Source organism: Pimephales promelas, chromosome 18 (assembly GCF_988280905.1).
Source record: "Pimephales promelas chromosome 18, fPimPro1.hap1.1, whole genome shotgun sequence".
Lineage (NCBI taxonomy): Eukaryota > Metazoa > Chordata > Actinopteri > Cypriniformes > Leuciscidae > Pimephales > Pimephales promelas.
In genome coordinates, this window is record NC_142786.1 from 16,769,772 (window position 1) to 16,877,809 (window position 108,038).

Genomic DNA, 108,038 nt, shown 5'->3' on the forward strand with positions numbered 1-108,038 from the left:
CCAGCGCTGCCCGTGTCGGATCCCGAGCTGACGGCATGCTGTCTCAAGCCGCTGGGAGTATTGGGTTAGAGTGGCATCCTCCATTCTCCCCCGATCTCTCACGGAGGGATAATTGGTTTTTGGACAAAGCTGCCGCCGCAGGGCCACGGCCAACTCCATTGCCTTTTTTCCCCGAGCTGCATGCGGAGTTATCGCGCTCTTGGGGGACTCCTCTGTCCACTCGAGAGCGCGATCTCTCCCCCGCCTTTCCCCCCTCGATGGTGGGGCCGCCCGTGGGTGCACTGGGATGCCCCCGCTGGAGCGTTCTGTTGCGGTACAGCTGTGTCCACAGAGCGCCTCCTCCGTGGTCCTCCTAGGCACCCATCCAAAGCCTGTAGGTTCTCGTCTGCCATGGCGGCGCGTTCCTATAGAGCGGCGGGACGGGCGGCCTCCGCTTTGCATGCGATGAGCACTGTGCAAGCGCAGATGCTCAGAGATATGCTCGAGGGCGGGACTGATCCAACGGCATTCGAAGATTTGCGGTCCGCCACTGACCTTGCTCTCCAAAAGGGCAACGAAAGTGGCCGCTCGCGCCGTTGGTCAGGTGATGGCCACTAGTGTGGTCCAGGAGCGTCAACCTGGCAGACACTCGGAGCGCTGAGCGGCTTCGTCTGCTCGACGCCCTTCTCTCCCAGGTTGGCCTTTTTTGGCGGTGCAGTCGAGAACTCTTGCCCAGCAGTCTCCACTGCCCAGGAGCAGACGGAGGCAATCAAACATGTTCTGCCCCGACGACCAGCTGCTGCCTCCAACCAGTCGTCGGCACAGATGCCTCCCGCTGCTCGCCGCCGAGGACGCCCCCCCGCGGCTCCCCTGCCTCCCGCCCCGCCCCAGCAGCAGCCTTCATCCGGGCCACGGCGTGGAGGAGGCCGCCGGCAGGCGTCACAGCCCCCTCAGGCCGCACACCCCGCTAAACGCCAGGTAAGCGATGATCCTGATACGGGCTGCTCAGTGATGGAGTTGAGTTTTTCCCCAGGAGGCGGGAGCAGGCCCCCTCCTGCCCCCGGTGGAGGGCCGGGGGGAAAATCTTTCGTTTTCAGTTCCCGCTGCTCGCCCACGGGTGGGCAGCGCCCTGAGTTGGTTAAGAAAGACTTGACATCATCACTGAGCCCACAGACTGGAATGAGTGCGCTCGACGTTCCAGTGCGTCAGCCCACACATTCCTCTCTGTCTCTGAGGGTGCGGAAGGGTGCGAGTGTCGTCCCCGGGCTACGCCAATCCCTTCCCCCTCTGTCGCCAGACCCCCGGCGGAACGGACCCCCGTGGAACGCTCCGCTTTCCCTGGTCCCTTCCGTCGGGGAGCGGGCTTCGACGCATCCGAGCGGGGTCATCCCTGCACGCGTGCCAGTCGACCCGCCACGCTGCCCCTCCGGGGGGACGTCTGTGGTTCACATGACCCCGTTGGCTCACTTCCTGGAAGCCTGGCTAGTGCTTCCCGGGATATCCCGCTGGGTCATCAGAACGATCAGATTCGGCTACGCGATTCAGTTCGCACGGTCTCCTCCCCGCTTCAGGGGAGTTCGCTCCACGATAGTTGGTGGCAATGCCCCACTCCTGAGAGCGGAGATTGCGACCCTGCTGGCGAAGGGTGCAATCGAGACGGTCCCTCCAGCCGAGGTGGAGTCCGGGTTTTACAGCCCCTACTTCATTGTCCCCAAGAAGACCGGTGGGTTACGACCGATCCTGGACCTGCGCATTTTGAACCGTTCTCTCCATCGACTACCGTTCAAGATGCTCACGGCCAAACGCATTTTCGAATGTGTTCGGTATCAGGATTGGTTTGCAGCGATCGACCTGAAGGACGCGTACTTCCATGTGTCCATCTTACCTCGACACAGACCGTTTCTTCGGTTTGCCTTCGAGGGCCAGGCATATCAGTACGCCGTTCTCCCATTCGGGTTAGCTCTGTCCCCTCGCGTCTTCACGAAGATCGTCGAGGCAGCCCTTGTTCCCCTTCGCGAACACGGGGTTCGCATCCTGAATTATCTCGACGACTGGCTGATACTAGCACACTCTCGAGCTCAGCTTGCGAACACAGAGACTTGGTGCTCCGGCACCTAGCCCGTTTGGGCCTTCGGGTCAACCGGGAAAAGAGCAAACTTTGCCCCGTGCAGAGGATCTCTTTTCTCGGCATGGAGATAGACTCGGTCGCCATGTCCGCGCAGCTCACGAACGAGCGCGCGCACTCACTGCTGGCTTGCCTTCGTCAGTTCGAGGGCAAGAGTGCGGTTCCACTGAAACTTTTTCAGAGGCTCCTGGGGCATATGGCATCCGCTTGCTTCATATGAGACCGCTTCAGCTGTGGCTTCGCGATCGAGTCCCGAGGTGGGCATGGCATCGCGGCTCGCTCCGAGTCCCAGTGACTCCGGCATGCCGGCGAACCTTCTTCCCGTGGTCGAACCTCAGCTTTTTACGGACAGGTGTCCCTATTCAGCGAGTTTCCAGACATCTCGTCGTCTCCACGGATGCATCTACCATGGGTTGGGGTGCCATGTGCAATGGGCATGCAGCCGCCGGTTCCTGGACAGGAGCCCAGCGCCTCATGCACATCAATTGCCTCGAGCTGTTGGCAGTACGGCTCGCCCTGCACCGCTTCCGAGCGTTGCTCAAGGGCCAGCATGTGCTTGTCCGCTCAGACAACACTACGGCAGTAGCGTACATCAACCACCAGGGGGGTCTACGCTCACGCCAGTTGTCGCAGCTCGCCCGCCACCTCTTGATATGGAGTCAGAAGCACCTGAGGTCCCTTCGTGCAGTTTACATTCCTGGAGACCGGAGCTGGGCAGCCGACGAGCTGTTCCGGGTCCGTCCCCTCTCCGGCGAATGGCGACTCCATCCTCAGTCGGTCCAGCTGATTTGGGACGAGTTCGGGGAGGCACAGATAGACCTGTTCGCCTCTCGGGACTCGTCCCACTGCGCCCAGTTTTATTCTCTGACCCGCGGCACTCTCGGCTCGGATGCGCTGGCGCACAGCTGGCCACGGGGCCCACGCAAGTATGCGTTTCCCCCAGTGAGCCTCCTTGCACGGGTGTTGTGCAAGATCAAGGAGGACGAGGAGCAGGTCTTGCTGGTAGCCCCCTACTGGCCCACCAAGACGTGGTTCTCCGATCTCATGCTCCTCGCGACAGCACCTCCTTGGCCTATTCCTCTGAGACAAGACCTACTCTCTCAGAGACGGGGCACTCTGTGGCACCCTCGTCCCGATCTTGGAGGCTGCACGTGTGGCTCCTGGACGGGACGAGGCAGGTTTGAGTTCGCTGCCACCTGCGGTGGCGGCAACCATCACTTCCGCAAGAGCGTCGTCCACGAGACACCTTTATGCGTTGAAGTGGAACCTCTTCGTCAATTGGTGCTCTTCTCGCGGAGAAGACCCCCGGAGATGTTCGATCAGTGTCGTGCTTTCCTTCCTGCAAGAAGGGTTGGAGCGCAGGCTGTCGCCCTCCACCCTTAAGGTTTACGTCGCGGCCATTGCCGCTTCTCATGAAGCAGTGGAAGGTAAGTCCTTAGGGAAGCACGACCTGGTCATCAGGTTCCTGAGGGGAGCGAGGAGGCTGCATCCGCCTCGTCCTCCCCTCGTACCCTCTTGGGACCTCTCGGTAGTTTTAAGTGCTCTGCAGAGGCATCCCTTTGAGCCTTTGCAATCGGTAGAGTTAAAGTTTCTGTCCATGAAGACAGCACTCCTGGTTGCATTGGCCTCCATCAAGAGGGTGGGGGACCTGCACGCATTCTCCGTTGACGAAGCGTGCCTGGAGTTCGGGCCGGCTTACTCTCACGTGATCCTGAGACCCCGGCCTGGATATGTGCCCAAGGTTCCCACCACTCCCTTCCGGGACCAGGTGGTGAACCTGCAAGCGCTGCCCCCGGAGGAGGCAGACCCAGCCTTGGCACTGCTCTGTCCGGTACGTGCTCTCCGCACCTATGTCGACAGAACGCAGTGTTTCAGGACCTCAGACCAGCTCTTTGTCTGTCATGGAGGGAGCCAGAAGGGAAGGGCTCTCTCAAAGCAACGGCTGTCCCACTGGTTAGTGGATGCCATTGCTTTGTCTTACCAGCAGCAAGGCCTTCCGTGCCCCCTTGGTGTGACGGCCCATTCCACTCGGAGTGTAGCCTCCTCTTGGGCTTTAGCGCACGGCGCCTCGCTAACAGACATCTGCAGAGCTGCAGGCTGGGCGACACCCAACACCTTCGCCAGATTCTATAATCTGCGAATTGAGCCGGTATCCTCTCACGTACTCGTTTCGGCCAGTTCTGGATCCGCTCAGGTGTCTTCGCTTGCTCGCCACTCCACTCCCCGGACTGGATAAGTGCGATATTTCCTCAGTTCTTCCATTGAAGTCTTGAGTCCTCCAGCACCGACGATGCGGGCACCACTGCGTTGCTCTGGATGCTAGCTAGGTGCCTCCATGCGCACGGTTCCCCATGGTAACCGTCTCATGTGTATTATCCACTGTAAGCCTCTCTGAGCATGTGTCTTCCCTTGGCAAGCCATCTGCCACCCCTGGAGTTTAAATCAGTAGCCACCTGCGGTTGGTACTCCAGTGTTCCATATGCGTTCCTATGTGGCCACATGTGTATTCATAAGTCCTCCCTTCGGTAGGCAGCTGGTAGCATGTCCCCTTCGGGATATGTTTCCCAGTGTACCTTGGTAATCCTGTGTCAAAGTCGGATCCCAAAAAAAAAAAAAAAAAAAAGAGGTAAGGCTCGGGGGTTCAGTCTTTCGCAGGGCACTGGAAGACAGCTTGAAGATGGCGTGATGGCACAGACCCCCAATCTCCGTCACTTCTGACGTAACTCGAAGTGACTACGAAAGGGAACGTCTCGGTTACGTATGTAACCCTCGTTCCCTGAGTAGGGAACGGAGACGTTACGTCTCCCTGCCACTTCTGCTGTATCGCTGGGTAGACGCCGAGTTCAGTCTTGGCTCCTCAGCGAAGACATACTGCGGTTGCGTTCACTTCCTCCTTTTATACTCACGGAGTAGGGCGGAGTACGCTATGCAAATTTCCGCAGCCCCAAGGCATTGCATGCCATTGGCTCGTTTTTAAATACTCGAAGAGGATTGGCTTTCTATGCGAAACCCCCAATCTCCGTCACTTCTGACGTAACGTCTCCGTTCCCTACTCAGGGAACGAGGGTTACATACGTAACCGAGACGTTATTTGTATATGTGTGGGCTTGGTAATCTACAAATATATGCAATCCCATCTCTTGAGAACCTATATCGTTCATATAGTTAGCTGTCATTTAATGCCAATGGGTCTGACCTGTCTCTGAAAGTTCTCTCTCTTTGAAATGAAGACTATAGCTCCCTCATCCAACACCTCATCTATGAAAGGACACGCCATGGTTAAGTTTGGAAACGAGTTCAGCTCCCTATTTATATACTTCATTAATTACCAAACTCATTAAACAAACTCACCAATTAAATACACAAGTTTTGAACATTTATTCATTTGTTCAAATGCATTTATACCATATAATTTCTTACATTTATTAGTAAAGTACATTTCCTTATTTATTTTTTAAAAAAAGATTCATTAATAGTGGTTAAGTAAAATAAAATGACATCGAAATACCAGCAGGTGAGTATAAATTGTATGCTCGTTAAGCCTGAACTCAGCCTTAGCCTGACAGTTAGCCTGCCCCGGACCAGGCTAGTTTCCCAGCATAAGTTTCCAGGGTAACTGAGTTTGAACTATTTTAAGTTTGCTTTATGAAACAGAATTCACCGACAATAAGTTTGACTAACCAAAATAAGCCTGGCTTATTTTCTAATCTTGTTTTATGGAACAACCCTCAGGCTAGTTTCCTAGCATAAGTTTCCAGGGTAACTGAGTTTGAACTATTTTAAGTTTGCTTTATGAAACAGAATTCACAGACAATAAGTTTGACTTACCAAAATAAGCCTGGCTTATTTTCTGATCTTGTTTTATGGAACAACCCTCCGATGTTATATTGTGTCATGTTTATCAGGTTTATCAAAATAAAAATGACTCCACGTAATTGATTATAGGCTTATTTTGAACTATATTCCAGTTCAAACAGATGCTGTATGAAGCAGTAAAGTGTTAAATGAAAATGTGTCTGAAATATATGTTTATTTGGCAAATGTTGCATTTATTTCACTTAAGCTGTGGTAAAGCATGCAAACTCCACATGAGCCGTCAGTACGGGAACCAGAAATTGTCCGACTTCACGTCTCCATTTGCAGCTCCTCCCCGCCTGCACGCGGCTATTCTCGCCGATCGGTTGCATCCAGCCGCAGGCGATGTCGAACACACCTTAAGATTTCACTTTTCTGGCTGTAGTGAGTGTGTAATCACCCACCCCTTTAACGGTCCTCACGAGTTTCCCTGCTCACACCAGCTAATCACACACAGATAACGCTCATCACAAACAGATGCTAATCCACCGCACTGAGGTCTGGCCGATCACGAACTTCTCAAATCCGTGTTTCCCCACTCCTGTATTTACATATCAACTCTACACACACAATCAACAACTCTACACACACCATAACTACACAACACACTTAAAGCTCGGAGTCAAGTTTACAAGTCAAACACGTTTATTTATGATAGTTTATGCTTTCTTTTGTTCAGCTTTCTGGAGCTTCTTCATCTCGTGCTTGATGATCTTGTTCCTCTGCAGAGAGAAGAAACTGATCAGCTGGTGTTCCACACACACACACACACGTTCATAACCTCGCGGTCACTACACACATTCATAACCTTGTGTTTACTACACACACACGTTCATAACCTTGTGTTCACTACACACACACACGTTCATAACCTCGTGTTCACTACACACACACAAACGTTCATAACCTCGTATTCACTACACACACACGTTCATTACCTTGTGTCCACTACACACACACTCAGGGCTTGACATTAACTTTTTGAGGCACTTGTCCTTTGGACAAGTAAATTTATGTTTCACTTGTCCATGCACAAAAGTCACTTGTCTGGGTAAGATTTACAATTTTATCTAGGGCTGCAAGATTTGGGGAAAAAAAATCATATAGCGATTATTGAGGTCAATATTGCAGTTGTGATATGCGATTGCGATATAACAAACAAATGGTTTCATGAGTCAACTTGTTTGGTTCTAAACCAAATGCACACACAGATTAGTGATAATTCTGAAATTAGCAATAACAACTAAATGATTGATAACACCTATAATGATCAATAAGCCATTGATGTCTGGATAAAAATTAACTGTCTAACAGGTAGGACATATACAGAAATTGAATAAAGTTAATCAAATAGTCTGCGCTGCATAAATTATAAATTACATATTATATATAGACTACTCCTTATTAAAGCTACACAAGTTCTTTAGTCAAGAGCAGTGAGTAATTTTCTCTGTTCCCTTTGTTCTTTCATTAACTTTACTGACAGTACGCTTTATTGGTAGCTGGCCCTTTAAGAGCAGCCGCTGTGGATAGAGGATCTCACACGCGCCTCATTCTCTGACGAGTCACAACTCTTTATGTCCATCATAAGACTACTCTTATGTTATGAAGATACTCGAACAAATTACATTTTGGCTTAATTGTGTGTGTTGTTGATGTTTGTTCAAGCGCGAAAGAGAACTTCTGGTGCACGGTCTGTGCATGCGCATTATACTGGTGCGCGTCTTTCTGTGAGTCACATTCAGGACATTCACAGGCAGTGCAAAAAATGTTTGTTTCAAATCGGTAAAATTAAAGCTGTAAAATAGACGTAACGAGTGGCACATAACGTGAAGTAAAATGGCATTTTATTGTTTGAAACGTAACTTCAGACAACCAATTTTCTCTTCTACTTGTCCTACAAAAAAATCCACTTGTCCCGAACAAGCTTTAATGTCAAGCCGTGCACACTCATAACCTTGTGTTCACTACACACGTGTTCATATAATCATGTTCACCACACACACTCGTGGTTACTACACACACAGTCCAACACACGTTCATATACTCGTGTTCCACACACACACTCAGTCCAACACACACACACACACGCACACACACACACACTCAGTCCAACACAAGTTCATATACTCATGTTCCACACACACACTCAGTCCAACACACGTTCAAATACTCATGTTCCACACACACACTCAGTCCAACAGGGCAAACGTACCATTTTCTTGGCCTTCATCACCTTGAAGCGATCGAAGTCAGACATCTTTGCCCTCTGGGAAAGAAATGCATCATGAGTATCCAAATCATTCACATCACAATCATCTCCCCCAATACCAGTGTGTGTGCCGGAGCGCTAACAGCGTGTGTGTGTCTGCCGGAGCACTAACAGTGTGTGTGTGCCGGAGCGCTAACAGAGTGTGCGTGTGTGTCTACCAGAGCGCTAAGAGAGTGCATGTTGTGAGTGTCTGCTGGAGCGCTAACAGAGTGTGTGGATGTGTGTGTGCCAGAGCACTAACAGTGTGTGTGTGTGTGTGTCTGCCGGAGCGCTAACAGTGTGTGTGTGTGTGTGTGTGCCTGCCGGAGCGCTAACAGTGCGTGTGTCCGCAGAGCGTTAACATTGTGTGTGTCTCCTGGAGCGCTAACAGTGTGTGCGCGCGCGCGCGAGTCAGCCGGAGTGCTAAGTGTGTGTCCGTGGAGCGCTAACAGCTAACTCACCTTCTTCCTGGCCTCGATCTTCTTGGCCCAGCTGCTCTCTTCCCACTTCTTGTTGACCTCGGCCTTCTCCCAGGCTCGCCTCACGTACTTCTGACGGGCACTGGGGAACACACACACACACCAAACATCTATCCAACCCCTCGTTTCTCCACATATGCAGGACTGTATTTACAGTAATTCTCATTAAAAAGATTAATGGAAAAGTTAATGACATTGGTGTCAATGTTACAAACACAATTTAAAGACCAAAATTAATAACAAGTTTAACATTTGAAAGTAACGAGGATGTAGAAAATTAAGTGTGTGTCAGAGGTGTGAAGAGAAGAGCCAACCACAGCGGGAGTTAGCATGTCAAACGATGATGGCCAAGCTCACGTGCGTCCTTTATCTAATAGGTCGAATGCGGTTTATCAAATAAAGTTCAAATTATTAGAAATTTATTAATAAAGAATGTATAATTAAAGTGTGTCTGTCAGGTTCATTTTTTTTAGATAAATTAAATGTTTAAATGTCTGAGTGAAAATGTTATCAGAAGAGGGAGATGTGACAAATTCTATTCAAGTATGGAGAGTTTTGAGTCTGAGGAGATCCAAAATCCCCCTCAAACCTACGATGGCCCACAGCCTTACAATTTTGAGCCTCCCAGGCGTGAGACAGATGAGGAACCAAACTGAAATTTAAATAATTCCTATTAAAGAAACATAAATTAAATATCTGCTGTGAAGAGAACCAGTGGAGAGTTGATCAGGTGTCTTGGTAAGTATAGGCAAAACTTAGAGGTGGAACGGTACATGTATTCGTATTGAGCCGAAACGTACGGGCGTCACGGTTCGGTGCATGAATATACATGGAGAATACAGGTTTGAAATAAATAAAACTCGCATGCAAATTAATTAATGTGGAACTACTGTTAGATACGCAGTAGAGATGCGCGGTCGCCTATCAGAATAGGTCAGTGTGAAGAGGTTCAGTGTGTGTGGAAAGAAGACGACAGTGTCGGCTTAACTGGGACTCGCGTTTATTCAGAAAAACAAAAAAGAAACGTGGCGCACAGTAGCGCATTCACCACCATAAACAAAACACGCGATCCAACACTTGCTTCTCAGTCTCGGTTGCAGTAGACGCGTGCGAAATCCCAGTCCAACTCTATTTAGTCCCTTTTCCACCAGAGCATTTTATAAAAACGGTTCGTTTTTAGCTAAGACGTATGGCGACGTACACAGTGACGTAACGACGTCATTCCCTGGGCGCTCTAATCAGTGGAAAAAAATCTGAAGCGGTTCGCGAGTTGAACCAACAACAGTTCTGAACCAGTTATTTTTTTGGTGGAAAAGGGGTATCTCTCTCTCTCGCTCATTCGCCGGTTATATACGGTCTCTCCACGGAAATTACTGCAATCACACACAGGTGTTCATCTGCACTTGACCTACTTACTCACCGCGCGGCTCCATCCTTTCTCTCCTGCTACAGATTTGCAAAATCATGCCCCTTCGCCACAGTCAGGTTTGCTGAAGTGCGTTTAATTTATTTATTTTAGTCCCTGCGTGCCAATCGGACACGGAGTTCACTGCTGATATTCTCAGAGCTTTCTAGTCTCACAGCTGTCATCAAAAAGTGGACTCTGTGACCGGTTTTAACGGTGTTTTTGCACCCAGTACAAACGCAGTAATTCACCATCGTGATAATACGCCTGCATATACATTTCTTCTTTTTCTTCTTCAGGGTTTAATTGCGGTTGGCAAACCTGTTTCCTGCATATACCTAACTACATAATTTAAATAACTAAATAAATAAATGTCCTAATCAAATAATTCTCTCGCTCTATCATTCGTACAATTACCAACACAGCTCACTGACTCACTTTCTCAGCGACCTGGGGAAACATCTCCCTCTTATGACGTCAAGCGATTCGTTTGGGGGGAGGAGTAGTTTTAAGTGAGTACTGAAAAGAACTTTTTATCTTCTATTCTGCCTTTAGGTATCAAAAAACATACATCAACTTGACAAACGTGTTTTTCCCCTATTTTGTGTTAATCATACATACAAATTTAACCTGACATACACACTTTAATTAATGTATTAGTTCAATTTATTAATAAAGAAATACTTCAAGTCTGATTTTGAACTTTAACTGTTCTAATGCGGCGCCACACATTACTGACGGTGTTAATAGAGACGGTTCTTTTATTAAACATTGAAGCATCATAATCAAGCAGTGTTATTTTCTATTCATATGTTCATGTTTTTATAGAAACATTTGCACGTCATTTTGTGTCAACATTAATTTTTGTAACAATCTTAAAGGGCACCTATTATGGAAAATTCACTTTTACATGGTGTTTGAACATAAATGTGTATTGGCAGTGTGTGAGCAAAACGACCCTAGAATGATAAAAATCCACCCAGTGGTTTTTTTACAATATCAATAAATCATATGCACTGCCTCAGAGCGAGCTGTTCTGAGATTCAGCTCTTTGTGACGTAGAAAGGGAGACAGGGGTTTGATTGACAGTGTGGCTGTGGCCTAGACCCCACCCTCGGTGATCTGTACACACATCCTCCATTGTTTCAACGACGACAGCCGGTAATGTCTCTTGGAAACATAAGTGTTCTGTCGTGGACTCGTGGGTTAATCCTGTTGTTGTGGCTTAAAAGTTAATCCTTAACTGTGGATCGTCATCTACTGTTTGCGATCCACCGTCACATCCAGTAACAGTAAGTGTGTTATGATTTTTGAGCAAATAGTCTTTTCAGTCAATGTCAGCCAATTCAACAACAAATGCGTCTAAAGTTGTTGTCGTCGCAGGATGTCTGTGTAGGCTATATAATTTAAACCTTGTTTGTATAGTGTGTAACCACACGTTTATATATATATTTAAAGATATTGTATTAAAAACTGCATATATGTTGTTGTTCTATATGTCCTCACATTTGCCACAGAAGCACCCGTATGACAAGTAAACATGACGCCACAGGTCCCCGTCCCTCGCATAAATGTAATTTCGCTTGTACGTAGCAAACTTTATCACAGTATGTGTATGTAATTTCAAAAAAAATTGCGCTAGCATTAGTGTTTATGCGTGTCTGTGTGTGTGTGTGTTGCACATGCCCATCATTTCAAAGGGAACGCGATTACAACGCTAAAGTACATAAATGTATCAAATAACCATACCGAGACATACTGGTCCATTCTCATTTATGTTTATTCTGCCGGAGTCTCTTCGTGCTATTTATATATTCCGATTCAAACGTACGCTAAATGACATTCAAAACAGCACGTCTCTCACTCTCTTAGCCCTTCTGCTTACCGACTGCCATAGGTATCAAGTTACGCCCTCATCCAAAGGCAGGGCGGGGATATGCAGCTCATTTACATTTAAAGCCGTATACCTCCGAAACAGGTCATTTTTAAGCAGGCCCCAAAATGACATTTTCAAATGGTTATAATAAATTAACTGTGGGGTATTTTGAGCTGAAACTTCACAAATACATTCTAGGGACACCAGAGACCAATATTACATCTTGTAAAAAGGGGCATAATAGGTGCCCTTTAAAATATGTCCATCATCTGACGGACACGCCCCCGGAGAACCTCATCCGCCAATCAGCGAAAGGAGAAACTGACAAAAATGCCCATCCATATTTCTATATTTCCATGCTTGATATCTATTCAGGCTTAATCGTCAGGTGATGTATTCATGCTTTCATAGGCTGTCATCTTTCCTGGTAGGTATTCCGATTACCAATATTGGCATTATACCCGCGGTAATGTGCGCATTTAAGATGTGTTTTTTCATTATGTGTATATATATTTTGCTTTTCTTTTTAATTGTATTATTCAACTGATTGATGCATGTTGTTAAAGAAAGATTTCCCTTGTATAGATCCATTCAGTTATGTCACTAAAATGCTCACTTTCATTTCATATCATGATTGAAATCACAACGCAATCGCCATGTCAGAATCACATTTGCTCTGTAGGGATGAAGCAGAGCATGACGGGACACACACACACCTGTGAGGGACCTTGATGACGTAGTCTGTGAGCTGCAGGCACTTGAAGGGCATGGCCTGCCTCTTGACCCCGGTGCACGGGCCGTCCACCAGCGCCTGAACACAACACAGCACTGGGTCACACAACACTCACTGCACATGTGACTCAGCCCAGACATATAGTGTTCATGAAGCTTCATAACAGGACACAACAGAACTAGTGTTTAAACTCACCCTGTTTTGGTCAATAACATCTACAATCGCCACCAGCTTCCCCTCGTAAGGCCCGAAGGCCACGAATGCAACGCGGCCGATTTCGACAAAGCGCTTAAAAACCTGAAGAAAGAAAGTAAACAAGAGTATTAATGCATTTCAATGTAAACATTGATTCATTAATGACGGGCACTGCCTTGTGTCCAGTAACGTCAGCAATCTGACTGCAGTTCTGTCGCGCACTCCCCCACGAGTGGTCCCACACCCGCGAGTTCTTCAGCCGAACACGAGAGCATAAAGACTGTCGGAACCGAACGGGTGATGGACCCCGTTCACCTCAGTAGGATTTATTTGAGGGACTTAGGATCTCTATTGAGTGCCGAAGTGATGACGTCACTTTGTAGGACGACCCGGAAGCTAGCGGCGCATGGGTTCCCTAGGTCGAAAAGCAATGCATTTTCCCCATAGACTTTTGAAAAAAAAAAAAAAAAAATCACAAAAAATAAGATCTATGTTTAACAAAGGGTTGTGCCTCTTACAAGTTTTGTCTAGCAAGATAATCTTTACAAGTTAATCTAAAATTTATACATTTTGAAGCCTATATAAAGATTTTAAAAAACACAATCAGACACAATAAAGTTTAAAAAACACAAGCAGATTATAACTGTGTGTTCTGTGTCATAGATCAAAACATGAAAATATTTATCGGCTCTGTTCACCACAAACCTTATTTCAGGCGATTTAGCAAAAAACCATTCAAAAATCCCATAGGCTTTAGAGCGAGGGAACCGTAATGCTGAAATGCTAACTCACTTCCGCGTTTTGGCCTACAGAGTTACGTCATAACTTCGGCACTCAATGGAGTGCCTAAGTCCCTCCCCTTCCGGTCGACCACCATGGGACCTTATTTCGGAAAAATATTGAATGGTAGTCAATGGCGAGAGACAACAAATATTTTGATCTCGTTTGAGTTGTGCCCTGAATTACACATATGATGTTTGTCAATTTAAAAGATACATTTTAAAGTAAAGAAAGTTGCAGTTTGATGTAAAACCGTTGAGGTATAAGACTGTGAAAATACGTAATTACAAAGACTACAAACCCCAAAGGCGCACATTTTCTCTCAATGAATGAAGCTAACTTTACTGAGGCTGTCTGTCATTGTTTCTACAGTCTTACGTTATAATCGTAACGTTACGCCGTCATACCCGAGTGTTTTGTACCAGACTGCACACACACGAGCAGCGGATCTCGTTTCTCTTCCCGGGAGATGTAGTTCACAGAGCAATTTTCACATAAAACTAAATGTTACTCTTCTGTTGTATGACAAACTGCAACGGTTTTGACTTTCAGAATTATCTTTTAAATTGACAAACATCATATGTGTAATTGAGGCCACAGTTCAGACGGAATAAAAAGATAAGTTGTCTCTCGCCATTGACTACCAGTCATATTTTTTCCAAAATAAGGTCCCATGAGCCGGAAGCGGAGGGGCGGGACTTAGGCTCTCTATAGACGAATCCGGCGAAACTACCGTAAGTAAGCGGGGCGCCATTACTGAGCTGTTGCTGGGTAGCGTTGCGCCATTGCCTCCTATTGTTTTAGTTGCAACTTGCGTCCACTGGAATAAACAGCCCGGGATTTACGACTGTCACTAACGTTACAACGTTACCCCTTGTATAATGTCGAGTGGGTAAACAGTTTCCGTTATAAATTGTTTCAATGGTGGCAGTAAAATTTCAATTTTGAAGAGAAAACATTGTGAATAGCCCAGGTCGACTGCCCGTCTGGAGCCGTACGGTTTACAGATTTCCTGGGCGAGTACAAGACGTGGACATTCGCGTATAATAACAATTATTTAATGACAGGAGTAAAAAAAATATAATAAATATGTGATATAGTGATCAGCAAAATCTCCTCTCTTGCTGTTTTTTCTATTCAATTAGCATGCTATGGTCATTAAATGGCCTTCCTGAGCTAAATGTAACGTTATGTGACATAATTGTTTTCCTGCTGTTATATTAACCTCTTTCCATGGTTTAAAAACACTAATTGGTCGATATTACATACTTTCTAGCTGTAACGTTACCTTACCCTTGCCTGTTGCAATGTGAAAATGAGATAAATAATGGACACAAATGAAAAACATGAATTTGTTTATTTGATTTCATTCATTTATGTATTTATTGTTGCCAAATGGACAGATCTTTTTATAGTTTCCTCGTTAGCAAACGTTAGTATAGCTAGCTTGCCAAGCTATTTTCATAATAACGTTAATCTGTAAGATCGTGTGTACCTTCATCTGTGACTGGAGGCCACTGCAGTCACAGATCAACCCAACAAGTCATTCTGCCTGGCTGTAGCTGTCATCGAGGGTGAGTTCGCGTTATCACCGAGGTTTGTTTACATACCGGTGCATATGTCTGTATGCCTGTGTAACAGCTCAGTAGCTAATGGCGTCGCCACAAGATAGCAGCCTACACAGAACGCTCGTCGGATTCGTCTATAGGCAGAGCAACTGTTAGATTACCGACACTCTTTAAAACACTAGTGTTTAGCAGAAAAACGAACTTCACACAGGTTTTGAACAACATGAGCATGAGTAAATAACAGAACAGTAACTTCTGTGTGATCTGTCTCTTTAAGCGCGTGCTTCAGCCGGCTGCTCTCGGGCGCGCTCTCTTTGCTCGTCCCCGTGAGAACGGGACCGAAAAACACAACTTTAGCCTCTATAAAACACCTTTACATCGAGCGTTTCGGTCATTTATTATCATTTGATGGTCCTGTGAAACATGAGTGCCTGTGCCGACTCCGACCTAACACACACTCTCTCTCTCACACACACACACTCACTCACTCCACCACGTTGTTTCGAGGCACATCTGACGCTCTTTCTCACCGATAGCGCTAAAAGCCTCAGTTATACTTCAAAACTACGATATAGAGGACATTGAGGTATTAAAATGCGTCTTCCGTGCACAATTCGTCTGAAATACTGCAATAAAACATCATATTTGTTAGATTTAAGACTGTGCGACAGTGAGTTCACTCACCATGATGGCAGACCGTGGTTGAAAAAGGACGAATCCACTTCCGCTCTGCACTGAAGAGGCTTCCGTTTCAACACTGCGCATGCGCGGGAGATAAACGTCCAGAAGTGGCAGCGGATTTATAATTTACAAACTTTTCATGTTTTAAAAGTTTTTATCATAGAAGGCCAAACCCGTGCTGTGACAAGGGCTTTTTATTTTTGAAAGAATAACTGGCGTAACGCAATAAAAGTTCATCAGAGACCACGTGATGAAGTACTTGAACCTGATCAGGTTTTAACTAATCATTTTGAACCGAACATCCGACATGCAACATTATTATATAATTATTAAGAACAAAGTTAACAAATAATTTTACTTTGGAAAATCTCCCACTTATAAATAATGCATAAATCGCTTCAATACCATTTTAGAAATATAATGTAAATTAACATTTACTAATGCATTGTTAAATAAATAGTATCAGTCAATATGTATTAGACATAAGCTAGAATACATTAATAGTTGTATTTTATTAAGGTAGGTAGGTAGTTTTTATTTCGTACCTGCAAGTAAAATTATATTACAGATGTAATGAGTACAGCTGTATATGATTGATTCCAGCAGATGGCAGTAATGTGTTGTATAAGATGAAGTGCATTGGCTAAAGAGTGGTGTGGTAATGGAGATATGCTGTGTGTACAACCACGTGGAATAAAAGAAGCCTGTACCAGTCATTTCTCTTATCTTTATTATTGTTGCCTGAACAATACATGGTACCAGGAGTGGGGTCAGTAGAAAAGAGCAATGGATGCCATTAAACCACCGGGGCCGCTGAAGTTGTGTGGAAATGTGGATGCAAATTGGAGGACTTTCAAACAACAGTTCGAGTTGTATGTTGTCGCTATTGGACAAGCAGCTGCTGTGGACGAAAGAAAGATTGCTCTGTTACTTACCATTGCTGGAGCTGATGCCGTGGAGGTCTATAACACCTTTCAATTTGAGGAAGAGGCAAACAAGAAGAAACTGGATAAGGTATTGGAAAAATTTGATGCTCATTGTTTGTCAAAGAGGAACGAGACATATGAACGATATGTATTCAGAACGCGAATGCAGCATGAAGGAGAGGCTTTTGATTACTTTCTTACAGACCTCAAAATAAAGGCAAAGACTTGTAATTTTAATGAATTGAGAGATTCAATGATTCGTGATCAGATTGTTTTCGGTATCTATGATAAGAAACTGAGAGAAAGATTGTTACGAGAATCAGAGCTCACCTTGGATTATGCTGTTCAATTGTGCCAGTCCAGTGAAGTAGCAAGACAACAAGTGAAACAATTTGATGGGGCTAATTCGTCAGCGATGTCATTTCAGAGCGCAGCAGTAGATGCCATATCATACAGAGACAGGAAAAGAGGAAACTCAAGAAATTTCAGAGAAAACGACAATGAAACTTTCTCTTGTAAGCGTTGTGGGACCAAACATAAGTTCAGACAGTGTCCGGCTTTCGGAAAAAGATGTTCGAAATGTAATGGCCTGAACCACTTTGCAAAAATGTGTTTTTCAAAAGACATGAAGAGGGAAAATAAAGTGCATGTTGTGGAGGAGGCAGATGACAGTGACTCTTTGAGTGATTCGTTTTATGTCAACATGGTTTCCGAAGCGAATATAAATCAGGATGCTGCAACATGTGTATCCAGAGAGGATTCAGTGAGGTTTTCGTCTTCGAAATGGATTGTTCCTCTTGTGGTTAATGGGACCATTGTGCCTTTTAAATTAGACACGGGTGCAAAAGCTAATTTGATTAACATTAGAGATGTGAAAGCATTGAAAGAAAAACCTCTCATTAAAAAAACGTACAGTTCCCCTTAAAGCTTATAATGGACAATCAATTGAAACACAAGGAGTATGTCGATTAACATTACAAGTCAAAGGAAAGATGCAAAGTTTGATGTTTGTTGTAGTTCCCAACGGCCATGAATCTCTTCTAGGAGATAAAGCTTGTGAAGACCTTCATTTGGTTAAAAGAGTTTATCAAGTCAACAGGGAAACTGTAGTCTTACAGACTGTCTGTGATGATGTTACTGACATTGTCAAACAATTTCCAGATGTTTTTGAAGGTCAAGGCACATTGCCATTTACCTATAAAATACAACTGAAAGATGATGCCACACCAGTCATACATGCTCCTCGGCGGGTTCCTGCACCTCTGCGAGATCTCTTGAAGCAGGAATTGGATCGCATGACTCAATCAGGAGTTATACAGCGGATTGAACAACCTACAGATTGGGTGAATTCCATCACTTGTGTGAAAAAGCCAAATGGTGAGTTGAGAGTATGCTTAGACCCTAAAGATCTCAATGATTGTATAAAAAGAGAACATTACCAGATTCCCACCCGTGAAGAGATCATTAGTGACATGTCAGGAGCTAAGTTTTTTAGTAAATTAGATGCTTCTCAAGGGTTTTGGCAGATCCGATTGGATTCTGAGAGCAGCAAGTATTGTACTTTTAATACTCCCTTTGGAAGATATTGTTTTCTTCGACTTCCCTTTGGGATCAAGTCAGCTCCCGAGATTTTTCATCGAGCCATGGAAACCCTTATTGAAGGTCTGGAGGGTGTTCGTGTATATATTGATGATCTTGTGGTGTGGGGGTCCACCCTTCAAGAGCATAATCAACGACTGGTAAAAGTGATGGAAAGAGTTCGTGCACATGATTTAAAGCTCAATCAGAAAAAGTGTCAATTTGGAGTCACAGAGATAACATTCTTGGGTGACAAGCTGTCGGCAAAAGGTGTGGAGCCACACCCAGCAAAAGTACAAGCCCTCCTTGATATGCCTCCACCTAGTGACAAGAAGGGAATTCTGCGTGCGTTGGGAATGGTAAACTTCCTTGGAAAATTTCTGCCAAATCTTTCAGCGAGAACCACACATATGAGACAGTTGTTACAAAATGATCAAGAGTTTGTGTGGTCATCAGTTCATGATCAAGAATGGAAGAGGTTAAAGGGGATTCTTACCACTGAACCTGTCCTTGTTTTTTTTGATCACACACGTCCAACTAAGATCTCTACAGATGCCTCTCAGGATGGATTGGGGGCGGTGCTTCTTCAGGCCATTGGGGATTCCTGGAGACCTGTGGCCTATGCTTCTCGATCTCTGACAGAGACTGAAAGACGCTATTCTCAAATTGAAAAAGAGACCTTGGGGTTAGTATTTGGCTGTGATAAATTCCATGGATTTGTTTATGGATTACCTACTTTTACAGTAGAGACGGATCATAAACCATTAATATCTATCATTCAAAAGAACTTAAATGACATGTCACCTAGAATTCAACGCATGATGATGAAGTTACAAAGATATGATCTGAATTTAGTTTATACCCCTGGAAAGTATATCATTGTAGCTGATGCACTGTCTCGAGCACCAGCCGCCTCAGAGATCAGCAATATGGACGAAGTTGAGAGACATGTGAGTATGGTGGTTTCATCTCTACCAGTCTCAGATGAGATGTTAAGACTCATTGCGGAGGAAACTGCAAAAGATTCTGAACTGCAGAGGGTTATTGCACATCTTCATCGTGGATGGCCCAAAGGCAAGTGTCCACAGTATTTTCCATTAAGGGCAGAATTGAGTGTGGTTGAGGGCATGCTGATGAAAAATAACAGAATTGTCATTCCAGTATCAATGCGCCAAGACATGCTTCGTCGAATCCATGAAGGGCATCTTGGCATTGAAAAATGCAAGAGAAGAGCTAGACAAGCTGTTTTTTGGCCAGGAATTAACGTGCACATTGAGAAATTCATCAGTCAGTGTGCGGTCTGTTTGAGTCATCATTATAAACTGGCTAAAGAACCCATGATGGTAGCTGCTCTTCCTACTGAGCCGTGGCAAAAAGTAGGCACTGATCTTTTCCAGTTGAATGGTAAGGATTATTTGGTGGTTATTGATTACTATTCCAATTATCCTAAAGTTGAACAGCTCCGTCAAACAACATCGAACGAGATGATTCAACCTTCAACGTATGAAATGCATTTTTGCAAGGCATGGAATTCCTCATTGTGTGCAAAGTGACAATGGTCCCCAGTATAATAGTCATGAATTCAGGCTGTTTGCAGAGCAGTATGGCTTTAAGCATACTACTTCAAGCCCTCTTTATCCAAAGGCAAATGATAAAGCAGAAAAAGGGGTACAAATTGTTAAAAGACTTTTGAAAAAAGCAGCGGCAAGTAATTCGGATGAAAATCTGTCTCTGTTGAGTTACCGTTCCTCTCCACTCAGTTGTGGATTATCTCCTGCCGAGTTATTGATGAATCGCAAACTGCGTGACACACTTCCAAAATTATCTCTGAAAAAAGAAATCAACGATTTGTCATTGAAAGAGATGCAACATATAAAAGAGAAGCAGAAAGAATATTATGACAAGGGAAGTCGGCAACTAAAACCTCTTTCTGAACGAGATGTCGTTAGAGTTGCGGAGCCAACAGGATGGAGAAAGAAAGCTACAGTCCTAAAAGAGATAAACCCGAGATCATATCTTGTTCATACAGAAGATGGGCAGACCTTACGGAGAAATCGACAGAGTTTGCTTAAGACTGCAGAGAAATGTCCTTTGGATGAGCCAACTGTGGAGCTGATGTCCCCTGAAATGCAGTCTTGTGAAATGCCCTCAATGCCCTCTGTTGATCAGCAACTTGATCCTGATTCTGAACTTGATTCCTCTGTACCAAAGACTGACATTCCTATCTTACGGAGATCTAATCGAGTTTGAAAACCACTGGTTCGAATGGACTTGTAATTGGTAAAAAAAATGAATTGAGTGTTATATAGTCAAGTGTTTGTAATTATGTGAAAGTTCATGTAACATGTAGTATAAAAAAAAAAAAAAAAAAAAAAAAAAGGAAAAGAGATGTAATGAGTACAGCTGTATATGATTGATTCCAGCAGATGGCAGTAATGTGTTGTATAAGATGAAGTGCATTGGCTAAAGAGTGGTTTGGTAATGGAGATATGCTGTGTGTACAACCACGTGGAATAAAAGAAGCCTGTACCAGTCATTTCTCTTATCTTTATTATTGTTGCCTGAACAATACAACAGATAAAAAAAGTATTCGGTCATCCACATAAAAACATACAATACAAACATTTCACGTACTGGACAACTAGACTTCATGACAAACTGCGCATTAACACATACGTTATCCGTATTAACTGTCAAGTGCTAAAACTTCTCTCTTATCATTTAGCAATTCAATTGCAGCTGGAACAAAAGTATTCTTATATCGTCTTGTTTTCCATCTCAAAGCCGCAAAACGGCGACCAGACGGAAGTAACCTAAAATCATTCCTTAGGGGATGCGACTGATCACTCAAGACAGCACTTGCTTTCCGATACAGCTGATCTGTGTGTACATTCCCTAGATTCCTTTGATTTACTCCAATTATTCTACTCGCCCATCTTACAATTTGGTTTAGGGAGTTTCTGTTCTTCACTGACAGACTTCCATACCACACCACTATGGAAAAAGACATAACAGATTCAATAAAAGCGAAATAAAACAAACTCAGCATACGTCTGTCGATGTGAAATTTTGCAAGTTTCCTAAGGCATCTCAAACGTTGATGACCCTTTTTACAGACCATGTCACAGTTAGATTCAAATGAAAGTTTTAAATCTATAATTGTACCCAGATATTTAAAACTCTCCACCTGTTCCACAGTCTGTCCTTTAATAATCGTAGTAACGTGATCAACGGTGCGCGTTCTAAAATCAATTATCATGTCTTTCGTTTTGGTAGTGTTTAACTTTAGATAGGAATCATCGCACCAGGTCACAAAACCCTCCACAACTGGACCATGGCCCGATTCGTCCCCTTGTAACAGACTATCACTACATCATCGGCAAACTTGATTAATATCCTATTTTCATATCCACTTTGACACATATTAGTATACAAAATGTATAGTAAGGGCAAAAGAACACAACCTTGTGGTGCTCCTGTAGATAAAATTAATACATCAGAAAAACTGCCATTCACTTTGACCCTCTGCATTCTATTTGTTAAAAAATCCAGTAGCCATCCCACTAAATTGTGGTTCAACTTATAGTACTCCAACAATCTTCTGGCTAGGATGTGGGGTTGTATAGTGTTAAAAGCGGAAGAGAAGTCTATGAACAACAGTCTTGCATGGGTATTTTTCCCCTCTAGATGCTTAGTCAATAAATTTAACAGCATAAGTGAAGCATCCTCAACTTCTGTTCGCTCTATAAGCAAATTGCATGGGATCGAGGGCTTGTCCAGTCTTACTTAATAACTCAGACTTCACCAGTTTCTCAAATGATTTCATTACCAATGAGGTGAGGGCTACTGGTCTCAGATCATTTAACACTTTAGGCTTATTGCATTTAGGAACTGGAATAATAAAAGACTTTTTCCACAGACTAGGTACCTTTTGTTCACGTAATGACCAATTAAAAATATCACAAAATATAGAAGTTAGTTGCCTTGCACAGTGCTTTAATATTCTCCCACATATATAGTCTGGACCAGGACTCTTATTCACCCTAGTGGAGAGAAACATTTTCTCAACTGCAGCCTGTTCTAAGACTATGTGGGAATCATCCTTACACAGCCATCGTATTTCTTCTACTTCATTTTTAAAATCAAAACTTTCAAATCTTGCATAAAACATATTAAGAGCATTTGAAAGGTCATCATTTGATCTAAAACCACCAATACACACAGTGTTCTTATTTACATTGTCCTGCATTCCTGCAATTTTCTTCTTACCAGACCAAGCAGAGCCTAAGTTATTCTCTGCCAAGTTTTTTTCTAACCTAATTTTATATGCTTGTTTGGCTTTAAAGATCTCCATTCTGACTTCTTTCCTCACTATTTTCCTTTCTAGGTTATCCCCCTGTTTGTAGGCTAGCTTCTTATTTAGCAAACTTGTTTTAACTGATTTTGACATCCATGGTCTGGTATTTGGGAAAACCTTAAATTTACGTGTAGGCACAATCATATCCTCACAAAATGTTATGTATGAGCTTACAACATCTGTCAAGTCATCAATATGTTCACAAGAGTCTTTGAAGACCTCCCAGTCCGTACAGTCAAAGCACCCTTGCAAACGGGCGATTGAGTCTTCTGACCACATTTTGACTTCTCTTATCTGAGGTTTTTCTCTCTTAAATAAGGGTCTATAAATAGGAAGGAGCTGCACACAGTTATGATCGGCAGATCCAAGTGCCGACAATGGTACAGACCTATATGCCCCCTTTATGTTCCCATAACAGAGATCAAGTGTCTTATCTGGCATGTAATGTATTGGTAAAAATTCGGCAGAGTCTTTTTAAGTGACACATGATTAAAATCTCCCAAAATAAGATTCGGCGCCTCTGGTGAAATATTTTGAAGTTCTTGAACAACATCAGATACAATGTTCGATGCAATGACGTTGTTTGCTTTTGGGTGAATGTACACAACAGTTATAAAAATTTGTGGAAATTCCCGTGGCAGATAAAATGGACGAAGGGATACTGATAATAACTCAACATCGGGTGTACAAATGTTCTCCCGAATAGTCACCCCAGTACAGTACCGCTTGTTGACATAAAGGCACACACCCCCACCACGGGATTTACCTGTGATTTCTGCACTCCTATCCGTGCGAAACGGGGTGCCAAACCCATCAATACACAAGTCATTATCCAAATCCTGCTCAGTTAGCCAGGATTCTGTGAATGCCATAGCACAGCTGTTTCTATAATCCTGCAGAAAACGAACATTTCCCTGCAACTCGTCAAGTTTGTTCCGTAATGACTGTACGTTACCCAGAATCATTGACGGCAGGGAAATACGGGTGAGCTGTTTGCGCCGTAGTCGTTGACGAACAGCTCCCTTTTTTCCCCGCTTCCTTTTCTTGACGTTCACTGCGTTGTCTCCCGATGTAGAATTACAATTTTCCCTCCGAAGTATGCCGCCTGGAAGTTGAAAAAGGATTAATAACGAATATAATGCTCATTATTAATTAAAAGCTTGCTCTGACCGGCTCAACTCTGTCGTCATTATGTTAAGCCCGTCCGCCGACTCTATACACGATGTGATTGGCCCTACCAGAGTTGAGTTTTTCCAGCTAAAATGTCTATGGAGAGTTGCTAGACCACACTTTGCTGCAAAATAATTTTTGCTGCCGCTAGGGTGCGTCTAGATTTCTAGGCTATTCCTGGGTATTTTCTCCTTAAAACTGCAGTGAACCAAAGACAGTCTCAAAAACACGGTTTGAAATCGCTGACGTCACAAACGACCTTGTAACCAATCAGATCAACGTGTGATAGTCAACCAGTGGATCTCTAAATGAGTGAGTGGAGACGGGCTCATTTACATATTCATAGAACCACACATACTAAATGAGGCGAGGGTGTCGAGTAGACGCAAGATATTGTACGGCATGAAGAATTTTTCAAGGAATAACATTTAAATATGTAATTTTGGTGATCAAAGATGGGCTTTAATGGATAACATGATTAACAACAGGGGAATTTAATGTATAGTAAAGTGTCTCAGAAATACATTATAAATGTCAAATCTTTCAAAGTGACCAGAACTCTTTAGGAAAATGAAGAGGACAAACTTTATTAATATTCACAATTAAATCATGAGATTTAAAAGCAGTCAATTATATAACTGACAGTTAAAAGTCTTAATTAAACGAATACAGAATTGCTGAGTTTTGCGGGAGCTCAGCGGCAGCCGACGAACGACTCGTTGTACATCTCCCTCTTCTGGAGGCTCCGCCGCGCCGCCGCCGCCGCCGGCTTGAAGATTGGGGAGCGCAGGAACCGCGTGTCCGTGAACTTATCGCCTCGCCGCAGCTTCCTGTGACACACAGACACACACACACATGCCTGAAGCCGAGAGAGAAATCATTCCAGCCCACAGCTGCGCTAAACACTAACTTTATCTGGACAATAACTTTATTCTAGATCTGCTGTAAAGCCTAACACTCTCTGCTACAGTTATCTCTGTGTAAAGCTGCTGTGAGTGTGTGTGTTGTTAAAGCGCTGTATAAATGAAGGGGTCTTGACGTGAGAGCGCACACGCGCGTCAGTGAACATGCAGGAACGGAGCGGATTCAGTTTTAATGTACAAGCTACACTTTGAGAAAAATGTAGAAATGTAATGTAAAAAATGTACAGTTAATTAACATGTACTAATGCACTGTTAAATAAGTAGCATCTGTCAATCTTATGTAATGGCCCTGAGCGAGTCTGAATGAAGCGAGGCACGTACGAGCTGATCGACGGCTCCTTGTAGTTCACGGATCCGGTGCAGCGACGCCTGGGGGCGGAGGTCGGGGGAGTGGCCAAAGCACACGCCGGCTTCTGATAGGCTGCGGGGGAGAGATTGCTCACATCACTCAAAGCCACGCCCAGAAATGAGTGAACAACCAGCCGGCCTGCAGAAACACATGTGCCACACATGAGTCCTTATACACCAGGAAACGTGGAGAGAAAGAGAGAGAGAGAGATAGCGAGAGAGTGTGAGTGAGAGATGGAGAGACAGAGAGAGATAGAGAGTGAGTGAGAGAGATAGAGAGAGAGAAGACAGAGATAGAGAGAGTGAGTGAGTGAGATAGATAGATATATAGATAGATAGATAGAGAGAGAGATCCTCCAGAACCCAGGTCACATGAGGGACGTACCTCTTCTTCTGCCTCTGTTCTTCACCACCAGCGTCTCGTTCTCCCGATCGGACGAGTTGCTGGCAGACTTTGGGAACTGAAATATTGGGCAGTCAATCATCATAAGCTCCGCCTTTCCATGCGTGACAGGCAGTGGAGACTCCAGAGACACACCAGGGGGCGCTGCAGGCACACACCACACAACAGCTCATCATAGTCTGATTCAGATTTTTTATTTTTCATATTAGTTACATTTTTAGTCATTTCCTTTTATTTTTATTTTATTTAATAATGATTAATAATCACTATTGTCTCTTGTGTTATTTTATCTCTCTTTAAAAATGAGATTAAAAATGAAAATTATAAACAAGAATCAAATGAAATGAACAGTGCTTTACTATTTTCATTTTACATCTATTAGGCATGTGATCAGAAATTATTAAAATCACGCAATTCACCTTTGGCTAAGCCCCGCCCCCCTTAGTTACTGTTGCTACATCCGTCAAACTTCATCTGCGCTCTGCATGGCTTATGCTGTAACAGCTCTTCCAGCTGAAATGTTATCAAACTTTTATAAAGCACTAAAAGCAGCAAATAAAGTGTCCGATAGAAGTAGGGAAAATGGGCTGCAATATACGTTCGAAGGCTGTATCCAAGACATACAGGTGAAACGCAAGAAACAACACGGCATCCAAGATAGAGGCAAAAGCATAACGTTACCGGTCACAGTCAAAAAATTAACCACCGCATTTCCTACTAATCGAGACGGAGGCTGGGACTAACAATATCAGGGAGCAACACTGTTCATGCAAAGCTGGGTAGGTCTCTATTTTATTCTATAATCGTTATTACAAAGCAAACGGACTACATGAGTATAACATTGTATTTATTAGCAGCGTGTGCTAGCGTATCAACAACCGGTATGTGAACCGAAATCATAACCTAAAACATTATAAAACGGTCTAACTAACTAGTATAACTTCACACTCACAGTAAGGTTAGAAGTAAAAAAAAGACGTGCTTGTTGATCTTTGCGGGGTTTAGCTGACTGAGGACATCCACACAGTTTAATCCAAAGACGACACTTCTGTTTTGGGAAGGGAAAAAACGGACACCCCCCTCCAACCTCTCTGGGAAATGCGTATGTGTGTTACAATTGCCCGAGGCACAACGTTTAACCATATTTTGGATAAAACTATGACGGTAATAGCCTGCCGAGACCAAAAATATGAGACGCCTGTGTTGAAAGTCAATGGAGCGCAGTGAAAAAGTGTCCGACCTCTGTGGGAGCTCGTTCTTGGCTGCGCTGTGATTGGTCAATCTACATTCTAGGGCGTGGCTTAGCCGAAGTGAATTATTATTCAAATATAGTACAAATATAGTATAGAATATTTAAAGGTTCTATATGTAACTATTTTTATAAAATGAATCCTTTTTTTATTGCCTGTGTTTGAAGGGGTTGTAATCACACATTGCAAAGATCCACTTTTCGGGTTTTGCCATTACCTCTGAAGGCCAATATTCTTATTTATATGGGAGGTCTTCGGGTCGGATTTCCTGCGAAATCCATCAGAAGTGACGTGCATGCGCGCTCCCGAGTCCCGAGCCTCTCTATCCTACAGTCTATCATGCGACCAACGGCACTTCAGCTGACGACATGGAGTCTGATAACCCCCCAAAACGTCCTGCCTCCAGCACAACACAGACTCAAACACAAACTCCACATAAATATAAAAAACAAAAAAGTTTTATCTGCTCAAGCTCGTCAGGCAAAACGTGAATCTGATCGACTTCGGACGAAAACGCGGATCAACATAGTAAACTCAAGTGAAATAGCAAGGTAAACTACATGAAACATGACATGAATACAAAAGAATGTTCCAGGATAACATTAGTATAACATTTAGTATGCAACTTATTTTATTTACTAGATCTACTGACTAACGTCGTCATCCCACTACCATATTGTTTATGAACATTTCCAGACAAGTTCAGTACAGTATTGTTACTTCCTACGATCTTACTGATGCACTGAAACTGTTCAGTTTAGTTCACTAACCGTTTTCGTTATCATATTATACATTCACCTATGTTGAAATTGCTGATTGTGAATGATACACGAATAGTTAGAGAAATGGCTTATGCTATAACATCACATGTCGGCTAAATGCAGTTTATTGTAACATTATCATGGTACGAGCACAGAGCATTAGTTCAACGTCAAGCTGATAAAAGTAAGTTAGGCTATTATTGTACCTGCAGTGGGAGTTTATATTAGTTTCCAGCATGTGTGATAATTTCACCGTTGCATTGAAAGTCTCCGTGTGGCTGGTAGTGAATGATTGCTCGCTCTTGAAATTGAGCACGAGCGCTCTTGTTGCATTCTGAAACATCACCGCTAGAGGTCGCTAAAAATTCCATACAGCACCTTTAATACAATATGTTATCATAAAAATAATAATTTTGATTAATACTTTATTTCATAGAACAACAGTAAAATGACAGCACGATTTACGGCTGCTTTAATTCCTTTGGTTTCAAACATGAAACATTGTTTGTGTTCTGGAGACTGGATCGCTCGGCCGTGACGGCAGCGCTACAGGCCATCCTCGCGGTTCGGCTGCTAATGCAAATTATACACCACTCAAACACTCAGCGTTTGCTGTGAACCGAAACTGAAGGTGAACAGAGCTCCGGCTCAGACTAACCCTTATGATCGAGGCGCTGGAACTCTGGGACGTCTCTATAGCTCCTCTGAGCACAAACACGTCCCAATTGAAACCCTTTAAAACTGCAATTTTTAACCCAGGCCCATTTAACCTAAAATCCTGCAATCTGTGTAAATAGGCTCTGTGCATGAACTGACGTATGTCCTCCGGTAGGACCTCAGCCATGTCGTCACCTCCGCATAGTGCGCTCTAAAGCGAAGTGTACTCGCGGCAAACTTAAATAAACTTCATTTTCTCAGAAAGGAGACAACGATTTTAGAAACTGATTGGCTGGTCGGATTTCGCATGATATGAGAGATTACTCGCTCTCAAAGTTGGCTCTTCTTATTCTTCCGCTAACTGCCTCAACACTGCTAACAGCATCCACGTAAACCACGGGAAGTTCTGGTAAACAGCGAGTGTATTTGTCCATTATCTCCAGCTAATGCAAGAACGGCGACACAGCGGCGGATGTAACCGGCGGGCGAGACTAAACCCAGAGGCGATCATGCAGAGAGACTGTGGCTTTTTATTCTGTCGGCAATAGGGTTGTGCCGATAGACGATAGTATCGTGTATCGACGATAGTCTGAGTTATCGCCGATGGCAGATGCCTTTGACGATATCAATACGATAATTGGCTCGTTTTACCATAATGTATTAAATTATTATTATTAGGCCTATTATTATTATTATAAAGCTAGTATTGTTATTAAATTAATATTAGGAACTACAATTGATTTGCCTTGCCTAAATTTACAACGACATCACCTCATAACAATGTACGACACTGACACGCACTGAGGACTCCTCTAAGAGAATGTTTTTAAAACAGACTAAAAAACATCCCACATCAAAATTTAATTGCAAGGTGATCCATTCACAAATTATCAAGTGTGCTCGTTTTAACAGACGCATAATTTAATTTCCTACAGATCCAAGATGAAAACGGCATCGTTGTTTGTCAGTATGTTTCCGTAACACATTAACAAAACGTTTAATGACACTAACACTAAAAACAATACAATTACTAAATAGTATAAATAATAATATCACTAAAATAGCATTATAGTTACCGTTATCATCGTCGTCTCTGAGGGAACGCGGCGTTAATGCGGATGGCGAAAGCAGTCCGTTTTTACTTTCACTTTCAGAAATTGAGCGCGTTTACGACATTCTTAACCCGATTATGTTGAATAAACTTGACAATGCATGTGGTCATGTAAACGCATTAACCCGTTTTCCTTTATCAGAGTCAAGTCATAAGTAAGTATAAACCGATCGACTCAGCTAGACGATTGGCCCTTGCTCTGGTTTCTCCCGGCATTTAAAACACATCCAAACAGAGAGCGCACTGGTAGGGGGACACATATCGCAAACTCTGACTCTTTCTGACCCAAGAAATTATTAAAACGTGTTTTCATCTCGTGCAGAAATATGCCCTAGTCAAAATGCTGCATGTAACGGCATGAGGATAGACTAATGTGTCCGTAAATTTCCCGCTGACAAACAAAAGGATTAGGATCTTTTTTTTTTTTACCTCACTATACCAGGAAATAACCTGATCCTATTAATAAACACTCCACCTTTGCTAGCAAAATAGAAAAAAGGATTTCTGTATATAAAACGAAGTAAAACAAGCATTAATGAGTAGGCTACATAATCAAGTTAATAATCAAATAAGTAAGCCCTGCCCCCTCACGATAATATCGTGTATCGCCGATCTCACAGGCTGACGATAGGACGATATGAAAATGGAGCATATCGCCCAACACTAGTCGGCAAGCCTGCAAAATTAGACATGTTTACAATATTTCACCAGGTGTGCCATTTCTCAGGTTTGACCTATAAACAAATTATCAAATTATCTTTATTTTCCTATTTTCTGCTTCTGCATTTCATAGAGCCATTTGGATAAATGATGCAGCAATAATTGTGTGTGTGTGTGTGTGTGTCAGAGTGTGGTTTGTGTGTGTGTAATAAAAAAGAAATTGTGTGCATGTGTTTCTAAACACTCACTTACTCACTCAGAAATCAACCTCACATTTTGAACACAACTTTGAACACAAGATTCATGGCTTTGCTTTTCTAACAGTTTTAGAGTTCAACATGTTTTATAAAATATACATTTTATAGAAAAATAATGTTTATAAATCATTTGAATAAACTAAAACCTAAAATAATTTTTTTGTTTGTTTTACTTTTTAAACTTTTTTCTTCCAACAATAATCTGCCACGGGTCTTCTATAACGCGAGACAGTTTGGGTAACAGAAGCATTCAAGAAATAATAGTTCATCATATAGTGATTATATTCCACAGTTCTATTGATAACACTGGAACAGAAAACAATATCTACGAAGACATCACAAATGATGTCCATTTGTCTGCGTTTACCTGGGCTTGGCTGTGATTGGCTGGGATTCTCGAGAGGAAGATCGACCGGCGACTGTGTGTCGAGATGCACTTCCACCTCAGCCCTGTTGTTCTCTGCGAATCATTAAATTATTAGAAGAAATGAAATGTTAGATAGTGTGATATGATGCATATTATGCCCCTTTACACAAGATGTAGTATAAAGCTCTGGTGTCCCCAGAATGTGTCTAACAAAACATCTCACTGATCCAGAGTCAGGAGTAACCAGCAGCGAGAGCAGCCTAACGGAGAGACTGAGGGACAGCTTCACTTTTACATGTTTCTGAATGTTAGCGGAGACGTGCGCGTAGTTGTGTGAGGTTATTGGGGTGTAACGATACACGTATTCGTATCGAACTGTAATCAAACGGTTCTTTGGACCATTTTTCGTTACTTCAACTATTTTTAACCATGGGAGTTTGGCAGGAATAGACGGCTATAACGCTTTCAAGTAACATCACGTCGGCTTTATTTTGACATTATGAATACAACTGCTGCCCTCAAATGTTAAACTGAACTAAAATAACCCTTTGTTTATAATTACTACAATTTTACATTTCATTTTGTCCAAGGAGCTGTTTTGTTTTTTATGCTCCTAAGAATAGTCAACTATAACTCATTGCTCAAAGTAAAAAAAAAATAATCATACTCTATGATGTTAGTTTTAATAAAAAATATAATAAAAAACATTAAAATCAAGGAAATTTCTCTGGCATTTCTTTTATTTTGCTGTATCGAAAACGGGCCGAACCGTGACACAAGTGTATCGTGTCGAACAGAACCGTGAATTTTGTGCACAATTACACCCCATGAGGTACCTGAGTGCTGGTTCCGGTTCTTCTCCTGAACGGAGCGACGTTTGGACCGAGTGCGTCTGGCCGGAGAACTTCGAGTCCTTCTGGTCTTCCTCTTTGGCATGTAAGGGGAATCATCTTCATCATCGGAGAAGCTGCTGTCGGCCTCCTCCTCTTCCTCCGCAGGGTCACCCGGTCGCTCCGCAGGGTGACCCGGTCTCTCCGCAGGGTCACTCGGTCTGTCCGCAGGCTTGTGTCCGGTTCTGAAGGGTGTCAGATGAATGGCCTCCTCACAGTCAAAGTCGAAGGTGTCGTTGCCGCCCAGCGAGGAGTTGAGGCTCTCGGCTGGCGCTCGGGACCGGCTCTGGGAACGCTCACGGCTTTTGGAGCGCGCTCTGGGTTTGGGGTTCTCCCAGGGTTTCTTCAGCAGGGCCCGGTCTGGTCTGCGGCCACGCTCCGGTTTGGTCTGGGTGGGTTTCCTCCTTCGGCTCGGTCTGACGGGAGGATCCGGTGTCGAGTGCTGGACCTCGGACACATCCAGCTCAAACTCCCTGTTCTGCTCGTCCGGTGCAACCCGCTGCTCCTCCGGCTGGGTGTTGAGCGCGTCCTGTCGCCGGTCATCGAGAGCCTCGTGTGTTTTCCCGATGGAGGGCAAGCGTGAGCTCCGTCTCCTCACAGCCTCAGAGCGCCTCTTCCTCCTGGTTCCCACAGTGGGCGGCAGTGACCCCGGTCTGGCAGCACAGCACCCCGAAGCAGCCTCTGCACACACAGAACACAGTATAAAAAAGCCCGAACATCGGTGTGTAATGAGCATGTGAGACACACACACACACACGTACCTGCAGTCAGAGGCTCCTGCACGTCAGTCTCAAACACACCAACCGGCCTGCGACACAGTCATAATATCATCAATAAATATCTTCTTACACTGATGATGATCAAATGTTTGTTGATCATCAGATCCTCATATTAGAGTGATTTCTGAAGGATCATGTGACACTGAAGACTGGAGTAATGAAGCTGAACTTTCAGCTTTGATCACAGGAATAAGTTACACTGCTACAAAGTGTTGTCAAAATATTCGATACTTCGGTACCAAGTCGGTACTAAAAAATTTTAAACGTCATCGTACCAAGTTCAGGTGGTACCGAGTTCCCGGTTAAACCCGTTTCTGCTTGTGCGCGCATGCATGCACAAAGGGCGTGAAGTTGCGTCCTCTTCATGAAAGCGCTGAGACATGAATGGTGACCGACGGCACTGTTGATGTGGTGTCTGTGTATATTAAAGGAGTAGTTCACTTTTGAAAAAACTTGTGCTGATAATTTACTCGCCCCCATGTCATCCAAGATGTCCATGTCTTTCTTTTCTCAGTCGAAAAGAAATTAAGGATTTTTCTCCATATAATTGACTTCAATGGGAACCAGACAGTCCAAGGTCCAAAAGACAGTTAATAACAGTTTCAGATGCAGCTTCAAATGTCTTTAAATGACACCAGACGATGAATAAGGGTCTTATCATGTGAAACGATCGGTTATTTCAAAACTTATTCCAAAAATGTAACTTTTCTAAGGACAAATGCTAGCCTTGCTCTGTTCTGTGAGGCGCGTTTGTAACGTCACGTAATATGTAATTACGTTCAAAAGGTCACGGGCGACGTAACCGGAAGTCCAGAGTCATTGTTTACAAGTTGAACGCATAGGTTGAACGTGCAAACTAACTCAAACGTCGTTTACAAAAAAAGGAATTAAAAGGTAAAACAACGATGTCAGATGATTTTGATTCTGTACTTCCGGCTACGTGACTTCCGGCTTCCGTGACCGTTTGAACGTAATTACGTATTACGTGACGTTACAAACGCGCCTCACAGAATAGAGCAAGTTCCGTGGTGTTGGCTGAAAATAGTCCTCATCTGCTGTTTCGCCCGATTCGACATGTTGAATCGGCATCGGGCAGTTGGGGAAAGAGAGAACTCTGATTGGCTGTTCAGCTTAGTGAAAGAGTCAGTCCATGAGAATAAAAGCAAAACAGCAAGCAAAGAAGTCAAAACGGTAAAGATAGAAGGCTGTTCTTGTGTTACGTTTTCTTACCATAGTGTTCCTTCTCGAATAGCAGAGTGGAATAAAGAAAGTGTTTAGCAGGATTGATATTCAAACCGGTAAGCACGCGCTGCTTTGTTTACGTTATGTGTATCTGCAGCCGGCAGCGTTGGTTTTCCTTTTTGAATGACGAATATAGACTAATATAGCTGCAGAAATAGACAGTTGGCTCATTAAACGCAGGCACAGAACGCACATTCTAGCTGACAGTCGGCTGCAGTTCTCAAGTACAGCTCAAGTGTGTTCAAGTGCAGCTTTTTACCTTGACGATAGCGGACGAGAGGCGACAACACAGTCGGCTTTCATCAGCGCTAGTTCGTTGGCGTCGGCTTGGTGTGTTCCGAGCTTCATTTGAGATTGAGAAATAACTATCGTCATATCATAAACACACACATAAATAGAGTTGGGGTACTCGAAAATGTCCGAGTCCAAACGAGTCCGGGCACTAGGGGACACGTTATTCAAAAACGAAACGAAACTACTTGTGTTGTGTCCGAGTTGAGTATTGTAGCCAATTACGTGTATTAAGCGCACGAACGCAGTGGCAAATCAGAGGTATCATGCAGAGAATTTGCTAAAAATGTATGTTCAGAATCAGCACGAGCTGTATCCTTTTGCAAATCCCCTCATAAACAAAATCTAGACACGATATAAATGAGAGATTCACTGTGCAGTGCGGATAACTTCAGTGTTTATGACGAGAGTTTTAGGGAGAGTGCAGAACGCGGTGAGTGATGGCTTAAAGGGAGTGCTATTGACAATCTAAATAATAATTTTCATAACAGATGTTTAATGGCCTAGTCCACAAGACAAAATACAAGACAAATTAGGCTACTTGATTTTAATATTGTGTGTCATTACCTGAATGATCCACACTGTTTTTTTTTTGTTTGTCTGTTTTGTAATGGTTGTTCATGAGGAAAAATCCTCCAGCTCCTGCACATCCTTTGCTTTTCCAGCATCTTCTGCATATTTGACTCCTTATTAGCAGTGACAGTGAGATCCATCTCTTCATTACAATGGAGCAATTCCATCTTTCAATCATTACAAACCCTGCAAATATTTAGCGATGTTCAAGAAGGAAGCATCCGTTAAGGATGGAACTGGATGTAAATTGGTGTAAATTGTAAAAATAGTCCTTCAGAGGCTAAAAAAGATATTAGCATGCAAAACAAAATAATAAAAATGTAAACATCACCATCATCTTACTCAAAAGTACCCCTTGGCTCTTAATGCATCATGTTGCATTCTTGAGCATTACCTTGAAAATACCTTTTTTTCTCTTTGCTCCTCAATATATTTTTCACTGTGTGAGAACATGTGGAGTGAGAGCGTAATGGCTTGTGGGACGTAGCAACAGTAACTAAGAGGGATGGGTCTTTGTAAAAGGTCAATTTCAAATCATTTAAATCTTTGTGGACTCGGCCGGTCTCGACTCGAACTCGGATGTTAAGGACCCGGACTCAAGTCCGACTCGGCCCTCTTTGGACTTGGACTTGGACTGGATTGTTAAGGACTTGGACTCGACTCGGACTCGACAGTTGGACCCAACTCTACACAGAAACTCAAAGGTCTTCACGGCAACCCGTCAAAATAAAAGTTTGGTTTAACTTAAAGTGTAACTAAATCCTAAACCACCTTTTTTTAGTTATCTGTAAGAATGGATCTTTATTAATACCAGTCATTGATTCGAGTAACTTTTTTGACATTTGTGTATAAAGTGTTTTAGTTCGACAATATACTGTATGTTGTAAAAACGTCTTAGTGCTGCCCTCTTCAGGTTGAACGGTGGCTACTGCAGTTGAAATTTCCTATAGAGGGAATGCGCGTGACGTCACCGTCGGCCGGAGTGCCTGCAGTTCCTCAGTGAGTGGCAAAAAGACTGAGCGGCTGTATATGTGTTCAGCGTGAATGCCACGAAAAACAAACACAACACACACAAATAAAGTGGGAAAGAGCTTTGCGATTGACTGTAGGCCTACAACTAGATTTGACAAAACATTCGGAGGTATATTTTTACAGACTGTGGGGTTATACGGGGTTTATGGGGTTTACGATTTGGGGATATATATTTTTTCCCCAAATAGTTAAATTTCATGGTGCAGTTAATATTACCAGGCTAACCTTACAGTAAATCCATGAAAAGCTAAATGGATTCAGTATCAATACAGATTCTGACTGTATCGTTGCACGCAGTGTTTCTCCTTTTTGTCAGCGGTGTTTCATATGCCTTTAAACTGGTTTAAACTTGACATTTGTGTTCTTTGCTGAACTCAAGTGCTTCTCACTGGATCTCGTGAGCAAAACGATCAGAGGCGCGTCTGCGTGAGCTCGCGCTGCACTCAGTGCGCTGCCATTTGGACTTTGACCCGAGCGGATAAATGCCCCGTGTGGCGCGCGCGGTTTAAATGAGTTTCGTTCCGCTTTTGACGCACGAACATTTATCGACCTCTTGATATCGTTTTATCGAGGAAAATTATATCGCGATAATTATCGTTATCGTTTTATCGCCCAGCCCTAATATGCGGTATTATTGACATTTATTTATTTTGATTTATTCGTTGCTATAATCAGTAAGTGTGGTCAGCATACACAAAAACAGCATCTCTGCGCATTGTAAACTGTCACTCAGCATCTATACAGCACATCTATATTTATTTAACATTCCATACACATGCACGAAGTTCAACACAAGAAGGGTGTAGCTTTATGAACACAAGCTAATATCACGGTTGCTGCGGTTTCCTGCATTGCTCTGCCATTAGCCTGTCAGTAGCGCAGTACTGCTATATTGCGGTTATCGCTACACCCCTTACTATATATTCACATAGACAACTACGGAAGCTTGTTTCCACAACAGAATGAAATATAAAAAAGGTAATTGCAACGCAATTGTGTGATATAAACTTGCAATTGCAAGATATAAAATCAGACTTTTTTTGAAAATCAGACTTTTTTTTTTCTCGCACAATTGGGTGATATAACCTCAGAATTGCAATATATAAACGTCACAATTATCTTTTGAAATGTTCTGTGGCGTAGTTTCCATAGTAAACAGCGGTTTCGCACTGGGATATTTCACTGTTTCTGCAGCCTTGGTGAGCAGAAGAGGCTCTTTCAGACACATCCCCAAACCTGTAAACACTCATGTATATTATTTTCCGATAAAAAGCTTGTTTCTCACCGTGGGCTGACGGGCTGAGCTGGGATCGTCTCCTTAGGAGGAGAAACCTGCAAAAACAAGTTAAACCAGCAGAGCCGTGAATAAGAGGAACTACTACACACATACTTAACCAGTGCATTAATTCAATTTGACCCCAGTAATTTAAACCTCCACAAAATAATTTTTTGTGCCCCTATATGTGCCACAGGGGCCCATATGTATTGTAAGCATGTTATCAATAACCTTCATTGGAATATACAGGGGTTGGACAATGAAACTGAAACACTGGCCAATGTTGGAGTTTTCACATCTATATGCCTGGCGGCCAATCTTCAGAGTGAAGCACGGGTGGATCAGTGATGGTTTGAGCTCCAATATCATGACAATCCTGATTGTATTTGATGGACACGACACTGCCCGAGGACTACCAAACCCTTCTGGAGGATCATGAGCACCTGATGCTCAAACCGTGTATCAGCATGATCATGCACCAGCACACACAGCAAGACTTGTGACAGAAGGGTTTGATGAAGATGAAAGTGACGTTGAACATCTCCCATGGTCTGACAGTCACCAGATCTGAATATTATTGAGGTGTTTTGGAGGAGCGAGTCCACCAGCATCATATAGTGACCTGGACACTGTTCTGGAAGAGGAACGGCTCATAATCTCTCTGGTCACTTTGAAGGACTTCTATCTGTCAATTGGTGCTGTATTTGGATGCAAAATGAGGCCCTCACCATTCTAACAAATTATTGTGTTGTAAAACCAGGTGTTTCAGTTTCATTGTCCAACCCCTGTAAATGTACATAAGCTTAACTGCAGGAATCTATGAGGGCACTGACAAGAAAATTAGTGTACCCAGGGTACCCAGGTTTAACAAAAACCCTTGTATGGTTCTTGTCTATATACTCTAAACATTAGTGCCGTCAAATTGAATGATTCCTCAAAGTGATTAATCAAAAACTAAAAATAACTCATAATCCTGAATGATACCTTCCTGATTGATACATTCCTGGTATGTACTATGCTGAATTAAATAGCAGGGCTCTCAAGTTTTGAAGACATGCAGCAGGAGTGAGAGAATCATGTGAAGAGACATTTTGGGCGCTGCAGCATATTCAATAGATTATAAACAGTTTTTACGCAAGATAAATACAAAAGACCGAAACGAGTGACTGTGAAGATCAATGCGTGACACTTGAGAGCTCTGATATAGCCAATGGCAATGTAAGGAGCAGAAGTAAAAAGTCGGCTGAAAAATAATTACTCCAGTAAAGTATAGATACCCAAAATGTGTATTTGGACAGAATACGAGACAGTGTTATTTATTAAATTCTTAAAAGACCAAATACAGGAATACTGGCTTCTAAACCTCAAAGAAATGCCATAATCAAGACCTCGGAGCAGAAATAAGTGAGAAAACACCTCACATGTGCCGCTCACAGTATAGGAGTCTTTCCTTGCTATTAATGCTTGGATAACACGCTTAAGGCCATTGCACACTGAGTCAGAAATTCGCATCCGTAATTTTCGCACGTTAAAAAAAAATTGACCTCACGTTATGTCAATCACGCTTCCACACCACCTCCGAAACTTTCGGCCATCATAAAAAAATTCGGATCGGATTTGATTTTCTGCGTTTTTCGCATCCACAACCAGCATTTTGAGAGGTTTTTTGACAATTCAGGGCCGGGGGGAGCTTGTTTACTGTCTATGGAGCTTGTTCCGCACATCATTGCACATATGCGCAGTGCTTTCAGTTTTCAATTCGATCAAGTGTTTGTTCTCTTCTCTCGATTGGATTATGAAAGGAATAACCTCCCCTTTCAATCAGATTGAAATTTCGGATCAATTAATGTGTGATTGAGCAGCCAATTCGATAACTAATGTATTATTTGGGTACAGTATATAACCTGTAGCCTATACAGCTGTTCCGTCTGCCCAGCACTTCCACCGGGCCGCGCGCATGTGTGTGTGTGTGTGTGTGTGTGTGTGTGTCCATACCTTAGACATACTGACAGTCTCTGTTCAGAATCAATTGGTTGACGGAAATTGGTGGTCTTGTTTTTAAAATGTGGCTCCAATCGCAAGCAAAGCATCAACTGTTCCACTGACAATCTGAGGTAAATTTTGAATTGCTCGGGATAAATTCGCAACTCTTGATAAGGAAGGAGGTGCTTCCTCTCGGCGCAATTTCAGGATTGGATGGACGTAATATTTTCTCTTTCTCCTCTTTTCATTGAGAGAGGACAACAAAATCATCCTCACTGCTTGACGAATCCATTTTGTATTTTTGAGTTTTTTCCCGCAAAGGTTTAATAAATACGCATCGGACTCAGTGTGCAAGGTTTCTATGCGTGACGAATTTTTAGGCTGGCGAACACAAAAAAACGCATACGAAAATTTCGTACTCAGTGTGCAATGGCCTTTAGGCCTATGTCTCTTTATCAGTAATAATATAATAATGTCTAGTGAGGTGGCTCTGTGACTGTGATATCTTTAAACCTACCAACGTCCGTTGCCATGATTTTGGAATGACTGATCGCAAAAGGAAAAAATGACGTTTTAGTAAATTGCGCGAATCTGTGGTGGAAACGTGACAGCATTTAACATAGACTAACTTTTTAGAGTTATAGTGTTCATTATATCGACCATTCAACTCCGGAACGATTCTGGAGGAACAAGCAACAATCCGTCCTCCAACGCATGATCATGTTTTGATTCATAATATCGTGCTCGAAGAGGAGGGGCTCCGTTGTCAGTTTGTGAGAGTGGGAGGGGGGAAGGAGTGCGCAGATCTACAATAAAATCAAAACCCGAAAATCAATGCGTGGCGGTCAGCGTTGATATTGTGGCAGGCCGCCACAAATTAATGAATGTATGGGAAACCCTAGAATGGGGTCAATGAGGTCTTTGAATGTCATTGAATGATGTCTCACAGGCGTTGGAGTGATAACCCCTGTTAATGAATCTGTCTGAGATCGAAATAACACTCTGTTTTACTATAAATTCCAGACATGGCACCAGAGGACTGTTTCTCATTTTCCTCAAAGCAACACTGGAACGGCTTCTCAGCGGTCGCCCTACAAGCCGGAAGCGGAACTGTCCATAACCGCTGAGGAGATTAGCCTCCTGCCGCTCACTCGCTGTAAATCAGCGGCAGCTATAGAGTGAACGATGTCCACAGACAAGGTACAGCACGTTGAACGATTTCATGAAAGTATTGTAACATCAGAAAAAACAACAATATATCATAGCATAGAAGATATAGCGGAAATAGCGGATATAGCAGATATAGCGGATATAGCGGATAAAGTGGATATAGCGGTTAAAGCGGATAAAGCAGATATTGCAGATATAGCGGATATAAAAGAGCTCTCACTCAGAGACGACTGGATCAACCTAATATGATTTTGGAAACATTATTTTAAGGTAAAAAATATTCTTTAGTGTTGCTTTAATTTCCAGATTACATCACAGGCTCGTTCTCACACACTAGAGCTCGTTCACACATGCGCACTCTTTAAAAATTACACGTTAAATCTCTTAAACTCAAAGACATAAATGGCATTTGCATGTATTCTCAATAAAAGACACAGGTTGCACTGAATGTCAGCTTGCTTATTTGCTCAAGATAAGGATGTATTGAGTCCACATCATGCAAACTGGATACTCTTCTAACCGCAGGTCGAGATCTGTGGCTTTATTTTTCACATCATTTTTTGAGACATTATCCAAATATGATACTAAATCCCACAGAAAACAGGGCTTTAATTTGTGCCGTGCTGTCTTTGCATTTGAACATTGCACATTTTAAACAGGACAGCATTAGCTGAATAAACGTTAGTAAGGTGGGGAAAAAAAAAAAAAAATCTATACAGCATAGTATCGTGATATTTTCTGTGGCAATACTGTATCTATACACGGGCGCCAAGTATCGATCTTCTTTGCATATTTAATTATAGAATTATCTGTTTTACTTTCCGGTTTTCTTCATTGGTTTCTCTATTTTTCACTGCTTGAGAACATGGGTTGAATCCGAAATCGCCCCCTAAACAATCATTCACTAAGTTAGGCTTATTATTCCCTAAGTTAGTCCACTAATACTGTTCACTTGAAGGAGTGAATGAAAACGAGTGAGTGTATTCTGACAGCCGTTGAGCGTAAGCTGTAGGCTACACGTTAATCCAGTGCAATGTGGGAGAGAGAGACACAACCTGACACGCGTCCCATTTTCTCACAAATGTTCATTTAAGACTTTATTTAAATCATTTTAGACAGCTCTTGAGGACATTTGACAAAACGGACATTTTGCCATAATTTGTGTGTCTAATGATTTGTTCAAGCCCGAAAGAGAACGTCTCTAGTTACTTACGTAACCTATGTTCTCTGAATAGGGAACGAGACGCTGCGGATAGCGCAGTGGGATATTTTCTGAATATGCCGATTGTCTGAAGCCCAATAGAATCACGCCAATTCATTGGCTGATGGCGCTCGTGCAATCTGGCCCCGCCCCGACGCAATCACGTCGCATAATCATATACGCGCGTGCGCCATCTTCCCCTCAGATTTCTCTGCCGAAAAGAAGACTGTCAGCAGCGCGAGGAGCTTGGCCACTCACGCAGCGTCTCGTTCCCTATTCAGAGAACATAGGTTAAGTAAGTAACTAGAGACGTTCTCTTTCATAGGTTCACTCAACACTGCGGATAGCGCAGTGGGAACGGGATGCCAAACTTGCCAAGCAAAGGGCGCTGTAATGACTGGTATCGATAAGATAATGACTATAAACAGTTCAAACAGAAAGAATCTGGGAACCCGGGGTCATGTCAAGATCCAAATTGTAGAAACGTACAAAAGTGTGCGGAGAGGACCAGCCGGCCGCAACACAAATGTCCTCTAAGAGAGCTCCCCTGAAAAGAGCTTGAGAGGATGCCACACTCCTGGTGGAATGTGCTCTAATGCCAAAAGGCGAAGGCAAACCACGCCCCTGGTAGGCCATCGATATCGCTTCTGTGACCCAATGAGAAATCCTCTGTTTCGATGCAGCAAGCCCACGGCGGTCAGCACCAAAACAAACCAGAAGCTGGTTAGATTTCCTCCAACAGCTGGAGCGGTCTACATAAAACTTCAAAGACCGAACTGGGCAGAGCCGATTAAGCTTCCTATCCTCCTCCCGGAGGGTGGAAAGCGTTAAGGCTAACAACCTGAGAGCGGAACGCTGTGGAGAGAACCTTAGGAACATAGCCTGGCCTAGGTCTCAAGGAAACTTTGACTAACCCGGAAGCAAAGTCTAAGCATGACTCGCTAAAAGAAAGAGCCTGTAAGTCCCCTACCCGCTTTAAAGAAGATAAAGCCAACAAAAGTGACACCTTAAGAGTCAGAATCCGATCCGGAGCTGACTCTAAGGGTTCGATGGGGGCCTCCTTTAAACCCTCCAAGACGACAGAAAGATCCATGAGGGAACTCTAGGGGAGCTAACTGGTTTCAGGCACCTAACCCCACGCATGAAGGCCAAAACTAACCTCAGTTTACCCAAAGGAATCTCATCTGACTCTCTATGTGCCGCAATGGCTGCAACATAGACCCTGAGGGTGGTGGCCGCCGCCCCGGAGGAAAACCTCTCTTGCAGGAACTCCAACACTGAAGCGACAGGGCAGTTAACTGGGTTCCTATCACATGCCAAGCACCAAGACACGAAAACCTTCCATTTGGAAGAATACAGTCTCCTTGTAGAAAGAGCTCTAGCACTAGCAATGGTCTCCTGAACGTCCTGAATGGCCAAACGTACAGCTTCCACATGTCCGGGCAAAGGATGCCAAATCCTGCCCTGAAATTGGGAAAGCAAATCCTCTCTGACTGGAATCTTCCAGGGGGGCGATTCCAGCCGAGGAATTAACTCCGAAAACCATGGCTGAGACGGCCAGAATGCTACGGCTTTTGTTCACACAGTGCGCGCTCCGTGACTAAACCATGGACTGAACACAGCAATTGTTACTCTGTCCCCAACATGGTGGCACCAATCCCGGGCCATGTTTGCATTCACACAGGTGTTTGTTCTGTCAATTTCCCGGGATCAACGCTGTGTGAAAAGGGGCTCATGTTGTTTCAATGTCGCTGACTGGACGGAGTGGAGTGACGTGACTACTATGTTTTAAGGGGAAAGTACGTTAACGCACAGTGGGCGGATATATTAATAGTATTCAAAAACCGAAATAACCGACATGGTAAAATCACGTCGGTTATAGGCTCTGAATTTCGGTTTCGATTATTTTTCGGTTAATTGTCCAGCCCTACATGAATTTTAAAAAAATAATGAAGTGCACGGATAAATCATTTATAATAAACACTAAAATATTACATATAAAAAGAAGATTAGTCAAATTTGATTTCATGCCAACTTAAAGTAGAATATTTTTGTACGTCCATTATTATAGTGTGGTGACTCATTACAATAAACAAAGTAATTATGAAATTATGAAAATAAAAATAAAATAATAATAAGTTATTAAAACATCTAACATGGCCACCACAAACGCATTTAATTTGTCTTCTACTTTTGCCAGCACTCCCTCCTGGCTTTTGCACACTTTGAGGTGTTCCCTGGCGTTTTAATTAAAGACTGAAATTCGGCATAACCTTGCATTAAAAGCTCTTGCTCTGTTTAGGAGAAAAACTGGGGCTGTTCTTTGGCCATGCTGAACACCCAATAGCAGCGTTGCTGATCACTATTTCTGCTATCGATACATGTACCCTTTTAAACCAACGCAAGAACGCGCAGTTATTTTAGATGACTCAATCCAGCTATACTAATTATAACCGGCAGGCGTGATCGAAGAACCCTACCCAATTAGCCGGATCATGATGAGCACGATGATATTATCTTGGATGCCTCATATATGATCTCGGATGTTTTAAGCAACGTACGAAAAACGGGCCCCAGTGATCCACAAATTTTCATAATCACTTTCATAATCACTAAGCCATAGTGATTCATTGTTCAGTATTATGTAAGCATTTTATAATTTGCACGGCTGAATGATGTTTCCCCTTATCTGAGTAACCATGAATGACAGGGTATTTTAAGATAACCCATGCAATTGTGATCACTCACATGTGATCATCGAATCCAGATTAAGTTAACTAAACACAATATTTAAACTGCCCGGCCCATTTCCCTTCAGGACTCAGCAGTGCCGTGACTCAGCAGCGTGTGTGTGTAGGACGTCTCACTTGAGCGTGTTCAGCCGGCGTGCGGTCTCGAAGCGTCCTCTTCAGCATCAGCAGGTGGAAGACGAGCGCCTGCCTCTCCTTCTTCAGGTGCAGAATGACCCCCTGCGCTTGCCGTACCTTCTCCCGCTCTGTCTGCAGCGCCACGGCGAGAGCTTTATTGTTCTCCTGGACGCTCTTCAGCACAAATGGCTGCACCGTCGCTGCAAAGACATGATCCACCCCAATATAAAGTGTCATTCATTGTTATTTTCTAATGGAATATTGCAGTGTTTATTCTAAATTATTTATCAGTGTTTTAATAATCTTGAATGAGAATAACTTCCTCTTGCAGCAACTCTTCTCTTCTCGGATGATGAGGGCAGGGCAACCTGTCACTCACATGAGATCAGCCAATAGCAAACCACAACTATACAATCAATTCTCAGGTGATATTTATATGTAGATAATCTATAATTTTTAAAACACTGTAAATACACTCATAATCTGTACCTCTGTAAATGCTTATCCTGAATAAACCCAACTATGATACTTTCATTCTTATATATATATATATATATATATATATATATATATTTTTTTTTTTTTTTTAATTATAATTTGTATTACTATGTTTCCTGTTGTATTAGTATATGTCCACTGGAAGCCTCAGCACCAAAACAAATTCCTTGTGTGTGCATTGTGCAAGCATAAAATGCTATGTGCACAAGCGTAGTTTCGAACTTCCGCTGTAGTCGGCATGTCAGTTTCCGGTTAATCCGCATCCGCTATAAACAAACAAGATAAGTGCTGCTGTTGTACGAAAAAAAGAGTTCTTAAACACATCTAAGTTTCTAAAAACTGTAGATGGATCTATCATCTAACGCCCGTTTCACACATACCCCGTTTGCAGTGCAGGAACGGGTACTAATAGTGCTTTCACATATGCTGCGTTTGCCGTGAATCTCTGATCGCGGCTGTATCACAAACACATACTTACTATTTTTACTATTTTTTTTTTTTTTTTTTTTTGCGCGTCGCACTGCGCACGAAGGTTGATATTTTTCAGGAAGCAGTGGAAGCTCAAATGGCTGTTAGCGACTTGAAGCAGAGCAAAGTGCCACCACCACTAAACAATATTATGTTAATATCTGTAACACTTGCTGGTTTTAACACCTTGTGCTGTTTTTTATTTCATGTTTTATATGATTCATCTATGTTTCATCTCCGGAATGTCTCCTTGCAGGAGGCTGAGCAGGTCTTTCTTTCCGGTCCAGATTATCATTACAGGTCAGAGTAGATTACGAATTATTTTTTGCACAATTCCCAGTGCATCCTTTTATTACTGATATTTCTGTTAACACAACACTGATTGTTCTCTGATAACTATTTCAGTGAAGTTGAAGAATTTAATAGAAAGATCGACAAACAGTTGAGGAAAGAAGGGAGACCATGCAATTGGTGGGTATTGGAAATATCTCTTGGTATCTCTTGGAAAAGAGATTTTTAATCTCAACAAGTTTTCTTCTGGTTAAATAAAGGTATATATTACTCTTACAAATTTGGAGTTTGGAATTAGGCATTCTCTCTCTACAACTTCAACAGTGCATAAGTATTAAATTAGAGATTTATATTTTAGTACATGTTAAACAAATGTTTCTTATTTAATTATTATCCCCCCCCCCTCTCCCTCTCTCTCTCAGAGTTGAATCCTACAGACTGTGCACCACCTTATGCAAAAGGTCTGTTGGTGCTGTTGTTATTGCACAAATATAATAAAACATTTGAATCATTCTCGAGTCTTGTTTGACTTGTTGCCTCTAGAGCTTTAAAATATCTGGCTGTAATTTAGTGACTGCATGCGGATTCCATCTTTATTTTACCTGATAATGAGCTAATTTGTTAAACTTAATGGGGTTAATCAGTATATTTCAAGAAACTAAGACTTTCTCCACTTTTTCAGTTGTTTAAAGAATGATATACATTTTTTATTTATAAGGATTAATTGGTTTAAATTTAAAATTGTAACACATTTTGTGTACACACACAGGAAAAATAGCAGAGTAGTTTTTCCAGAGTAATTATTTTTTTCCTCAAAAAGAGTTGTTTTTTATCTATTTTGAGTGAACAGAGTAAAATGTGTCCATAGAGTGGGAGCAAAATTATAGAGTAACTGTGACTCCTCCCCAAAATCTTCTGCTCCCTAAGTTTCGTTTGTCAGCCATTACTGTTCTACACGGCCATCGCGATCGCGATCTGCATTTGGATTTGGAAGAGATCGTTGTGCTACTGCTGGATTTAAAAGTAAGTAGAATTCCAAAGTTTTAGTACCCATTTTCATAAAAATCGCCTCTGTTTTGAGCTCAGATCAATTCCGCGGTTTTTGAACATTACAGAGATAGCTTTCTCATGTTAACTTGATGTGAAGTTTAACGTGACCGTTAAGTTAGTGCTCGACAAGAAAATCACTAACGTTAACGTTAATCACTTGTTTGTTAAATGCAGTTGTACAGCCAAAATGCTAAGCCTATGTTAGTTAACTGGGAAGGCGAACACATAAGGATCACATTTTAAACTGGGCTCAAGATTAAACTAATGGGATAAATTAACTTATTTTTGTAATCACCCCAAACGCAAAGAACGTTAGATGACATAAGTTATAGCTTAAGTAAACGTTAACACTAGTGAAACTAGCTAGCTGCATAATTATGTGTGTCCACTGTCCAGTAAGCGGCTCGAGTTGTGCGCCACATGTACATGACTCTATTAAGAGTTAAGTTAACGTTAGCCTTAATTGGAATGATGGAGGCTATTTATAAGTTATAGCTTACATAAACTTTAATTGACACTATTGAAACTAGCTAGCTGCATATTGATGTGTCCAGTAAGTTATACGTACATTAACGTAACATTACTGTGACGATGAGCGGCTCGAGTTGTATGAGGTGCCCCTAGGGACATTATTCAGAAATGCCATGCATATACATGTACTTTTCCTCTCACATACACATATGAAACCAAATTCATTCACATACTATAATGAAATGCTCACACACATACAAGTGAAATGCTTTTACACACACAACTGAAACGCTCTCATACATACAAGTACAAAATATACGCTCACACACACAACTGAAACGCTCACACACACACAACTGAAAAGCTCTCTCACACACAAGTGAAACCCTCACACACACACAACTGAAAATATTACGCTCACACACACACAACTGAAACGCTCACACACACACAACTGAAAAGCTCTCACACACACAACTGAAACGCTCTCACACACACAACTGAAACGCTCACACACACACAACTGAAATCCTCTCACACGCACAACTGAAACGCTCACACACACACACAACTGAAATCCTCTCTCACACACAGCTGAAATGCTCTCTCACACACAGCTGAAACGCTCTCACACATACAAGTGAAATGCTTTTACAAACACAACTGAAACGCTCTCGCTCACACAACTGAAAAGCATTTCGGTTGTGTGTGTGTGAGAGCATTTCAGTATGTTGTATGCAAGCATTTCAGTAGTGTGTGTGAGAGCATTTCCGGTATGTTGTATGCAAGCATTTCAGTAGTGTGTGTGAGAGAGAATTTCAGTTGAAACGGAAGGTGGTTGAAGTCCCCAGTCCAGTTGGTGGCAGTAGTGCACCTCAAGACGAAGAACTAGAAGCTGTAGAAAGCATAGTAAAAACGCGCGCAGCCGCGCACCTTTCACAAAGCACCGTTCGTTCGCTCGCAATCGCGCTACGTAACAGCAATGTCTGCTCAACAGCAAAGAACATTAACCGAGGCAGCGGGCTTGCTGAGCACCATATTAGCCTCAGCGGAGTCCATACGAACCCAGTTGGCAATAAGTGACCTGCATTGGCACGCCGCTACGCTGGCTGGCGGGTAGGGGAGAGCGAGGCTAGGTGGCTGTCCATCGTGTCCACCACACTTGGAGTTGCAACGGTCGGTTGCTGCCCGAGTGTGGTGGCATTTGACAGGGTTCGTATGGACTCCGCTGAGGCTAATATGGTGCTCAGCAAGCCCGCTGCCTCGGTTAATGTTCTTTGCTGTTGAGCAGACATTGCTGTTACGCGATTGCGAGCGAACGAACGGTGCTTTTTTTTTTTTTTTTTTTTTTTACTTTATTCTGAACAATACACAGGACAATAGGTACAGAGAACACTACAGATAATGTAACCTGTTCAACAAAATTAAATCAATAGTGTATAGACCAGAGGATAATAACAAATAAATTAATATAATTATAGAAGGGGAAAAAATTAAAAATATGCAGTTCCTTCAGGAGATAAAATGTTCTTGTAGCTTTCATGTTTTCCATGTTTTCTATTGTTTTATAATATAATTTAAAGTCCAAATGAAATCCCTTAAAACAAGGTTGTGAATTAGACCATTTACATTTGTGAATATGGTATTTTCCAAGGATAATAAACAACTGAATGACAAAAATCATTTTTTTTGACAAACCACAAAAGTAAAAATCATGACATCAAAAAGCATGACATCAAAAATATTGATTCTGATGTTTACATTCAATTTTGTAATTATATATTCTTCCAAATCAGACCAAAATTGTTTTGTGTACATACAGTGATAAAATAAATGAAAAATTGTCTCCTTATTAGATTGGCAAAAAACACAAGACTCTTCTATGTTTATTTTAAATCTTCTTAAAGTATCTTTGACAGGATAAATTTGATGCAAAATTTTAAATGAAACTTCTTTCACTTTATTATTAATACAGTATTTGTGACGAACGGTGCTTTGTGAAAGGTGCGCGGCTGCGCGCGTTTTTACTATGCTTTCTACAGCTTCTAGTTCTTCGTCTTGAGGTGCACTACTGCCACCAACTGGACTGGGGACTTCAACCACCTTCCGTTTCAACTGAAATTCTCTCTCACACACACTACTGAAATGCTTGCATACAACATACCGGAAATGCTCTCACACACACTACTGAAATGCTTGCATACAACATACTGAAATGCTCTCACACACACACAACCGAAATGCTTTTCAGTTGTGTGAGCGAGAGCGTTTCAGTTGTGTTTGTAAAAGCATTTCACTTGTATGTGTGAGAGCGTTTCAGCTGTGTGTGAGAGAGCATTTCAGCTGTGTGTGAGAGAGGATTTCAGTTGTGTGTGTGTGTGAGCGTTTCAGTTGTGCGTGTGAGAGGATTTCAGTTGTGTGTGTGTGAGCGTTTCAGTTGTGTGTGTGAGAGCGTTTCAGTTGTGTGTGTGAGAGCTTTTCAGTTGTGTGTGTGTGAGCGTTTCAGTTGTGTGTGTGTGAGCGTAATATTTTCAGTTGTGTGTGTGTGAGGGTTTCACTTGTGTGTGAGAGAGCTTTTCAGTTGTGTGTGTGTGAGCGTTTCAGTTGTGTGTGTGAGCGTATATTTTGTACTTGTATGTATGAGAGCGTTTCAGTTGTGTGTGTAAAAGCATTTCACTTGTATGTGTGTGAGCATTTCATTATAGTATGTGAATGAATTTGGTTTCATATGTGTATGTGAGAGGAAAAGTACATGTATATGCATGGCATTTCTGAATAATGTCCCTAGGGGCACCTCATAGAGTTGTGCGCCACATGTACTTGACTCTGTAAAGAGTTAAGTTAACGTTAGCCTTAATGATGGAGGCCATTTTGATGTGGTCATTTTGAGTGTTAACAATGCGTTAAATATTTGTTCATGATGAATAACTTACACATGAACAAATGATTAATGCATTATTAACGCTCTAGTAGAAAATATTAACTAACGAATTCTGATTAATAAATAGTGAGTAATAGCGCTCAGAATGTGTTAGTTCACTATTAGCTAATCAGTAACTTTTTCATACCTCCCATAGGATTACTAATAAATAATAACTACTACTGCTTGTAGGTTCATAATTAACGTGAATAATGCATAATGTTTAAAATATTGTAATGTTGGTAACCCACTGATTATGACTCAAGTATTACCAAATAGTTCATAGGGAACTACTTATTATTTGGAACAGTATTCTAAAGTTAAAAGCATGATAACTTCCTTGTAATGAATGACTATTGTAAGCTTTTGATATAATCAGGGCTTCATCTGACTGGGAGTGTTAACGCCTTAACTGTCTTTTTGGTCCCTCCAGAATGCAAACCAACAACGTTGTGAGACTGAGAGTGAAGTTCAAAGACACCAAGAAATATATTTTTTCTCCAACACCTTTTACATTTCAAGAATATGCAAAGGGAATCATCTCCCTATTCCCATACTTGGCAGAATGGGTCACCCAGGAGCAAGCTTGGTTATGTACGTAGCTGTTGCCTCTCAATATTTTTGATTTACAGGAGGATGATATACTCTGTATACTGCAGAGTAAAGATTATCTACATTATTATTCATATGGTATTTATTTCTTTAATTGTGTAATGTATAACTACTAGGTCTGTGTATTGTTCTGGTCATAGGAGCATTATTACAATCCAGAAGATGGAAGTGGATATCTGGCATGGAGAATAAAAACCCTGCAGAAAGAAGAATCAGAGGGACGGATGAAAAGGCAACCACAAACAGGTGTGAGATTTGATTTTTAGTCTGCTTTTATTAGCTTGAACGGAATGATTAATAAACTTTTGTAACTTTTTTATTGACCATACAACTTGGTTATTTTACGCATCTGTCTTTGAAGTATTATTTTGTTCCAGATTGGTCAGTCATTAAGTCATAATGTAAATAAGGTCGAGAGTAACATAGTATCTTTTCAAAATATAATTGCTGTTCTCAGGGATGGGCAACAATTAATCGCGAATTCGCGATTAATCGCATCCAAAATAAAAGATTGTGTTTACATAATATATGTGTGTGTAGTGTGTATAATTAATTTATAAATATAAATACCCACACATGTATGTGTATATTTAAGAAGAATGTGTTATTAATATATCAAATATTTATATATAATATTAATTATGTGTAAATATATATAAAGTATATACATGCAAATATTTCTTAAATATATACATGCATGTGTGTATATTTATATATACAAATTAATTATACACACTACACACACATATATTATATAATTTTATTTTGGATGCGATTAATCATTGCCCATCCCTACATGTTGGGCAAATTTAAAAGTCTGGGAAACTCTCACTCTGGGATTATCCCACTCTGGGATACTGTATGGTTTCTATGTTTTTTTTCCTGTCATCTAGTTCTGGTATAAATGTGTTGTGCTTTTGAAAGAAAAGGAACAAAATATTTTGTTTTCATATTGTCTTAAATACTTTCAGGTGGGCCAACTACTGACAGGGATCCCTTCAAAGCCGCGAGGCCTCAAACAGACTAGTGAGCTCCAAGACGTTATCCAAAATGCTGAAGGTAACTATTGTGCTATAACTTAAATTATTTAATTGGAAGTTATGCATTTATGACAGCATAGCTTTATTCAGATCTAGAGTTTACTCTATACTTTACCCATTAGACATGCTTGATTCATATGCAACACAGACTTGCAATGGGTAAACTGTCAGAATGAAAATCACATGTTTCTCTAACATTTCTACCTTGATCTTCTCTCAAAGACCTAGTAGAGGAGTTTACAGATTTACAGTTTGAAATGGCTTTCATATTGGTCTCTGAAATATAAAAAGTTTAACTCTTTGATATAAAGTTTAACTCTTTGACCTCATTTTAATATCTGTAAAAACGATATAAACACTGTTCGATTTCTCAAACAAACCGCTCGTTTCGTGTCTTAGGCCATCAATGTGTACTTACATTTACGAGTCATTCAATCATGTTTAATTTGGACTTCTCTGTGCATGCTCTTTGAGGTGGTGACCATAGACCTCCATTATATGACTGACAGACAAGAACGGTTTGACTGAAAAATGTCAAAATTGAAAATACTGTGGAAACAAAGACACCTACATCTTGGATGCCCTTGAGGTAAGCTAAAACATATCAAAAATTAATTTCAAAGTGAACTATCCCTATAATACTTATTCTGTGTGCAGTATAAACTAAAGTACTGGAGTGGTTAAAGTATTTATACTGACACATCATCCAAGTGAAGTTAAGTCTACGTAAAACTAGTTCAACTGAGTATGTTCATCCCCTTCTACCTAAAAAACTAAAACAAATGTGTTTATTTTGTTTTCCTTGTCTTCAGGTTGGGACAGCGACATGTCATCCATTCTGATGCTGGTTCACCTTTTGCCACCCTCAAGTTAAGGCCGGGAAAGATCTCAGCGAGAAAAGCGTGATTCTTGTGAAATTCATCAAGGTGAAGCAACTGATGAAGCAGATAAAATGACACTAGTTCATATGAAGAGTTCAGATGCAAAAGCCTCTAAGTGCCATTTGAAATTTTCTTCTAGAATGATCATTTTTATCAAGCCTGTATATTTAAGTTCAGTAATTTCACTTAAATGGCAATGAAGATTACCTATTGATTGTCATTTAAGTGAAATTACTGAACTTAAATATACAAGATTAATAAAAATGATCATTCTAGGAGAAAATTTCAAATGGCACTTAGAGGCTTTTGCATCTGAACTCTTCATATGTTGTGTTACTGTGTGACCTTGAACTTGCTTATTTCTCAGACAGGTTCTTATAGATCACCTACCATCCAAATTGTTGTTCTTGTGCTATTCTTTTCTGCTTAGTACAGTAACAATCTGTTGAAACTATGTAATAAAGAAACTTTGAGGGAAGACACAATTTTATCACAATTTTCGATTATTTTATTATTATTGTTAATTTTTATTTTATTTTTTTGATCACAAGTGAATTGAGTGTAAGTGCAACATTGTTTAAACAGGTGCTTGAAAAATAAAATTGAGATATATGAGTATAAAGTTGTTAAATTTTTTTTTTCAGACAAAGCAAGTTTTTCATTTATATTTTTACGACTTTTTGAGGGTAAAACATGAATAGTGCAATTCAGAAAAATAATTTACTCTTTATAGTTTACTCATAATTGATAATAAACAACTCAGGAGGGAAAGTAAATTGTGGCAGAGTACATTTAAAGTTCCCCTGAACAGAGTTAAAAAGTAGCAGAGTAATTTTCTTGTAGCTCTAAACTGAGTAAAATAGCATGAGAGTTGATTTTAAAAAACACTAAATAGAGTTAAATATCATTGGAAAGAGTAAAATTGTATCACTAAATTGAGTATAATTAACTCTGGAAAAACTGCTCTATCAAAAGAGTAACTTTTACTCTTTTCAGAGAGGGACTAAATGTTATCTGGAATAGAGTAAAATTTTCTTCAATTTGAGTAAATTTTACTCTGACAAATTTACTGTGCACTGTGTAATTAACCTCTGATGCATTTTGAATTTAAAAGAAAAAACACATTTAATTTAAAAAAAAATACTCCTGAGATTAAATATTTTGATACTATGTACAAACTAAACCACCTGGTTCCTAAAACTGCGGTCCTGTAACTCAGCAACTGCCGTTCCATTATCATTCCATATCATTATAGTTCGGTAGATGGCGCTGTCACAATAAACTAGGGTCCTGAAACTGGCGTCCTAAAACTGGGGTCCTGAAACCATAGATATGTAGGCTAGATGTGTTACGGCGGAGTTTCCATCGTCATCACTGGCGGCCATTTTGTCACAGACAAGCTGATGTAATGAGATGAGTGGTCAGCACAAACACAAATACTCTTATCTCGTTGAAATCTTGACGGTTTTACAAACGGTTTGGTTTCTTACAAACGTTATTAAAGGGTCATGAAACCCCCCTCTTTCAGCTCAAGTCTAGCTCAAAATCTTTTTGAAAAATGCAACTGAAATGGGCGTGGCTAGCTGTGAGAAGAAGGGAGGGAGTGGGTGTTGTATGACCATCACTGTCACTATCCCATGCATTTCGACTGTCACTAAAAAGCAATGGTAAAACGTGAGGAAATGCTAGATTTTTATATAGCTGGCAAAGTTAAAGAGTAACTAAACCCCTGGTCAGAGCCTGACTCCGCCCACTAGCAATATTTGAAAAATGCTGAAAAAATGGGCAGACCCCAGCGGGGCCAGGGGGCGTGCACCTGAGACCCGCAGTGAGTGACAGCTGCTGTCAGACTCTAAAATAGAGAGAGACTGGAGTGACGCAAGTAGCTGCCTTTGCAACAGAGCGGCCATTTGAAGTCGAGGACTTTTCTCCCTCACCTTCACCTTCACCTGAAGTGGATGAGGGAGGGTGAATTGTATGTAGACACAGGGCCAAATCCATTCGAGCCGCTGGCTCAAACTGCGGTCTTAACTCCCGCATCGCGACCGGCATCTGATGAGTTTTGTCGTCGAGTTGAGCGCACGCTCTGTGGGCATGTATTTATATTTATATTCTGCCGCTATGTGAAAAAATCCAGCAAAATGCACCGGCTCGTTTGTCGACCCCAGAGGATTAACTTTATCCTAACCATAAATTGTGATTAAAATATCCATGATCACTCACATCAAGACGCCGCTGCGGTGGAGGAGTCCATGCAGGACGAGCAGTGTTTGGCACTGCGTGTGGAGAAGCCCATGTCCACCTCTATTCCATTACTATCCTGATCACTGTACTAAACACTGATAAATCTATGCTAACTTGAAGCTATCCTAACTGTACTATGCTACTAGCTACACAAAATAATCTAAATTATCTATATAATGCTATGCTAAATAGATGCAACAATACTCTATCCTGATTGTTTTCATAAATAACTATATAAATGCTATGCTAACTAGATGCTAAAATATGCTATCCTGATCGTTTTCAATACTCATAAATCCAACTCCTAACTCGCTACAGTAGTTTTGACGGAACCAGATGCTTTTATACCAGGGGCTGCCAATGGCGTGGTGAGCTCGCACCAAGGGCGTGACAGAGTGGCGTCTGAGAGTTCCCTACGTCAGAAAGTACCCCTACTGCAGGAGCTTTCCGTTTAACCTGAAGAGGGCAGCACTCAGACGTTTTTACACCATATATTTGAAAATCAAAACACTTTATACTCAATTGTCAAAAAATGTACTCGAATCAATGAACAGCATTTATGAAGCTCCATTCTTACAGATCATTAACTAAAAAAAGTTGTTTTGGTGTTTAGTTACCCTTTAAAGTCTTATGAAGTACACTGACACTTTATTATCATCCTTTCAAAAGTAACTGAATGTCCTACTACAAATATTAGCCTACAGTAATCGTAATTCTAATTAAAACATATTAATGTAGGCTACATGTATATTTATAATGTCATTATAAAATATATAGTGGTTTATATAGACACTATAAATACATTTCAGAAAAAAAATAATTTTCCGCTTAAAAAAATCGTTCCGTGCATAGTCTACGCGCCCTCTGAACCCTCTTAATAAATGACTTCTCATTTTACACACACACACACACACATACACACACCTCTGAAGGGAAAGAAAGTCCTCGGGATACCGCATCACTCGCAAGACGCAACTTGGATTAGTTGTCAACAAGGCGAAGTCCATCATTCTCCACTTGTCGCAGCTCTCTCGCGAAAATGTTCGCGGCACACAATAGTTTGGATCAGGTTTAGACGTGTCCGTGTTTGATGGCAAACCAACCGTCCAGAGCCAGAGTCTAGCCCTGGCAGCATCGCGGGGAACATATTCAACGCACTTGGACGTTGCACCATGATTGCCTCTCTTATCTAACGTTACTACGCGATATCACAGTTTGTCATGTCTGTCGTTGGAAAGATCCACGTGGTGTCATGAATAATTAAGAGGCCGTGTCTTCTCATAGGATAACACCGATGAGTCATCAACGCACTGTGCAGGGCACTGCCACGTCACCCGCTACAATGAAGATTTTAAACCCGGAAGACGAAAAAAGCAGAAAAAAACCCTCAAATTTAACCCTTTTAACCTTATTATTAAATCTAACAGATGCTAACATTGTCTTCAATGGTGTTCAACACACATACCTCTGTTATAATCTCAGAAAATTTGGTTTGGGGTTTCATGACCCTTTAACGTGGCTATAATTATCTAGATGATTATTTATTTATACACTTTTTATTCAGAAGTATGCCGTGTCATAACTACACCTCTGACGTTTATTACAAAACAAAGCGTTTGAAAATCGGTAGAAAATTGAGCAAGTTATAGTAATTTAAATAGTACATGTACCATTAACACAATGTTACGAGTGAGCGAGCTACCTGTGACAAGATGGCCGCCAGGTGCAGACGTCGACCTCCGTTGGCCAGCAGCGTGTAGTGATGTTACGTCTGACACCGACGCTCCGAAGCTTGCTTCAAACTCGAAAGGTTCTTGTAATGAACCACTGCTTCGGAGCTTGTATCATTACGTCACTAGTCACGTGAAAATGACGTCTGAAGCAAACACACTGGTTCACTCCGTAGTGAAACGCCTGACTGCTTTGACAGCCCGATCCAGTGTTGACAGGTTTGAAACCTGGCGGCTGTATTTCTCATAAAAGTGAAGCCAAACCATGGCAACACTGTGGGTTAGTAGTACTCGGTGTTTGGATTGACGTTATTATTGAGAGTGGATTGAGTTTATTTTAGTGTTGTGATGCAGCCATCGAGAAAGTCGTTCACAAGTTTGGGAACACTTTAAACTTATTTTCCCGAATAAGATTAGTTCTTTGACATTTCTGCATACAAATATTTTTCATATCTAGTGAATGATATGGAGAAAGACAGAAACTTTAAAAAAACCCTCTGCTACATTATTCAAGTTCAACCAGTTACACAAGCACATCCTTTCAACATACAAAAATATCAGTCCCACCAGTAAAGTTACAGAGTTCTGGTGCTTCCCATTGGAAAGAAGCAGTAGCTAATGTCATGGTTTCAATACTCATGGAAAACATGGTTTAAATGGTAAAAGAAAATGGTTCCTTATTGGTATCTTAATTGAAACCATTAGAATTTCTGTGATGGTTTCCAACTTTTTTTAAGCTGGTCTGATCTTCTGTCCTTGTCTAAATAAATAATTACACACACTCATCATCATCCTTATTGTTTTATCATCAAGGTGAACACATGAAATTTATCCGTATCTGTAAAATTCACCAACATGAGTTTCACAGCACTAACACTGTTTCAGCTTTGATGGCTTCGGTAAACTCGTCATAAACAGAGCGTTAACACACGCCTACTTGCATTTTATGGTTGTCAGCTTTGTTGCGTTACATTTACTTCACCAAGAGATGGTGCTGCCATTTCTATCTGAATGAAGCTTCGAGTAATGAACCATTTTCGACACAATAGTATCAGAAAGCAATAATGCTTCGAAACGCTTCATTTGGCCATCACTAGCAGCGTGGACGACATATCTAGCCTTTATATAGATATCTATGCCTGAAACTAGTGATGCACGATATATCGGCCGCCGATATAATATCGGCCGATTTGGTCAATTTTTTACACATCGGTATCGTTCCGATGTCAAAATAGGGCCGATGTGAACAGGCCGATGATCATTCCCTGTGTATTTGACTTGCGTGGGGGCGGGGATGTTTGTTTTTGCACGCGTATTAAAAGCGCAAGTGCGTTTAAACATCAAGCGCACGAAGACTGGAACTGGTGAGCTGTTTTCTGCCAGCCTTCCTAATGCGTATTTTTGTCCCGCCAAAGCCATATTTGACCGGTAAGTGATGTAGATGAGTGACTGGTGCGCTTGTTTAACTGAGGGAAGTGAAACTGAGAGAGTGAAAGCACCGGTCACGCGCGCCGTCTTCAAAATGTCTTTCGCTTGTTACGGAGTGAACAAGAGTGAAAGCACCGGTCACGCGCGCCGTCTTCAAAATGTCTTTCGCTTGTTTAACGGAGGGAACAAGAGTGAAAGCACCGGTCACGCGCGCCGTCTTCAAAATGTCTTGCTCTCTCTCCCCCTCACGCATGTTTATGAATTGAATTGACTGAATATCTTTGAGAATACACGATGGTAAAAGGTCGGAAGACCGAAGTTTTTTTCTTCTGAACTACTGGTTGTGAATTGTGAAACCACACTTTCAATAAACCAAAAAAAAAATCTATCGTGTTGATGAAATGTATTCTGTGTCGACTGTGTCGAGACCATAGACTGTAAAAATAAGTCGAGACAAATCTCGTGCGATGTTCTAAACTGCCTGGATAATCACACGTGTGCCGTGGTTCCGTTAATGACACGTCCGATTCGCGAACTAATGACTCCTTTGAACCGATTCACTTTAATGAATGGTTAAAACAACTGATCTGTCCAACACTGAGCTCAAGATACATAAATCGGAAACACTTTACAATAAGGTTCCATTTATTAAAGTGTACATTAAATGAACACTTTAATAAATGGAACCTTCTTGTAAAGTGTAAGGTTAATAGATTAATAGAATGTTAACAAATTTTGTTAACATTCTATTAATATTAGTTTCTACTCCATGACAAAACTACCCCAGTCATTCTAGAATGATTCATTCTTTCCAAATAGAGCAATTTAAGTAATCTGGTGAAATTGTTTTTATATCACAATATATATCGCAGAAAAATAAAATATCACAATGTCATTTTTTACCAATATCGTGCAGCCCTAATCCTCGCTATGTGTTTTCTATACAGGGATATCGACATCGGTAAATATCGGTATCGGCCATAACAGCAATGTTAATATCGGTTATCGGTATCGGCCACAAATTTTCACATCGGTGCATCACTACCTGAAACTGCAGCCTCCGGTTGTGCAGGCACACACTGTTGGTGTAAACAGTGAATGACGAATCAGGGAAGGATACGTCATGACTGATAACACCCAATCATAGAGCCAAGCGTCAGCCTCTGCGTCAGCGTTTGTGAAGTTCTCCGTTTTGTATGGTTTTGTCTCGTCCACACCAGAGCCATGTATTCAGAGAGTTCTGACACTCCCATAGACCGCCATTGTAACTCAGGAATGCGGAAGTAACGCGTGTCATGGACCCGCCCATTAGTTCCAACCACTGATAGTTCCAGCATTGAACCCATTGAAGCATTGAATCGTGAATCTAGTCTTTAGTTATATGTTATGTAGCCAGATCTAGTGAATGTTTATTGGAAGATAATAGGTTAATTGCAGCGATAGCTTATGCCTAGTTCACACTACATGATTTTAAAATGTCGGGCTGAACTGTGCAGTTCACACTACATGACTTGCTCTCAGTGAAATCATGAGTGTTCAAGTTGTTTAGCTGTTCACACCACACAACACAACGTGATTGATCCACAACAGGAGGTAACTCACTACACGAGTTAACAACGCACTACATAGAGATACAACCACGATCGGATGATAAGAGCATATCATTTGTGACTCAATGAGAGCTGTTTCAGTACTATAGTACGGTCTAAATCCTGAAAATAATCAAACAAATAACGAGTTGACAACAACACGATTCTATCTGGTCTAGAAACCATGTTTTGTAACGAAAAACCACGCAATAAAACGAACCAGAAATGACGCGAAACTGCAGAGAAGAACACAACACGCGAATATGGACGTCAGACAGAAACTAGTGCTGCACACTGTTTGCTCGACGATCTGCTCTGAGAAAAAAAAATGCAAAAAAGAAAAAAGTAAGATTTACCTGGTGTCCTCAACCCATGCGTTGCTATGATTGGCTGTACTCATGACATCACTGAGATTGAGTCGCGCGACTGCTCGAGATATCTAGCATGCTAGATATTTTTCTGAGCTCGGTGACCTGTCTGCGAGGTGTCTGCGAGCTGTCTTTGATGCGTTGTTGGCTCTTTCACACTAACGGATTGGCGAGCGTTAATCGTCCGCTAATCGCCCGCGATTTGCACGCGATAACACCCTGACTTGTCGGCGACTCAACGATTTGCAAATCGGGCTTTAATCGGGCTTAAAATCACGTAGTGTGAACTAGGCTTTACGTGACCAACACTTCACTAACGTTGTTAGCTAACTTATGGTTACCTGATGTATATAATATTTTTTTATAACATCATATTAATATAATATATATTTTATATATATGTATATATATAATATTAGATATACAATATATATATATATACTTTGTATATAATATTAGATATACATACACACACACACAGTTGATTTATTTAAATGGTTTAGGGTTATGCATGTGTTTGTGCAATGTATATAGGCATACATAATATATATATATATATATATATATATATATATCAGTGATGCGCGGGTCAATGTATAAACAACCCGCAACCGACCGACGTTTTCAACTACCCGCCCGCAACTCGGACCGCAAAAAAAAGTAAAAAAAATATTGTACCCGACCCGCTTCCTGGCCGCATTTTTTAAAAGTAGTAAATGCTCATCGGAGCGTTATTGGGCCATAGACGTGTAACACAGCATGGCAAGAAGACGTAGGCCTACACATAACAAAGCCAGCACTTTGGTCATCATCTTTCATTATTTCAGCAAATGTCTCCCACACTTTTACTCTTTCTATTTGTGTATTTGCAGAGCTTCCACTCCCCAGTCTTCACCTTTTCTCTGCCGCCTCCATCTCTCTGCAGACTATAGTGATCATAGACATGGCCGGTTCGTGAACGAATCGTTCTTTTGAACCGGCTCTTTTTAGTGAACCGGTCGAACCAGTACACTAAATCGAACTAAATCGTTCGAAACAGTTCGCGTCTTGCGTCAGCGCTGATCCACAAGTTACTAAAGTTACTCACTTTCAGACATGCCTGACGGTCGCCTACGAATCGAAATAAATCAATATCCTGAATTATATTTTACTCCAGTAACCGAGACATGTTGGTGCCACTGTTGAGAGAAGTGATGAGCACGAGCAGCTGATACTGTGGACTACCGAACGCACAGGGACAGCGGTTATTGAATCACCAGTACAGAACCGAGAACTGTTTCGACTGATGTGTTATCTTCGTGCCAGTTATTCAGCCAATAATGTGTAGGGCTGTATATTTCATCAAAAATTGTGTCTAGTACTATATTAATTCAAATGTTTTGGCATCTTTTTTCAAACGACCCGACCGACCGCGACCCGAATATCATTAAAAACATTTTTGGATGACCCGTAACCGCGGGTGACCGCAGGCACCCGCTCATTTCGGATCAAGCCGCGCATCACTGATATATATATATATATATATATATATACATGTGTGTGTGTGTGTGGGGGGGGATACATAGTACCTCGTATAAATGTATTTGTGTGTGTTTTCTGATGAATGGTTTAGTCTATGAATAGGGTAGGATGAAGGGCTACATTAGCCACTGAATTGAATCCCAACAGTTACGGATCATATTTAGGAACAAATATTTTACTCATTAACTCATCGTCATCATATCTTTATTCAGGACATACATATTAAATGGTCCATAGCACTTTACAAAATAAAGTACATTCAAAATAGAAAAGATACCCAACAGTTAAAATTTACTGAACATTACTGTAAATATGGTCATTGCTACGTTATGGGAGCAGTCTATATCCCTCCTAAATCATTCATTTGTACATGCACTGCGTAATTATTTATATTTTACGTTGGTTGTCGTGATTGTTATCCTGAACGGGCCACCGGTCTTTGCGTGATCACGGTAGGCTTTTCCCTCCAAAAATATAGCCTAAAAAACATCTAAGTTCAGTTGTCACCCTGCCTCTCCAAATGCAACACTGACATTAATCAAACGCAATAAAAGCTTAAAAAGTACTTTTGTGTGCGACTGCGCGTATTATTTTATATTTACCGTTTCATAATGCAATCGCTGCTGTCTGTCCATTGAAGAAAATGACAGCCCGCATCTGTTTTGGAACTATTGGGGCTTCCATGAACCACGTGACAGCCTTGCAGCGACATCAAAGCGTGTCGCAACTCTCTCAATACATGGCTCTGGTCCACACTAAAACGCTCTCCGGAGATTCAAAACGCAGCGTTTATAAACTTCTCCGTTTTATGTCTTCGTTTTCCCCATTTTAGTCTGGACGGGAGGTGCAAAACGTAGCAAAAGTTCTCCGTTTTTAAACGAAAACGCAGTAGTGTGGACGGGGCCTTAGATGTGTTTAAGAACTCTTTTTTTCGTACAACACCAGGACGCGGATGAACAGTCGTAAACCGAAAACTGACATTCCGACTTCCATGGGAGTCGGAACCATTGTATATGGGTGGGACAAGACCCACCCACTTTTTAAGACCAATGATATTGGACCCACTCACTTCTACCGTCTCTAATTCAGCGCATTTGTCTGTTCACTTTTCAGAGCGCCGTCAGTCAAATCCATTCCACTTGAGTAATGCCCTAATAAATTAAACTCCATTCCACGTTTTAGCTCCAGCATTGATTTCGACGCTGCTACTCAAATCCATTCCACTTGACTCATTCAAAATCCCACCAAACACTTCATTTCATTCACTCCTTGCAGATATAAAGGGGCACGAGAAGCGCAGTGCCATGTCTTTAAAATTCAAACACATTGTGTACTCTTATGTTACATTTATTCATTTGATACCTCGAGTTGTCATAGACGCAGTGCGTCGCTTCTCGTCCGGTGTACAACCCCTGCAACTTTGCTGGCTGCGCATCGTCTCATTTTATTATGACTTTCAACGGTCTGTGGTTACAAAGCATTAAATGGCATCGAACACAGCTCAGCCAATAATAGCCAAAAACTGGAAGTGTCCGTTCTTATAGAATGTGTTTTGAAACTGACACTAATTGTTGAAGAAAGTTTTTTTTTATTGATAAATGACCTTAAGAACTCAGTCTGTGGTCTCTGGTGTATTTTTTGCTTCATAATGCATATTTTTTTCATGATAGCCAGACAGTAGGCTATCAAAAAGTTATTGGCTGAGCTGTGTTCGATGCCATTTTAATAAAGGCCTACTTTGTAAACACAGTTGAGAGTCGTAATAAAATGAGACGACCCGCAGCCAGCAAAGTTGCAGTGGAAAAAAACCCTCACAGTTATAGTGTCAAATATGCACGGCAGTATGCTTAAAAAAAATACACTTAAACTATTCCACAACAAATTATTTAAATTGAATGATCAGAACAGAACAGGAATGAAAAAAATAACTACAGGCTAAACAAGCCTAAACGAAATAATTTAAAGCGAAAGTAAAAGTGTGACGTTCCACACATAACTCTCTCATTCTAATATATTTTTTTTTTCCATTCGCAAAGTTTTTGGATGTTAAACTATTATTTATTATAGGCTTTGTACTTCACTCATGTTCCAATATCGATGGGGGAAAGTCACCCTCTTCACATGTGCAAAAAAATGTGCTTGCTTTGAAAATCCCGATTTTTCGGTGCTGATTGTAGGCTACTAGCCAGAGGGTGACAGAAAAGCTGTCACGAGGAACCGACAAAAGTAATGATTATTTATGAATGTTTCAAATATAGCAAGGAGACATTTTAATTGTTTATGTGTCGACTGCAATCGTGATCGCAGTAGTGAGAGAAATATGCATTTCATATGACTTAGCCTATCACCGATCAGAGATTGGTAGGTTTTTTTCGTTTTTAATTGTTTAATTTTAAATTAGAAATTGTTAATATTTCTATATATTTCTTGTGTTAAGTTTCCTCATTTATGAGAAGAGCTCCAGTTCACGAATGCAATCTCAACTGCGCTTATACATAGGCTATCCTGATTATATTTTCTGCTATTTGCTTCTTATTTATTAAATCCAGGTAATTGGTTGATAAAACGTTGATTAAAAATAAGATACAAATGATATAAAATGAAATATTTTTTTAGAAAGGCTTTCTACAAAACAAAACTTAATGAAGTGGTCAAAATCATGCTGACCCACATGTCTCCCGATACAGGCCTATTGCGCATCTTGCAACACATCCCGCCTTGCCAAAAAACATGCACAAGATGTGGAATGGATAAAATAACTATAAAAAAAAATAAAAGAGGACTTGAATAAGCATTTTTGTGACATGCTCTTAATGAACTATGTTTTATTTCCTCTCTCCATATTGTGAATAATAAATGTGTAGCTACCTATTATTTTAATTTGCTTGTTGCACAATGGAGTCCAATTTATTGTAATAATTATTTGACTTAGACTACTTTTAAACATAGAATTATTCCTTGGCATCCTTGCATACTAAACTAATTTTTTTTTATTGTTTGCCTGCTGGAGGTAGGCTACGCTATTATGTCGTGTGTAGAGTGATGTTAACATTTAAGCTGGTGAGAGAAAATGGCACTATCAAAGAGTCTAAAGAAGAAAGGTGACAGCGAAAATAGCCCTACAAAGATGTCAAAGACAAATATGCATTAATCCTACCTAGTTCTGTAAATGCAAAGACAGACACTAACTAAAAGAGGTTCAAATTTTTCTCTGTTTAATTTGCACCCTGAATATGGGTTGGAGCTTTTAATTTTGAACTCTCAAAGTGCACCAGACTGCTGAATTTAACATTACAGAACACAAAATTTTGCTAAAATTGTGAGATGGTCCTCACTGCGGAACATGAAATCCATGGGGAGGAGTCGGATCCAGATCCAACTCCTCCCACCTTCCATACACCTAAACCTAACCAACTCCGCCCCCTGATCCCTAAACCCACCCCTAATCCCTAAACCCAACCCTAATCTTACCCATCTCCACCCCTTGGATCGTGATCCGACTCCTCCCCGTGGATCTCATGTTCTGCATTGAGGTGCTACTGAAAATTGTTGCTGCATACCCCTTTGAAACTGGGTAGTTGTGCCTAGACATTCTACTTCATTTTTGATTAGACACTCCCCTAATCTACTCCAGTAAAAAAAAAAAAAAAAAAAAATTCTGAAGGATGACCCACCACCACATTTTTTTTGCTTCCGACGCCCCTGCCGACTTCTGACAATAGCGGAAGTTCGAAACTACGCTTAATGTGCACATAGCCTATTTCCCACAGACACAATCAAACCCCGCCCACGTTTGTTTGAGTTCCAGGCGTGTTTCGCGCTGACTTTAATTTGGTTCCAAACCTGAGTTTCTTTCTTCTGTGGAACACATGTAATTCTGAACGGAAAACGATAGAATGGGGATGTCACTCTTAAACACCGACCTCAGTTTGTTTTCCAAAGAGGAAAATCAGTCATACTTTTGGATCAACGTGTGTTTACATTTCTCTGTGAACTGTCCCTTTAAGAGCGGTTTACATGGACCCAGTCCTAACGACACCATGAAACACAACCCAGACGTCTATCTATGGTTTATATAATGGCATAAAGCATGAATCGCACCTGAGCTTCGGTTCTTCATCTTCGACAGGCCGCGGCTGACCGCTAAAGCCCCAGCGAGGCGTTTGTTCCTCTTCTCCTTCATTTTGTCCTTGATTTCGTCCAGACTCTGCTGGAAACTCTTCTTCTGCACCCGCTCGCGAACCATGGCTGACCGCGAATCTCTCAGAAGATTAACGGGTTAAACTTCACCTCCACAACATGCCTCTGAACCTCTCACAAACACGACACACACCTCGCACTGCTGGTCGCCGCTATCCACAGGCGATTGACCGGCGACTTTAGAACGGATAGTGCGTAAATTGTGTGTATTTTGTGTGCGTTTCTTCTCTGGCGTACTTCCCGTCGGGGCGTTGTTGATGTTCAAAATCATGCGCTGCGAGCTCTGACTGGAGGAACATACGTCACTTCCGCAACTAGCTCAGACGTTATCTGCAGTCAAAAACAAATAACATGCGCCGAACATGTTATTTGCTATGTATGTATTTTGTTATGTACTGATATTTTTGATTCATTGGCATATTTTTTTTAAATGCGTCGACACGATTATCTTATGACAATGAATTGTTTTTTAACGGGGTTTTTCCCGTTTCTTTTCTTCAATCATTGATTTTTTTAAATGCCCCGACACTCTAAGTCTAAATTATTATACAATATTATTATTGAAAGCTTTGACTCTATTAGATTTTTCTTTACTGTGGGAAAAAAAGTTAATCATCTTATTTTGTCAACAAAAAATTGCCTACATAAATGCAAAATTTCAAGACAGAAACAACTTTACTGTTTTGCTTGCTGAAGTGCAGCATTACTGCGTGACTATATCTGTCTTGTAACAAGAGGCTTTAAAAACAATTGAAATATGTACGTCCTTTAATCTTTCCCTTTGATATGTGTTCTAATTGTGTTTTATTAATGTGTTTGAACTAATTTCTTTGTTTAGGAGGTTTTCAATACAAAAAAAATGCATCTTCCACTTATCTCATGATGATATTTAATACTTACAATTCATAATCATAATGTTGAGCACAGTGGAAACTTTGTCCATGATGATCAAAACTAATCATTAAAATGTCTTCGATGTTAGAGTTTATATATATTGAAACACTGTAAACTTCCTCTCAAATATCATTCACTGCAAAGCAGCTCGACACAGGATCATCCGCGGATATGCGCTTCAGAAGCTCGTGTCCGTGAGATCATCCGCGGTTATGCGCTTTCAGAAGCTCGTGTCCGTGAGATCATCCGGGGATCTGCGCTTTAGAAGCTCGTGTCCGCGAGCCTCTCAGAAAGAGGAACAATCCTCGGGATATTTAAAGCTGTGGGAACGAGTTTGCTGTCTGGATATGAACAGAATATGCTTTATTAACACGCAGTGACATCATTCCAGCTTTCCAGTACATTTGATTATGCAAACACATAAAGTTTTGAACAAATTTCCCTAGTAGCATTTCCTTCAATTACAGACTATTTTCCTCAAACTGTAAATGCCAGATATTGTTTAATTCGTGAGTCATTTCTTTCTCAGTGCAGCAGGTCAATGGAAACATAGTTCCCTTCGAGTTAATATTTTTGAATATTGAATATTCATTATTATCTATTTTTCTGCCTCCACTGGCAGATATTAGTTCTTGTTTTTGTTTTGTTTTTCTGATTTTTTTTTCTCACAGAAAACAAGACTTTTGGTGCAAAAAACATTAAAGCTGCAGGCATCATGATCGGGGTTCAAGCATTTAGGCCTAAGGCATTTAAGCACATGGGTAAAAATATGTTATTTTTTATTTAGCAAGCATGAAAACACTTGGAAAACCAAAAGTAAATTATAAAAGACCTTCTAAAAGATTCAGTCGAAAATAAGGTGTAAATGTAGCCTATGTTGTATTGATGATAAGGAATTCATCCTGATAATGCATTGTCAGCATTTGAAAGATGATTTTACCCTTTAATTAGAGAAACAGTGACGATGTGAGGGATTGGATTATTAATTAGAGAAACAGTGATGATGTGAGGGATTGGATTATTAATTAGAGAAACAGTGACGATGTGAGGTATTGGTGGATTATTAATTAGAGAAACAGTGACGATGTGAGGGATTGGATTATTAATTAGAGAAACAGTGATGATGTGAGGGATTGGATTATTAATTAGAGAAACAGTGACGATGTGAGGTATTGGTGGATTATTAATTAGAGAAACAGTGACGATGTGAGGGATTGGTGGATTATTAATAAGAGAACAGAACTGGGAACCAGGAGGACTGGGACGTCTATTGTAAAATAAGAAATCAAGCAACTAAAATTATAGGGAAACGAAAACATTGTTTTACAAAATTAAAATAAGAGAATGTAAATATTATTTTAAAAAATGTGGAGAACACTCAATGAATCCTTACAGGTGACTCATATTTAACTATTTTTAAACCATATGAAATTGGTGATTATTTTAATGATTTTTTCATAAATAGAGTTGATAAATTAAGAGAAGAAATGTTGTTTGGTAGAACCAGTTGGCCACATCTTTAATATCAGTATATTGAAAAGGGGATTTTTCCTTTAACTTGGAAAGATGCAAAGGTTATTCATCTACAGAAAAACTGCACTGGGTTTTAATGGTCATAACAGTCGAACGATAAGTTCTCTACAGTTCTTAGCAAAGTACTGAACATGATAGTTTGTGAGCCAATTCAGTTATTCTTTAATAACTTATAGGAGCAGTATTTATTGATAGATTTTAGCTCAGCTTTGATGCACTGGATCATAAATTCTTGCTGGATAAACTGAAATGTTACAAATTTACTCATATCGTACATTGGTTTAAATGTTAACTATAATGGGACCATGTGTATTTTATAATGGAGGTTATTCAGATGTGAAAGAGTTTTGGTGTAGTGTGCCTCAAGGACGCTGTCGAGGACAGATAGCCTGTGTGGACTGCAGATGATAAATCATATTTACCTGCAACATCGGTTGTCTACTGCTTTGGATGAGGAAATGCAGGTACGGAATAATAATTTGGTTCTAAACTTGATAAAAACCAAAAGCATTGTCTTGGCATCAAATAGCATCAAAAGTTGAGTTGGTCTGTAAAGAAAGTGGCTTTTGAACAGAGGGAATAAGAGTTAGACAGGCTGAAACAGAAGATATGGTAACAGGGAAGATAGTCAGTTATTAAGAGATGTGTAAACTGTTTACCACAACACTGTGTTTGTAAACGTGTGTGTACAGTGGGTCTTGTGTAGATTATGGCCCATGTTGTGGGCAAGCGCATCACTGAAGACTAAAACGTGAACTAATTCCAGAATTACAGTCAGTCCAGAACAGAGCAACACAGCGCACTTTAAACTGTAATAGCAGGGCTAAATTCTACCAGATGAACATTTGATCAGACTAAGTTTAAAGGGATACTACACTTCTTTTTTTTTTTTTTGGAAAAGGCTCATTTTACAACTCCCTCAGGTCTCATTGACTACCATATAAATCTGTCCTACTATTTTCTTATTCTAAACTGTTTTAATTATTTACCGTATTTTATTTGAATTTTTATTCTAAATTGTTTGAATTATTCTGATTTCTTTTGATTATTTTAATTTTTTCTATGTAAAGCACTTTGAATTACCATTGTGTATGAAATGTGCTATAAATAAACTTGCCTGCCTTGCCTACAATGGAAGTCAATGAGACCAGAAACTGTCTGGTTACTGATATTCTTCTAAATATCAGAAAATCGGCTGAATGGATTCGAAAACGGTAAAAATCGACTGTGTAACCCTGGGGGAGTTGTAAAATGAGCCTATTTCCAAAACAAAGTGGAGGATCCCTTTAAGTTGGCTTGAGAAAGCCGGACCAGAGAGTTTGAAGAAGATTAAAGTAGTTTGAAGTTTGATAGATGGATTAGTTAGACAGAAAGAATAGTTAGAAAGAAAGAAAGAAAGAAATAAAGAAAGAATAGTTAGAAATAAATAGTAAGAAAGAAAGAAAGAAAGAAAGATTAGTTAGAAAGAAAGTGTCACGGTTTGGGTTTTTTGTCTTCTTTTCTGTCACGTGACTCCCTGTTTGTCATGTGATCCTGCCATGTGTGTTGTCATTTGTTAATTGTGTCCTCAGTGTCTACAGGTGTTCCTTGTCTTGGTTATTAGTATTCCCAGGTGTCTCGGATTCACCATGCCCCTTGCTATCTTGTTTAGCTTGCTCTGCTTGTGTATTTATACCTCTGTGTTTCAGTCGTTGTTTGTCGGTCGTTAATGTTTGTAGCTGTGTCTTGTTCCTGTCCTAGGGCCCGTTCTTCGTACGGTGCTTAAAACATCCGAGATCAAATGAGACATTCAAGATAATATCATCGTGCTCATCATGATCCGGCTAATTAGGTTCTTCGAACATTCCTGCCGGTTATGATTAGTATAGCTGGATTGAGTTATGTGAGATAATTGGCTTTATGTCCAGCTGCACTTCCTGAACTTCAGCCAGCTTCTTGTTTCCTGTCTGCCATTATTGGCCAAATTGATTAATTCAGGTGTGTCTGATTATTGTTGCCATGACTACTGAGGTCAAGCACACCTGAATCAATCAATTTGGCCAATAATGGCAGACAGGAAACAAGGAGCTGGCTGAAGTTCAGGAAGTAGTGCAACTGGGCATAAAGCCCATTGCGCATTCATGCGCTGGGTTAAAAGGGGATATGTATCGATAGTAGAAACATTGATCAGAAAGGCTGCTATTGGCTGTTTGCCGTGGCCAAAGAGCGCGCTCAGTTTTCTTTCTCCACAGAAGAGCAAGACGGATAAGCTGAATTTGAAAACTTAATTAAAATGCAGGAAACACCTTAAAGTGTGCAAAAGCCAGGAGAGAAAGCCGGCAAAAAGTAGCAGACAAATTAAGTTTGTAGTTAGATGTTTATTACAGTATATATATTTATATTTTATTTATATTTTAATAATTTCTGAAAAATTAATAACTTTTTTCATTGTAATGTCAGTCACACCCACTGCTAGAACATAGGAACAAGTAAAAGTGAAGTACTAGAATATTCTACATAATAGTAATTTGTACTAACTAATCCATTTTAAAAAGGCACTGTTAATAAACGTTTGCCTGTTTGTAAAAGCAAGAAAAAGGCTGAGAAAAAAAAACCGAAAAACAAACAGGTGGTGGTCCTGCACCCCCACATTACCCAGGCAGAAGAGCTGGCCCTTGGGTTAAATGTGAACCTTGTGGAGGGCATCCTTCAGGTCTTCCTCACACACACAGCACCTTCACTGCTGGTAAATGAACTTTACATGATCCTAGTACACTATAAAATAATTTGCTGCTGCATTAAATTAAGTAGGCCTATAATCCAATGGCTGTCCAGTCATATCAGCTGTTAAACCTTGATGAATTATTTTGTCTTGTGAAAGTCTACATGTGTGACTCTGAAACTACATAATTTAATTAATTAACTACATAACTTAATGTAAAAAAAAATATATGTTGCCATGAGTTATTGATCACATTTCCCCCAGTGTAGTTCATTGTATCACTTCAATACACTAACACTTATATGTTCCCAAGCAAGTGGCTGAAGCATGTGCAGTAAGTGGACTTTTTCTAATGTTACTGTACATCAAAAGGGAAGAAAGTACAACACGTTGTAATGCCCATTTTTCCCCAATGCACAGGACAGTGAAGGAACCCTCTCAAGTATCTTTAAGTGCATAAATAGCTTTACTTAAAGGGCACCTATTATGCCCCTTTTTACAAGATGTAATATTGGTCTCAGGTGTCCCCAGAATGTATTTGTGAAGTTTCAGCTCAAAATACCCCACAGTTAATTTATTATAACCATTTGAAAATGTCATTTTGGGGCCTGCTTAAAAATGAGCTGTTTCAGGGGGTATTCCACCTTAAATGCAAATGAGCTGCATATCCCCGCCCTGCCTTTGGATGAGGGCGTAACTTGATACCTATGGCAGGCAGTCGGTACTGAGAGAGTGAAGAGACGCGCCGTTTTGAATGTCATTCAGCCGTACGTTTGAATCGGAATATATAAATAGCATGAAGAGACTCCGGCAGAATAAACATATGAGAATGGACCAGTACGTCTCGGTATGGTTATTTGCTACTTTTATGTACTTTAGAGTTGTATTAGCGTCCCATTTGAAATGATGGATGTCCAACACACACACACACACACAGACACTAGCGCAAGTTTTTGAAACTACATACACATTCTGTGATAAAGTTTGCTACGTACGAGCGAAATTACATTTATGCGAGGGACCTGTGGCATCATGTTTAGCTTGTCATACGGGTGCTTCTGTGGCAAATGTGAGAAGATGGCTAACTTACAGAACACCAACATATATGCAGTTTTTAATACAATATATTTAAAAATATATATATTTATAAACGTGTGGTTACACACTATACAAACAAGGTTTTAAATTATATACACAGACATCCTACGACGGCAATAACTTTAGACGCATTTGTTGTTGAATTGGCTGACATTGACTGAAAAGACTATTTGCTCAAAAATCATAAAATACACTTACTGTTACTGGAGGTGACGGTGGATCGCAAACAGTAGACAAGAATCCACACTTGAGGATTAACTTTTAAGCCACAACAACAGGATTAACCCACGAGTCCACGACAGAACATTAATTTACGTTTCCAAGAGACATTACCGGCTGTCGTCGTTGAAACAATGAAGGATGGTGTGTACAGATCACCGAGGGCGGGGTCTAGGCCACAGCCACACTGTCAATCAACCCCCTGTCTCCCGTTCTACGTCACAAAGACCTGGATCTCAGAACAGCTCGTTCTGAGGCAGTGCAGATGATTTATTGAGATTGTAAAAAAACTACTGGATGGATTTTTATCATTCTAGGGTGGTTTTGCTCACACACTGCCAACACACATTTATGTTCAAACACCATGTAAAAGTGAATTTTCCATAATAGGTGCCCTTTAATTTACACTTGAATACCTATTATTTCTGAATGCAATATGAGTTGCAGGAGTCCACATGTACAGAAGCGTCTGCACAAAGCAGTGATGCAGAGGTAGGCAGTGTTGTACTTTTCCTTTTAATTTTTGATGCATAAGCCATGTGTTGACAGGTTCACCCCTACCCCTAGAAAATTATTTTGACAACTTAAAGAAAAAAACTGGCATTAGAGATAGAGTTGCTTCATAGGAAATTCAGAAATAAGTGCTAATATATTATTTCACACAGAGTACAATATTATTCGCAGGCAAAAGATGACTTGATCACAGCCTTTTCTTTACAAGAATAATTAAAATAAAACTCAAATAACTATAAGCATATTTGTCTTGTCTTTTATTAAACATTAAAGGGTTAGTTCACCCAAAAATGAAAATTAAGTCATTAATTACTCACCCCCATGCTGTACGAACCCCGTAAGACCTTCGTTCATCTTCGGAACACAAATGAAGATATTTTTGATTAAATTTGAGAGGTGTCTCACTACCACATTGGCTGCGTAAGGGACTGGCTCTTGACGGCCCAGAAAGTCAATGAAGAAAATGTTTAAATATCCCATGTGACTACCGTGGCTCAACTATAAGTTTATCAAGCGACGAGAATACTTTTTGTGCGAAAAAACAAACAAAAATAACGACTTTATTCGATTATTCCTTTTCTTCCTTGTTGGCCTGAAACGAGACTTCCTTGGATTTCCACGACGCATGCGCGAGAACTGAACTGAAGTAGTTGAAGGAGATCGCAATTCTCGCGCATGCGTCGCAGTTCTCGCGCATGCGTCGTGGAAATCTAAGGAAGTCTCGTTTCAGGCCAACAAGGAAGAAAAGGAATAGTCGAATAAAGTCGTTATTTTTGTTTGTTTTTTCGCACAAAAAGTATTCTCGTCGCTTGATAAACTTATAGTTGAGCCACGGTAGTCACATGGAATATTTAAACATTTTCTTCATTGACTTTCTGGGCCGTCAAGTGCCAGTCCCTTACGCAGCCAATGTGGTAGTGAGACAGCTCTAAAATTTAATCAAAAATATCTTCATTTGTGTTCCGAAGATGAACAAAGGTCTTACGGGGTTGGTACAGCATGGGGGTGAGTAATTAATGACTTAATTTTCATTTTTGGGTGAACTAACCTTTTAATGAAATGTTTTATATTTTTTCTGATGGTGCAATGTTGTGTAATATGGCCCATGCAATGTCACAGGCCCTGTCAGGTGCAACCATCAGACTTTTCAGACACTTTAGTTGGCTAAAGTTCACTTCATTGTGTGCCCTTGTCCTGGCTAGAGCGACATTGTAACTGGTCAGGGAATGGGCTCATAAAACACCTGTCTCCAGGAAGTATCCTGCTGTAATCACCTGTATAATGGAAAAATTCAGTTCTGTTAGGATAAGCATAAGTGTATGTAATACAGTGAGCTTGATTTTTCCTTACCACGTTCAAATAATGTGAATAAATCTCTGAAAATTCTTGAATCTTGCATATGCTGGACATATTTGTGATATGGAACATAGTCACACACCATCTAAGAGATTAGTCAGTCAACTGCCTTTATAAAATTTGATATAATCTTACTAATCTGGATAAGGATCGCAATAGTAACTTGCCTGCACTGTTATTAAAACCCATGTTAAAACCCGACTCCGAGTCGAACATTTATGCATTTCCAACAAATTAATGATGTAAACGCCATCCTCACGAGTCATGAGAAATATGATATCTCTCAAAAAGCGCTAAAAGACTTCCCATTTCACCTCCGCTTATAAAGCCGCGATCTAATCCTGTTATCCTGAAATAAGCCTGCTCGCGAGCAGGTTCAAGCTGGCGGACCTGTTGCTATGACAGCAAGTCCAGGATGAGCGTCGAAGAACCAAACGATCCAAGATCATGCCAAATCGCCAACTATCAAATCCAGCTAACTGAGTAAGCGACGTATGAAGAACGGGCCCCCGAGTTCATGTTCTGTTGTTTTGCCCTGGATTACCTGTTTGTGCATTAAATGTATGCTTGCACTTGGATTCTCTCCGCTTCACTCTTGTTTCAACGTCACAGAAAGAAAGAATAGTTAGAAAGAAAAAATAAAGAAAGATTAGTTAGACTGAAAGAAAAGTTAGGATGAAACAATAGTTAGAAAGAAAGAATGGCTCGAAAGAAGGAAAATTAGTTAGAAAGAACGAATGAATAGTTAAAAGAAAGAAAGATTAGTTAGAAAGAAAGAAAGATTAGTTAGAAAGAAAGAAAGATTAGTTAGAAAGAAAGATTAGTTACAATAAAAGAAAGATTAGTTAGAAAGAAATATTAGTTAGAAAGAAAGATTAGTTAGAAAGAAAGAAAGAATGGTTCGAAAGAAGGAAAATTAGTTAGAAAGAACGAATGAATAGTTAAAAGAAAGAAATAGTAGTTAGAAAGAAAGATTAGTTAGAAAGAAAGATTATTTAGAAAGAAAAAAAAATTGTTAGAAAGAAAGATTAGTTAGGAAGAATGGTTAGTTGTTATTAGTCAAGATTAGTTGATGATTTTTTCCCTGTTATAGCGCCACCAAGTGTCCAATCATCTCGATTATTTTTCACGTGACCTCAGATTGAGCTCATAAACGTGTGTCTCGAGTTTAGCGAATATATCTCTTTTTGTCCACAAGTTACAACCGCTTTAGTAAAAGTGGCCCCGCGTCACATCCAACATTTTGGTTCCCCTTGGAAACCGTGAATTGAAATTTTGAATTTTTCTGATTATTATTGACACACTCTCCAGAGAATATCCCTGCAGTGTTTTGGTTTCGATCAGCCAAAAACCTTGGACTAGTTCGCCAAAGTATGTTTCTTGGGAAAACCCCAAACACCTGAATATTGAATATTGTCTGCCTTGAGGCAAGGATTGCAACAATGTAAGACACAAGCCCACGTCTAACGGTTAGGAGTTATGAGTCGTTTCGTACTTTTGCCTGCTGTAGCACCCCGTCAGGCCGATCAGGGTGGGCCTTGGTGACGCTATGAGCGGTGTGAGTACTACCAGCCCTCAAAGTTTCAAGTCTCTACGACTTGCGGTTCGTTCTGCCCGATCAGTTTAAAGGGTTAGTTCACCCAAAAATGAAAATTAAATCATTAATTACTCACCCCCATGCTGTTCCAACCCCGTAAGACCTTCGTTCATCTTCGGAACACAAATAAAGATATTTTTGATTGAATCTGAGAGCTAGATCAGTCCTTGACTGCCTAAAGGACTGGCTCTTGACGGCCCATAAAGTCATTAAAGAAAAGGTTTAAATATTCCATGTGCCTACAGCGGCTCAATTATAATTTTATCAAGCGACGAGACTACTTTTTGTGCGAAAAAAACATAAATAACGACTTTATTCCACCAATCCATTACTTCCTTATGGGCGCATGCGTGAGAACTGAGACGAGGACGTTCTCATTCGTCTACTTCTTGTTACCGGCTGCTCACCGCTCAGGAGTTTTACCGCCACCTACCGTATAAAATGATGATCCATATATAAGGCGCTCCGGATTATAAGGAAAACTGTCGTTTTTTGAGAAGATTAAAGGCTTTTAAGTGCACCTTATAGTGCGGAAAATACGCAAATTGAAAAGCGTATGTACAGCGCGCATCTTTCTCTGCTTGTAAACAGAAAGTTTTGCGCTTCCAGCTATATCAGCACATCATCTTATACGGTAGGGGGCGGTAAAACTCCTAAGCGGTGAGCAGCCGGTAACAAGAAGTAGACGAATGAGAATGTCCTCGTCTCAGTTCTCGCGCATGCGCCCATAAGGAAGTAATGGAATAGTGGAATAAAGTCATTATTTATGTTTTTTTCGCACAAAAAGTAGTCTCGTCGCTTGATAAACTTGAGCCGCTGTAGGCACATGGAATATTTAAACCTTTTCTCTAATGACTTTATGGGCCGTCAAGAGCCAGTCCCTTAGGCAGTCTATGTAGGACTGATCTAGCTCTCAGATTCAATCAAAAATATCTTTATTTGTGTTCCGAAGATGAACGAAGGTCTTACGGGGTTGGTACAGCATGGGGGTGAGTAATTAATTACTTAATTTTCATTTTTGGGTGAACTAACCCTTTAAGATGGACAATTCTGCATCATGGGAAAATTAACAGTATGGATTCAGCATATGCGCTTGAACCCCTAAATATTGACTCCCATAGAAGCTGTGCAGTGAACAAGACCTGAAAAACACGAAACCAGGGGCGGCTGGCCAATTGAGGGCGCTAGGGCGCCGCCCTCCCTCGATGAGCCAGACCACAGTTTATGAGCCAAATGCAATAAATAAGTAAATACATAAATCATGTATACAAATTGTCAATATTAGTGTGTTTGAGATGTTAAATGCACCCAGTATATGTGAAAAATAAAATAGAAGTTCAAAATGTCTGGTTTTTCGACACTTCCCCTTCCTGTAGTGCAGGCATAGCGAGAAAACGTGATCAGCTCTGGGACGCTAGAAAAATCGCTCCAGGAAGGCGGGTCTCTGGAGCAGCTTAGCCAATCGCTGATTTAAGATATAAATGATTGACATAACTTGTAGCCAATCAGCGAGCTCAAATCTAGTCAGCTATGGGCGATTCTTGTAGCGCCCCAAGCATGCGCGCGGCCCTGACCGCGCCCATGCGCACCACTACTAAAGTCAGGACAAGTCTTATTTACTGTACATGTGGAATATTTCCTTGAAAAATCACTCAAAATTGTTGTGAGTAATACTTTTTTACAATTTAATCAGCTAATTAAGCAATCACTTAGTATATTGTTTAAGTTCAATTTCAAATGAAAAGTTTATGCAGTACGTTTGTTTTTGTGCAAGAATGCCTCAACCGTTTAATATTGGCATTAAATAATTACTTTTTCACAAAGCACTGATATCCTTAAATTGTATTTGGGTGGTTATTAAAATGAATTATAACAAGAATTGTTAATTATATAGCCTTTCCACACCAGGTCACTTTACAATATAGGTTAAGAAATTAAAAAAATAAATAAACCTCAACATCAAAGATGACAGAAAGTAATATTCAGAGGTTACTTACATTAATCTCTTACAATATCCATAACAAGGCAGAGGTCTACATCAAAGCGTACAAAAATAAGCATGTCATGGAACCTTTAAAGATTGTGAGCTAAAGAGTAATATTCAGATTTTTTTTAAGTGTTTTTAAGAGGTTTTTGATGGAGAGAAGGGTGGATGCTTGACAGATGTCTTGAGGAAGAGCATGCCACAATGCTAAAAGACCTGAGTTCCATGGTTACCAGACTATTGAAAATGCCAAATATGACACAGCCCCACCTAAGATATTTTTCGCCAGCACGAAACATAAATGAGGCGAGACTGGAAGTCATAATGTTCAATCATGCTGACTAAAGTCAAATGCTCTAAGTCTCGGTCATTGATGCTGAACAGGTGTTTCTATGAAAATATCTCTCAGACTCAGACATATTTTGCATATTGCATTAGCACCAGTCATCAGCATTTGAGGAAGTGTGTATATAAACTGAATGCGGAGGGCACTGCAGTAGACCTAAACAACCAGCTCCTGTAACCATCCCAACACCTGTGACGATGAGACACGCCACTGTCCTCTACATCTGCCTCATGCTCATCACGGCTCAGGTGAGTTTACACGGCACAACTGTGTTCAGCACTGATAATAATCATAAATGTTTGTTGATCATGGATCCTCATATTAGAGTGATTTGTGAAGGATCATGTGACACTGAAGACTAATGATGATAAATTGAGCTTTGATCACAGGAACAAATTACACTTTATATTCACACAGAAAACAGATGATTTACAATGGAGTAATAAGTCACAATATTACTGTTACAAAAGTAAAAATGACAGTAAAATTTTAATCTGATTTATTCTATTATATGATTTGAATGAACTTTAATGAATCTTTTCATTTTCATTCCTATACCAAGCAAATCCTTAAACAAATCTACCTCATATAATTTGTTAGGTAGGTTTTATCAGGTTTAGAACTGGTTCTAAAGGTTTGTGAAATATAGATATTTAAAATGCATAACAATATTGTACAGATAGATACAATACAATAATTACAATAATTGTTAATTAATACGATTAATAATACATTAACAGTAATGCAGTTACTCCCTAATAAGTGACTAATGTATGTATTAATTTTTAAATTATGTTCTTTTAAAGGACAACTCCGGTGCAAAAGAAACCCTTGGTCTAATAACACATTGCTACCTAGTCGACCGTTCTCTGAGATTTGTTTTCATGATAATTGAATGTCAAGAGTTTTATCTTTAAAAACTGTTCAGCTTACAACGCTATTATTTAAGGCATAGAATAATGAAAAATAAAAATTGCTTGTTAATACCACTAACAATGCTCAAAATAGCCCCACACTAGTAACATAATGAGGGTCTCTACATGCAAACCGAAGCATTGAGAACTTTGTAAGTGTACAGACAGTTTAATAAGAAGATACTTTATAAAGACAGTTCACTTCATGTATACAGACAGGAGCCATCTTTGGAAAACAGTCTCGACCAGTCCCCCTACTCCTGGCTCCTCCTACTCCTGGCTCTCCCTAATCCTTGCTCACACTGGCTCTCCCGACTCCTGTCTCCCCCTACTCCTGGCTCCCTCTACTTCTGGCTCCCCCTACTTCTTGCTACCCCTACTCCTTGCTCACACTGGCTCTACTCCTGGCTCCCCCTACTCCTTGCTACCCCTACTCCTTGCTCACACTGGCTCCCCCAACTCCAGGCTCCCCTGGCTCCACCTACTCCTGGCTTCCCCTACTCATTGCTACCCCTACTCCTGGATAACACTGGCTCCCCCTATTCCTTGCTACCCCTAATCCTGGCTTACACTGGCTCCCCCTACCCCTTGTTACCCCTACTCCTTGCTCCCCTTACTCCTGGCTCCCCCTACTCCTTGCTACCCCTACTCCTTGCTCACACTGGCTCCTCTACTCCTTGTCCACTTACCACAGCCTACACCAAGCCTGACAGTTAGTTCATGTTAGTTAATAAATTAACTAGTGTTATGTATTGTATAACTATAGTTACCAGGGGCTCGTTCTTCGTACGTTGCTTAAAACATCCAGATCAACTGAGACATCCAAGATAATATCATCGTGCTAATCATGATCCGGCTAATTGGGTTCTTCGAACACACCTGTTGTTTATGATTAGTATCGCTGGATTGAGTTATCTGAGATAACTGCGCGTTCTCGCGTTGGTTTAAAAGGGGACATGTGATCAGCAACGCTGCTATTGGGTGTTCAGCATGGCCAAAGAACACGCCCAGTTTTTCCCTAAACAGAGCAAGCTCTTTTAATGCAAGGTTTTACCATATTTCAGTCTTTAATTAAAACGCCAGGGAACACCTCAAAGTGTGCAAAAGCCAGGAGAGAGTGCTGGCAAAAGTAGAAGACAAATTAAATGCGTTTGTGGTGGCCATGTCAGATGTTTTAATAACTTATTATTATTATTTTATTTTTATTTTCATAATTTCATAATTACTTTGTTCATTGTAATGTCGAGTCACCACACTATAGCAGTGTGGTGTATACCAGTACACCACAATGGACATGGTGAAAGTGAAGTACAAAAATATTCTACTGGTAATTTTACTAGGCCTTATAGTCTCTTTTAAAAAGGCACTGTTAAATAAATGATTGTCTGTTTATAAAAGCAAGGGAAAAGGCTGAGAAAAAAATAATAAGGATGCTCCTGACCCTGGCAGAAGAGCTGACCCTTGGGTTGAATGTGAATTGCCCTGTTTTGAAGGGCATCCCTGGGTTCAGCTCTTCCAGACCCACATCAGGGACCAGTAGCAGCAACACCTTCATCACTGGGAAATGAGATTTAAATTATCTTTGTACACTGTGAAATAATTTGTTGCATTAAATGAAGTAGACCTATAATCCAAATTGGCTAGTTTAGTCATTTCAACTGTTAAATCTTGAGTAATAATAAATTGCTTTGTCTTGTGAAAGTAAAAACTGATAAACTTATGTTAATGTAAAAATATTTTGCCATGAGTTATCAAACATTGCACTGGAGAGTGAAGAAAATTTCTCAGATGACTGTCCTTTGGAGGAAGTACTTTAATTTAATTGATGGCTTTAATTGATTTCTACTTGTGCCTATGCCTATTATTTCTGACAGGAGTCCACATGTACAGAAAGGCCTACAGAAGAGTCTGCACACAGCAGTGATACAGGGGTGGGCAGTGTAGAGACAACTTTTGCTTTTTATTTGTTGCATGAGGCGTGACACAAACGACACAGGGTGAAATTCGTTCCCTATATGAGTCTTCAACAGAAAATAGAGTATTTTGAAAAAACAAAAATCAGGGGAAGAAATAGAACTTGACAAAGAAAAAATTGCACTAGAAATACAGTTGCTTCAAAATAAACTTCAGAGTAAAATACACTATTTTACACAGAGTACAATTGCTGACCTTGCATAATATCTTTTAAAAAGATGACTGAATAACTGGCTTTTCTTTACAAAGAACTATTGAAATAAAACTCTAAGCAAATAGAGTTTTGCAAATTTGTCTTGTCTTTTATTTTAGGCTTAATTAAACATTTTTTTCTTTTCTTTTTCTGATGTTGGCAGTGTTGTGTAATATGACACATGCAATGTCACAGGCCCTGTCAGGTGCAACCCTCAGGCTTTTCAGACCCTGAAATCTTCCCTTTAGTTGGCCAAAGCTCATGTCATTGTGTGCCCTTGTCCTAGAGCTGCATTGTAACTGGTCTGGGGTTTGGGTCAGGGAGTGGGGTCATGAAACACCTGTCTCCAAGCAGGATCCTGTTGTAATCACCTGTATAATGAAAATGCAGTTCTCAGCATAAGTGTATATAATACCGTGAGTTTGATATTTATAATTTTCCTCACCACGTTCAAATAATGTTCATAAATGTGAATCTCTTAAAATTCTTGAGTCATGCACTGGCCATTTTGCTTTCACACTGATTTGTGATATGGAACATGTCATACACCATCTAAGAGATTTTACTCAGTCAACTGCCTTTTTAAAAAAAGTGATATAATATTACTAATCTGGAATATTAAAAATTGTAATAGTAATTTGGCTGCACATTTACATAAGCCCCCTTTCTGCTCACAAAATCCCTTCATTGAGGCTTTGATGGGAACATGTGTGCAGTCTACAGTGTATGGCACCAATCACGTAAGTTAAGCCTAAGGGACTGTAAGTCATAATCGGCATGATCATCATGATTGCATTATCTTCATTAAAAATTATAATATACCCTAAGTTGGCAAAAAAAAAACAACAAACCTAAGAGCGCTAGGTAAACTTTGTGAATGGCACGATTCACGACAGAAAGCTTATCAAGTTCTCCGCATCTCCAATAGTGTAAAGGGAAGCCACTCGCAAATAATTTTAGGGCAATGCAAACATTTTGTGCTGTTGTTGAAGCCCGACATCGAATCGAACATTAATGTGCATTTCCAACAAAATAATAATGTATTTAAACAACACCCTCACGACGATCGTTTCACGAGAAAAAAAAAAATCTCAGAAATTAGGCTACATTGTCACACTGCGCTAAAGGACTTCCTGTATCAGTCGCGATCTAATCCTGTTTGCATGAAATAAGCCTGCTCGCGAGCAGGTTCAAGCTGACGGACCTGTTGCTATGACAGCAAGTCCAGGATGAGCTTCGAAGAACCAAACGATCCAAGATCATGGCAAATCGCCAACAATCAAATCCAGCTAACTGAGTTAGCGACGTTAGCGAGCCCCAGATGATACCTTATTATAAAGGTTTGCTGTTTTTCTTATTTTCTTGTTCATAAAAAGGAGAAAACATATCAGAAATTTCGAACATCCTATTGGGTATTTCAAACGAAAAATTTATCAATAGAAATGACCTCATCTGAGCTTTATCTCCTCCTATCAGAACACATTGGGTGAATCTACAAGCACTGATACCACAACAACTCCAAAAACGACCTACTCAAGCACTGATACTACAACAACTCCAACAACGACCTACTCAAGGACTGATACTCCAACAACTCCAACAACGACCTACTCAAGCACTGATACTACAACAACTCCAACAACGACCTACTCAAGGACTGATACTCCAACAACTCAAAAAACGACCTACTCAAGCACTGATACTACAACAACTCCAACAACGACCTACTCAAGGACTGATACTCCAACAACTCCAACAACGACCTACTCAAGCACTGATACTACAACAACTCCAACAACGACCTACTCAAGGACTGATACTCCAACTCCAACAACGACCTACTCAAGCACTGATACTACAACAACTCCAACAACGACCTACTCAAGCACTGATACTACAACTCTAACAACGACCTACTCAAGCACTGATACTACAACAACTCCAACAACGACCTACTCAAGCACTGATACAACAACAACTCCAACAACGACCTACTCAAGCACTGAGACTACAACAACTCCAACAACGACCTACACAAGCACTGATGTTACAACAACTCCAACAACGACCTACTCAAGCACTGATGCTACAACAACTCCAACAACGACCTACTCAAGCACTGATACTACAACAACTCCAACAACGACCTACTCAAGCACTGATGTTACAACAACTCCAACAACGACCTACTCAAGCACTGATACAACAACAACTCCAACAACGACCTACTCAAGCACTGAGACTACAACAACTCCAACAACGACCTACTCAAGCACTGATACTACCACAACTCCAACAACGACCTACTCAAGCACTGATACAACAACAACTCCAACAACGACCTACTCAAGCACTGAGACTACAACAACTCCAACAACGACCTACTCAAGCACTGATACTACCACAACTCCAACAACGACCTACTCAAGCACTGATACAACAACAACTCCAACAACGACCTACTCAAGCACTGAGACTACAACAACTCCAAAAACAACCTACTCAAGCACTGATACTACAACAACTCCAACAACGACCTTCTCAAGCACTGATACTACAACAACTCCAACAACGACCTACTCAAGCAGTGATACTACAACAACTCCAACAACGACCTCTTCAAGCACTGGTACCACAACAACTCCAACAACGACCTTCTCAAGCACTGATACTACAACAACTCCAACAACGACCTACTCAAGCAGTGATACTACAACAACTCCAACAACGACCTCTTCAAGCACTGGTACCACAACAACTCCAACAATGACCTACTCAAGCACTGGTACCACAACAATTCCAACAACGAACTCCTCAAGCACTGGTACCACAACAACTCCAACAACGACCAACTCAATCATTGATACTTCAACAATTCCAACAACAAACTCCTCAAGAATTAATACCACAAACACTTCAATGTCGAACTACTCAAGCACTGGTACCACAACAACATCCTACTCAAACCCAGCGCTGACTGCTACCCAAAGCACTGGCTCAGTTGCTTCAAACCAGTATATCCACTTCAGTCCTCTACTGATCTCTCTGATAATTCTCGTAACTGTGGGACTTTAATGCAAAATGTGTGGTCCTCAGTCGCACGAATCATGAATCATTATTAACTCTCATTACTCTCTCCAATTATTTTGTAGTCTGCAGTCAGGGTCTTTCCATGGAGGGTTCACGTCTAGATAACTCAAATTTTGTGTGATTTAATGCTGTATATTATACTGATCTGAACACGACCTTACTAACTGTTTGATAGATTTTGGGGTAAAACTGGTTTCCTTTTCTAAATGCTTGTAAATTTGTATGTCAAATAGGTGTCAAAGGGTAGATGTTAATGGAGTGTTCTCAGATAATTTGGAGTACCTCCAGGTATCGTATTGGGACCCTTGCTTTTTTAACCCTTGCTTTTTTAAATGATTTAAAAATGGCCTGTTTAACCACCTTTCATTTTCTGCTGATGATGCTACAATAATTGTTACTGATGAGAACAAATAAATAATAGAAAGCAAATTAAGCAGAGAGATTGCAGCAGTATCCAACTGTTTTTTACAAATAAGCTGTTTTTACATTTAGGGAAAACTAAAGCTATTTTATTCGGTTCTGCGGCTACCCCTACTCCTGGATCCCCCTCGCTTACCCTACTCTATGCTACCCCCTACTCCTGTGTCCCCCTGGCTTACCCTACTCCTTGCTACACTGTAAGAAATGATTCTGTGGTGATGTAGATTTGAATTAATGTTTTTGGTTAAAATGTATTCAATATAATTGTGTTTTTGATTTTGAGGCAAATATTTAATTAAATTTCAAATAAAAATGTTTGGAATAAAAACCACCCATTGTTGTTAATTAAAACTTAAGCATTTTTTATTAATTTAATTCAAATAAAAATGTTTGGAATAAAAACCACCCATTGTAGTTAAATGAAACTTAAGCATTTTTATTAATTTAATTCCAAATGGAGAGAATATTGAGTGAATTCAAATTAATGTAATCAGGCAAATTTAAATTCAAAAGCACTTCCTGTCAAAGTGCACCAGACGGCATTTGAAGAGATACGTTAAGCTGCCTACAGACGGTGAATGTTCGTCGTCTTCCACTTGCTCATCTTGCAGCTGGTTGACTAAGGTAAGAAAACTTATTTTGTTTTCACTGGACTAGTAAAAAGAACGCATGTAGTGGTTATATGTAAGGGATAATGTCGAGCGAGGCGTTGTTATGGCAAATAGAAAACCTGACAGGCTGATTTATGACCGCGACGCGAAGCGGAGATGAAGAAGGGGGTGTATTCGCTATAACAACCACCTTGCTCTATATTTTCCTGCTTATTACATGGCTACTTACCAAATAAATAAATAATTTGACACGATTTACTGATTTAAAAAGGAGTTTATTGATTTAAAAACGATTGTATTGCTTCCGCTAAAGAAAATAGTCTGTTCCGTCTCTGCGGTTAAACTCCATATGGCAACGCTTTTGGGAACTTTGATTGATTTAAAAAGGAAACTCATTTTTAAATCAATATATTGTGTCAAATTATTTATTTGTTTGGTAGGTAGCCATGTAATAAGCGGGATACAGGGACGTTGGAACTATTTTGTGAGAGGGGGGGCGGGATTCCCGGTAAGGGGGGGGGGGGGGGGCTGTCGGAATTACGCACCGTTTCAAAATATTGGTATTAAATCCATTTTCTGAGAATTTATCAGTCAACTTGTTGATTAAAACGATTGATTAAAATGAAATACAATTTATAAAAACGAAATTCTTTTAAAAAACATAATAAGTCAGAATTACTGTGGGCTATGTCTGACCCATTCCAAATGTTTTCCGATATGGTCGGAAAATAAAACGTTTTAAACATGAATAAAACATATCCTGTTAAGCAGAGCATTAATTTAGTTCGTTTAAATAAGAGATCTAGCGCTAAAATGTTTTGTTTTTGAAATCAAGAGGAACGCTTGTTGCCGCTGCTGTCAGTTGTAGGCTATGTTCTCTGTGGCGCGCAGTCTTCACTCGGACGCGCACTTTAATCGCCTTTACGTCGGAGAATAATGGACATATTCTGTTTTGATGAGAGAGAAAAAAACTGTACCTAGGGCGGATTAGAACCCGTAACCTCTGGCACTCTGGGCAAAAGAGCTACCACTAGACCATTAAAACGGTCAAATGAAGTCTGGCGGATCGACGTATTTATTTATGGGTTGAATAGAAAGGCTGCACAGTTTGACAAGTTTGTACCCAGCACTTCCGAATGTGTCTCTGTGCCCAGCAAATTTCAAACTGACGCCCGTGCTTAGGTGAATTTAGGGGGCGGCCGAAGGAGGGGGGGCGGCCGCCCCTCCCGCCCCCCCTGTTCCAACGTCTATGGCGGGATAATGTTGTTATAGCGAATACAACCTCTTCTCTAAATCTCTGAATTCAACTAGAGGGATGAAGATACTGTAGCCTACATAGAGAGGGACATAATAGTAGTAGAACACCATAAATCCCTCATTACAATGGAAGAACATTTGTAGACTACAACAAACATAAAAAATAGAGAAAAAAACATCAAAATAGAGAAGAAAACAACAAACAATTTGAGACCAAGGCCTGTGAGAAAATAAAATGTAATCAAATAGATTTATAAGCTATGAAAACCATAATGAATGTATTGTCTAGTTCTGCTATATGCTTGCAATATACTTCTGACAGTTTTATACTAAGACACTACAATTTTATGTTGCAGGACACTGAGAACTTGAAGGAACAGTTCATAATGGCCATTACTCTGACCCCAAAACCTGAAGCTTCTACAAGCAACTACCCAAAGAACATTGGAATCGTCATCACAGGACTTGGAAATATTGCAGCGGCCTTGCTCTGTCCTCTTTGGCTTGACCTACGCGCTGAATCTCGATTATCACCTTTGTGATACTACAACAACTCCAACAACGACCTACTCAAGCACTGATACTACAACAACTCCAAAAACGACATACTCAAGCAATGATACCACAAGAACTCAAACAATGACCTCTTCAAGCACTGGTACCACAACAACTTCAACAACGACCTACTCAAGCACTGGTACCACAACAACTCCAACAACGACCAACTCAATCATTGATACTTTAACAACTCCAACAATGACCAACTCAATCATTGATAGTTCAACAACTCCAACAACGAACTCCTCAACCATTAATGCCACAAAAACTACTCAAGCACTGGTACCACAACAACTCCAACATCCTACTTGAACCCAGCACTGACTGCTACCCAAAGCACTGGCTCAGTTGCTTCAAACCAGTATATCCACTTCAGTCCTCTGCTGATCTCTCTGATAATTCTCGTAACTGTGGGACTTTAATGCAAAATGTGTGGTCCTCAGTCGCATGAATCATGAATCATTATTAACTCTCATTACAATTACTCCCAATTATTTTGTAGTCTGCAGTCAGGGTCTTTCCATGGAGGGTTCACGTCTAGATAACTCAAATTTTGTGTGATTTTATGCTGTATATATTGTATACTGATCTGAACACGACCTTACTAACTGTTTGATAGATTTTGGGGTAAAACTGGTTTCCTTTTCTAAATGCTTGTAAATTTGTATGTCAAATAGGTGTCAAAGGGTAGATTTTAATGGAGTGTTCTCAGATAATTTGGAGTACCACCAGGTAAGGTATTGGGACCCTTGCTTTTTTGAATTATTTAAAAATGGCCTGTTTAGGGGAGACTTCCGGTGACGCCATGTTGACAGCTGCCTGAGGGACTTGCTCCGTCCAAAATTGTAACAATTTCCTAACAAAACCAGCATAAAACTCGGCAATTCTTTACAAATTCGACATGTCGACAACTAGAGGCAACCCAGATAGCAAACTGACATTGAATCAACGTGGAAATATGACATCGAAACAACGTTGATCTGACATTGTTTTGCTCATCGAATTAACGTTGAACCAACGTCAGACGCGTCATTCTTTCAAAACTAACGGAAAATCAACTTGAAATCAACGCGTTGTTTCAACGTTATGAAAGCAAACCAATTTTCGATTTTCATTTAGCTTTGAAGAATCCCGCGTCTGACGTTGGTTCAACGTTAATTCGATGAGCAAAATCAACGTTGTTTGAGAGAGACGTCGTTTCCACGTTGATTCAATGTCAGTTTGCTGTCTGGGAAAGGACAATCTAAACAGGATTCAATTAAGGAAAAAGGAGAAAACTTAAAGCAGCTAACTCTACTACAAGCGCAGAGTGCGCAATCAGATTCTAGTATGCGTGACTCCGAGTCAAAAATACTGGCTGAGCTCGAGAAAATGAGGAAAGACAACCAAGATGGAACACTCAGACTCAACTAGCTTTAAGTCGGCTGGAAACATCTTTCGCTGATCTGAAAGGAGAACTTACAGAGCTGCAAAAGAGAACCACAGAGGCGGAGGACCGCATTAGTGTTGAAAGTTCACTTGTCCTTTTTATTAACTTCAGCGAGAGAGAGAAAAACAGTGAAGAAGAATTAACAGAACTGTGGTGACTCACTTAATACAACAGTGACACCTATTGGCAAATTACTATATTACAACACTCCCACTTAATTTTACAATGGGTCTAAGCCTTTCTTAGTAAATTATATTAACTCCCCAAAGAAAAAAATAAATAAATTTGTAGTTCCTTTTTTTTCAAAGTTAATAGTCTGACACCGTAACATAGTTAACAGTACAGTCCATTCAAGATAAGACTAAACAGAATTAAATGAAACAAAGTCCAATCTCACCCCTGAAATACTCAAACTTCTGTCTCACCAATGGCTTGGTAAAGATATCTGCCTTCATGTCATCTGTGGGACAATATTTCAGTTGTATTTGTCCATTCTGCACTCATTCACGAATGTAATGGTAACGAAAGTCAATGTGCTTGGTTCTTGAATGATCAACTGGATTCTTCGCAATTGCAATAGCTCCTTGATTATCCTCCAGGATCACCACAGGAGTAGCATCCATTCCAAGATCACTCAGAAGTCGTCTAAGCCAGACACATTCCTGAGCTGCTTGGCTAAGTGCAACATACTCAGCCTCAGCTGTTGAAAGAGCAACAGTTGACTGTTTCTTACTGAGCCAACTCACAGCTCCTCCACCCTGTAAAAACACATTACCGGTTGTAGAGCGACGATCGTCCTGATCTCCAGCCCAGTCAGCATCTGAGAAACCAACTAAAGCTCTAGATTCTGTCTGTTCATACTTGAGTGCAAGGTTCACTGTTCCCTTCAAGTATCGTAGAACTCGCTTCACTGCAGTCAGATGTGAAACACTTGGGTTTGCATTGAACTTTGATACAACGCTCACAGCTTGTGCTATGTCAGGTCGTGTGGCCATCGCAGCATACAGTAGATTACCTACCATAGACTGATAAGTACTTGAATCCACAGACTTACTGACACCATCATCCTTTTTTAGCTTTACATTTGCATCAGCAGGGGTTGCAACAGGATTTGCATCATCCATACCATACTTTTGAAGAATGGCTTCAATGTAATGCTTCTGATGAAGAAACACACAGTTTTTTCTTTTGTCTTGGATGACTGAGATTCCCAAGATATAGGACAGTTCTCTCATGTCCTTCATCTTGTAGCGCTTGCTAAGAGCTTGTTTCAACTCTTCCATGCTTTCCATCGACTCTGTGATTAGAATTAGATCATCAACATACACAGCTAATATCTCCAGCTCCTGTCAAGATCTCACAAACACACATGGGTCTGATGTACTCTGATTGAAACCAATGTTCTTCATGAACTCTGTGAAGGTTTTGCTCCAGCAGCGAGGGGACTGCTTCAGTCCATATATTGACTTCTTCAGCTTGCACACCAAATTTTCCTCCCCTGGTCTGATGTGTCCCTCTGGTTGCTCCATATAGATCTCATCCAGGTGTCCATTTAGAAATGCGGTTACCACATCAATCTGATGCACATGCATGTTATTTTGGACAGCGAAGGACAGCTAAAACGCACCGCGGGTGAAAAAGTTTCATCGTAGTCAGCACCATACTTCTGTGAATAACCCTTGGCGACAAGTTTGCACTTGTATCGCTCCACTTGTCCATCACTATGATGCTTAACTTTAAACACCCATCTCGATCCTATGGCCTTCCGATCCTTTGGTAATTCCACCAAATCCCACGTCTTATTTTCAAGCAAGCAGTGATTCATATTCCAAATCAGCCGCCTTCTGCCACTCATTTGCTTTAGAACTCATCATTGCCTCTTTCAGTGTACTTGGTTATACACTAGCATAATGTTCAACAGTCACCAGATCAGCAAACTCGTCATAACCAAATCTCTTAGGTGGCTTTCTGATTCTGCCACCTACTCTAGTAGTAGACTGGGTACAGTTGAGACACTTTTTGTGTCTTAATTTTTCACACAAATATAGATACTGAAAAGACATGAATTTTCACATGACATGCCACATGACATTTCATTAGAGTGTAGACTAAGATATTATCAAACAATATTACTCATAAGTAGTTTATATTTTCCACAATTAGCTCATAAAAATAAGTTGTTTTTTGTCTCAACTTTGTCTCAACTTTACCAATATGTGGTACAGTTGAGACAGTACCATGGTACAGTTGAGACACCCATTTTTAATGATGTAAAGGTAACTAATTGTTCATTGAAAATATAATAAATAAAGACAAATAAAAAAATATAACAATTGGGCAACATCTTTTTTATTAATCCATTCAAATTCATTAATTTTATTTTAATTGGCACTGGTTAAATTTTATAAAACAGAAACAATTTATTTTATATATTCATTAATAATACACAGTTTAATTATCACAAATACCAAATTTTTATTTCATTTGCGGCTTATGCTGGCTAATTATGACATTTAACCTGTTATTATAACACCGAACAACTAAACAGTGTGTTTCCTAATTGAACTCTATCTGGCCACCTCGAACATTTCTCTAGATTTTGCAGTGACCATGTATGACACAATACCATGAAATATGCCCGTTTTTAGGGCACAGAATAACGTTTGTGATTATACCAGTTACGTTTAACAGTCATATAATGATAATAAGCTATTCATTGTGGAGTGTGCATGGTGAAGTGAACGTCTTACCTTAGAAAAAAAACTTTTGCCAATATCTTTGGATCGGAGATGCGTCCATTGATCAAATTTCCCATGATCAAAGAGGATACTAATACGCATGTGCACAGCAAAAATCACAACTTTTGCTGGCTGCGCACGCAAGTTATTTAAGGCGTCTCAACTGTACCTATGTCTCAACTGTACCCGTCCTACCCTAGTTTCATCGACAGTTGCATCAACTGATGTTCTCTCATCAGTTTTCATGACCACTTCGTTCTCTGAACAAGAAATGTCCACTTCCTGTTTCAAGTCAAAATCTGACTCGTTGAAGATCACATCCCGACGAATCAGAATCCTCTTTTTTCCTTCATCATACAAACGATAGCCCTTGGCATTGTTGGCATATCCCACGAAACGAAGCTTCACAGCCTTCTTGTCCAGTTTTCTTCTTTCTGTGTCTGGGACATGTGCATAAGTGCTACACAACCAAACACTTTCATGTGACCCACATTTGGCTGTTTGTTGCACCATCTCTGATACGGCGTCACTTGTTTCAGAACAGATGTGGGGAGTCTTTTCTGTGTGTAAGCTGCAGTCGCTACAGCCTCTGCCCAGTACGACTTTGTTAATTTAGCATGAGAGAGCATGGTTCTTGCTGCTTCAATTAATGTCCTGTTCTTTCTTTCTGCAACACCATTTTGCTGTGGTGTGTGAGGTACAGTTGTCTCATGATGGATACCTTGAACCTTCAAGTATTCTTGAAATTCTTTTGAAGTGTATTCCCCACCATTATCCGTTCTCAGTCTTGCAATTTTCTGCCCGCACTCATTGGATAATGTTTTCTCAAATTCCTTGAATTTGGAAAGAACTTCACTCTTTTGTTTCATGAAGTATACTTTGCAACATCTAGAATAATCATCAATAAAAGTCACAAAGTACTTTGATCCACCTATGGACTCAGTCTGCATTGGGCCACAGACGTCACTATGCACCAACTGTAGTTTACGTTTTGAACAAATTTCTCCTACTGGCTTATGTGGCTTCCTTGACAGCTTGCCTTCCACACATGCTTCACAGAAAAGAACTTCTTTCTCTTCAGGAAAGTCTACTCCATTTACCAGTTTTTTCAGTTCCTTCAACTTAGTGGTGTGTCCCAGACGCTGATGCCACAAGCTGGTTGCTGCTAGTGCACTTGACGCACAATGGACACTTCCCTCTCCTCCTCTGTGTTCCCATTCCTCTGAGATTTCCATTTTTGTTACGAATGTAACAGCGAGACTTCTTGAACTGCACAGTATTCCCTTTTTTTACTGCAGCTCCCACTGAGAAGATATTCCCGGATAAATTGGGAACATACAGCACATCAAACATTGTGACATTTTGGACATCACTCATTTTTAATGTCATTCTCAGTTTAACATTACCAACTCCTAGAGCGTCAACCACTCTTCTATCACCAAGTTTCACAGACTGTGCTTTAGGAAATTGCTGGTAGTCTTGAAGAATTTCTTCATGACACGTCATGTGCTTTGAAGCTCCAGAATCGATCAACCACTCGACCTGTTGTGTTGTCTTATCCTGATTTTCTCTAGCAATAAAGGCACTCTCAGATGACTCTTCATCATGGTCACATGTTACATTTTTTGCTTTGTGAATTTTAGTCTGTTTTTTCCTTACTTGGACAGTCACGTTTGATATGTCCTTCTTTTCCACACTTGTAACATCTCCACGAACTAGATCTGTCATCTCTCACTGTCTTGGAGATAGCCTGCATATCACTGCGAACTTGTATTGACATCGCTGACGCACCACCGGATAAAGCACCACTATAGTTACCCTCAGCAGACACTCCAACTTAGTTTCCAGTGCAGTGACAATTGTAGCATAGCTTGGTGGTAAGCTACCGAGCAGTGTTACAATCTGATCCTCTTCTTCAATCAATACGCCTATTGCCCCCAGCTGGTCAGTTAATTTCTTCATTCGTTTCAAATTTTCAGTTAGTTCCCTTTCGTAGTCACTTCGAGTTACGTCAGAAGTGACGGAGATTGGGGGATTTCGCATAGAAAGCCAATCCTCTTCGAGTATTTAAACACGAGCCAATGGCATGCAATGCCTTGGGGCTGCGGAAATTTGCATAGCGTACTCCGCCCTACTCCGTGAGTATAAAAGGAGGAAGTGAACGCAACCGCAGTATGTTTTCGCTTCGGAGCCAAGAGAACCTCTTCACTCCTGAAAGCTATTACAAGACTCTTCGAGACGAGCGTCCTCTTCAGTGTTGGTGTGATGGCGGTACCCAGCGAGTTTCTGCATTGCCTGCGATCTGTGCAGTGTAAAGACTCTGGGTCGGTTCTGATCAGGGGGGGGGGGGGAATTTGCATATCATAATTAATAATTGATAATTAATAATTATTCATACAGATTTGGATCAGACCGGTCTTACATGTTAATTTATTAATTTTACCCATATGCATACATGTGCATCCCCGCAATCCACCACAAATTAATTGTTATTGATTGCAAGGACCACGTTTTACAAGACAGGTAAAATCAATTAGCTCAAGTAAGTTATATAGCTTGTGAAAACAAATTCTGTGGCCACTAGAATCTGCCTTCCCTGCTATATAACCAAATACCCTCTTAGGTATTTATAGTTCTGTAAAGCGTGTAGCTTTAGATTGACATTTCATTGACCCGTATCATGAGCAAGACAATCAGTCAAGGTAAGCATATTTTGCATTTAATAAAGTTACTACTTAAGCATTCACTACGTTACAATGATACATGTATTTACAAACATTAAAACACAAACTAAGACGACGCAGAGCGTTTAGACAATGGATACGCGCAAGTTAAGTGAGTTTGAGAGAGAGAGTGAGAGAGAGAGTGAGTTGAGAGAGAGAGGGAGAGTTACGTTCATCAAAACAGTCAGTTAACCTTTCTGGACACCCCAAAAACATCTTCTTAATGCTTCTTAGAAGCTCTAAAGGAAGGTATACTTGCAAGGCACATGTGGTCTGTGTGAGTCGTGGGCTCGTTGCTCGACCCGTTCGGGCCACGTGTCGGCTAGAGGTGCGCCGGTCCGGCGCGCGTGCGTCACGTGAAGCGCGGCCGCGGCATGTTTGCGCGGCCCGTCCCGGCTCGTTCATGGCTGCTTTGTTCCGTGGGGAGTCACGTGGCGTTCGTCGGCATTTAGCGCCAGTGTTTGAAAGGCTGAGAGTCTTTGAGGTGACGTTACCCGAGGAGATAGTTCGGCAAAGTCCACTTCCTTTCCTGGAAGACGAACTTGGTAGTCCACTTGAGGAAAAGATGAAACTTTTAGACGAACAAAAGGAAAGACCCATGGTTGGATCAGAGTCCCGTGAGGTTTACATGTTGAGCGCTGGAAAGTTCAGAAGAGAGACAGGGCGGACCTGCGTTCTCACATTTATCACCTTGGAGAAATCCATCCCCTTCCTGTTGGCTTGAGCCAATCGGAGAGTGGATGTTGCACGCGGGGAGCTTTCTTTTGTTCCTCAGCGCGCGCTTCTCGTGGAAGGGGGTGTGTTAAATGAGGGTTTTGCAATAGCAATTTGATCTTCATTGGCAGTACAACGAATTAAAAATACACTTTACTTTACATCTCTATGCATATTCGAGTGTTTCATTCAATAAGCATTCTAGAGATATCAAGGAACATTATGTTATATCAAAGGAATATACACTTATGTTTCGAATGCATGACGAAGGTATTTTTAATTCCTATTTAAACTGTGACCAAACAAAGTTATTTCACTGTGACATGGGGAAGACACATATACATAAAAACCATTGAAAACATTTTGTTGAATGTTTTTAAACACCAAAAGTCCTTCTCTTTGTTCAAAAACATTCCACACATTCCGATGTGTGGGGGAAGTGAAAGGTTTGTGTGTGCGTGTATGTGTTGATGTAACTCGCCTGGCCAAGATTCATTACATCTCCCCCTTTTCGTTAGGTGAAGTCCTTGTGTGACTTCATCGAACGACACCATCGCAATGGACGGATGGCAGGTGAATCATGAGGGTCAGGTGGCAGGCGGCGGCTAGGCTGAAGTAGGGGCTCAGCTTGCTGAGGTTTGACGCAGTCTCCAGCGAGGTACCCTCTTCCTGAGGGTCCCGTGGTGGCTGTGGAGGTTGGCATTTCCTTGCCTCTTGTGCAGCGTGGATGTCAAGTGTCAGGGTGTGGTTGATTACCGTAGAGGTACCCAGTGCAGAATCAGCTGCAGTCCAGGATTGGACTACCGGTGAGGCAGTTGTGCAGTGCAACAGGTGTGCAGTTGAGACACAGCGGTCACTGGGAACAAGTCCAGTTTGGCTGGACCCCTTCTATCATCGTTCATAATTCCAGTTCTGGAATCAGGGTGAAATCGTGGGTTTCGTCCTGGCTGGGACTTGACTCAGGCTCGGTTGCAGCAGGGTAGCTCGGGTCTTGGAGCAAAGGCTGCTTGGTGAATTTTAGCAAAGTCATTCTGGCAGACAGTGAACAGTTGTCTCGCTGGAGCTCACTTGTCTGGTTCAGTAGAATGCTGTGTGCGTTGCGGATTTATCACAGTTCCTTTCAATTTCTTGATGGTCTGTGAGGAGGCACTCTGTGTTGTGAGTTACCTTTTGGCTGTGGAATTTCAGTTCGTTTGGTTGCTGGACAGGCCGGTGTTTGACTGCGTACTGACAGCAGCGGCGTGGGAGTCCATTTAGCTCTGCTTGCGTGGCAGTCGACCATATGCTGCCTGATGTCGGACCCGGCGGTGAGGCGGTCGACAGTAGCTGTCCTCTGGTTGGCTGGAGGCACAGGAAGACGACCACAGCAGCATCCTGTAACAGAGACAGGGGAGAGAGAGAGAGAAAGGGAGGAAAGAATTCAGCGGCTGTCGGCTGGGACAGTCTGATGCCTTTGAGGATGCCGAGATGTCCTGGTGCTGCGGTGTGCAGCCCACATGGTGCGTGACTGGGCATACACTGGCATATCCCCCTTTCTGCACCGTGGCAGCACAAGCCGTGGCGAAGTGATGTCACGAGGTGCATGAAACTGAGTTGTAGGGCCGTTGAGCAGCATGTTCTTGGTGTGCTGCCTGATGTGTCCGACGGCAGGCTTGGGAGGTTGGAGGGGTAAAGAGGTGGTAGTTTCAGAGTTCATTTGGTTAGTCAAAGTCTTTAGTGAGCTGAAAGGTGCAGAGTAGCAAGTTCACCTCTCCATTTGGTGCTGAGGCTGTGCCTTCATGGCTGGCTGCGGGAGTTCTTGTGACCTCTGTGACCTGCCAGTTAGGTTCTCTTGACCTGTATGACTGGAGGGGGAGGGGTTCTTGAACTTGAGCTCAGGCATTCAGTTGATTAAAGTCTATTAAAGGCTCAAAGCGATCTAACAGATCTTGGGCAATCAGAAGTGGGTACGTGATCGTTCTTGATCGTTACCCTGGGTGAATCAGGCTCATAGGACCTAATGGATGAATGGGAGCTACCTGTTTTGAGCCAGAAGTTGTTTTGGCTGTAGGGTTTTCATTCAGCTCACATGTTTGGGCTTTGAGAGTGCGTTCTTGACTCTTAGCTTTAGCAGTGAGTCTTTCGAAGAGTTGGGCTGACATTAGCGTGATGTTTGAGCTAGTGTCTGACAGGCCTTCAAGGCTCAAATGATTGTCTCTGGTGGTGGTTATGTAGAGTCTTTTGGGCCACCCCCTTTTGTTTAGGGTTCCCAGAAGTTTAGGCATCTGGGCTGGTGTTGTGATCGATGAGCGGTTAGGGCCGGTGTTTTGTGGGACACCGGACTGTCATGCTCAGGTTGTGCAGCTGTCAGTTGTAGCGGCTGCTTGGTGTTGTCGCTTTGTGATGCGACCGTGAGCTCTGTGGTCTGATGCTGACAAGCAGTGTTCTGGGTGTCTGGCTTGGGTCTTGCGCTGAGACATAGGATGTCTGACTTGTCTCCTTGTGATGCCTCGTGCAGAAACGCTTTCAGCACCTTCAGGATTTCTGCCGTCTGTGACGTGGTTGCACTGTTGTTATCTGATGTGTGCTCAGACTTGTGCTTACCAGTGGCGTGTTGAGAGGGTACCGCTCTGGGCTGGTTGGGCTTGAGTCTCTTGGTGCTGGGCGGTCCATTCTGGGTCGCCGGCTGGCTTCCAGAAATGTTTCAGAGCTCTTGCTCTGGGGCGTTAGATGAGCACCATGACTGTTGTGTTGCCCTCTGCTGGCCTGGAACGGTTTAACTCTCAGTGAAGGTGTTTGTGATGTATGGGGTGCCTTCTAGGGGCAGCTCTGAGTCGTGCTCAGAGACAGGTTAGTCTGAGGGTTTTTACACAGTCTTTTCGGACAAAGTCTTTGCTTAATGTGAGCTTTGCGGGCCCAGTCTCGTAGCTGAGGTAGACAGGCTACAAGCACAGGCCAGGGTGCTTATCGACTAACTCACTGTGGGATGCAGGTTTTAAGGGAACAAAGTTCTGAAACTGGTATCCTTTTCATACCTGATGGTTTGCTTCTCGAAGTAGGCTTGCCGAAGTCAGTGGAGTTTCAAGTCGGTCTTACTTGATGTCCACGGTGGTGATAACCCTTGGTCTGATTCTGGATCAGGGAGTTAAGCGATCAAAGCTTATTGCAACAGCTGGTAGTCCATTTTGACAGTCTCTGTTTGACGATCTAGGAAGCTGTGCACTTCGCGACTGGACGTAATCCATATCAAGCAGAATCTGTTTCATGCAGTCATGTTGGTTAGACAGTTTGCAAGTGAAAGTCTTGTCTGCATGTCGTGGGTAGATGCAGGGTCCTGAGTGAATCTTGGGACCTTTCTGGTTAGCTTTGTTGCATCCTTTTTGAAGCCATGCCGTGGGGGCAGTGGTTCCTTGGCAGGTTGAGGTCGGTTTAAGCAGGGGCTCTGTGGCATTCTGGCACACTTGTTGTGAGTGGCTAATGCATGGCCCTAAAAGTTCAGAACTACTGCTTAATAAGTTAGTTAAGTGTTTAGCATAAAGCTATGTGTCTCTTGTGTCCTTATCTTAGCTGTGAATGTTAGGGCTAAGTCTTGTGTGGTTCCGAGTGTATTTCCTGGAAAGGACATATCCGAGATGAAATAAATAACGTAAGGTGGTCCTTATGACTAAATTATTTCTCTGGACTTAGCTGGTGGTCCACTATGGCTCGACGAAGTGAACAATAATAGGAAAAGGACCGCTTTCTTATTTCAATTCTGCTTATTATCGACCCTCAGGACTCTAGTAGTGCCCTAGTAAATTGTTGAAATTACTTGCGTTGCAGGGTCACAAACGAGTGCATTGGTTGAAACTAAGCCAAAATAACAAATAAGGGGGTCTTTGTTTCCTTTCTGGGCCCTAGGGGAATAGAACCACACTTGGACAAGAGAGGAAATGAAATTAAATCATATAGATGACCTAAGGTAATAGCGGCTTGCTATTATCATCAAGGTCGAAGGAATGAAATAATCAATGAGGCAAAATAAAATTAAAATTAAAGCAAAAGGAAATAAAGTGATCAAAACACGGGAATGATCTGAGGTCAAGAGTGTTCAGTGGCATTAGTGACTAAACTTTGGATTTGCTTTGAGCCACACTATAGTGGGTTGTAGCGGTTGGGTGTTAAAAACCACATTGTGTGTCCCTCCAAAGCTTTAGTCAACATGCCGATGAAAATTCCTACGGTTACACGCGTTATTCTGTAGTTAGTCACGCAGTTTTCATGTAGTTAAACTTAAGTTTAATTAACAAGGCATCTGCGAAGTTCGCCCTTAACTGTTAGCAAGGAGTATTCCTAACCCTGTGAAGATAAACTTTAGCTAATAAGAATGGTAAACATGGAAAATGAGTAATTTAAAACCCTAACTGGTGTTGAGAAAGTATTCTAGAATACTTTGCACTGTGGAACACGAGCGGTGAGTAAGGGTTCACGTAAATGATGCTAACTGTTAACTGTGAAGGTTATTCAGCTTAGCTTATGTTGGATGGGAGGTAGGTAAGGTTAGCTTAGCCTAAGTTAGCTTGATGCTAAGCTAGGTTAGCTTAGCCGGAGTTAGCTTAGTGCTGGGTTAGTTTAGCTTAGCCTAAGTTAGCTTGATGCTAGGCTAGCCACCCAGGCTGGTTTGCTTACAAAAGTGACATTACAAGGTAATACTTCCTGTGACAAGTTGTTGTCATGGGAACCAGAGCGTGTCGCTAGGCTAGGTTAGCTTAGCCACCCAGGCTGGTTTGATTACAAAAGTGACATTACAAGGTAACACTTCCTGTGACAAGTTGTTGTCATGGGAACCAGAGCGTGTCAGAGCAATTCAACAGTATCTGAAGAATGTCTGTATATTTTACATGAATCATGCACGTTTTAATGGGTTAAAAGGAGGCGCCTATACTTTATGATTTTCAAGAACTTTGGTTGCATTCAGTAAAACGCAAATGTGTTTTGGCATTTGCTGATTTTCTCATGGAACTCTGTTCTTTACTTTACACGTCTTCTATTTGTTTACAAAGTAAGGAAATAGATTTGCTGCAAGTCAAAGCTTGTCTTGTTCTATTTGTTTACAGAGTAAGGAAATAGGTTTGCTGCTGAGTCAAAGCTCGTCTAAGCATATATAGGTACGTCTCTCTCATGCATGAGTGTTAGCTCTTCCGCGAGTAACTTGTTTTGATCGTTTAGTGGCTTTCTGCTTGTCGATGCAGCTAAAATTTAGGTGAATTACATCAATCTAACAATAACATTAAGGCCTTTACTTTGTAGAAAGGGGGAGCGTCTCCCAGGTCTACCTACATATAACTCTGTCCTGGGCTTCCTTCGTCAGGAACAGGTTTAGTCATACCGCGATTTGGATTTCTTTTAACCAAAGCAGAATAGATATCGGTACAGATTACAAGCTGCTGAGGTGATACCTTTGTTACACAGACTTACGCTTTAATGCTGAAGTTCTTGATATCAGTTGGGACTCTAAGGCTGTTTTTTTTTTCAAAATAGAGATGTCAATTTCAGCTATTTGTTTTATCTGCATTTAGATAAGCCAGCGATCAAAATGCGTGTTGCACGTTGCGTTTTGGTTGGGTCGCGATGATCGAGTGCACGCCTGTAGGTTAACAATAGTTAAAACTCGGGTGATTTTACTACACTCTGTCGTCAGGGTAACGTACTGTATGCCCTGTTCGGAGTTGGTGTTTTCTGTAACTCTTCACTGTCACAAAACCTAATGTTTAACGGTGCTGATTTAAACAACATCTAGAAACTGTCTGTTTCAAAAGAGTCGTGCATAGTCCGTCGGCCGTTGAGGCTTACATGCCTATCTCAGATTCCTTTAACTTAGTAAAATTCTAATTCTACAAACGCAGAGTCTTGCACGGTGTTCGTGCTGTGTGTCTTCTGGTTCTGCAGTTCAGAATAATTTGGGGTTTGAGGAATTTTTACTGGGGGCCTTCACGCCTCGTTGAGTGGGCATGGTGTGGGGCCGAGAGAACTATGGTGACTGACGGGTTTTTGGAGGGAAAGTTTCTTGAAACTGGCATCCTCCTCAGTTACAGGTTCGTTGTAAGTTCCACAGAAAACTCGTTCGGAGCCGGTGGTGGTAGCACAGGCCCTCCTGGGTCTGTCCTGCTGGGTGTCGGTGTCGGGTGTGCACCGGTTGGAGACAGCAGGTGAAAAGTCAATGTCTTGTAGATTGTCAGAGATGTTGTGGAAGGCGGGCTTTTCCACCCCCCTTTTTCAGCTCTTGTGCATTGGCTGAAATGTGCAGACTGGTCAGGGGAAGCTTGTGGTGTGTGTCCTTCCCTTTCCAGTCATGCTGCAGTCTATCAGAGTGTTGCAACTCTGTGGGTCAAGTTCGTGTTCGAGATCTTGTCTCTGCTGAACGAGCTTGTGGGTGGTCGCACGGGCCTCTTGCGCAGGCCGTGGCTTTTGAGTCTCTTTCAGTTCAGTCTCTGCTCTTTGCAAGAGACTTCACTTTGTCGGAGTTTCTCGTTGAATTCTTTTTAGTTCTTTTCTCTGACTATTCTTCTTCAGTCTATGTAGAAAATTAGACAGGGCAGTTTGAAGTCTTTCCACTTCCTTCGGTAGCTCGGGGTAGTTGTCATCCTCGGCGTTACAACCTTGTGCTCCAGGGCGATGCGGCTCCTTTCGCGGAGGCGTGCGTGTGCGTTGAGCTGGTGAGCGAGGTTGTGACGTGTCTGGCCCAGTCTTTGTCAGCTGCTCTTGGCTCGGGGCTCTGAGTCGCTGGTGGCTTTGGGCAGGGATGGAGATGTCATGAATCTCAGCCATGTCTCCAGGTTGTCCCAGGTCGTCCCAGCGGGTTGTGGGACTGTAGGACTGGAACATACTGCCTTCACTGTGGACGAGAGGAACACAACACACACAGACAGACCAATGCCAGTTCGACTACTTTTAACGAGCTATAATACAGGCTAAGCCGTGTATGAGAATTTTGGTTAACTGATGCAGACAGTTAAACCGTTTGGTGGGACAATTTGGGTAGGTCATCATGGGTCTGAATGAAGGTTTTTGACAGGGCGCTAGCTTAGGGGTCACCTGTTGGTGCTAACGACTTGGTTGTCAAACTATTCTTCAGCTTTCCTTGGTGTGTCAGAGAGGTTCTGTCTCTAGGTGAACTGAAAGGAACAGAGCACAACAGAACAGAGCAATGGCAATCTAGCAAAGTTTGAAGTAACATGCAACCATCAGAGATGGGGAGGTCTGTACTGAAATGGCAGTAGTACACCAGCAGTGTTAGAAAGGGGAAGAAGAGAAGGCCTAAGCCTGTTTGGAGCCGGTTTGTGGCTCGGAGAGGAGGAAGCCAACCACTTCAAATTACCAGGGGAATCTCTAGGTTCTGTGGCAAATAGTAAGTGGATGGGTTTTAATACCTTTTCTAGTATTATATTATTATATAATATCTAGTATATATTTTATATTATATCTAGTATATATTTTACGCCCTCTCAAGCAACTTGACCTCGAACACAACCGGCGGTGCCAGATTGGTGATATCGGGTTGCGGGCCGCACCAACAGAAGATACAGAAAAGTCCGAGACTCACGCTCAGTCAGTGATGGTGACGCAGATTAGACGAACCAGCCCGCTGGACCCCAGGCAGAGATGACTGTCAAATCATCACAGCACAAGAGAGATTTCTACTTGCAAACACAAAACAGAATGAAGAACAAGTGTACTTCAATGTGAATTAAAGCTCCTTTATCTAAATCAAATTGAGTGTTTTTTGTAGAAAAATCAAAGGCAACAGCTTTACTAAAATTATGGTATAAACAAAAAAGGAAATTATGACAATGTTACTTATCAGAATAACCTAGCCTCCATTCAGGAAAGGGATAGAGTGCCGCAATGAAGAACACAGGAGGAAGCGAGCTGTAGTGGCGGGTTTTGGCCACTAAGGGTTTTGGGCCACTTCCTGCTAGTGTTTCACCGGGCTGACAGAGAGCTTGATTTAAATTGCATTCAAACTGATTTAAACACAATTCAAATTGAGCAAATGCATAGGGGTTAAGTAACCATTAGATTAGTAAGGGTACAGTTGTACCGAGACCAGATCAAAATTATTAAAAATAATTTGAGGAGGAAATATAGAAATAAAGTCATAAACAATTCCCAATGGGAAATGAGAGAATTAATTCAAATTAACTTCGAAATTTGTCTGTTTCAAACCAAATTTGAATAAGTGTAGGAAATTAAAGGTTGGTGTCATATTTGATGATAATCACGATTACGGTGAGGGATCAGTGATAACCAGAATACAACCAACAGAGAGAGCCATGCAAAAACAGAGTGATGTTAGCTGATGACTTAGCAAAAGGGGCTGCCACAAGGGGGCGCTTTCCTCTAAGTGGTCATCAGAAGCTGCTAAGACTTAATTCTGAATTTTAAATTCAAACGTGGTTTGAACCAAATTCAAAACAAGTGCACACAGTCAAGGTAAAGAAAATCATGTTATTACAACGAGGCTGTAAATTGCACATGCATTGAAAGTTAGAGAAACTAGTTCAAAATTTCAGTAAGAAAATAGGAATTTTCTAACAGAGAATTTTGAGGAAAAGATGACCTAGCTGTTAGTGTCCACACGATGGCGCCACTGCGCTCACACGGGGTAAAGTCAGGACACCGGTGGAAATTTGATACTGCAAAGCACTCAAGGGCGCACCCTAGTGTCTGGCAGTAGTATTACAACCAGCCCCCTGACCCGTGATTTATTCAGAGGGAGTGGAGCGTTACCACCCTCCCTGCTGTATAATCACAAATATTACGGAATTTTAAATCTCGACGGATTTCTTTCCGGTACTATATTTTACAAGCACGTTGGCAGGATTTTTTTCTTTTCGCTGCGTTGTGCAAAAGAAAACAGGAATTACTCGTCTGTTTCAAAACTCCAAATAACATTTATCACAACTAGTATTAATGATTGGAATGTTTTCAGTTTTGGATTTTTTTGGTGCTATATTTGTTTAAAACACGTTCGCAGGTTTTCTTCGCTGCATTGTGCAAAGGAAAACAGGAATTACTCGTCTGTTTCCTGCTCCAACAGGCATATATCAAATAGCACTTATGATAATATGCTTGGCGGTTTTATACATTGAGTAGCTAAGTCAATGTTTTTTTTTCAACCAGGAGCTTATCGTTACTCTAACGATTATAATATAAGGCCTTTTAAGAACAGTAAAAGAGCATCGTTTTACCGTATCTTTTCTTCGACACTATTCGGAGAATTTCGTCCGGACAGTGGAGTTAAAATTATTAAAAGTGTCGTTTATGCACAGAGGTTTCTCTTCCATCTGTGCCAGAACAAATTTAATACTATGGAAACTGCAGTTTATTTTTAACAATTAACAGTGACTAAAATGTTTGAACATTTAGCAGCTTGTTAAATGTGCTTGACTGAGGCGGCTTTCGTGCCCAGATCAGTCATATCATGAGTTCGCAAAGCGTTCACTCCGATGCGCGTGTAATATTAAATATTACATAAACAATATTAAATAACAATATACACATTAGCTTGAAATTGATTGCTCATAAACAAGTTTGAAATGCCCCGCATTCATTCTCCACCAATGTAAAGACTCTGGGTCGGTTCTGATCAGGGGGGGGGGGGGGGAATTTGCATATCATAATTAATAATTGATAATTAATAATTATTCATACAGATTTGGATCAGACCGGTCTTACATGTTAATTTATTAATTTTACCCATATGCATACATGTGCATCCCCGCAATCCACCACAAATTAATTGTTATTGATTGCAAGGACCACGTTTTACAAGACAGGTAAAATCAATTAGCTCAAGTAAGTTATATAGCTTGTGAAAACAAATTCTGTGGCCACTAGAATCTGCCTTCCCTGCTATATAACCAAATACCCTCTTAGGTATTTATAGTTCTGTAAAGCGTGTAGCTTTAGATTGACATTTCATTGACCCGTATCATGAGCAAGACAATCAGTCAAGGTAAGCATATTTTGCATTTAATAAAGTTACTACTTAAGCATTCACTACGTTACAATGATACATGTATTTACAAACATTAAAACACAAACTAAGATGACGCAGAGCGTTTAGACAATGGATACGCGCAAGTTAAGTGAGTTTGAGAGAGAGAGTGAGAGAGAGAGTGAGTTGAGAGAGAGAGGGAGAGTTACGTTCATCAAAACAGTCAGTTAACCTTTCTGGACACCCCAAAAACATCTTCTTAATGCTTCTTAGAAGCTCTAAAGGAAGGTATACTTGCAAGGCACATGTGGTCTGTGTGAGTCGTGGGCTCGTTGCTCGACCCGTTCGGGCCACGTGTCGGCTAGAGGTGCGCCGGTCCGGCGCGCGTGCGTCACGTGAAGCGCAGCCGCGGCATGTTTGCGCGGCCCGTCCCGGCTCGTTCATGGCTGCTTTGTTCCGTGGGGAGTCACGTGGCGTTCGTCGGCATTTAGCGCCAGTGTTTGAAAGGCTGAGAGTCTTTGAGGTGACGTTACCCGAGGAGATAGTTCGGCAAAGTCCACTTCCTTTCCTGGAAGACGAACTTGGTAGTCCACTTGAGGAAAAGATGAAACTTTTAGACGAACAAAAGGAAAGACCCATGGTTGGATCAGAGTCCCGTGAGGTTTACATGTTGAGCGCTGGAAAGTTCAGAAGAAAGACAGGGCGGACCTGCGTTCTCACATTTATCACCTTGGAGAAATCCATCCCCTTCCTGTTGGCTTGAGCCAATCGGAGAGTGGATGTTGCACGCGGGGAGCTTTCTTTTGTTCCTCAGCGCGCGCTTCTCGTGGAAGGGGGTGTGTTAAATGAGGGTTTTGCAATAGCAATTTGATCTTCATTGGCAGTACAACGAATTAAAAATACACTTTACTTTACATCTCTATGCATATTCGAGTGTTTCATTCAATACGCATTCTAGAGATATCAAGGAACATTATGTTATATCAAAGGAATATACACTTATGTTTCGAATGCATGACGAAGGTATTTTTAATTCCTATTTAAACTGTGACCAAACAAAGTTATTTCACTGTGACATGGGGAAGACACATATACATAAAAACCATTGAAAACATTTTGTTGAATGTTTTTAAACACCAAAAGTCCTTCTCTTTGTTCAAAAACATTCCACACATTCCGATGTGTGGGGGAAGTGAAAGGTTTGTGTGTGCGTGTATGTGTTGATGTAACTCGCCTGGCCAAGATTCATTACAGCAGTGGTCTGCCAGACTTTGCGCTTCTCCCTGGTCGCCTCAGCGCTGAAAGAGTGAATTTCCTCCTCTCTGTAAAAGAGCTACACGCGGCACGTCTTTTTAAAGACGGTTCGCCCGTGTTCTTCTGGATGCGGTCGATTTCTGTCGTCATCTGATGGTCGCGATCGCTGCTCTGTATGCCTGGGCATTCAGCATACAGCAGCAGCGTTCGTGGATGACTCATGTTCCTGCTATGGGGACATGACCATCTCCACACTGAGGTTAAAAAAAAAAAAATATATATAAAAAAAAAAAAATCTCACTAGAGTGAGAGCCCCGGTCCCCCTTACTCGATCGGCTTCCTTCACGAAAGGGGGCCCGTTGACCGGGGACCCGGCGAATTAACGGTGACGGTGTGGCATAAAGCCCCGACGATTTCTCGGGCCACACCTCCCGCCTCAGTGCGTGAGCCAGCGAGCGTTAGTTCGATTCAGTCGGCTGCCTCTTCAGTGGTACCGGCTGCTTCGAGCAGCGCTCCAGATGATGATGTGATGTCGATCGCAGCATCACTAGGCGGGCTACAGTCCTCGGGAGATGAGGATGCGGCTGCGCTGCCCCCTTCGGGAGAGCCAGCGCTGCCGTGTCGGATCCCGAGCTGACGGCATGCTGTCTCGAGCCGCTGGGAGTATTGGGTTAGAGTGGCATCCTCCATTCTCCCCCGATCTTTCACGGAGGGATAATTGGTTTTTGGACAAAGCTGCCGCCGCGAGGCCACGGCCAACTCCATTGCCTTTTTTCCCCGAGCTGCATGCGGAGTTATCGTGCTCTTGGGGGACTCCTCTGTCCACTCGAGAGCGCGATCTCTCCCCCGCCTTTCCCCCCTCGATGGGGGGGCCGCCCGTGGGTGCACTGGGATGCCCCCGCTGGAGCGCTCTGTGTGATACAGCTGTGTCCACAGGGCGCCTCCTCCGTGGTCCTCCTAGGCACCCATCCAAAGCCTGTAGGTTCTCGTCTGCCATGGCGGCGCGTTCCTATAGAGCGGCGGGACGGGCGGCCTCCGCTTTGCATGCGATGAGCACTGTGCAAGCGCAGATGCTCAGAGATATGCTCGAGGGCGGGACTGACCCAACGGCATTCGAAGATTTGCGGTCCGCCACTGACCTTGCTCTCCAAAAGGGCAACGAAAGTGGCCGCTCGCGCCGTTGGTCAGGTGATGGCCACTAGTGTGGTCCAGGAGCGTCAACCTGGCGGACACTCGGAGCGCTGAGTGGATTCGTCTGCTCGACGCCCCTCTCTCCCAGGTTGGCCTTTTTGGCGGTGCAGTCGAGAACTCTTGCCCAGCAGTTCTCCACTGCCCAGGAGCAGATGGAGGCAATCAAACATATTCTGCCCCGACGACCAGCTGCTGCCTCCACCCAGTCGTCGGCACAGATGCCTCCCGCTGCTCGCCGCCGAGGACGCCCCCCCGCGGCTCCCCTCCCTCCCGCCCCGCCCAAGCAGCAGCCTTCATCCGGGCCACGGCGTGGAGGAGGCCGCCGGCAGGCGTCACAGCCCCCTCAGGCCGCACTCCCCGCTAAACGCCAGGTAAGCGACGATCCTGATACGGGCTGCTCAGTGATGGAGTTGAGTTTTTCCCCAGGAGGCGGGAGCAGGCCCCTCCTGCCCCCGGTGGAGGGCCGGGGGAAAATCTTTCGTTTTCAGCTCCCGCTGCTCGCCCACGGGTGGGCAGCGCCCTGAGTTGGTTAAGGAAGACTTGACATCATCACTGAGCCCACAGACTGGAATGAGTGCGCTCGACGTTCCAGTGCGTCAGCCCACTCATTCCTCTCTGTCTCTGAGGGCGCGGAAGGGTGCGAGTGTCGTCCCCGGGCTACGCCAATCCCTTCCCCCTCTATCGCCAGACCCCAGGCAGAACAGACTCCCGCGGAATGCTCCGCCTTCCCTGGTCTCTTCTGTCGGGGAGCGGGCTTCGACGCATCCGAGCGGGGTAACCCCTGCACGCGTGCCAGTCGACCCGCCCCGCTGCCCCTCCGGGGGGACGTCTGTGGTTCGAATGACCCCGTTGGTTCACTTCCTGGAAGCCTGGCTAGAGCCTCCCGGGGTATCCCGCTGGGTCATCAGAACGATCAGATTCGGCTATGCGATTCAGTTCGCACGGTCTCCTCCCCGCTTCAGGGGAGTTCGCTCCACGATGATCGGTGGCAATGCCCCAGTCTTGAGAGCGGAGGTTGCGACCCTGCTGGCGAAGGGTGCAATCGAGACGGTCCCTCCAGCCGAGGTGAGGTCCGGGTTTTACAGCCCCTACTTCATTGTCCCCAGAAAAACCGATGGGTTACGTCCGATCCTGGACCTGCGCATTTTGAACCGTTCTCTCCATCGACTACCGTTCAAAATGCTCTCAGCCAAACGCATTCTCGAATGTGTTCGGTTTCAGGATTGGTCTGCAGCGTTCGACCTGAAGGACGCGTACTTTCTTGCCTCCATTTTGCCTCAACGCAGACCGCTTCTTCGGTTTGCTTTCAAGGGCCAGGCATATCAGTACACGGTTTCTCCCATTCGGGTTAGCTCTGTCCCCTCGCGTCTTCACGAAGACCGTCGAGGCAGCCCTTGTTCCCCTTCGCGAGCACGGGGTTCGCATCCTGAATTTTTCTCGACGACTGGCTGATACTAGCTCAC

The 108,038-nt window shown here is 41.7% G+C and overlaps 3 protein-coding genes and 1 long non-coding RNA gene across 4 annotated transcripts; 2 read left to right on the forward strand and 2 right to left on the reverse strand.

Moving 5' to 3' along the window:
- Nucleotides 1-6,586: 6,586 nt before the first annotated feature.
- Nucleotides 6,587-16,072, reverse strand: rpl14 (ribosomal protein L14). Its single transcript, XM_039654258.2, has 6 exons — nucleotides 15,931-16,072; nucleotides 12,899-13,000; nucleotides 12,687-12,781; nucleotides 8,672-8,771; nucleotides 8,175-8,228; nucleotides 6,587-6,681 (listed from the first exon to the last, which is right to left on the reverse strand). Exons 1-6 carry the CDS (start codon nucleotides 16,009-16,011, stop codon nucleotides 6,619-6,621), a joined length of 495 nt encoding a protein of 164 aa, XP_039510192.1. The 5' UTR covers nucleotides 16,012-16,072; the 3' UTR covers nucleotides 6,587-6,618.
- Nucleotides 16,073-24,519: 8,447 nt separating this feature from the next.
- On the reverse strand, nucleotides 24,520-65,635 carry sgo1 (shugoshin 1). The gene is made up of 9 exons (XM_089122826.1): nucleotides 65,212-65,635; nucleotides 44,000-44,199; nucleotides 36,788-36,834; nucleotides 32,347-32,393; nucleotides 31,532-32,266; nucleotides 30,696-30,788; nucleotides 25,615-25,776; nucleotides 25,203-25,368; nucleotides 24,520-24,788 (listed from the first exon to the last, which is right to left on the reverse strand). The coding sequence occupies exons 1-9, from the start codon at nucleotides 65,354-65,356 to the stop codon at nucleotides 24,653-24,655; spliced, it is 1,731 nt and encodes a 576-aa protein (XP_088978952.1). The 5' UTR covers nucleotides 65,357-65,635; the 3' UTR covers nucleotides 24,520-24,652.
- Nucleotides 46,039-52,387, forward strand: LOC120464758 (uncharacterized). The gene is made up of 6 exons (XR_016147313.1): nucleotides 46,039-46,279; nucleotides 50,131-50,291; nucleotides 50,450-50,555; nucleotides 51,281-51,368; nucleotides 51,824-51,938; nucleotides 52,162-52,387. It is a non-coding gene; the product is annotated as an uncharacterized LOC120464758 (long non-coding RNA).
- Nucleotides 65,636-68,046: 2,411 nt separating the features above from the next.
- On the forward strand, nucleotides 68,047-84,455 carry LOC120464752 (uncharacterized). Its single transcript, XM_039654273.2, has 3 exons — nucleotides 68,047-68,201; nucleotides 77,644-77,799; nucleotides 82,109-84,455. The coding sequence occupies exons 2-3, from the start codon at nucleotides 77,749-77,751 to the stop codon at nucleotides 83,705-83,707; spliced, it is 1,650 nt and encodes a 549-aa protein (XP_039510207.2). The 5' UTR covers nucleotides 68,047-68,201; nucleotides 77,644-77,748; the 3' UTR covers nucleotides 83,708-84,455.
- The last annotated feature ends 23,583 nt before the right edge of the window (nucleotides 84,456-108,038 follow it).

Coding starts and splice junctions, on each gene's coding strand:
- rpl14 (XM_039654258.2), bottom strand. CDS start 16,011: ATGCGCAGTGTTGAAACGGAAGCCTCTTCAGTGCAGAGCGGAAGTGGA. Junction 8,772..12,686: donor GTCATCAAGGTCCCTCACAG/GTGTGTGTGTGT, acceptor TGTGTTCCCCAG/TGCCCGTCAGAAGTACGTGA. Junction 6,682..8,174: donor TGATGAAGGCCAAGAAAATG/GTACGTTTGCCC, acceptor TTCTCTCTGCAG/AGGAACAAGATCATCAAGCA.
- sgo1 (XM_089122826.1), bottom strand. CDS start 65,356: ATGGTTCGCGAGCGGGTGCAGAAGAAGAGTTTCCAGCAGAGTCTGGAC. Junction 44,200..65,211: donor GATGAAGAACCGAAGCTCAG/GTGCGATTCATG, acceptor ATGTCTTTGCAG/CGACGGTGCAGCCATTTGTG. Junction 25,777..30,695: donor CCAATCACAGCCAAGCCCAG/GTAAACGCAGAC, acceptor GTGTGCCTGCAG/CGCCCCCTGGTGTGTCTCTG.
- LOC120464752 (XM_039654273.2), top strand. CDS start 77,749: ATGAGACACGCCACTGTCCTCTACATCTGCCTCATGCTCATCACGGCT. Junction 77,800..82,108: donor TCATGCTCATCACGGCTCAG/GTGAGTTTACAC, acceptor TCCTCCTATCAG/AACACATTGGGTGAATCTAC.